The following is a 118,580-nucleotide window of genomic DNA, read 5'->3' as shown; positions in this document are numbered from 1 at the left end:
CCTCTACAGCAAAATCGAGGCAAATACTAAAAGGATACCTGCAAAAAATTGCTGTTATTTTTTACCTTGCAGTGAACTTAATTACTCTGAATTGTTCCATTTTCATGTGGAATCATGATGTTCTCTTCCTTGGAAAGACAAACCCATTTCTCAGGTGCGCAGAGAAACGCTGGTTTGATGATTTTCGAGCTGTTTTGTGTTTTGCAAAAAGCATTTTGCACGCTGGTCACAGTGAAGTGACCAAAGGCGACAAGCGAGACTCTGGTGCCACAGGGACCAGCCAGATGCTCTCTCAGTAGTAATTCCCAGACTCCTTGCAGGCCCCCAGCTCTTGTCAGACTGGCTGCACACACAGAACTGCAAATGACACTTCATCTGCCTCTCGGCTACCCGACTTTTCCCCATGGACTAAAGCTATATAGATGAGGTTGCTCCGTTTATCTCTCCCCTGAGACACTTAGCACCAGGCAGGTTCAAACTCCTGCTGCCTGGCCCAGATTGCCCTGACCAGGAGACCAAATGGCTGTTGTTCCTAATCCCAAAACTTCTTTGCTTGGGAATGTTATAGGGGAGCTGCAAAGTTCAGGGCTTTGACCCGCAAGAGGACAGTTCCAGTTGCTCCTTAGAACTTGCTCAAATGGGAGTTTGAAGAAGTCCAGGGATGAAGCACTTGTCAATGCAAAGCGGGTGTCAGCGCCAGCTTCTTGTCCACTCCTTCCCTCCTGACTCTTGGCTAGCTCTGGATACACCACTGGCTCAGTCTTTTTCTTTCTATACCCCAAACTTTCCTTCTTGTGATCACCTCTGGCTCTGCACCAGGGAGGGATGTAGCATCCTCAGTGCCACTTTGCTCCCTGAGTAGCTGGCTTTAAAGCCTTCCTTGCTCTCTTTACCCCACTCTTGGTTCATGGCCAAAGCCCTAATGATGTTGTGTCTGACGAACCTCCCACCCCCATCTGTTGCACAATACAGCCGGCAGCTGGTGCTGGGCTGCTGGCTTCCAGCATGGTCATTACCACCCTGCCATGCGCGCTGGGTCATTAACCATGGTGCCTTTGTTCAGGAGATCCCACTCAGCATGTCTCTGCCTGACTGCATCGTCTGTAAATGCAAACCCAGCATTTGAACAGGCCGGGAGCAGAATATGGGGCAGCAGCCTGGCTTAATGAAGGGAAGAGGAGACAACCAGACCAACAGTTTTTATCCAAGCTTTTTTTTTCCTGGTGATCTGGACTCTGTTCTTGTTACTGCAGAGCTGCTCTTAAAAGCAGAATTTGGCTTCACAAGCCCACTCATCCAGGGATAGAAAAACTGGAATTTGAGCTTCTGTTAGAAATGTCTCTGCTGATGGCAGATGGATGTGTGAGCCTGATCACCCAGAATCCCTGCTTCCACCAGGTAAAGTCAAGGGTGAAGCTCCCTTAACCCCACAGACTGGCACAGCTGGCTAAATAAGACTCAATCTTCCCAACAGAGATTTTTGATCCACCTAATAGCATTGAGTTGGAAGTAATTCCTTCATTTGTCTGACACAGAGCACTTCCAATGTATAAATATACTCAAAATTAGCTAGGGCCCAAGCCAGATTAAATGAATTAAGTCTTGCCAGAGATGTTGCTAACATTTGGACCTGGCCTTCTGCTAAAACAGTGCAATCTGGCACCAACACAGATTAAATATAAGGCTCATTCTTAAAAATACCCAAATTGTATCCTTTCATATGCAGAGAAGAACAGAAAGCAGAGCTCAGCTATAAATTACTGGGGTAAAAAAAACATAGTTTTTTCCTCAGCTATCATGCATTTGAGGTCAGTTGGAAAAACGTTTTTCTGCCTGCATGCTTGATCTGGGCAGGCTTTGAGAACTTTGCTATTTGAGTTCCTGGGCACCCGCCAGCGCAGTCTGAGCATTCACTGCAGTTTGGCAGCTGCAGGTGAGGGGAGATTTTGGCCGTGTGGTCCCTGCTTGTGGACAGCTCATGTGAAACCTATTTCACAGGCAGAGTCCATGCGCTTGGAGCAGCGGGTGCAGCATCCGCGCTGGAGGCCAGATCCGTGCCAGATGTGCTGGGCTCGCTGCCCATGCTCCACCCAGCTGCATGCAAACAGCTTGCTTTCTAGGAAATCCCAGATGTATGTAGCCCTCGTCTGTGTGGTATTTAGATGTGCAGGAGGTCCAGGTACTCACAGGTTCTGAAAGCACAACATACACTCGTTGCTGTACAGGACGTTGTCTGTGCCGCAGACAGGGTCGAAGATCTTTGTGCAACTATTTCTTAGGTAATAATCGCCACAAGCTGCCTGGAGACACAAAAAGGTAATGCTGGAAATATTAAACATGCTTTCAGTTTACCAAAGGTCCTTTGCATTCACATATTTTGTATACCTTGATAACCCATCACAACTTGCCCAGAGCTCTGTTATGAGCTCTTTAAACTACTGTGACTGCCTGTCACCAGCCCCTGGCCAGCTGAACTCTACCGGGCACTGCTGCACACCCTTAGGAGTAACAATATTGGGTAAGTAATGCTCCATGGGCAGTGCCTGATCATGTTTTTCACAGTTTTCATATTTATGCCCAACAATACCTGCCCTTGCACTTGCAAGCCAGAGAGAAAGGGGAGCTCTGATCTTCATTGCAGGTAATAGCAATATTCAGTTCTTCATTAACAGTTTTTTCCACCGAGTGTGAGGAAGTGCAGTGGGAAACCAGTGCTATCTCTGGGATTTTGCTGTGGCACAGCAGGTGGAAAGAAGTTCCCAGGCACTGGCATCTCTGGGCTCCCAACCCAGCAGCTCATTATACTACAGTGAGCTCCCCAGTGTATGGGTTAGTGCTGTCTCACTAGACCTGGGCATACCCTTGTACTACACAAAAGTAGGAGCCTTCACCTCTGTTTCTTTGTCAGCAGCTCCATCCATCTCGGCGTTTCCTGAGGAAAGAGTGGAGAGAGAAGACTACTTAACACCCATCACTCAGGCTGGTTTCAAGGTGGACCTAGTAAAGATGCTTTAGGCTGAAGACTGTATGTCTTCACTCAAACACCTTTGTCCCAGCAAACCATTTCTTCCCTTGGATCTCCCCTACTTTGCAGCATGGTCCCTCCCTCCTGCATCTGCCTCTTTCCCCTGGCAGAAACACCGTGATGGTGCAAGGCCAGATGCACTGCTAGTAACTTTCCCTTCCAGCTGCCAGGGAGCAAAGGTGGATTTTGTTATCTCTTATCACATGTCCATGGGTCCTGCTGATGCTGGACCAGTGCTGGAGTAAATACAGGGTGATTTTCGGATGTCAATGGGTTTGTACCACAAGGAAGCAGAGCAAAAGATAAATTGTAGGTCTCTACTAGAAGGATAAATAGTTGGACCCTGAGGTCTCACACCTCAGAGAGCAAGCTGGGACTTTGGCTTGCTTATAGATCCAGAATTCAGCTACATGGGGGATTTAGACTACATCTATATTAACAACCAGTGTGGCCCAATAGCAGTGGGTCTGTAGAGTGTAACGTTTTGATGCTGAGGACCTGATAGCCACACTTTTAATGTTTCAGGGATTTTACTTTGGACTAGCACAGAAGCTGTAGCTCACTACATGCTCAGTTCAACTGAAATGAGTCCAGATTTTGTGCTGAGACAGCTCTGCAATGGCACAGTAAATAGAATGATGGAGGACTTGTTTCAGAAGCACCCTCCTCCTCCAAATGAATCCACTAACGCAGAAACGCCTGGTGAGCAAGACCTGAAGAGCAGCAGCAGCTCATGTTCTTATCCCTCTGCACCATATGGGATTTTGAAAACACAGTTGGCTTAAACGATGACTTTGGTAGTGAGAGCTGCATTTTGCCTTGCACAGATGCGTTTCCTGTCTTCTTGGATTTTCTTTTTTAAAACCAGAATAGCACCTATTCACTCCAAAAGAACCGCACTGTCCTAGAAATCACCAGCTCCAGGCCAAGTCCTAGCCCTGAAGGAAGAGTGTCAGCCCAGCAGGTCTGCTCATCTTTGAGAGCAGGTACCAGGCACCCTTTTAAATTCTTTGCTTTAGGTTTGCTCATGGACCACTGGTTTAATCCACATTAGCCATTGCAGCATTCTCCGGTATTCCCTGCCCAGGGCCACAGCAAGGTCCCAGCACCAGCTGGCCTATTCCCAGGCTTATATTCCCATGAAGCAGACCTGGGAGCTTTAGCAAGGAGAGGAAATGGCTCTTGAGCAAATTGTTGCACTCACCTTGGTAGCAGCAGAGTGCCAGGGAGAAGAGCAGGAAAGCACCAGTTGCCTTCATGTTCAAGGTGATACTTTGCTGGGGACAACAAAGAGGAAACGGGACACTTCTCAGGCATTCAGAGATCCCGTGGCCTGTGCTGGCACCTTTATACCTTTCCCCACCTCTGGCACCACGCTGCACGGCCAGCTGCACCCTGCAGTCTTATGGTGACAACATTGAAAGCACGGGGACAACACCAGGTGGCAAATGGCTCATTGGTGTGCACAAAGATAAAAGCCTCTTGGAAGCCAATGGAGGTAACAATCCTGATTGCTGGCAAAGGGTGGAGCTGCATCTCAGGTGTGGGAGACAGCCTTGGGTCTGCACTGCAAGCTGTGAAAAAGTGACTTTGTGCAAGAAGCAGGTTGGAGAAATGGGCAGGATGGCAAGGGAAATCCATTTGTTAGCATGAGGAGCGTGGCTTTGATTAACCACCCTGGCACTGCCACTTGCAGGGCTCTGGGTGAAGATGGCTTTGGTCCACACATGCCTTTCCTGGTGTGATCCGCAGAGCTGAACTAGAGTGTTACAGTTCCCTTTTTCTCCCTAGACAGATAGGAGCAGCAGCAAGAACTGCTGTGGCAGAGCAAAGAGCTTGGAGGTGCCTTGAGCTCGCTTGTGGCTGCACATTCAGTGCTCTTATTTTGACTGCACATCTGATTGCAGGCAGGCAGCCGAAACCAGCTCCTTGGGTCAGATGCTGCTCCTTTCCGCTCTCCCTGCCTGCAGTTTGGAGTAAACCCTGGGGATTTCCTACGTTTACTCCACCAATGGTGCATTGTGGAGTGTGCATCAGTCCCTCGGGTTTAAAGGATTAATTAATGTTTCTAAAGCACTTTGATATCTCGGCCATAAATCACTGGAGAAGTGCAAAGCAAATTATTACTAATGGGGGCTTATGACTCAAAGACAGATTTTTAATTAGCTGAACAGGAAAAAGTCAATGCCAAGAGCAATTCAAGGAGTTGTTTATGAGACAGAAATCTCAGCTCAGTCGGCAGCTCCTCCAGTGTCCAAGGGAGACCCTTGTCCAAATGTGGCTCTGGAGGATGCTTTGTCCTGCCATAAACAACCTTTGTGAGTTTGCTTCGGAAGTGATGGAGAGTTTCCCTGTTGTCATCTGGAATTCCTTCTGCTCTCCTTGGGGGGATCTGCAACATGAAGCTGAAAGAACTGCTGTTAATGCTATCTATTATTTTATTAACAGGGAGAGTAAAGCTGTGAATAGTTGGGCTGGGTGTGAGTGGATGTCTGTGAGCAAACAGCAGTACTTTAGTGTGCCTGGGATGAAGATTCATGCGGTGTAATCACCCTCTGAGGAGCAAGGGTGGGAGGTATGATAATTTTTTATAGCTGAAAGAGGTTCATTTTGATCCAACACTGTCCCCTGTTACTCCTCCAACACACCTGCCAGTGTAAGTAAAGCCAAGTAGGTGCCAACAGGTGCTTTTGTCTCACTTCCCAAAGCTGGAAGGGGACTTAGCAAGAGTGTTGATGGTTATACGCCAGGAAAACTGGGGAAAAGATTTTCCTTCTCAATCTGTAACACATGCAAATAGAGCAGTGCTGAAAAGAGTTTCTCTGATTACCCCTGTTTGGGATGTGCCCACTCCTGGTAAAACACTTTTGCACATTTTTCAGTTTAGAGATCCTTGCTGTAGCCAGGAAATGTGATACTTTTGATTGTCCAGAAACAGAAACATCTTTTCTCAGGTTCCTTGGAAACATCCAGGCACATTTCCAAACTTGAATTTGATGGGTAAATCCTCAGTGTTTACAACAGCTGCTCTGCAGATGGGAACTGTGTTGTCTCCTGGGACATTTCAAGTGTGTGCAACACCATGGTTTTCTCCTGTCCTTCCTTCCTTCACAAGTCAGAAGCATCAAAGCAGTGACAGGCTGTTGACCAGCCCTTGCCTTCTGGACACTTCTGTCTTTATCCTCTTATTGCTTGGGCTCCTGAAAGATTTGCACTACCTTAATCTTTGTAACCCCTTCAGAGCTGTAGAAGATGAAGTACTTTACTATTGAAGATTGAAGAAACTCCAGATTATGCATGCAATGGACTGAACTTTATTCTGCAACAAATTGAGCCAAACCAACTGATTCAAGGTCAATTGCCTCTGCCAAAACAAGAATCCCCATATAGGCTGCTAAGGCTGCTGCAGTCCAACAGCAGCCACACTAGGTTTTTAATGCAGTTTTCTCTGTTAGCAATTGCTCTTCCTTCCCAAGTGCCTCTACTGACATCTGTGTGTTTATGAGATGCCTTCAAAAATGTGGGATTTCAGGACTCCTCTCTCCTGATTGACATCTATATTATATCCTTCACGAAAATCAAACAGAGATGCCTTGGGGCTTGTTTGACTGGGGAGGAATGAAAAAGAGCTGCGAACTGCTATTGCGCTGGGTGCTCCTGGTAGAAGGAGCAGGGAGATGTCTTCAGCAGTGTGGGCTTTCTCAGGATGTGTCACCTTGTCAGAGCAGCGTGTTCCTCTGAACACATCAGCTGGAGGAGTAGAGAAAAATGAGTCAGGCGGCTCTGCCAGCCGTGCGATGGGACTCGCTGAGCGCAGCACTTGCCATGGAGAAATGGAGAAGATGGGAAGGCCCCAAAGCAGGTGCTGGTTATGGGATGGCTTGCCCTTGGTTGCCTTGTTGGATGATGGCCACCACACATCGTGGGGGACAGAAGACCTTTGCTATTGCTGATGGCAGGCAGGTCTGCGTCTAGGTGGATCAGCAGGAAGAGGTGATTCTCCTTCAGCAGGATGAGTGTCTGCATCATCTTTCGGCCAAATCTGAGTGCTGTCAAATTACATTTTATTTTCAATAGGAAAGTATTGCAAAGGAATAAAAAATTGCATTGCAGGGGAATGAAAAGGTTTGATTTTCATGAAGGATATAGCATTTGGGAATCTACTTATTTCCCTGCTATGGCCCATCCATGACAGGCTGCAGGAGCACTTGTTGTACCAAGGCTGGAATTTGCTTTTTCTGAAGACTTTATGTATGGAGAAAAGCCACCAGTGCCCAGGGGAAATTGCAACAGAATCACCAGTCAAAAGCATTCAAAGATCACAAACCAGCCCCAGATGATCATGAATCACAGTTTAGAAACCACAAATGGTTCTTAAGCCTCTTCAAAATTATGGCATTTACCAACAGGCTTGTTTGGGCTGGTTCGCATTCTCCAGCCTTCTTCTGAACTCGAGAGAGAGAAAATGGGCTAAAGCAAAAGCAGAGCTCTTCTCACAGTCCCAGCTCCTGGGAACTGGGGTGGTAACAGGGAGATGTTGTGACACTTGGCACAAGCTGATGGTGCTGGGGCTGGGAGTGCAAGTGAGAGGTGACCACTCAAGCCCTGTCCCAACAGTGTCCTAAGCCCTGCCACCAAGGAGTGACTGTGCAGCCAAAACCCACACCATGTAGCTGTGCTTGTGGCATCCTTTGGTGGAGGTTGTGAGGACCTTTCTTGGATACATGAAGAGAAGGCACTTTTGGGACCTGTAGGAGGATCCTGTGCTCAGGATGGTTAACAAGTCAGGTAGAGTTTGCTGCTGCCCTGTGATGAGTGGGATGAGTGAAGTTTGCAGAGAGGCTGATGCAAATGTGAAGCCCAGGGTGTCACAAAAGACAGCTCCTAAGAGCTCAAAGCTTTCTTGGGTCCAAAGAGCCGCTTGTGTTGGATTTAAAGGCTAAAAATTCCTAAAGCTCTGTTACTTGCTGGGTATCTGAGATGGTTTTGAAAGCAGTCAGTGCAACGAGTGCAGAAGAGCAAGCCCTGTGCAGTAGTGTGCCCATGTTGGGGAGGAGGTTGTCTGGACATGCAGGAGTCCATTGGGAGATCTCTGCAAGTTGCCTGGAGGAAAGGGGATGGTGCAGCTGGATCCATTCAGGCACCATCCATTCAAGCCTTTTTGCATCAGCAAGGTGATAGCTAGCCAGTGTGCAGTGGTCAGCTGCTCTTGTGTCCAGGAGATACTGCTCAAACACTGATTTTCCTGCAGAAAACCAAACCAAACCAAAACCAACCATAATTTGGTCTGTACTGATTTTTGCTATTGATTCTTTCCCATTAATGCTGGGAAACCTATTTTGTTGCTCTGGATGCACAGAAGATATTGAACACTCTGACAGTTTGGGAAAAGGGATCTTGTGAGTAGCTGCTGTGAAAATATCACTTATTTTCTCCAGCTGTAGGGGAGTCTTTGGAGCCCAGAACAGTATATAAATTTGTTTTCTCTTCTGTCCTGGAAACATTGCCCCTGGGGCCTCTGGTTTCTGGGGAGGCGGCTGAAGATAGCTACAGGGGAATATTAACAAATTATCAAATTATCATTTCTGCTTTTACTAAAGCTTCTGTTTGTTAACCTTCAGCAAGGGCAGTATGTCCAAGACAGAGACCTTCGGATCTGCAGTCATTGGCAGCTTTGACTGAGAATGGGTATTGCTGACTCTGTCAGCAGTGTCTGAAGACAAAGGCATCACATAAATCATAGCCTGTTGGGTTGTTCAGAAGAGACCATGCCTGAATGGCCATCAAATGCTTCCTGAAGAGGATGAACATGCTGAGGACAGGTGATGTATTTGTAAGTATTACTGGCTGAAATTGCCTGGGGTGTGATTGCACAGCTCCCTGGTGTGGGGGCAGGTTCCCAGCCCAGATCCTGACCCGTTTGCCTGTGCTCTTCCACCGCTGCACTGACACCAAACCCCACGGTCTCAGTCTGTAGAAACCTTTCCCTTATCCGCTATCGCTTACTGGGTGGTGGCATGTGGCTGGTGGGGATACCTCTGGGCTGTGGTGTATTCCGGTCACAGCAGTGGCCTCGGGGTTCTGTCCCTTATAGATGGGAGAGCTGCTGCCACCATCCACCCAGCAGTGATCCCGTGCCAGGAACAGTGCAGCGGGTGCTGGCTCCTGCCCAGACTTGCTCCCCTAATCACTTGTACCCCTCTCGTTGGCTCCCATGTGGCATTTTCATGGGATGCGGAGGCAGTGGGACCACATGGGTTTGGTTGCCCAGGAGCTGAAACTTGGAGCTCTGCTCTTCTTGGCTTCCCTGGCAGCATTGGAGAAAAAGTATCATTTTACCCACTCCTACAGAAAATGCCAAAACCAAAGAATTCCTTCATAAAACTTCTTCTTTATTAAATCCTTTCTGCCTCCCACCTCCATATCCAACTGACTGCCCCTGCAGCTGCCAGGGATCCAGGGCAGAGTGATTAAGCACTGTGGCCAATAATTGTGCAAACAGAGTTTTCAATCTCCTCCAGCAAGGCCCCCTCCCTGTTCTCTGAACTAGAAGCAGCACTCCCTGCCCACTCCCTCTACCACACAGCAATATACATATGGGAAGCATATAGAATCATAGAATGGAATCATAGAGCATATGGTATATACCTTCCTTTCAGGGTCACAGACACCTGGAAAATGACCTGGTCTAATCTGACCTGATTAGTTCAGACCACCTCTGTCCCTGCTCCTGAGGACCACACGTCCCTTGTCCAGGGCTGAACATAGCTCTGATGTGTGTGTAGGGTAACTTAACAAGGAGCTCTGGTGTTAAACACTCTTAATAAGGATCCTGGATCTCTATTGCTCTGTCGTGTTTGGGTAAAAGAGCCTGTTTGCCTGCAGTTATTGTTGCCTTTAGGTCCCCTCTCCAAGACTCTGAAAAACACTACTGTACTTCTGATTTCAATGAAATATGTGGCTAGAAGAGGGTGTATCTCTTAGGTCCATCTCACTGTACCATTTCAATTAGGGGAGATGAGGCTTTTCCAGCAGAGAGCTCTCAGCCTGCTTAGCTCCATAGGAAAAACTGGCTGTTAAAAAAAATAGAAAGGTGTGGAAAGGAAGGGAAAAGTAATGCAACCTATGAAATAAGTCTTTCCTTTCTGACAACACTTCTTCCTGTTAGCTATGGGGAGATTTTAAAATGAGAAGTGCACTTCTTCACAGACTGATAGAAATGAGATTTTGGGAGGAAAAGGAGAAAAGTAGTGGATGTGGGCTAGAGCTGGTGATAATGTTTCTGTTGCTGGACTCTGATCCTGAACATACCAAAAAGAGGAGAGAAAAGCTCAGCAGTGGAAACGCTGAGCCTGTTTCCAGAGATGGCTTTTCCTTGAAGCCACGCTGCCACAGGGAACCACGAGACCCACGTTAGTTCAAAAGTTCATTCCTACATTTGAATTTTATTCTCGGTGACCTCTTACCCTGCCAGCATCTAGTGCTACCGCTGGGTGCTTTAGCCACAACAAATGTGTCCTTATTGTTGTGTTAATCGTTTGTATCTGCTCTGGGGTGTGGAAAAGCAATACTCCCTGACCCCGCCCGTGCGTCAGCATGGCACACACCTGCCTGAGTAAAATCTACCCAAAGCTGATAAATGATGGTTAAACACTGCTGATAAACTTTGGCTAACTGCTATTGACCATTGGGTTGGGCTGAGATTAGATAAGGCCCAATTAACTCTTGCTTCTTTTCCTAATGACTGCTTAAGCTCAAAGACAGAGGCCGAAAGTTTAAGGCAGCTAAAATAGGGACACTGTGATGCTTTGGACCTTAGCTGATGGCTGATGTTTATTTGTCCCTACAAAACTGGGCTTTATTTCAAGTGCCAAGAGCTGCCCCCAGGACACAGATATGGGGTACCGGGGGCGGGGTGTGTGTGTATGTGAAGTGGGATGTAAGAGCATTGGCACCTGCAGCCGTGCCATGAAAGGTGATGCTGCAGGCATTGCTGGCAGCTCTGTGTGCTTTTAGCTGTGGTCAATGGCCTTGATTAAAGAAGGATTTTGTCTTTGATTTTAGGGAGCCTTTGAACATAGCGGCTAAACATTTCCTTTCGATCAAGGGTTTCCTTTTGATTTCTGCATGTAGTCAGCTCCCGACGTCCCTCAGTGAGCTTTGCAATTGAAGCGCTTCCCTAATGAATATGACATTATTTTTGATGCCTTGCATGTTTTCAGCCTGGTTGTGAAAGTAAGGTGCTTTGCAGAGAAAGCACTGTCTGCAGCCCATCAGGGATATGAGGAGCAGTCCTTTTGCTCTGGTAACGGAGATGCAATAATCCACTGCTGAACCTCCTTTCCCCAAGCAGCTTTTAACTTGGTTTTTTTCCTTCTACATGAGGAAGTGGCTGCCAAAGCCTGTGGCTGCTGCCTGCAGTATGCTTTTCCTTCTTATCCTTATTCATCCCTGCCAAGATCCTCTTTTCTTCACTCCTTCCCATTTTCTGAGCTTCTGGAAGCGCCTGGCTCATAGTTTCTAGCCTCACTAAACAAGAAACATGGTTTTCCTGTTAAAAAACAGCTGAGGTTCCTATGTTATGCTGTGGTTTCTGTAGGATATACTCAGATGTTGCATCCTGAAGTTTTCCCTCTGTGTTTTTCGGAAGAAGAAATCCAGCCTGCTTCCAAGCTCAAGGCAGCCCTGCAGCGCCTGGACTTGGGACAGCCCTCCTCCAGCACTGGAGTGCTTGCCAGGAGCAGACAGTGACAGGCTGGAGGCAGGCGATGATGCTGATTATGTTGTCCTGCATCTACTGGTTTAGCTGAGACATCCCTGAGCTTTGTGCTTACTCTTCTGCTCAGGCTGAACTACAGAGCTGCCTGGTGGTCCGAGGTCAGGCTCTCCCTAAGCATCCTCCCATGTTACCTGGGGGGTGTTCAGACACTGCTGGCAAAGGGCTGGGCAGCCGTGGTTGCAGATACCCTGCAGACCACAGGAGGGAGGGTGCACCAGGTACCAGTGTCCCTGAGCCCAAATATCTGTGCTGCCAACCTCTTGCCCGCTTGGGACCTCAGATCCAGAGACGTCTCCCTGGAAATCTCCATCTTAGTGTAGACACGGATCACACACAGCCTCCACAAGACCCTTTAACTCCAGGAGCTACAGTTCCACCTACTGGGACTGTCACTTTTGCTTCATTTTTTGCATTTTGTGCCCTGCCAACATTCATGTCCTTTCACAGGATCTGGCATTGTGGTGGTTAGGAGCAGCCTTTCTCACTGATTCCAGGCTCTGCTGTTTCCAGGATCCTATAAATTCAGCTTTCAGCCATATAGAACCCTGGGATTTTTATGGACGAGGAACAAAGATGCATAAATGATAATTAAAGCCTCTAAAGAAACACTCAGTGTTGGCCAGAAGCGTAAGTCATAAATAATTATCATGATGCCCAGCTTTGCTTTTATGATGCTGTATTATTATAAACTAGAATTAACATTATGAAACTTAGAAAGTCAGCAATGGAATGGAGAGGTAAAAAACTTGAAGGAAGTCTCTGAGTCCATTCTGAGGATAGGGTGCTAGACTGGTCAACGCTGCGCTTTCAGGGATACTGCTTTTATGCTCTGCAGTTATATTAATATTTAAAACAGGGATTAAAACATCGATGGCACCTAAGAGCTTTATGGATGGGTATATTGGGATGTAGGTCTTGCTCTGACTGAACTCCCGGGATTGCCCATGTGCATGGATCCAAGCTCTGCTTTTGCTTTAGTCCATTTTCTCTCTCTCGGGTTCAGAAGAAGGCTGGAGAATGCGAACCAGCCCAAACGAGCCTGTTGGTAAATGCCATAATTTTGAAGAGGCTTAAGAACCGTTTGCGGTTTCTAAGCTGTGATTCATGATCATCTGGGTCTGGTTTGTGATCTTTGAACGCTTTTGACTGGTGATTCTGTTGCAATTTCCCCTGGGCACGGGTGGAGCATGTTGCTTCTTGCCTCTCTCCGGACTTCAAAACTTTCAAGGCCTTGACAAAAGTAAATCCTAGCCCTCTTCTGAGGACTCAGGCAGCTTTTTGCTGTGCAGATCCCACCCTGACTGGAAAGAAATTGCAGGCACAAAGCTCAGTGTGTCTCTCTGGCTACCGTCCCATCCCATTTTCCATTTTGCTTGGTGGCTGCTGCACACAGCATGCTCCTCTTCGAGCAATGCATTGAGACCCACCAAGGTGGCACCCCGCAGTTCCCAGCTGCTGCTGCTCTGTTTGTTGGCCGGGGATGTGCTCTGCCCCTGCATAGGCAGGAGCCCCCAGCGAAACCATCCAGTTTTGTCCAGGTGGCACAACAGGGAGAGGACACTGATCGTGCAGCACTGGACCTGGAAGCCTCCAACTCCCACCAAACCATGTGTAGCCCCTTGCCTGGCTCTGGAGGAAATATGCAGGCAGAGATCACTGGTTCCTGCTTGGGGATGATGTATGGGTTGGTGAATTTATGGGACCGATGGCTAAAAGGAGACCCTGGCAGAGCGGGGATAGGTTGTCGCTGGAAGACATCTGCTTAGGCACATTTCACTGCTTACAGGAGAAATTTAAACAAAAGATTTGATGCTCCCCCTCCCCTGCCTGAAGAACATCTGCTAGATGCCATTAATGTTAAAAGCCTTCAATTAGGAAGAACACTAAGGGACAACACAGGAAGCCAGAAAGCTGCTCTGTAGCTAAAATAACTACAGGGAGATGCTGTGATAACAGGCTGAGACCGGAGGACAAATTGCCGGAGCGACACTCCCTGCCTGCCTGCAAGGATGGACCCCGTGGTGGGAAAGGGTCTGGAAGAGGGGTGGGAACATCCCGGAGCGTTGGGACTGGTCCTCTTTGCAGAACCTCTTTGCACAATGGGGTTAGTCTGTCATGAGCAAATCCAAGACGAAGCAAACTAAAGGGAACTTCTGCTTCGCATCCAAGTGCTCTGCTCTTTCCCACACATGCTCTGAGACAGGGTTGGGTTTTTTTTAATACAGGCATAGCAAAAGAGCTGCTTTAAGATGGTTTATTCAGCCCCTATAACTGGTGTTCAGAGGAAGCTGAGCTCTCCTGTGTGCAAAGAGCAGGGCTGAGACAGGAACAGGCTGGAAGGGAATTGGCTCCATCTGGGCCAAATTCTGATTGGGGAGGAGGAGGAGGAGGAGGCTTGCAGAAAGACAACCAATTTTTCTCCTTGGAAATTAAAAGCTTCTGGCATCACCTGCTGCTTATCTTGCTGCAGTGACATGCAGTTTTTTTCCAGGCCTAAAGAGCACTACCCTGACTCCAATATGGGCTTAATTGCTACTAATCCTGTGCCACTTAGCACTTAGGCTGAAGCAGAGAGATTGAAAACAAAAAGAGTGGGAAACAAATTCAGCTGACCCAAGGCAGGTCATTCCTTCTGATGTTATAAATACATGCCCCCCTGCATCTGGAAGGAGGTTGGCTGGTTTGGGCAGGCAGCAGTGGGATTGTGCTGGGAAGTGCCTTGGGTACCATACTGGGAAGAAGCACATCCTGCTCTAATTGGGCTTTGAGTGATCTACAAGCTAAATGTGAGTTCTTAAATTAACTTGAATTCTGTGTAATGATGAGAGTTGGGGTAGCAGGGAACTAAGTATGCTCTCAGGGATTGCCCTGCTTTTGTAGGGCTTTACTTGAAAGCTGGTGTGTGATCTTTGATAGTATTTTTGGTTTCAAAAACATATGTTTGGGGGTGTGGGCAGCAAAGTGTTTTTTGAATACGTGGTTTCCCTCCAGGGTGGACTTTTCTCAGATGGGTCAGAAGAACAATCTCTTCCATCCGAGCTATGTGTGCATCTGCTTTTGCTCATGGGCAGGCAGGTTTTTGGTGTGTGCCAGGCTTATGAAGCTGGTGCCTGCACTGATTTCTGTGCTCACCAATAACTCCCACAGCAAGAGAGCCAGAGTGTGCCCTTTAGTAAAAGGTCACTTTATTCCTTTTTGTGTTAGTAGTATTTCTGTTAGAAAAGGATTTTGAGAAAGGGCTTTGTGGGCAGTGGGCTCCATTCCCTCCTTGCAAGCTGACTATGAGAAAATATAGAATTTGCAGGTTTTATTCCTTTTTGGGCACATCCAGAGTGTGGCTGCAGTATCTGACTGAGCATTAGGTGGTTGGGTAACAGCAGAATGTTCTGGATGCTGTCTTCCTGATTTCTGGTGTGAGACCTGCATGTTAATTAAATCCTTGAGCATCCTTCCCATGGAGTCAGGACAGTGCAGTGTTGCTGTGTTATGTGCAAACTGACCACGGGTGTATAATGTTGTGGTTAGTTTTTTTTTGGAGAGAGTTCTTTTGGTTTTAGCTTTTGCCCTGTGCATGTTCCTGTGAGCTGATGATCAGCACCAGGCTGCGGAAGAGGAAGAGCTGGCTGTGTTTGGGGGAGTGCTGCCAAATAAGTGCATGGAAGCTCTCATAGCAAAGATCATGTAAGCCTAAATCAGAGAGCTGAGGTGAGTCAGAGGCTTAATTTAATTAGTTCTAAAATTAGAATAGAGTATCAGTAAGGGGAAGGCAGGGCAGGAGGAGGGAAGATTTGGGGGTATACTTTGTAAGTAAGAATTGAGGAGTACAGGTTGATGCTGTTTATACAGACCGATAGCAGTGTCCCGTGGCCTTTAATGTATCTAATAAGCATGTTTTATAGACAAATTAGTGTGCTCAGTATTGCTATTCATTGTGTAACATAGGGTAGTCAATTAGTTTCTGGTTTTGCTTCCACATGAGAACAATGCTTTGCTATATTTTGTCTTTTCTCTCTTTAATTTCTACAGAAAAGAATATTGCCTTTTAACATGTGCATATTATCTAGTACATGGCACAATGGCACTAGGCTTGTAGTGACTGCTGCAGGGTAAATAATCAGTAATAATGGTAGTAATAATGGTAGAATATGCCAACACTCTTATTTCTGGAGATTTTCCCCTTAACTTGAACTTCATTTTGTAAACCGGTTGAAGTATCTGTCCTGGTGAATCATTTGGCCTCTGTTTCACTTCTCAAAGAAGACAAAGGTTAATGAACTGTTGGTCAAGGATTAAAGTTGTGACCTAAGGATCTTGGTGGCTACTTAATGGAATAGCAAATTTGGGCTTGAAAATGGCTTAGGAAGTGGATTTCCTGGGGAAGGGGATTCTACCTTCCAGCCACTTTTAACTAAAAGAAGGGCAAGTTAAAGGCTTATAAGTTTGAGAACATGATAAAGAATCCACCAATCCATTAAGAAACTTCTTGTAGTGAATGTCAAGGGCCTTCCCAGTCTCTGAGGGCCCAAGAGTCCTGCTGACTCATGTATTTGAGGCCACACTGAATAGGGCTTTGAGAAACCTGGTCTTGTGGAAGGTACCCATGGCAGGAGGGTTGGAAACAGATGATCTTTAAGATCCTTTCCAACCCAAAGCATTCTATGATTTTATGTTTTGATTCTGGTTTGGGCCATGGTGCCAGAAGGAGTTTGTACGGCTTTTGTGAGGAGATTGCATCACTATGGGGTCAACTTAAGCCCCACAGCCATTATCATTGAACAACAGCCTTGTCATGTGGTATCAAATCCCATGCTGCACTGATGGTCATGGCCAGACAGGGGGTCATCCAGCAGCTCCGCGTCTGCCCCACACAACCACATGGAAAGGGCGAATGGCCCAACAAGCATCTAAGAATATTATATAGAATTACTGCTGCTTTGGGGGTCTGACTAGCACATGAGAGGTAGTTGAGCTGGGAAGGTGCATGGGGGCCCCATCATGAGGAATGGGAAGGGGACCAGGTGTCAGTAGGTGGCACTGTCTGCTGTGAGCCAGCCCCATGCTTTCCCTGCACCTTGGGGTGCTCCTGGGGGAGCCACATCTCTGCCCTCCCCTCGCTGGGGCCCATTTGCAACCATATTGTAGGTGCAGTTGTGACACCCCCTGCATATGTGGTAAATCTGCTTTTTAAAGGTGCTACTTTGACTTAAGGTCTATGCTTAGAAAGAAATTTTAAGGCACATTTTGTACTGTTTTAAACGGGTGCTCAGAGCGAATCTTGATGCTAAGAAAAGCCTTCCCTTGGGATGGTACTGTATCTGTAACAGAAGTAAGGCTTCTACCCCCGCTGCCTCTAATAACTGCAGTTAGAGAATTGCATTTCGTCTGCCTGAAATTCTCCTGCTGCTTCAGAGGGAGATGCTGGACTGATTTCAGCTCTTTCCAGTGTTGATCTGACATTGCAGAGCTTTATTTAAAGGCTGTCCCTCTCCATCCAAAGGGTTTTGGGATCCCTGCACCTTCACAGGGTTTAGTGAGCAATTTGGGACCTCAGGATGAGTGGTAATGAATAATTGTCAGCAGTTAGCTCTGAGCCACAGCCATTGGAAATGATGAGAAAAATGAAGCGGCACTTCCTTGTAAACCCTGCAATTGTGGGTTCTCCCTGTCACCGGAGCGGCGGCGGCGGAGGAGGAGTAGCAGGAGTCCCACTCTGAGTAGTGGTGTTGCAAAAGCAGAGCGACTTTCACTCGCATGCTCCGGGGAACCCTGGGGACAGAAATTGCTGCTGAAGTGAAAGGGAGCTGGGAGCAACCTCCCAGCCCTGTCTGGTCTGTCCCAGGGCATTGTGGAAGAGCCGGAGCGCTCCTGCTGCTCAGACAGCCCCTTCTCCTGTGCAAGTAGTGAAATATGTGAGGTTATGATAAATGCAACCATTGCTGATGGTGGGGTTTGGTGTTGGTGTGCAAACCTTCCTTGTGCATGTGCGCACCCTGCTTTCCCTCCCCACAGCCCCCTGTCTCTCAGGGCTGTTGGGGACCAACGTGTTTCCTTCTCTTCTACTAAGTGTATGCGGATGCCCTTGCATGGAAGCTCTGTCTGCCTGTGTGGTGATGGAGGAGTGCAGCTCAGGTCTTCAACAAAGTACAAGTCATTTCGGGTGACAAAATACTTTTTTTGGCTGGTTACACCTTGGAGGTACATGATGGACCTGGTGAACATGGGTGCTATGCTGCTTGCTGGCAGTGTTTGAATGAGCCTTGACTGACGTAAAGGATAGCTGAGGGGGAGCATCTCTCCTGGTGACATGTCCCGCACACTGAGTGAGGTGCCAGCACCCTGGTGTGACGCATGCTGACTTCCTGCAGTCTCCCAGTCAAAGGCCATCTCCCTTCCCAACTCCCTGCTCTCACTAATGCCTCAGAGGGTTGTGGTGTTCTCTAAACCAAGCTCTGCTTGAGCTGGAGGAAATGTGTGATTTCACGTGCAGAATGAGCTGGAATATTCTGCCCCAGTTTATAGCAAAAGCTAAGCACTGTCAGTAGCTTATTTTGTGTTTCAGTTGTCTGTCTAGCTCCAGTCACATCGAAGTTTATTGCCATGCTCTGGTATCATCCCCACTGGCCTCTGCTTTTTATTGCAAAATGTAGGACTTTTTACAGGCCTGTTAGAAACATTTATTGTGTGTGTGTCTGTGGCTCTTCAGCTGGTCCTGGTTGCTGTGTGTCGGTGGCCTGCTCTGTCTTGGTTATGTTGGATCATTTGTCTTCCAGGTCATTGACTGATGAACAGAAAGTACTCAAGTAGCCAAGTCATATGTGGCACAGAGAAAAAGGTGCTGGGTGACAGCTCTGCTTAGGTGGCTGTGACTGTTTCTGCAGCATTTCCGCTGTCTGGGGTGTACTGCTTATGTTCTTCTGATGGCCCCAGCCTGGGGCTGGGAGTCAAGTGCAGTCAGCTGGGAGTCAGCTAGGGATGGCCTTGGGAGAGGCACTTAACTCTCTCCTTCTCACTGATGGGGAAATGGATAAAAATAAAGATGCTCACCTCCCTCAGAGGGTGGTGAGAGGATTAATTGGTTAATGTTTGTGAAGTGCTTTGAAGTTGAAATAGGGCAGATGAGTGCTAAACCTGGATTGCAAAAGCTAGATGTGTCATGTGGAGGTAAAGGCTGTGCTGAGTAGGCATTGTGAGTCTTAAGCCCTCTGTCCTTCAGATGTCTGGCACCTCACGACTTGACCTGTGTTCAGAGGCAGTCAAATACAGGGATTATTCCATACGTGGATTAGAGAGAATGGCAATTGCAACACCGAGACTTTTCCCTCCCTATTAAGTTGTGGGCCAGCCTGCACCCCTGCTTGGGGGACAGTCTGTCATGCTGCAGCCCAAGTGGCAAAGTGCCGGCCAGTTTTTGTTATAGCAGTGGCAGCATTGCATCCTCCTCATCCTTTGGACAGAGCTGTGTGGGCAAGAAGGGCCGGCACGTTTTGTGATGAGTGGAGTCTGGTTCCGGGTTCGGTGTGGGGGAAACCAGAGCTAGAGCAGGGTTGAGCAATGCGGGCTCCCTCCTGGGGAGGAGCGTGAGAACTTGCGCACCCAAAGCAAGAATGTGTTTGGAGACCTGGGTATAAGCCACGGCGGGTGGGGGTGGTGGGACCGGAGCTGTGTTTAGCCTGGGTGTGTGTCCACCCACTGGTGTGGTTGCTCAACAGGCTGAAGCAGGAGGAGGCACTGTTTGCTTGGCTGCTCATGGTGCTGGCTGAGATTGGTGAGGAGCCCCAGCCACAATGGGACATCCTGTTTCCATGGGAAAGGGAGATGCCATGGGTGGCCAATGCTTTGGGTTTGGGGCAGAGCACTCCTGGGGTCTGTGTGCTGGCCCTTAGGGCAAGCCCTCTGCATGCCATGCATTGTCCATGTACTGCATGCACAGTGGAAGAGGTGGGGCAAACCCCATTTTCTCACTTTCTGAAGTAGTGGACAGGGCAAGACTGTGTCCTGTGGGATGGGGAGCAGTGGCAGAAGCCAGCAGCAGAGCTGGCTATCACGCCCTGTCAGTGCTGTCCTGAAAGAGACCACACTTGAAACTTTCCTTCTGGAAGGGCAAAGCATGTGGAGGTGGGTCAGTATTTACCTGCTACCTCTTGTGGACTCTGTTATCTACCTCCAATGGCACCAAGTTGCTGGTGGTCTGCTGGATGTAGGACCATGCCAGTCTGCCCTTCTCATCCCGTTTCTCCACTGTTCATCGTCTCTAGCAAGCAGACCACCTCCACAGTCCTGTTTTTGTCCCTCTTGTGATGCAGGGAAGACTGGAGATGGTGCTGGCCTCTGGGTAAGGAAGGTTGGGGTAGCAAATGTGCAGGCCAACTGGGGCAGTGATCTGTGTGAGCCTGGCTTCAAACCAGCAGCAGGAGCTGCTCAGAGCTATGCCTGGCTGCTGGATGGATTGGTCACTTGTGTGCATCCACAGTAGTTTCAGCAACAGCAGAAGTGTTTGTTTCATAATCTACTGTTCTTAGACATGGGACCCCCCTTCTCTGTACCTCATGGGATTGGCCTTCCAAGGTCTGGGCCCAGAAGGTGGTACTGGGATGGGTGAACTTGTGGACATCTAATGGGCATTTGGGACAAAGCAAGGGAAGCCCTGTGGTAGCCCGGAGCCGAGCAGCAAGCCCTGCAGTGAGTGACAGTATCTGGGCAGCCAGACCCTCCTGGATCAGGCTGGGCTTTGGCAAGCAGATCAAGGGATCCGAGTGGGAGAAGATGAGTAGCTTCCTAGGGAGGAGCAGCCTGTTGGGGAAGGCTGGGGCGGCAAGGTGGAGTCTGGAGGAAGGTGCAGGTATCTTTCACTTTCATTGGCTTCTCCTGCAAATGTGTGACTGTGAGCCAAGATGCAGCAGAGCAGGCAGCACCCTGGTCCTTGCAGGGAGCCTGCTGTGGTCTCCATCCACACTTGCAAAGCAGATGGGACCTCTCTGCCTGCACCCGCTGCTCCGGGCAGGTTGTCTGTGCTGCTTGGTGGTTACTCGTGGCTGCTCTGCACCACTGCTTTCTCCTGGGAAGGATCAGATGCTGCTGCAGCCTGTGATCCAAATGCCTCCAAGTGGGAAAGAGCCTGGGGACCTGTTTTACAAGGGTCAAACAGATGTAAATAGCTTTTCTACAAAGATTTCTGCTCCACTTCCCCCATTCCAAAAGCTATAGCAGCCCCGGAGGAGGTTTCTTTTTGCTTTGGTTATTGTACCCTGCTGAGGACTCAGCCCACACAGCCAGTTTTGGGCTTTCCAAGGTTTGTTCAAGAAAGCAGCCAAATGTTTGCGTTATGAGGGTATCCATAAAACATATGGGTTTTCCAAGGAACAGCCAAAAGCAGGGGGGAACTATGAGGAACTCTTCATCTGGGTTTGACTCATGCTTGTTGCTTAGATGGGTTTATTATTCATCATGTACCCATTACTGCCTCGGGCTTGCTTAGCTTCATGCTCAAAAAAGTTTATTTTCTTCTTAAACCACATCACTGCAGTGCTGCTGAGCACTTGTTTGTTGCCGTAAGTGCCTTCACTCCAAAGCTCTGGGACGAGGCAGGAGATAACTAACTTCTTCCTCCTTTTCTGTAGAAAAGGGTTTTGTTCCAGGACAGCCCTACCCCACCCAGCCAGAGGAACCCTTCCACCCAGCAGGAAAACAGTAGTGCCAAGTTAAATGGCATGCAAATATGGTGGTCTCATTTGTGGGTCTTTGTAACTACTGCTGAAAGCAAAGGGTAAGAGGGGGAGGCTAAAGCTTCACCCGCAAGTCCCCTTGTCCTGAGTGCCAGTTGGATGGAGGATGACTAAAGAAGCAAAGCTAATCTTGTCTGAAACTGTGGATTCCCATGGAATGATATCTCTGCTTTCCAGTGTTGATGTCTTCTGTGAATAAGTGTGCTCGCCTCTGTGGGCACTGCATATTCCCTCTGTAACCCAGAGAGACACATTCTCTGGAGGTCTGTATCACCAGTGACAGCAGTGCTGTCCAAGGATGTGCTGCTTTGAAACTGGCAGTGCCATTAGGGTAGTGCCACCATGCTTACTTAGAGAAAAGCACCAGAACCACATCTTGAGCTTTATTTTTGGTGTCAGCAGGTCCTGTAGAAGTAAAATCCAGAGGTCATGTGCTAGGCCTGGGAGAGGTAGAGCTGCAGATTTGATGCTTTTAGGGAAGGTGGGCAAGGGCAGAAAGGAGTTAAGGCCTCCTGAGAAGCAGTGATCTCTATTGTGCACCTGAACTATTAGAATTATACTTTTTGGGGTGGGAATTTCTATCACTGAAAGCTGCTTGTTACCGAAACCATATCCAGTGAAGAGGATTGAAACTATCTTTGCTCTAGCAGGGTGAAGTAGCTGTGGAATGTAAGCTCTACCTCACCTCTCAAACCTCAGTGCAGTAATCGTGGACCTGAGCAGATGAGTGTGGTGAGATGACGGGGGATAGCGGGCTGAACCCCAGGCTCAGCTCCAGGGAAGGCAAAGAGTGTCCTGCCATAACCACCAACTTGTTTGGTGGTCAGTGACAAGTATCTCCATTCTCCACAGCCCAGCTGATAAACAACAGACATTACTGCCAGGTCAGCCTCTTTAGGCTGTTGGAAAAATGATTCAGTTGGTTTAAAGCCCCTGGGAGATGATGGGCAGTCATATAAATAGCAGGTCTTTGTATGCCTTAATGGAAGGGCAGCACCTGGGGCTCTGGGTGCAAATAGCTGTAAAGCTGGTCAGATAGCACCTCCCCATTGATGTTATCATGGGAGGGATAGCTTAAGTGCAAAGGTAAGTCCTAAAACAGAAGTCAGGGGAGTAAGGCAGTGGCAAAAGCAGGCTTTGGTGGGTGTGAGATCCTGGGTTGGGACAGAGCAGTCTGCTGACAAAGAACAGGTGGTTTATTTTCTCACCACTTAAAATCCTTGTATCCTTGCTTGCTGAGTGTGCCCTGTTGTCTACAACACAAATGACCCAGTTTGGATGTACTAGTTAAATCTTTGAGCTGTGCTGATGAAACACAACATTTAAAAAAAAAAAAAAAAAATTCTCAGATTGCAAAGCATCTTTTCACTTAGGTTCATGTAATTCGTGAAGTGCTGAGGCTAGAAGTGAAAAATGAAGCTCATGATAGAGGAGTCAAGTTCATGGATGTTCTGAAATCATTCAAGCACTTGAGAATTGTTCTTTATTCAAGGCAGGGACACAGACTTTCCCATGTCTCTTTGCTTTCCTCTTTGGTTTTTGGTGCTCTAGAGCTGTCTTTAGTCTTGCTTATTGACCCTGTCTGCTGCAGTGGTGCCATGGTGTGCCACTGGCATGATGAACTTCCAGTCTAATTTGAAACAAGATGTAACATGGGAACATAACCCCAAGTGGGAGGCAGAGGGTGTAATGAGATCCTGGGTTTGATAGCCTGCATGTTGCACAACATGGTGTATTTGAGCACCTTGTTTGCAAATCTTGAGTCCCTTTTTGTAAGTTTTGGGGAACAATATCAGCCTGAAGGTTGCCTGTATTTTTGGAGATAAACTCAGTAGAGGTGGTTTTTTAGACCTGGTACATGAAGGGTTCAGTGATTATGCTTATGGGAGAAGTTACCAAAAGAACTTAAAAGATTGCTAGTGCTGTTGAAGCAGTAATGCAGCATGATGCAAAACTGGACAAGAGCAGACAAAGCAGGGGGCTGCAGCTCTGGGGAAATGTAAAGGTGAGGAGGGCAATGCACTGTTTTGTTGTTTTTGTTTTTTTTTTTTTTATGGGAACATGGGGAGTTATTAAAGGAAGGATGAGGGATCAGGAAGGATGGAGCTCATCAGCTGCCTTTAAAATGTAGGACGTGGGAAAACTGGGGAAATGTGTTGGCATGCATCCCAGGCTGCACTGATTTATTTTTAAGTGAGGAATCTATCATTATGAAATGTAAAGACTTACAGCAGCTATTCTCTGTGCAGGGATGTGAAAGTCCTTGGGCATCCTGGGAATGAAGTGAAAGTGGATCTTCCCTCTCTCGCTCCTCCTTATTCCTCCACAGCAAAAGTTGATCAGCTCCTCCCTGCCAAAAGTGAAGTGCCAAGTATTTCCCCTTGACTTACTCCTTTTCCCATTAGCTTCCCTCTGCCCTTGCAGCTTGTTCTGGTTCAAAATGTTGGCAATTATGCTGGTACTGGGGATTTGGTGTTGTGACTCATGTAGTTTGACTTCATCAGTTCAAAGCAGTCAGCCAGCCAAAAGGACCTTGTTAGCTTGGCTAAAGCTTATCTGGAACCACGGGTGCCTTTGGAGACTGCATTGTTGTTTTACAAGGGTTTCTTTGGGCTCTACACTTCAGTTCATGAAATGTCTAAAGGTAGAAGTGAAATTGAAGGAGGAGGAAGAAAAAGGATCCTTTGCAGGGAGGAAACTGCCTAAACCTCCCTGTGGAGACCTGGCTTGGGGAGACCTGATGGGCTTTGGGGTCAGAACTGTGTATCTCTTTCCAACCTCAGCGTAAGACTCTGGCTGATGCTCAGAAAAAAGCAAAGTGTGTGGTTGGTTGGCTGAAGAGAGAAGGTGCTCTGCAGGGAGAAGAGACCCTGTTGCTGGCTGTGCTTTGGCTCCTGAGTGCCAGTCCATCGTGGCTTGTGTGAATGTCAGGGTTCAGCTCTCAGGCAGCAGGCAAAGGGATTATTTCTACCACACATAAAAAGATTGCAGGGTTTGGCATCTGCTTTGAGGTTCTTGCTGCCAGGCTTAGTAAAGAGGCTTAGGAGTGCTCAAACCAGAGAAATAAATCTGCTGCACTTCTTATCAAAAATAATGGATAGTAGGCTTCAAAGGAAGAGGAAAAATCTTTGTTTTGTGGCATACTTATGTGTCTGGCCTGACTGATTCTCAACCTTGTCACTTTGCACTAGCGTAACAGTTAGTGGGAAAATAAATAGAAACCGATATGTCTAGGAATAGATCTGGCAAGTGGGTGGGACACCTCCAGCGCTGGGGAGGCTCTTCAAAGAGAGGAAACATCATCCCTACCTGTGCTGCTGCTGCAGGCTGCCGAAGGGCAGGGCTGTGGCTCACTGGGGTTGCATGCGGCTGCCCGAGGGTGATTTTTTTTATGGAGCAATCGTGGTAATTAGCAAACACAAGTTTTTCCACGTACCAAACATTGTCCAGGGCGGTAATTCAGCCCCATGCTTGTTATTGTAGTGAGTGTTGGGCAGGAGTGTCCTGGGAATTTGTTGCATCCCAAGGGGGGGAGCCCATCAAAGTGTCCTCGACTTGCTGATGTTGGCTTGCCACCCTGAAACAAAGGGCTGATGAAACAGCATTAGCCAAGCTGGTCACTAATGAGGGCAAAGGAACATCTGGAGCCAGGATTTGTTTATAGCTCTTTGTTTTGTCATTGTTAGGGAGACAGAAGAGGAAGTGTCACTCTGAATGTAAATCATGACATCCAAACAAAGGACTGACATCTGGGTGTCATCTTGGATTTCATGTCCTAGGAATTTTCTGAGGTTTAAAACCCCAAATTTTAGCCCAAAATGTTGGCAGTCCACCCTGTTTTCAAAAGGTTTAGTGTCAATTCAGGACAGGGACAAAGAAGCAGTCCAGATCTCTAGACCAGAACGGACATGTGCTGAGACCTAAGAATGTCCATATCAACTCTAAGAGCCTGCACCAGCTTGGGATAACTCCTGTACCTGGGCCCTTGGTCTGACTGTGGTTGGCTCTGGATGCTGAGGGAATAAACAGGGCAAGCTCAAAGTAATTCGTCCTGTGATAAGGCCTCATGTGGCTCAGGGACTTGTCAGCCAGAGGGTGCATCTCCATAATCATGTTTAATAGCCACTGATGGACCAGTCCATGAATTTGTTTAATTGACTTTTGACTCCCTTGATGTGTTTGGCATCTACGACATCCCGGGGCAATGAGTTCCACGATGCAATTAGATTGTATAGGGAGGGGAAAAAAACTTCCTTTTGTTTGTTTAAGTCTACTATATGATAATTTATTTAGTACCCCTTAATTCTGGCGCTATGAGTAATACTGAACAACATCTACTGTTCATTTTCTTTGGGCCACTCCTGATTTTGTGGACTCTGTCATAACCATACCCCCTTCTCTGTAGCCTGTTTTCCACCATGGGAGTTGCTGCAAGTTTAGACAAAATCCTTTCCTATTTCTGCCCCTGTCTGGCCAGGAGAGGGGCTCTCTGTGCCCTGTCTAGCTCCCTACGTCCCTGTTGTGATAATGACAAAGGCCGTGGCAGAACAACTGTGCAGAATGATGCAGCTGAGCAGACCCAGCAGTTGTACAGCAGCATGATAGAAATAATTTGTTTTAGCCTGTCTCTGTTTCTTAACAGCTCTTACCAGGTGCTAAACCTTTCTGATTGCTGCTTAACAGTGAGGTGACATTTAATTGTGACCTTACTCACAATGTTTCCTTAATATGCCCCCTGCCAGTGATTGCTAATGTAGAGCTGTATATGCAGGTATAATACAGCTGGCCTTTTCCTCTCTCTACATTTTTCAGTACTGAAATGTCTGCCACTTTTTTGTCCAGCCACTGTGTCATGAGTGACTTGTGCTTTTCCCTCTGTTGACCTGCAGGTTTGAACTCTCCTGAATCATTCCATTTGTCCCTTTGCTAATTGCCTTTTCGGAGTCATTTATAAAAAGCTGAGCTACAGAGATTCCTGTTGGGTCTCGCCTCCACCTCTTATGACTGTTATCAATTTTAACCATTTTTAACTCAAAGCAGCTGATCCTTTATGGTACCTTACATTCTTCAGAAGCCTTTAGAGGAAGGATCTTGAAATGGGTTCATTAGAAACAGAAGGTCATTGTGTCAAGCTGTTGCTTGACCACACCTAGGGGGACTCTAAGGGACTGTGGGATGCTAACAGGGTGGTCTCACACCTGGACTGCCCCCTGCTCTGAGCTGGGGAAGAGAGTCTCTTTTGCCTCCCCAAAACCTGCGATGAGTCTTCCCCAGTCTTTTACTTCTCTGTGTACTTCATTAATCTGTTTATATGAGCTTTCCCCCCTCACCCCCAAAAGTGCACTATAGAGCTTGAGCTGGGTGATGGCATGTTTGAGCCCTTTCAGTGCTGCTGGGAGAATTTAATCCCTGACTGTGGCTCTGTGTTACTGGGATTTATCAGTTTATTGTGAGTAAGAGTTAATTTAGACTTTCTACTATGGAGTTATCTTCCTTTGAGGTTCCCTTAGCCCTGTGATCACGGATTCTTCAATGTGTTTTGTTATTAGTGCGTGTGACTTGGAAAATTCTGCTCAGAAGCTTTTGTGTATTTTGGCACGGTTGCAGATCTTACGTGTTAGACTTGGTTTTTGTGTTGTGTGTTTTTTTGGGTTTTTTTTTTTTTTTTTTTTTTTTTGGACAGTGCTTCTACTTAGCATCATTTTACTGTTAATTGTCCTACTTTAAGGTTTTAGTAGAACTTTTTTCCCCCCTTAAGAGATGCACACTTACTCTAATGACTTCTTCCCACCTCCTGGGTGTGTTTTTCCTCACTGGCTTTTCCATTTTCACTTTCTTTGGACAAGTGTCTGTGGTTTTAGGTGGCTTCCTCTTCAAGTTAAACTTAGAGTAGCAGGTTTGCAAGGCTACCTTCAAGATTGTCAGTTTTAAGGTGCAAAGAACCACAGGTAATATACTTGAAATCAAACCCACTAGTTCCTAGGTGCTGCTCAGGATGTGCTGAAGAAGAGGCTCTCTGCTTCAGAGGTCATAAATTGCTGCTGGAGGGAGCAGCAGCTTCCTGTCTTAAATGTAGACATCTTCTCTCAGTTATCCCATCTGCAAAAGGAGATGGGCATCTTCTGTTGTTTGTGCTTGTCTTCTCTTGTATCCATCACACCTTCACTCCTGCCCCTTAAGGTTTTGCAGTTGTTGCCCTGTTCTGGATGGGTGGATGATGGAGTAACTCTAATGATATAATGTCTGGGCAGGGGACTGAAATCCTGGGGACTCTGTTGCACTTGTTGATACAGTTAGCTTGGTTGTGCTCTTTGGACTCTCCTTAATGTATACCTTAATGGCTGGCTCCTTGATGCTCAGCTCCTCCACCTGCACAGCCTACTCTCATTCCTGTATAATTTGTACCCACTCATTGCCATGTCCTACTGCTTATCTTCCCTCCACCAGATCTCTCATGTGCTGGTTATGTTAATAGCCCCATCTAAAACCAGGGCACTGCTGTTCATTCACCTTGCTTTTTAGACCCTTGGTGCTTGGATAGAAGTGCACACATGGTGTCTTGTTCTGTTCTCTTTCTGCAGGCCTGAGAGGGATGTCTGCTGGGGCTGCAGGCTGCTGTTTTCTCCCTGACTGACTTTTGGCTTCTCTCCTATCCTTTTATTCAAGGATACAAAATTTTCATGACTTCTCCACTGGAGACCACATTTTCACAAACCACATGTCTTGTCAAACTGCTGGTTTTCCCACAAAATTTAGTTTAAAAGACCTTCTTTATGTGCCAGTAGCCTTGATCCACTTTCATTTGGATTTTGTACTTGGATCTTTACTGTATAGGTTCTACCCATTCAAGCCTGGCTTCAAGGTGCTGTACTCTGAACCTTGCAATGACTCTGGATTTCATTATAGAGCACTGGGAGAAGCATTTCTGAGCATGTTAGTGAGTTGGTCCTGGCCTTTAGCCTGGTAGCTAGTAGCTAAATCTTGCCTTGAAGATTGTTCTCTCCATCCTGCATTGGTGGTGACCATGTGGACCACACCATGAGTTCTTCCCCAGTTCAGAGTAGGGGGCAGTCCAGATGTGAGACCACCCTGTTGGCATCCAGCAGGCAATTGATCTGGTCCTCAGTTGTCTGTTTCCATTGCACTGACCTTTTTCATCCTATTGACAGAATTAACTGTTTTCAGAGGGATATTCTTAGAATGAAAGAATATCCCTCCCTCCTCCTTAGACAGCTTTTTGGAGCTGCTGGTCTGCATGAGTGCTCCATGGTGTTCTTGAATGTGTCACTGCTATCTCTCCGGTTCCAGCAGACATCTGGTTTGACTGTTCCTGTAGCAAGACTTGGCACTTTAAGTGCCAAGTACCCTTCTCAATGTGCAGACCTGAGTGATCTGCTCATGACCAGCCCTGTCCAGCTGAGTATGTGCAACAAGTCTAATGAAGCTCAAATCCTCAACCTGATTTTTCTGCTCAGGGCTTGTGATCCCATCAAGCTAGACTAAATGGGATAATCCTCTGAAAGGGGTGTCAGGCATCCACTAAACAGGGAAAGACCGAGTAAATTATTCCCTGGAACAGTGCTATAATCAGATATAAATACTTAGACTTTTTATAGGATCTTTTCACCTTTCTAAGGCTGATGCTTTCTGACAGGTCCTACAAATACCAACAAGAAGCTACAGGGGCATCTTCCATTCCTGAACAGAACTTAAATGTTTGTTCTGTTGCTCCATGGCAAGGTGAATTCATGTCCTGTCACTTAGTGATTCAAAATCCCTTCCATTACATTCTCACCACAAATTCAGGATCCTTTGTGTAAAATGTTCTGTGAATTCTGGGCAATTGCACTAAATCACATAATTTAAGCATCCCACGCAAGTGTGAAACATAACCACATGCAATGCAAGTGTTAATTTTGAATGTGTCTGGGATGCTGCTGTGACTTGCAGTCATTGTTGCAGTGATTTGCATAATTTAAAAGTGAGATATTTTGATTTTATGGGGAGTATAGAAAAGCTCAAGAATGAAGCAAAGCCTCTCAGTGGGCCTGAAAGTTTTTTAACTTCCCCTCAACTTTTCTTCCCTCCCTTCCACTCCCCAAATTGATAGTGAACACAGAGTGAGTACTAGCACCACTATAACCATGGTGCAGTGTAAGTGTTCAGTTAGAAAATATTACAACAAAATTCATCCAGGTTTCTTAGTAAATGAGAGACTTATTTGTTTGTTATTAATTCTCCATCCTGAAGATGGAGAATAACGCTAATTACCTTAGATGTCAGTCTAATCTCTAGGAGAGTATCTTCAAAAGCATGTGGGAAAACGCCTAGGGCATATGGATACGGTATTTTTCAATTTTATTTGATGCCATACCTTGGAAACAAATACTAAATTACACTTAACTGCTTGCTTTCGTAAACTTGATGATGGATGTAGCTCGTAGGGTGGGATTTAAACCAGCTAGCTGCAGTCAGAGAATTGTTTTGAGTTAATTCTTGTCTCACTTAAAGCAGTGATTTATTTTTTTTTTAACCTTTTCTTTCAGTTTATGGATTCCTCTGGATGTCTCATAGGGAAGATGCAAAATAAAAAATCCCTGTAAGTGTATTATTATATAGCTGATGGCAGCTGCTCTTTGTTACCTCTCACAAACTATGTAGCAGCAGTCCAGAGATTCCCAGAGACTTGTGGATTTGGGGCAGAAAACCATGGGATAAAATTGTCTTGACAAAACATTCAGGCTAGACTGAAAACTTGCCTGTGATGTGGAATGCTCTGGACTGCTTTTCCCCTGCACAGACCCAGGCACCGTTAAATGGTCACCTCTTCTTTGCAGCCTGATGTTGCTGGCTGTGGCTTCTAGCCTTTGGATCCTGTTATTCCCCTGCTAGACTGAGGAGCCCATTAGCTGCGATAGGCCAATCAAACATCTCCTAATTGATCTAGTGATGTGGTTACTAGTGAAGAAAGGCAGATGAATGTGATGACCTGGGAGGTTCTTTCCACTTCTCTGCTCCATGGAGGTAGCACAGTGTTAATGCCAGAGTGAATCATGGGTGTATCTCTGTCCTATATCTTTGGAAGCAGGCTCCATGGCTCCAACAGCTGTGATTAACAAGGTAGAGTGTGTTCCCTAATGTCAGCACACGAGGCAAACAGCCCATGGGACCAAACATGTACAGCAATGAATTCAAGAGGATAAAAACATAACATTTGGACACTGATAGAGTTGCATGCTGCATCTGGTCCTGAGCCAGTGATGGGTGGGCAGACAGTAACTTGCACAAGGATGAACCTCTGCAGTGAAAGCAGCTGGACGGTAGGACAGGCAGCAGCACAGATCTAGTTTACATGTAACAGATTCAGAAGGGAGAAAAAGGAAAAGGACTGCAAATGCAGGAGACCTACCTTGCTACAAGCATAGACTTCTTGAAATGAAGGGGGAATTCCTGAGACAGCAGCTCCATCCCTGCTCCCCAGCCTCAGGGCTCTGTCTGTCACTGGGCTTCCTGTTTCAGTGCTGCAAAGGGGAAGGTCTCCTTTTTGGTTCATGCTGTATGTAAAGAGTAGCCACATTTGTACACATGTACTCACATGCAACAGCTGGTGTGTGGCATCCTCAGCTCCATGACCAGCTCCCACAAAAGGTGCAAATAGAAGCTTTATGCAAACTTACTAAAACCTATTCAGAAGGCTCTGTTCCTGTAGTCCAAATGTTGGATTATGGCCTTATTTTCCATTGGGAAACAGAATGTATACAATCCCAATGGGGAAGGGATTGTATTTGCTGGAAGGGATCACAGGCTGGGAGATCCCAGCAGTCCACCAGGGAAGACAATCTTACTGTTGGTCTTGCACCATTGCAGACAAACAGTTGGAGTATGTTCAGCCAAGACGCTGGATATTTTAGGACAAGCTGAACACCCACAGAAGCTGACGTCCTTTGAGGCATACTGCCTGTTTGAAGTTTTATTGCTTTTACCCCTCTGCCAGGCACTGACTGATGATAAAAAAGGCCAGATCATGATCTAGATGTTCCTTGAAAAAACTGAAGTAGCACTGGTTCGGGGCTTTCCCTGGCTATGTTTCAGCTCTGGGATGCTGTTGGTGTCTGCCACATGCCACTCCCAATAGCCAATTTGCTAATCAATCACTGTTGCTGAATGTATTGCTTCCCACTGCTGTCATTAGACATTTGTTAGCTCACCTGATCCACCATTAGGCTGGCGGCCCGGCTGCAATGGGATGCTTATTAAGTCAGATACGGGTGCAAAGACCAGTGTGTTGTGTGAAACAGTGTTATTAAATGCAAGTGAAAAGCCACAGGTAGTTAAATGTAGCCAGGTAAACCTCAGGATATCGTGAGCACATTCCTGGGATAACAGAGCTCTGTTTGTGGATGAGTGCCCATGGAAAAGGCATGGTTTATAACAGTCCTTGGGGAAACAGGTTGGGTTAAATGCGTGCTGAACTCCAATGAAGTGCATGTGCTTCAGTAGCAAACAAAAGGACTGAGGATAGCTTGCAGTGGCTGAGGGAATGCTTCAGACCAAACAGGATGCTTCAGCACCAAACGGTGCTTCGGCACCAAACAAGATAAATGAGTCAAAAAGACTCACAAACACTTTGGGAAAGGTTCTTTCCCCCTCTTTGATGGAGGGTGAGAGACTGGAGAAGTGCAGGACAAAAAGGGGAGCCAGCAGTGTAGGTGCAGTCCCTGGTGATGTAGATAAGAAATATGGCTCATTCCTCTTTTTTTCTCCTCCAGAAGAAAAGCTGAAAAAAAGGCTAAGATTGCCATGGCAATCAGCCATGTCTGCCGGAGATGCTGGAAGGTGCCTTTAGGTCAGCAGATCACCACTTGGTAAGTGTTTAGCACTCCTCTTGTGAGGCATGATCCATACCTGTAGGGAAGTCCAGAAGCAGGCCAGACCGAAGGGATAGGCAGGACTTGGAGCATGTTTTCTTGGAGATGGTGTGCCCCAGCTCAGCGGCCATGCTGATAGGGTGTTTCTTCAGCTTTTGTGCAGTTTGGAGCACATCTGGAGCAACCTCTTCTCTGCTCAGCATGAGTAGAGTTGCTGATGTCTGGCCAGAAGGTATCGTGTAGACAAGTCCTGGCGTCAGATACTAAAGAGGGCTTTGTTGTGGGACACTAATGTCAGAAGTCTCATGTTTGCATGTAAGGGAAGACATGCTAGCTGGAGTTTGCCATGGTATCCTAGTATTCTTGCCAAAAAGGGCCTGGCAAACACTCCCACCAGAGCATAGCGATTGTTAGTTCAGTAGCAAGCATATTAGCTGAAAATCAGGTACAAACTTGCAAGGAATCTGATGATTGCAGACTTGCACTCTGGAGTATTTGACCACAGTGTAGAGGAGCAGTCTTTAGGGTTACACATTGAATGCCTGCATGAAACTTAGGTTTTGGTGTGTGAGTGGAGACAGCTGAGCATTAAGGACTGAATGGAGATGTTTTCTTTAAGTGTGTTAGACCCAAAGCAATTCCCTGAAATCCTAATGCATTTCTGGTGATTCCTCTCTCTGCTGAAGCATCAAGGGCTGTGCAATTATCTTTGATAAGGTTGAACTGTTCCTTTAGCAACCAGAGGGATGCTATTGAATGTAATGATGCTACTTGACAGTATGCCTCCCTTTCCCATAGGAAGGTGTTTAAGCCTTTTTACATCTCAGATAAAGGGACAAGTCTTTTCCCCAGGTAGTGCCACATCATCAGCACATAGGGGCAAGGGTGTATGGTGGCTGTAAAGTAATAGTTATGGGTGCCTTGAGGGCATTCCATGGCTTTCAATTTAACAAGAGGGGGTTTTGACTAAATGCAAATATTTGTGTCAGTTTTATAGTTTCCACCCAATCTGGGGGATACGGAAGAAGAAAAAGAAGATTATGGAAAATCCATAGTTATCATGCAAACATTCTCTACTTTCAGTTGTAGTTGAATGGTTTTTAGTGAAAAATTGATAATTCTCTTTTGAAATTATCCCCATTGGCATACAATTCTAGTCACAATCGATGGCAGCAGATGCCTCTAGTAATGTCACTGTGGTCTTCCACATCCATGCACAGAAATGCTTTATTCTCAGTTCCCTCCTACATGGCAGAGAAATTTGTGATACTGTCTTCCCATAGGTTCCTTCAGAGGAACAGCTTGTGCCTTGAAGGATCACATGCATCCTGAAGGCACCTGCCATGACAGGGATAGGGTAGAGATCAGAGTTTCACAGTGCAATTAGCGGAGCGGGGCGTGGTGATACTATAATCTAAGAGCAACCAACACCCACATGGGGTGTGTTTTTGGCCTCTTGCTGCTACTGCAGCGATGGGTTCTGGCACTTAGGCCACCACACCCTGCGGCCAATTCCAACACTGGGGCCTTTGCTACTGATAAAACATAAATAATAATTTTGCAGAGAGAAAAACACTATGTTCTTGTCCCTTGTTGTTCAGGTGGGGATGGCTTGATGAAGGTTGTTGGGTGACATGGAAGGGCTCAGTTCTCACTTGAGGGCAGGCTTGGTACTCCTCATTGGAGTGGCACTTTACAGGGTCCAGCTGGCAGCACAGGATGGAGCAGTGTTGCTCAAGCTGGTCATTCTCTGCTGTGTAATCCTTAGTGCACTGTGCTCATAGGCTCTCCAGGCACTCCTCTTGCTGTCCACTGGAAAACAATCTCAGGACAGATTTTAATTCCCCTGTCGAAATTCTGCTGTTTCAGTAGCCCAGTGGTAGTCATTGTCTTTTATTTCCATGTGTGAGTTGAAGCCAGAGTCAGAAAAGAGCTGTACTTTGTTCCCAAACAATGGGGCTGTGTGTTTCGCATGATGACTCTGGCTTTTCAGCTGGTGTGCCACGCTTTGCTTCTAGCTGTGACCCATGGCTGGTGCTCAGCAGAGGCTGGATAATACCCGCAATGAATCTGTGTGGTTATGCAATGCTGCACATGAAGTAAAATTCCTTTGTAACCCCTGCAGGCAATCAATTTATGCCCTGAATGATGAGATTTTGATTACCCTTATCTAAGCTACAGATACTGTTAACTGCAGTGAAATCAGCTAGCTGTGGTAAGGCCCATCAAAGTACAGGTCTTGGTGGCATTCTGAGGCTGCAAGTCCTTTGCAGCTGTATGGGATGTCATGGTGCTTTGCCATGGGAAATCCTTTCACTGTGCAGATGTTACTTGTTGTGGCCTTTTGTAGATCAAAACCCAACTCCCGCCATCTCCAGCCTAATACTTTTCAATGAGCAAATACTGCCCTAGAAAGTGTTGACAGTAGAAATGGCAGGCTGCTTCCCCGGAGTCAGCAGGGAGAGCCTGTTGCTTCGATGCTGGATCTCCCTCTGAATGCAGAGGCTCGTTCCAGCATCCCCAGTCCCATATGGCATTGGTTATAGCTTGGGGAACAACTTTGCTCTCCCAGCGAGCACAGTTTCCCGGGGCAGCTGCATTCCTCTGTGAACAAAAGTTGTTGAGCTGCGGGGAGGCTCCTGGCTGGAAGGTGGGACCTTTCCATGGCCACACTGAGACTGGGTGGAATAAGGCCGGATGGTGTGTTAGACACTCAGATGTATCTCTCTGTCTTATATCTCACTTACAGAAAAAAATAAGTGTGTATATATATAAAAAATCTAATTCAGCAGTAAGCGAGAGCTTCTTGTGCCCTTTGGCCTGATGAGAGGGAAGAATTGATAAGCTGATCAGTTTTCAAGGCCAGGAGAGATAAATAGGACCAGTTGGTCTGGTGTGCTGTGCAAATCAGGCCATAGATGATACTAGTGATTCCTGTATCAGGCCTGTCTGAGAGATAGCATTCTTGTTTTGACTTGTGGGAGGATCTCTCACACAACAGGGATGAGTTCCATTATAAGACTAGGGATGAATAGACTGAAACAGGTGTGACCCAGAGGATAATGCAGCCTTCTGCATCTTAATGTACCCATCTGTGAAATGCAAATAATAATAGGGGAACCTTGTAAGGATTCATTAGTCCTTTGAAGATGGCATGTGTTACACACTATTATTGTGATCTTCCAAAGTTGGCCTCATCCCTGCCTTTCGGACATACACATCTTGCTGTTGCTCACTTCCTGATTTATTTCCCCCTCCTCCCTGACACAGTCAAGATAAGTCAGCAGGGCAAACCCCTGTCCAGAACAGTCAGACACATGTCATGGCGGCTCATGGTCTAGGAAGGGTTGCAAAGATGAGACCCATGCTCTAGTTCAAGTACAGAGTGCTAGAAATCGCTGCCATTGCATTGCAGATGTGACAAGGAGACCAGGACTTTCTGTGCTGGATGATATACTAATGGCGTGTAAGGCAGTTTGTAATCCAAGGTGCTTTTTGCAACTTTTAGATCAGAGCTAAATGTAGATTTGGGCAGCAGGAAACCTGGCGACAGGGAAGGCATGACCCATGAGACACTGAGTCCAGAGGAGCATGCAGTAGATGCTGGATTTAGGGAAAATTGTTAGATGGTCTGGGTGCAGAGATTTGCAAAGCAATTGATCCAAATTGTTTGTCCATATCCTTTCCTTTTGATGCAGTAAGTCCAACTGACACAGATTCTTATTATTCGTTTTTCAGTAAAGATTGTTGCCATGCTCTTGACATGTTTCTGAAACACTTTTTGCTGAGGCTCCATGCTCTAGGATGCATGGTACTTGCTGTGCACCTGGTTCCCAGGGGTGGATGCAATCAGGGAATTCCTGTCAGTCCTTTCCTGGCCTCTAGCAGTTTCCCCACCTTGGTGAGCCGCCAGAGAGGGAATCGTGCTCCGGGATGCTGCGAGTTTGCACTTGCTGCAATGCAAGAGAAGAGCCAGCTCCCATGCTGGTGAGCTGGGTTGCATTCCCAACGCAATGGTGGGATATCAGCAGACTCTTGGGAAGGGCTTATTACTGACTCAGGCTGGTGAAACTCTTCTTTCACCTCAGGAAGCTCATCCTGGCTGAAGAGAGAGGACCATGGTGTAGACCCTTTAGTAGCACTGTAGTGGCAGTGGGATTTCAGGATGACCAAGGCTTGTTTCCCTGGAGATCTGGGCAGCACTCACCAGAGCTGCAGCAATAGAAGGTACGAACAAGGGAGCTCTGAGACATTTGCAGTCTAGAGACTCAAACTCATATCCATCAACTGGTTCAGCAAATGGTCTTTGGTCACAGAAGTGCTTGTCCACTGTCATAAACCTTGTTCTTACATGGAATGGTTGCCATGTTCTTACATGGATAAGGTGCCTCCCAAGCTGTGCTGAGGAGATTGCTGAGACTTGTAGCTCTTCTTGCAGCAGTGTAACCCATGATGGGTGCATAACTGGGTGCCTGTGGGAGGCAGGAAGACATCTGGTTGCCAACAGAGATGAATCTTTTTCCAAGGCACTGGCAAGATGTGCATAACAGACCTCTGGGCAATGCTTATGCAGATGCAGCCCAAAAAGCTACGTTAGCTTGCACTGTTAATGTGTGTGCTGATTTTGGCTGGGATAGAGTTAATTTTCTTCTTAGTATCCTGTATGGGGCTGTGTTTTGGGTTTGTGCTGGAACCAGTGCTGATAATTTGGGGATGGGGATGTTTTAGCTGTTGCTGAGCAGTGCTTGCATGGTCAAGGCCTTTTCTGCTTCTCACTTCACAAGTAAGGAGGCTGGGGATGCACAAGGTGTTAGGGGGCGACACAAATGGGACAGCTGACCCCAACTGACCCAAGGGATATTCCACACTGTATGAGATTGTGCTCTGCATGTAGAGCTGGGGAAAGAAGGGGGAGGATGTTCCAAGTGATGGCATTTGTCTTTCCAAATCACTGTTAGGTGTGATGGATCCCTTCTTTCCTGGAGGTGGCTGAACACCTGCCTGTGATGAGAAGTGGTGAATGAATTCCTTGTTTTGTTTTGCTTTGCTTGTGTGTGCGGCTTTTGCCTTACTTATTAAACTGTCATCTCAACCCACGAGTTTTCTCACTCTTACTTCTTACTCTTTCAATCCTCTCCCCCATCCCACCAGGGAGGAGTGAGTGAGCATCTGGGTGGTGCATATTTGCTGGCTGGGGTTAAACAACAACTCTGGTAGCACAGTAATATGCCCTTGATATTTCTTATTTGACAGCTGCAGATGAGCCCAAAGTGAGCTGCAAGGGGCTGCTGGCTCCAAACCTGAAGTGTAATAATGTTTAGAAACTGATTAAAAATAGGTGACTTTAGTCCCTGCATTTTGAAATGTCTCACTTTGGAAGCATAACTCATGAAACGCTGCTGAAGTTAAAAGCTCTGGACTCTGGCTGTGAAGCCAAATACCACTAGTCTGGGTTTCCTTTGTTAAATAGGCTGAACAACTATTCCTCTTTTAGCCTCGAGGATCTCTGGGTTGTGAGAGGGGTGTAGTGGTCAGTTGGAAAAGAGAGAAGTTTCAATATTTCTGAGAAATTAAGTGTTAAGCAGCGGTGCTGATGGGGTTCCTCTGAGGGTGGAAGAGATGGCAGGGAGGTGACAAGTGTGTCAATCAGGACAGGAAAGGACAACTATGGTGGGAATATAGGCATGTCTGTAGTTTTATTAGAAATACGTGGGATCTAGTTTACCTACTAATGTTACTTTCCACTGGGTATGAAGGAGTTCAATTCCCTGGAAAAGGAGAGCAAGGCATGTGACCTAGTCTTGAAGGCCGTCTGTGCTGATGTGAACAGGGCACCTGGAGAGATGGCAGAGCACAAACCACCTGAGAGCACGTGCTGTGAGGGTTGTGGTGGTGTGAGCTTGGCTGGTGTGCAGGAGGAAGAGCGAGCAGTGCTGGCAGCACAGAGACAAGCATGTGTTGCTTTCCCAGTCTGATCTAAGGACCCAGCAGTGATGTCTGGTAAAGTTCCACTTGCCTGCTGAATCATGTTAGTGATACTGAAGTCACAGCAGTGATTGCAGAGATTTGAGTTTTCCAGTGGGAGAAAAGGCAAACAGTGCTGTGAAAGGGGGCTGTCCCTGCCTGCCCCCCCCCACAGTAGTGCCAAAGTGGGTAAAACGCGGGCTGCAGGTCCTTATCAGGGTTTCTTTTGTCCTGCTGTGGTGGCTCTGACCACAAAATGGAGACCTGACCCAAAATGCTGCCTTGCTCTAGGGTAAGAATGGGGCTGCACAAGCTCATGCTCTTGAGCATTAAGGGCAGCATGGAGACTGGCATTCGAACAATGAAAAGCTATCAAAAACCCAACAACAAAAAATCCCAATCAACAGACGAAACCCTCACTCTCCTTACACCCCCACCTCCCAAAACCAAACAACCCCCCAAAACAACCCTCAAAAAAAGGCCCCAACCAGTTATACGGCCAGGAAGCTTTCCCTTGGCAAAACCATCCCTAGGTGATGCTAAACCCATTAGAAAGGAAGTGATCCCATCTGAAAAACAGTGCCATGCCACTTAAGGGAAGAAAATAAATTTTCAGAGTGGACAAGGCATCTCATTTATTTTTATATATCTATAGATACATTCCTGTGCAGGCACAGCCTGTGAAGGAGTGAAATGTGGGAACATCATAGGAAAAGGGAGTGTGAGCATGTTCATCACTAACTGGGGTGTGAATCACTTGACTGCTCATTGGACTCCCTTTCCCATTCTCCTCAGGACCCTGAAGAGGGAAGAAGTGAATATCCCCTGTGGCTGTGTCCTGCCCAGCTTGGTGGCTGTAGGACTTTGTCCCTAGGACTCCTCACAACTTCTCGGGTTTACACCTGACAAGATTTTGCCTAAATTTTACATTATTCTCTCATTTTTATAATTGCTCCTGTATGATTATTTTTATCCTGTTTCCTGTTTTCCTAGCAGAATGTGTTGGAAAATGGACCCAGTGAGAGCTGTCCTACCAGGCAGAGCATCATTTATATGCTGTTTTCCAAAATTTTAACTGACATGAACAAAAGAGTCACTGGAATATCTCTTCTTGCCTTTAGCTGTTTTTCCCAGTGGCATACTGCTCTTCAGCTGCTTGGCATCATTTTAAAATTAAGATTAGCAAGGTTCTGTACTAAACCCATTGCTAAAGCGTCAGGTTCTCTCCTACAGATCTCCTATGGAAATTCATGGGCTGTCTAGATTCCAGTGCAGGATTGAGATGTTTCTGTGTAAATCCATCAATATAGTGTAAATCCATCAATATAGGCAATCAAGTGAGTCAGACAGGTTTATATTTAATACACTCTTGCTGCTATCCCTCGTTATTCTGCTCAGGTTTATGTAACTTGAGCACACGGGAGCAAATCCTTCAAACCACATGGCTTTTCAGGGGTCTCCCCATCACCTGACATCACATTTCATACTGTTGGTGGTCTTTTAGGAGGTTGTAGCTGTGCAGTAGTAATTGGGAGGGAAATCACAGAATCAGAATGGTTTGGGTTGGAAGGGACCTTTTAAGATCATCCAGTTCCAACTCCCTGCCATGGACACCTTCCTTGAACACTGCCAGGGATGGGGCAGCCACAGCCTCTCTGGGCAACCTGTGCCAGTGTCCCACGACCCTTAAAGAACTTCTTTCTATGATCTAATCTAAATCTCCCCTCTGCCAGTTTAAAGCCATTCCCCCTTGTCACTATATGTCTTTGTAAAAAGTCCCTCTCCAGCTTTCAAATCCTTCTCTTTTAAAATTCTTCATTGTCTTTCTATTTTGTTTTGTTTTTTTGAGATTTGGTACTGAACATGGTTCTGATTTTGGTATCAAGGTGTGTTTGGGCCCTTCTGCGCATCTCCCATATGTTTGTGTACGTATAGCTGGGGGACAGCGTTCTCCAGTGGTCAGATGATGGGAGGGAGATGTGGTGGTTGCAGGGCCCATCTAGGGTCAGGACCTGGGCGTCTCCTCTCTCTCTTCTTCCTTGACTTTGTCTACACTGCCAGGCTGGAAGCTGCTCTCACCTGGCCAGTCTGACCAGGTCTAGTACCCACTGTACTTCCTTCAGGAACAGAGTGGTCAGCCAGCTGTCCTAAATCAGGGAATTGTTTCACTTATCTATAGGAATAGAGGTTTTGAAAGAAAAGACAATTTTAAAAACAAAACCCATTAAAAAATGCATTTTCTCTTCCCTACACTCTACCGCATGGCTGACTCATGGGAAGATGCCTCAGTAGCAAAGAATATTGTTTGGTTTTGTCCTTCAAGCAGTTTCCAAGCCCCATCCACTTTCAAACCACCATACACATTTCTGTTTTTTGCCTTTTCCATTCCAGATCTTTTCCAATTTCTCCCCAGAATTTACCAAGACATGCTATATCAGGTTAGTTTTCTTCTCTTCCTCTTGGCCTCCCCTCTAATTCCACACCCAAATACGCATACAGAAATTATCTCATGATTCAGGGCAACACACAGCTCTTCAGATCTGCCATGAACCATTTGTATGACCATAGGTAGTTTACTTCTCTATTCCAAACTCTCCACTGGGAACCTGCACATGATTTCATTTTGAGTCTAAAAGAAATGTTATGGATGACCACACACCAGATTAGGACCCTACTTGGCTTTGGTTCCAACTGTAAACGCCAACAACTATTCTGATCTGAGAAACATGTGGCAGCAATTTATTACAGGGATTTACACTGAGCTGTGTTGACCTGTCTGAATGAACACATATGTCATGCAGAAGTATGTTTTCTTCCTCAGGTGGGGCTGACCTGCCTGTGCACAACTACAGCCTGCTTGCCTGTGTTTGAGCCCCTCATTCCTTTGGTCTGCTTGACTCGTTTATCCACCTGTTTCAAACCTTGCAAATGACTTTTCTCTCCAAGTTCTCTTTTTAACTGGACAACAAGGTGCACAGCTGCTTCCCACATAAATGACATTCCAGAACTTTGATGTCATCCTTATTTCCCTCAAGTCTTCTGAGAAACCCTGCACAGGATAACAACCTTCATTTTTATGTCTTCTTTGGGAGACAGCTGAGCAGGGCTACTGTGCTGGACCCTTTAGCACCAATAACAACACATCTCTGAGTACTGATCTGCTTGAGCAGTATCTATATGATCTGCCAAGTCCCACCTGGGCTGAGAAAAGCTTTTTCACTAGTAACACTTCAGTTTCTTCTGAAGACAAGGGAGAGACAAGAAATGGATGAGAATTTGGTAGTATGGTTTTATCGTTAGCACAGCTGCTATGTGAACTATAGCATTAAACTCAGAACTTCAACTGGGCCTCAAACTCGATGCTTTTCAACCTTGCCTGAAAGCTTACTATTTGGGTTCATACTGAGGTGTTTTATTAAAAGCAGACTGACTTCCAGAGGCCTTGAGTGATCTGGCCTTCCTGTTGTCTCTGCTAAAGCCAAGTTATCAAAACCCTTTCAGCTATTTTGTTGAGAGAAAAAAGGGTATTAGTGGCATGTCAACTGTCTATTTCTGTCTTATGAACCACTCTAAAGATGGCAAGAGTTCCTTTGGCTGTGTGGGGGAACTAAAACAATCTATTCATAGTTTTCTTACCTTGACAAAACGCAGGGAGTGACTCAAATATGTCCCATCCTTATGGAAATTAATTGTGTTAATGGGATCATTAGAATTTAGAACTACTGTCATCAAACTGGTTTTTGCAGCTAATGATGGTACCTGGGAAGATTATGTCATAATGAAGGCGGAGAATCTGGTCATCTATATATATGTGATCTGACCTGAGCCCTTTCTTTGGGTTTCATTGAGCAATGCACTAATAGAGTCAACGTAGGCAAACAGCTGCCACCCTCACCATGAAAATAGAAGGTGCCTCGGTGGTCCTTGCTCTGGCATTTTTCTGCTTCTTCTCAGGTTAGTAACTTCTGATGTTCTCTGTGCTGAAATGTGGGGCTGGCAGAGGACACAGCCTGGGACCTCCCATAAAGACAGTGAGACAGAGGATTAGAGAGCCCTTGTTCTTAAAAAAAGTATAGCGGCATAACTGGAAGACCATAATTTTTTACTGTACTACTTGTATTGATTTGATATAACACGTTCTTGGTAACAGCTCTTTCTCTTGCATGTGAAAATGTTTTCTCTTGTGTGTGAAAAGTTCTATTGATAGGTGAGAGTGTCTATTATTGGTTGACGTAACAGCTTAATAACAAACAATTGTGTAAGTGGAGGAATACAAATTTCCACCCAGATTGAATTTTATGTTAAAAGATTAACTTTGAAAAAAGTGTAATGCAATTTTTGGTAAATTCAGAAAACCAGGAATTTCTTGTCACACTTACTAAGGAATCCATTTTTGTATGGCTCCAATAGGGACTTTAGCAGGAGTTTAGGCTTGATGCAATGGTCTTTACTGCCTATTTCTGTTGAAAAAGAGCTAATGGAGGATTTCTTGATGGTTCCCTGTGATGCCACTGATGATGCAAGAGGAAAGGATGAAATGTATTATTCCGGCTCTAAGTGGCTTAGTAAAAAGAAACATGTATCAGCTACCTACCTGCTGACTCATTATTAATTTGACAATTTATGTGAGGTACTGCAAATGGAATGGGCCTTGAAAAGGAATTTGAAGTTTTAGACAAACAACAATGATATAGCCTGGCTTTGGTATTCCGATTTTAAGGGATGATGATGAAAGCCAAAAATATTTGGGTAAGGTTGATACAACTAGTGAGGCAGTGGGATATAATAATAAACAGTGAATCATTCTTGGAATTTGGATTTTAAGCCTGAGAAAAGTAACACAGTAAAGAAGGTCACAAAGACACAATAAATGGATGTGCTTTTGCATTTGAATGACAAAAAGTGCAATGTTCCAGAAAGTCTCTAATGCCCAGTCCTTTCTATTAGTGTGCAATAATGCATTGGATTAGCTCTTATCTTGAGGTTATTTGGGTGGATTAGGAAACCGCATCAAGTATTTTAATTAAATGCTTTTGATTTAAAATTTCCCTTCAAAGATTTTTGTATGGTTTCATTGTTGGTTTTTCTGTTGCAGATGTTGCCAGCCAAGCTTCGATTAAGGCGAGTCCAACCTTTTCTATTCTTATTCTCCTTTTGTTTTGTGAGCTATACTGCTTAATGCATGCTCTGAGCAAAGCCATTTAGACGGACTAATCTTAGATATCATAATGCTTTTTCAGTGGTGGAAAAAGCAGTGAATTTTTCCATGTTGAGAGACAACACTTTTGTAATACAGCAATGGCTTTAGCTGACAGTGTATATTTGGTGCACTATGCAGAGCACAAATCCGAACAGCTCTGGGCTGGAAACCTCATGAGATGAAGTTAGAAATGTCATATATTATATTTCTAATGATATTTCAGGATTTTGCTTCTGATCAGAAGCTGGGGTTTCTGCTGGATAATTTCCGAGTTTGATAATTAAAAGAATCAAGGCAAGTCCTTTGAGTCTCAGGAAATTATTTGATCCAATGACTGAGAAGTCAGCTCTGTTCATGTTTTAATCAAACAAGCTTGTCTCTTCGCAGTCAAGACCCTTTGCAAAACATAGTAGCCCAAAATAACTAAATGGTTCATTGATTCTCCCTCTCCCGCATTTCAGTTACCCAGCAGAAGAGGCAATTGGTTGCTGCAGCGTTACACAATATTACTGCTCTGTTTCCTAAGAGGATTGTCCTTTTCTGTGCTTCAGTCTTTCACCTGAATTGCTCTTCAGTCACTCTGGTCGATTCATTGCTCTTGCATCCCACTGGAACTTCTAGGGCTATATTTTCCACTCTTGACTAGCGTTATAACATGGATTCCTCCCCTGCAGCGGGTAGCAATTTGCAGCTGCATGCAAATTAAGTATGTATTCCTTTTCCCATGAATAATGGCCCTTACAATGGGTTTTGAACTTTCTCCTTTTTTGCCTTGGGAGCCACGAGCAGGGCTCTGGGTGCTGCCTGTACCACTTGTTGTGTGTGTTGAGGGATGGGGGTGAGGAGTGTGGTAGCCCCAGGGCTGGTGTTAACAAACTACGTGGAGAGCACGTAGTCCACCCAAAAAAGCTTAAATGTAAACAAACTGTTCTCAGGATCTTGATGGCCTCTGAGGGAGCCTCCACTGACTGCCCTCCTCTGTGCTTTTCAGGATGAGTGCACGCAAATCTGGTCACTTCTGCGCAGTGGGAAGTTTTCCTGTCCCACCACCAAGGAGCACATCAGCAGCCCGGATGGCAAAGCAGACCTCAACAAGTGCCTGATGTGCCAAAGGCTGATGTGAGTATTGACTGCCCGGTGGCTCACATGCTGGCTCCAGTGGCCACACTGACCATCTGCAGCATGTCCTCTCCTCCCATAGTGATAAGCACACTATCAGGACTCTCATCATAGTTCTGGGCCAGACAGACCTGTTAGTAGCTCTTCAGAAAATTTGTGAACTCAGTAGCACTCTCTAGCTCTTCACATAGAGTGTAAGGAGCAAATCCAGGATGAAAACGCTTGTTTCTTGTTTCCATAGATGGTGTTTAGTAGGGTGGAAACATGTGGATGTTAGGCAGAGAGAAAGGATGTCAAAATGCCCCCAGTGCAGAGATGCTAAACACTCTGGGCAGGTCTCACTGAGCTAGAGCCTCAGTGCTGGTCCATCCCACTGCCTTGCGCAAACGAGGAGGTGGGGTTGGCAGGACTGGACTTTAATCACTAGCTATTTTGGTTTTAAGTCTGAAGACTGCATGCTGCTCTGTCACTCATGCCTCCCTTTTTTGCAGGGAAAAAGACTCAAAAAACAAAGGGAGTGGTGGAGAGGTGAACAGGAATGTGGACTCCTTGGGAGAGGTGAGGTGAAACATTGCTACTAAAGTCAGTTTTATTGGCAATCTGGGAGCAGGACAATGTGGTGACATTGTGTCTTCCTCTGACCCACTTGCTGAGTGTGTTTCCTTGTCTGCAGTGGGAAATGATGGCTTGGCAGATGGGTAAGGACCCAGCTGTGTTTCTGTAATGGGAGCAGGGCAAATATACTCTAACTTGGGAAGAGGGTCCAAAGGAGCATGAAGCTTTGTGCCATTCAGGAGCATAAAAGAAACCAAAACTCCTTGTGGCTCCTCCCAGGCAATCTAGTCGCTGTCGGGCAATTACCAACATGGCACGTATGGTCTGTGCCTGACCCAGAGCACAGGCTAAGGAGTATACCTGCCTGTTTATAAGGCACACCATTGGCATCTGACAAATAATTAAGAGCAATGATGGTGTATGTGAGCTCTGACTAGGGCAGGGTGTGGGAGCAGGCTGACTCTAATTGTCCCTTGTTTATCTTGTTGATGCACCTGGCTGGTTTCTTTTACCCATAGCTGTTTTTCTAGATAGCACGTCTTTATGTGGAGGGAGTTGTCTTTTTGAGCCTTGGGTTTTTATTCTAGATAGGAGTGAACTGGTTTCCATCAGATAGTGTTGGTTGCAGTGATTTATTTTTTTTCTTTACATGTGGTTAAGCAGGGTATCTTTCTAGTTCTTGTGTGCCTGGACAATTTAAAGGCTCTGTAAAAGCACAGCTGTCCTAAGGGAGATCTTTTTTAAACACCTGACATGCCAAAGTGTGATTCTGAAGGCAGAAGGACAGTTTCAGTGTTAGGAAGAGACCTACGCTGAATTTCTTTGTTCAACCATAGATTTTCTGTCTGGCTTTCGGCAAGTAATTTTCTGGGCTTGACTTCCCCATCTGCAGAGCTGGGATAAGTTATCAAACCATCTCCTCTACACACTGTGAGGGTATAAAAATAATGTATTACAGCTATACACTTGGCAGATAAACTTAGAAGTGCTGCATAAAAGAACTTAAAGACTTCACATGTAGCATGTTTGTTATGCTACAAACCTGCTTGTGCACCCTGAAAGCTATAGGAAAGCTGTTCAGAGAAAAACAAAGACCAGGTTGAAATGCTTAAGCAGGTTTTGCTATAAAAGCCTCATGTGAAATAGAGTGCTTTGCTTCACTTAAGGCATAACATCATGTTAAGTGGAAGGTAAAAATACCCACCTCTTATGCCAGCATACCTTGGAACGTCAGGTGTGCAAAGATATATTTTATTTTTAATGCCTGCAGCTTCATCTTTTTACTGTGTGTGGATTTTAAAATTCTTGGTACTGTGTTCTCTCATGAGAGATGGGAAAACCAAATTCCTCATTCAAAATACAGTGGGAAACTATAGCTTTTATACGTAGAGCAGAACCTGGGTCCTTTAGGCAGGCTCCTGCATGTCTTATCTGTTAGGAATAAAAATAAGGCTACCCTGGCTGCAAAAGACAAATCTGCTCATCTAAACATACTAATTTATTTGGTTTATGTTGCATGCTGTAATTTAAGAGAACACATCAGGCAAACTATGGTTTTCCACTGAGTTACGCCTCAAGGAAACAAAATAGGGTTTGAAATATAATTCGTTGGGTGGATAATCCTTCGTGGATTTCTGGGAGATGCATCTCTGTCAGCGTATCTGTGACAACTCACACTCTTGGCATTTCCACAGGATGACTGCCAAGAGTTTCGGGACCTGTTCAAAAAAGGAAAACTTTCCTGCACAAGAGAAAATGACCCTGTCCGGGATTCCTCTGGGAAGCAACACAGCAATAAGTGCATCATGTGTGCAGAGAAGTTGTGAGTAGAGGCAAAACCCATCCTTTTCTCCTGAGAAAACAGTTGCTGGAGAGAGCCTGCTGCCAGTGCCGGTGGATGGCATTGCTTGCCCCTCCTGCAGCCGATGGTGGGGAAAGCCTTTTGCTCCATGGAGCACAGTGGTATTCACTTTCTCATCTTGCTTCTCTTCCAGCAAAAGGGAGAATGGACAGGAGTTATCTAAAAACAGACAAAAGGAAGATAAGGTGAGATTAAAGTATTAGGCAGGTCAATATAAAACTTTATTGGATTTTCACCCTAGATAGAGAAAAAGCAACATTATTCTACTCAGTTGCTCTTTCTCCACTGATTTAATTTTGAGATCCACTTTCCTTTCCCTCATTTCTTGTTCATGTTCTCAAATCCCCCAAGTGAACAACTTGTGCCTGAACTTTACAGTTTATCCTGCTGACCTCTGGATCTAGAGACAGGCAAATCCCATCAGAATAAGAAACCAGGTGTGCTGTGCTGTCCTAGAACCTGGCTCAAGGGTGGAGAAGTCAGTGCTGCTGAGGGTGCTAACTAAGTCAAAAAGAAAAATCTGGGTGAAAAGCTCTAAATCTGAACTCTGCGAAGCTGACAAGACCATTGTATTCTGGGAGGAGAGCTTGGCCCTGAGCTATCTCCATGGGCCTGTGGCTTTTCTTGTTGGAAACTTCGGAGCTGCCATTTGCCACCTTCTTTCTACACCCCTGCAGCCACCATGTCCCTGTGCATGGATGCTTTTCTGGAAAAAGCTCTGTAAGTGGAGAAAAAGCTGTTTTCCAACACTTACCTTTCAACTTCTGCTATGGTAGGGACTGGTCTGCTTAAGCCTCAGTCTTGGGGATAATCCTGTTTCAGTGCTTTTCCTAATGACTTTGGCATGAAAAAAAAGGAAGTGTAAGTGAAATTTGCTGATGACAAAGCTGGGAGGCAGCATCAGCAAAGAGGATCAGCAGATCACTCACGACTAATTGGATAGCGCTGAGGCCTGAAGTAATAGAAACAGGATAAAATGTAATAACTGCAGGATCACACAGTCAGTGATTAACAAGAATTCCTGCTTGTCACTTGGAAGTGACAAAGGATAAGAAAGCCCTGCATTTATTAGTGGGTCAGGCACACGACACGCCATGAAAAAGGCAAAGGCAAGTCTTGGATGTACTCAGCGAGGTTTTTGCAGCAGAGGTCAGGAAGCTAAGAGAGCTCCAGATATGCTAGTTCAAAGGGAGGCTAAGGGAGGCTATAAGGGGAAGGCAGAGATGTCTCAGAAGCAGAGGACTGGGGTGCCGAGCTGGGCTTGTCCCAGGGAACGAGGTACAGAGGGACTGGGAGAGTTTTCCTGGGCTTGTTGGAGAGGGAAAACATTGCCTGAATTCCACAGGTATGTGAGCAGAGGCTGGTGATGGGAAGCAGCAGTGAGGCTCTCAGGGGATGTGAGTTGGGTGCAACGCTTATATGAGGTGGGAGCAATGTAAGGTGGCTGCTGGCACAGCCGGTGCAGGGTCATCCTGTGCTGGATCATGTGTCTCCTCCTCATGGCTAGTTTGGCTCTAGGGAAATGTGAGGCTTTGTACTCTGTGTGTTTTGCTGGTGTTAGTCCAGTAGCAAAGCTGAGAAGCTAGAGGCTGACATGCCCTGGCTGGGATGCAGGACACAATCCTGAGGAAATCCTTCCCTGGCAGAGAGAATGAGGTGTTGGAAACTTCTGAGCAAAGCAAAAGATGATGCCAGTGACCCACTAAGGACCTTACTGCAATTTAACCAAAACTCTCCTATGCACAAAACAGGCAGAAAAGTACAAGTGTTGAAACCTACTTGTAAAAAAACAAAGGGTAAGCAGGATGCAGTTACTTATCCTTTGTACTTGCTGTTTGGGATCTGAAACAGTTGAAATGAGGGAGATTGAATGTTTACATTTGCCCCATGTTACATAACAGGGGCAAATTAACATGGTTTCTGTACAGTGATTTTGAACAGGGAACAAATTAATCATCCACTCTGAAAACAGACTTCTACTGCTCTTGGACTATTAAGTATATTTACGTCGTGCTTTTATGTTGTAACTGCTGCTTCTTGATTGACATGGCCCAAAGCCTGGTTGGTTTTGGGGATACTACTTGCTTTGTAAGTTATTATCTGAGCTACAACCTGGGAATAGGCTGTAGCTGTGTATTAAGGATGTTGGGAGAAGTAGGAGGGACTTTAATACCGTATCAGTCACATCACTGGCATGCTTTGGATAGCCCAACAAGGAGAATAATAATTAGTTGGACCACACTAGAAAACTCCCAACACGTGCTGTGCAGGCAGAAGGACCCGTAATTTTTCTGACTCACTCTTCTGTTATATACTAAGTGGCTGCTACTGCACACCCTCTTCTCTTGCCCACACCCAGGCTCTTCTGTGATGCATTTGTGATGCTTCAATACTTTTCTGGCAGGAAATGCCAGGTTTCTAAGAATCAGATCAATAAGACAAGGAGGACAGGGTACCCTAACCACTGCCCTCCTTCCACAGGACGACTGCAGTGAGTTCCGCTCACAGTTCGAAGCTGGTGGACGACTGTCCTGCACGAGGGAGAATGACCCTGTTCGGGATTCCTCTGGCAAGCAGCACATCAACAAATGTCTCATGTGTGCTGAGAAGTTGTGAGTACAGCTTCCTCTGAGCCACAACAGCAGAGAGGGAAACCTCCAGCAGCAAAACCGCAGCTTCTGCCTCTGAAGCTGCATCAGGGCGATGCCTGGGAGAGAGTCCTGAATCCCAGTGACCCTTCAAGAGATGTTCCGGCAGTAGGGCTCCAGCCATTTCCCCTCTTCCCACTTCCCTTTCAGTGCAAAGGGCCCAGGGGCAGGTGAGAAGCAGCGTGGAGTAGAGAAGGAGAAGCAAGGTTGATAGAGAGCAAACCCTGTCCCAGGGGGCTGCTGGGCGTGGGCAGCTCCTGAGGAGTTTCCCATGCGTGTACTTTGCCTTCCAGATGCTCTCTCTCTACTCCCATAGAGCATATGCAGAAGCAGCCCTGATATGAAAGCAACCACCTGGATCCAGGATGTAGCGTACAGTGGGAATGGTGAGGAGAAGGGAGAAGGTTTAGGGGTGGGAATTAGGAACAGGACCACCAGGAACAGGGACTGCGACGGGGAGGTGGTGCCTAATGTCATGACACTGGCTTACAAGGCAGCCTTGGGTTCTGGTGGCAGTCACACTACTATAGCACTTCTTTTTCCTCCTCTCTCCTTCTTCCAGTAAAAAAGAAGCCCAAAGAGGAGGTCAGTCTGGTGGAACTGGCCAGCGCAACAAACAACAAGCTTCAGTGAATTCAAGACAGGTGAGATGGAGCTCAGAGCCTGCTCTGAGCTCAGAGAACAGGGCTGGTGAGAGTCTGTGGGATCCTGATGGCCAGGGACTGTCTGTGGTCAGCCTGGGGTGCTTGGGATGCTGGAACCAGCTAACGATGGGGGAGAAGCAGGTTGTGTTGGAAAGCCTCACTCATTTGCGGGATGAACCTATGTGTGAGCAAACAAAATGGGCACGTTTGGACCTGACAGAACAGCCCCTCTCACTTTCCCAGTGGTGTGATGCTATATGAGAGATAAAGGGCAGGTTCAGGCACCCACAATCCTGTAAGCCTCAGATGATAACATTTGGTGGGTATTAAAGCCAAGGGGTGGGTATGGAGCAAACATCAAACCTGCTTCTCTAAGAACAGCCCCATAAATCTCTGGGTCTGGGAGAAGAAGGGGGGAAGGTACAGGAGCTGCTTTAGCTTTGCTGCTTTTCTAGTTGTGTAAAAGTTGTTTCTGTGTTTGGTTGTTGACTGTGATCCTGCCCCTTTTGCAGAAGGGCTGTCATGGTTCAGGGTCACAGCAGGATATGAATGAGAGACGTCCCTTCTCATCGAGCAGAGGGTAAGTTCAGCATTGCCTGGGATGGATGGCAGCCTGTCCCCCCAGCCACCCCACAAGCCCTGGCACCAGTTTCTGTCCCCTTCCACCTACATGCTTTTTCCCTAGAGGTGGTTAGGACGTTAACTGGAGCCAGAATGGTTCAGTAGCACACAAGGAGCACTGCCTGGGATAGAGAATTTAACACTGTGGTTTTGATGCTCAGTACAGCACTTCTCCCCACTGGCTAAGCTGGTGATGGGGAAGAGGCACGTAGAGTGGAGCATGTTCTCATGCAACCTTTGCTCCTTTTTGGCCTTGACTTTCCTGTGTATGAAGCACCAGTGACTGCTGTGCTCAAAATCCCTCTCGGGACATCTTTGCTCAGCAAACTCTGCTTCCTGGCAGAGCATACGTGTCTGCCTGGCCCTGGCTCACCCTCACTATTGGCTTGGAGTCAGTGCCTGGTGCACCACGTGCTTTCTGGGCACTGGTCAGGCAATTCTGTTTGTTCTGTAGCTGCTGGATTTGAGCAGGACCCAGCTGCTGGTTTTTTCAGAGCTGTTGCTGGGAAGCTCTGGGATTTCTTACTTTTGGCTGGTGCAAGTCTTTCTTCTCCCCATCCATCAAGGGATGCCAGAGCCCTGGGGAGGAGTGGTGCTTGGGCTGAGCACAGGGCAAGGTTTGTCGGGCTGTCAGCTGCCTCCCTGTTAGCATGCGACTGGGGGGTTTCTCGCCCCTCCTGTGTCAGTGGGTGTGTGGATGCCATAGTGCAAGCAGCTCCCTGTGGGGGTCTGTGGAGAGGGTGGGTTTGCACTGTGCTCCCCTTGTTCAGGAGGGGTGGTGTGATGAGCTGTCTATCTGCTCTTTCTCCCTGCCAGCCCACAAGGAAATGCAGCTCAGAGCGGTAGGAACTGCAAGACGGCGCCTGGCCGCAAGACACAGAGCAGGGACACCGATGCCTACCGGCTGGTAATCCTACCTCCTGCATCTCAGGTGGCACCTGCATGGGCAGAAATGGGGACTGCTCCCATGGGGAGCTCTGCTGGTGCTAAGCCCCTGCCAGCTCCTTTCCCAGCAGCTCCTCCTGTTCTTGCTATGACCCTAAAGCTTCCCACTTGGCCTCATGTCCTTGGAAGGGTTTGGATGAGTGGAAGCATCTATAAGCCAATGGCAAGCTTCTGTATCACTCAGCACTGAAGCAGAGGGAAAGGGAGTGGGGCTGGATATGCCCATATGGGCCCCTCCTAAGCCAATTTTGCTTCTGGGCTAGACTCCTTATGGAAGTACCTCAGCTATGGGGGTCTTGAGCTCAGGCTGGATGCCTGCCCCACATGCAGTGAAAGTGGGGTGAGGAGTGCCACCCTCCACGTGTTGAAAAGGTGCTGAGTTAAAGGCCATGGCCAGAACAGGGTGATGGAGCTGACCAGGGGATGAGGACAAGATTGGCAGAGGGAAGGAGTGCTAAAAGGGGAAACACTGAGTGATAGATGATGCCTGTGTATGGAATAATGTGGGAGGAAGATGGAGGTGTCTGCTGTCCCTTGTCTCCATGAAAAGAAAATGCAATAGTTTCAACAAAGCTAAAAGTGGAAAATATGAAACTAATAAGAAAAAATGAGTTACCATCAAAAGGGAGACTAAACTGTGGATCTCGCTGCTATAGGGTGTTGTCAAGAGCTAGGATGATATTTTAACCCCTCTAGCATTTGCATGAAGTAATTTAAATAACATTTAAATGGAAGGGAGAGGAAATGTTTTTCTGTGGACCTCACTACAAACTGCCTTAACTCTCTCTGAAATTCTTCTGCTGACTGCCTGTAGAAAAGGGATATTTGAGTTAAAAACATTGGCAGGTGGTTCAGGTACAGCAATTTTGGTGCATTCCAGAGGAGGCAGAGGTGTGACAATGCCACTCTGCTTAAGGGCTTAGTGGTATTTCCTGGTAGCGCCGGAGGGGGAGTGGATGCTGATGAGCCTGATTGACAAGAGGTGATTCAGAGAGCAAATCTCCTCCTCTCCTCTTTCCAGGGCCACCTGTGGGCTTTGTCACGGGAATTCCTCAGTGCCAAAGGGGTGGTGGCACTGGCTGCTGGGACCGATAGTGTGTGGGGCTGCGGTGGGGTGGCTGCAGTAATGCAGACACATGGGTCATGCTGCGGGCAGCAATGTCTGACACGTAGGAAGGCATTTAGCAGAGAACTGCAAAGGTCAGCATTGTCTGCTTTCACGTCATCCATAATTACCCAGATGAGGGAGGAAGAGGCACATTAATGGAATTAGCAAGTGATGTTTAACCAGCAGGTGCTATCACAGCATCCCAAAGTCACCATCCTCCCCATGCCACCTGGTGTGAAATCTTCCTTCCCTCTGGGGCTTCCTGCTCTGTAGTGCTGTTGATAAGTCGTCATTTTGTGCTAAATGTGGCATCTCCAGGTGGGACAGGAGGAGGAATGTCCTCTCCATCCCAGATGCATCTCTCCTATTGCACAATTTACAGTCGTTGCAATATGTTTTGTAGCACTGGAGATGGGAACCCATTAGTCGCTCCTCCTTGGTCTGTTTTTCAACATCCGGAGCAGGGGTGGGTGACCAGGCTAAGGAAGGGGCTGTGTGTGTGTGCCAGGGAACAGGCTGCAGTATCTCTGACCTCTGCTGTTTGAAATTTGCTATGACTCTGCCAACACCCACCCTGACATGCTTCTAGTGCAGAGATCTAAGTGCGTAGAGGCTTTTTGGGGTCCCTAAGGGACTCCTTGTGCTTGGAGTTTGTCTTGGTTGTGCCACGTGTGGTTTGTAAGGAAAGCTGTGTCTAAATGTTCCTGTTGTTGTGCTCGAGAGGAAACAAGAGGGCACCCTTAATTAGTCATAGCTGCTCGTATCTGCTTATGTCTCCTCACACAGTGGGTGTCAGAAGTTGTGCTGCGTGTCTCACCACCCTCGGGCAGTGCGAGGCTGCTGCAGAGGGTTTTCCTTAATTTTGGCCAATGGGTTTTGTCTTTGTTCTTGGGGATGAAACAGCATCAAAGCCTTGGTAAGGAGGACTAGGGACAGGCAGCGGTTTTCATCTTCTGTGAATCCCTGGTGAGAGAAATAAACCTGCCCTGTACCAATGTGCCAAAGTGAAACAGATGAGTGGGGTCTGTGCTGGGCAGGGCAGGCTCTGTCCCCGAAAGCTTGGCTGGCTTGTCCAACAAGAGACACTATCTTCTACAAGCCTGGCATTATTGGAGGAGTGGGGGACCTGCTGGAGGGCAGAGGGGCCCCATGGAAAGGCTTGGTTTGTAAGTGCTTTTAAGTCACTAAAGGAGGGTCGTGCAAGTGAACCAGCACCAAATGTGATTTCTTTCTCTCTTCAGCTGGACTGTGATCGAATTCTGCACGGGGTAAAGGGTGGAAGGATTTTCTGCAGCAAATCCTCACAACCGGTCTGTGGCACTGATGGGAAAACATACAAAAATGAATGTGACTTGTGTTCAGCTGCCATGTGAGTAGGCGGAGAGATTTCAGTAATACAGGGCCATCCACCATTCCCGAGTGTCTTTTGCAGCACAGTGTTTGTTTTGATATATCATGACTCATTATCAAGTGTGTCCTTGGTGCCTTGCTGTTAAGCAAACATAGATCAAAATGCTTGAGATTAATCTGATGACAGCTAATTAAGATACACAAGTTTCCAGAGTCCCTTATTCCCTTTCTGCCCGATCATAAGATTGCTTGGGGACTAATAAATGCCATCACATTGAAAGTAGCATCAAAGTATTAAGGAGCCCACAGAGGACTGTCATGCCGATGGCAGAGTGTTGTGGCATTGCAAATGAATAATAAGCAATGTCTTGTCCTCACTTTGCAGGAGAGCTTCAAACTACATCACGGTAAACTATCGAGGTGAATGCAAAAAGCCTGCTCCTGAAGTGGTAAGCGGCATGCCACAGCTGGGCTGGGGAAACATCAATCTCTTCCTTTCCCCTTGTGAAACTCCACTGCTGGCACCGTCTCAGCTTGTGGGGACCTGATCAAGGCAGCCACAATGGAGAGTGAAAAATGAGAAGTAGTTGTCAGTCCTTGACCCTGCAGGCTGGGTAACCAATGGGTTAATTGAATGAACAAGTTAGCTGAACTGACAGGTTAAAGCCATGCTTTGCAACTGCTCTTCAGCCATGTGGTGCAGCATGCTCCGGTACTGTCAGGGTCAGCTCAGGGCATCCTGCAAGCTGGAAGGGCTCAGTTGTACCACAGGCTGGGGCATTGGAACCCCCCATCTCCTCTTTTCTTTATTTTTTTCTTTCTTTTCCTGGGGTGGGATGTTGCTGAGAGGTGGAGAAAACCACCAAAATGCATCTGGGTTGTGTATAGCACCCCACTTCTCACTCCAAGTGCATAGTGGGGAGCCAGTCTGGTCCCTGCACCTGCAATGGGATCATTAGATCCCCACAAGTGGGGTGCTCATGGTCCAGATGTTTAAATACAGGTTCAGACTTGGATTTAATATATAACCTGGGCACAGTCTCCATGTTTTACCTGGGCTGTGTGGTAAGAGTGTGACATGTCTGAGAAAACATCTGGCTTTCGTCCTGGGACTTTGGTGAGGACAGAAAGACCAGAACTGCGTGAACCATAAAGGGCTGTTTTCCCAAATAATATCCAGGGAGATGGTTGGGAAATGAAAATTACTCACTAGGTGGCACACTTTTGGGAAAGGTCTTGAGCCTTGACATCTTGCGTGATCCCACATAGCGGATGAGTTAAACATTTCTCAGTTGTGCTTTGTCTTTCCACCAGCGGAAGCTCATCAGTCTCCAGCACTTTGATCTGCAGCCAGGGTTTCCCAGCTTGTGTCTCTGGAGCATGTGGGATGCCCTGTAGCACCCTGGGAGGAATGTCCTCTGTATTGGCATGAACTCCTGAGAAACTGAATATTAATCCTGAGGGAAATATTGAGAATTGCTCCCTGAAGAGAATCAAAATATTGAGCCAGCCAAAGAGAAGTTCTGTAAAGTTTTGAATGGGGGCTTTAGTTTCTGAATACAATTTTGGTATGAAGGTGTTTGTAGGCAACAAACAGCTTTCCTGTGGGGTAGCCATCATGCCATAGGGTCATGCCATGCCAGCATGCTCACTGTCAGGGTGCCAGCAGGTGCCCAAAACATTAGAAAGTAACCATCCCAGCTCCTCTTCCCCTCTTCTGTAGAGCAGCAGTGTTCTCTGTTGTTGAGAAAGTTAAAGAAATTACAGTGCAGAGAGAAATAATTTTGCTTGTGATAATACTGGGGGCCTTCATGTTTCAACCTTTAGTATGATGGTGCCACTGTTGGCTTGTGTATTCTGGGGCACAGGGAGACCAGGCGCTGGTCACAAAGTCACCTGCCAAGCCTATAGGTGACTGTGCTCATGCTGCCCAAGACAGATGAGATTGGGTATACCACGAAGCTGAAAAACAGAGAGGATTCCCACAAAACTGTGCCTGGTCTGGGATTCCATGCTGTTCTGTGTTTTACCAAGCTGTTATGGCTCTCAAGCCTTTGCAATTAGAGGAAAAGCCTTTGCCATTTACTGAAAGTCGGACAGCCTAGTAGCTGTGTTAAGTATTCCAAGGAGACTTGAATGCAATTAAAAGGGAAAATGATAAGCTTTTTCCTTGAGGCAAGAAAAGCCAAACAAACCCCCATGCACAATGGTTTATTTTACTTATGAATATTATGTCACCTGAAGAATCAGACTGGAAATTTATAGAAGCTTATGAATGACATACAGAGCAATGTTATTTTCAGCACTGAAATTTATGGTCACTTTCAATATGACGAATTCTTCTTTCTGCCGAAGATTCAGGCACTTTATATGCTACTAAAACCAGGAAACAAGCTCCAGCAGTGCTTTTGGCATCAGAAATGATTTTAGACAGTTGCAATGTGCAGAATGAAAATGCAAAGGCCCCTCTTTAAGCTTTGGCGGAAGATAAGAAATTGTTAATTCCAAAATGTAATATTTCCTTGAGCTATGTTTTGAAACTATTCGTGGAGAGCACTGGGTTGCCTGACAAAATATGTGTCCAAGCCATTTCGTCCCTTTGCAGCTCAGTGTCTGCATCCACTCCTGCGGGCAAAGCTGCTACTGGATTTCCACACTTTCCCTGCCTGGTGACCACATTGCCTTCAGGGAGGGGTGCTTGTAGGAAGGGGTGGGAGCAATGTGGCTTGGGAGAGATCTGACACTGAAGGTGTATTTGTGCAGTGCTGTGGTGGAAAACCTTGCATGCAGGGATATCCTGTCCCTGGGGCCTCAGGCTGGCCAGAATTCAGGCACACCACCTTCTTTGGGAGGTCTGTGCCATGACCAAATTCCTCAGATCTTGTTCTGCTTTACTGAAGATAAATGTGGGTTTGAGTCCTGGGTTTAGATATCTTTCTTGGTAAGCTAGCTGGCCAAGAGGTCCTGCAGTGCTATGTTGCATGGGTGAACTAATTGTGGGTCTTTCTAGCACATTTCACTTTCAATGCTGCATGTCTCACAGTTCCTGTATTTGTTCAAAGGTTTTTCTAAGAGCCATCCATGCGATAGTCGCCAGTTAGTCAATAGGTCAGGGAACAAAGGGAATATCCAATTTCTCCTTTTTAAAACAATGTATTTCTTAACAAACAGACAACTCCCATGTTTTCAGTGGGCAAGTCCTGGTTTTCTTACAATGCCTGTTGTTTCGTAATGCTGCTTTTTCAGATGGTGGAACGGGGGTGGGGAAGGGGGGGAGCAGGTGTAAAGCAGGACCTTTCCCAGTTATATAGTAGGTGTGGAAAGCACCTAGTTTCAGGCTGAAATGAGTCTTGTTTTCCTACACTGGCCGTGGCCCAGCCTACTTACCCTGGTGCCAGGCTCTGATGCAGTTCCATGTGGCTGCTGAGCTGGCCAGAGGGGCTGTCATGCTGATACTAATGCTTGGCAAATGTCACACAGCAGTGGTCATGCTTGGGGATGGACTTATTTTTTGCTCTTTCTTTCCAGAAGTAATGGAGATCAGACTGCCAGCAAACACCAGGGATCAGCTGTGACCAAAGGTACAGAGATTGGCAGTGATTTACCCCCTTTTGTCCAGCTTGTCCTCTGTGGGTTGTGTTTCACAAGGGTTGGAGTGTCCTGCCTTGCCTGGGCAGTCTGCAGGGCTGGTGCAAAGGGCTCTTGCAGTGTGCTTTTCTCTCTTATCACAGCCAGGGGATGGTGGGGCTGAGTCCATGGGAATATGCAAATATTCTAGTGCTGTGGTGGTGGGCCCTGCCCATTCCTTTTACCCTGCTCTGTTTTTTGAGTCCCTGCTGACTGGGGAGGGCACTGGCAGAGCAGCATGCTGCTGTCCCCCATCATGTGGAGGCAAGGGTAGCCCAGAGCCCCTACAGAGTGTGGGATCATCAGCTTTCAGGTTTCCCTATGGTTCCTTCAGGTCCCTCCACCTTCTGGGACTATAGTAATAAACTGTCTCCCGTTGTCTCCCTAGGGCAAGTAAAGGAAGAGTTGATGTTGAGCATCAGGAGAGCTGCCGAGTCCCCAGGACTGCCAGAGCTGCCTTCATCCCCTTCTGCGGCCAATGGGGCCTGTCCTTGCTCAGGTGGAGGGCGAAGGGCTGTGGGGACGCAGCGGTGTCTTCTCGGGTCTGGCCCACGTGCACCGTCGCGGTCTCTGCTGCCTCGCTGTGTCTTAATGTGCTTCTACAATAAAGATAACTCAGCAGCTTCATGTCACTTTTCTTCACTGAGCCTCATGGGAGGGACGCACCAGTCCCCTCTCCAGATTTACACTGCATGTCCCTTAGGCAATAAGCAAGTGCAGAGGCCCCTGGGGTGCACCAGCTGCTGTAAATACCCAGTGAAGATGTTGGACCCAAGGAGGAAGAGCATGGTCTGGGGTTTTGTGAGGGGGGACCAGGGGTCAGGTTCTCCCCGAATCGATGTGGGGTCTTGGGTCAATCACTTCACTGCCCTTTCAGCACTTTTTTCTTGTCTGTAAAAGAGTTATTAAAAGATACTTACCTACCTCAGAGGGTTGTTTTGAGATTTAATTTGGAAACTCAAGAGGAAAATTGGTTTTAAGGCACTCCAGGCGTTGGGCTGGCAGTTTAGCTGTTGCAGTAAATGTCCTCTTCCAGCATCCTCATCTGAGGCACTGGGAAATCCAGACCACTTTGTTCTGAGCAGCTGTGGGAAGTACATACACCTTGATGGGTCGTGTTGGATGGTGTGCTGAGTCCTCTCCCACCAGAGCTGGGGGCACAGCTGGGAAGGTCTCTGGAATCTGGAGGTGTGAATTTGGCCAGCAGTATTTCTTGCTCTGAGGGGGCAGAAGTACTGATGTTGTCCTTGAGGCAGTGTTGGCCAAGCAGAAACCTCAGCCATCTAGGAGGCCCGTAGACCTTCACCATGTACTTCTTGGTCACCCTTCTGCCTTGGCCTGAACTTCCTTCCCCGGACAAGACTCTGTGGGCACAAGGGCTCAGCCAGTGCCCATCTCAGAAGCCATCTCCTGCAGGGAGAGAAGTCCTTCCTTCTGGGTCCTGGTGCTGGAGGAGATGGAGGAATGGGAAGTTCCATGGTGTTGAATGGCTTAAGCTATTTAATATGAAGTATCATTGTTTTGAGATGTAACTGATTAATAGACAGTTCTAATTCATTTATAGACTGAAACTGTTTTAAGATGAAGCCAGGTCTTTGAGCTAAGGGCTCCCCTGACTTGTTGGGAACAACGTATCTGAGAACGGAGCGGGATTTGCAGAGCAGGAGACTGTGATGGTGGGTTAACAGAAATCTGCTGGCAGTTCACACGCACTTCCTGTACTTTCCTTTATAGCTGATACTTAGAGCAAATACGTTCTTTATTTGTGTAAACTTTATGGCAGAACATTTCTAGAAGACCTTGAATGAACACAGACAGTATTTGAGTCCATTTTAGCTGTGACCTGATCTGTAAACACTTTCTGTTGCAGATAAGGCTAGAGTGACTTTTTTTTTTTTTTCACCCTTCAGATTTTGGCATGATTTTACCTAATACCAATTAATTTTGCTCCCACCAAAGGCATAGATTTTTTGGGTTTTTTTTTTTTTTTTTCCAATTAAGTTATCAAATCCTTTTTTTCTACTGCAGCTAATGAGAATTGATTTTCAACTCTCAAAATGCTTACATACCTATTACATTTTATTTCTGCTGATAATAAAATTGGATTTTATTATCAGCAGACCAACATAAGTAGGTGTTAATATTTTATTTGCAGATTTTTAATGTGAGCAAACACTATGATTTAGAAATAAATTATGAATGCCTGTTGCTACGTGGAAAATCTCATTAAGAACAGTCATGCAAGGTCAAAGTCACCAGTTTGGTCCTGGTTAGCTGTTTTGGTGGACGTAAAGTTTGTCTGCCTTTGAGCTATGATGAAACAAGTAAATTCTTGAATGTTATTTATGCAGCCTGAGAATGATGAATATCAGACAGAAAAATGTTCTGTGATGATGTCTGCTCACTGATTCCAGCTAAAATCTTGTGCAGGGACAGCTACAGGATTTTATAAAAGCAGCGCACAATCTGTGGCTTTAAATAAATTCTTGCAAATGAAAATCAGAGCACTTGAAAGCTATTATGTTTTGTAGTGATTTCAAGCATTTAAGTTTTGAAATGATCACCCATAAACCCTGCATTAACCGTGCTCTAAAAGCAACGAGCTGATGAAGACGGTGCCTCGCTAGCCTCTTGTATCAGTATTTGATCACCTTCTGAGTTTTTCCTGCTGCCAGCAGAAATTACCTTCCACAAAAATCACAGCTGGTGGTAAGGGATCGTTAATCAGATTCCAAACCTGTCTGCTGAGGTGGTGCAGGACCATGATTATCTAAAACTGCCTGTGCTGTTGTTCACAGCTCTACTAGAGGTATCAATGCTAACTTCTTCCTGCTCTCAGCAGCCTGCCCGGGCAGTCCCTTCTTGCTTCCAACCTCCTTTTGCAGATGGCTCTAAGGGCTCACCAATGATGTCTGTCCTGAGCAGCGCAGTGTGCGGTGGAGCAATGCGTGAGTGATGCCACACATTATTTTTATGAGGCTCCTGGGGAGGAGGAGGCAAAGGCTCAAGGTGTATAAGGGATTTATTCCCCTTTCTTTTCCTTTTGCTCTTGGTTACCCTTTGTGATGCCCTCTAATACAGTAATGAGGCCGAAACAGTCCTCTACAAAACTGGAAAGGTACCAGCACTCTGGGGATTCTTTAGTTTGCTCTAAATTACACTTTATTAAGGGTGTCTCTTGCCAGTAACCACAGACCCCATGCAGTTCACAGCAGTTTCTGAGGTTTTGCAGAACTGCCATTATGAATCAAGAGCTTTTGTCTCCAGGCCTCTCTGCATGCTTGGGTTTTGAGCTAAACTATTCTCTGCAGGGACCTTGAGTCTCCTGCCTTTGTTATTTGTTTATTTTTCTCTCTCCCACAAAATGTGTTGACTATTTATGCAATTCTTCAGGACATTCAAATGCTGCTTTGGGTGTATAGTGAAGGTTGTTGACTCTAGCAGGTGCCTCAGCAGACCTTGAACTCACCATGGTGTTTCTCAGTCCTCTGCAGTCCGTCCATTTGGAGCCTGGTGGTTCTGCCCACCAACTCCCTGCTGGTCGCACAGCCAGGGTGGAGGGAGAGCCCATGTGTGGCAGCACGGTGTGCTCCAGCCAGGGGACCTCTTGCAATCTGCTACAGTTCACAGTGCCAGACATCCTGCAGTTTAGAAGCATTTGCTACTTTAAGAACTGAGTTGTGACATGGAGAGCCTGATGGCATTTGCTCAGTGAAGCCCCTCTGGGTCTGCAGCAGAGCTCTTTTCTGGCTCTCCCTGCATCCCTGCGATGTTCAATCCCACCAAGTAATTGCTGCGTAGGAGTACCTGGGGGGTTCAGCATTATTTGCCTTGATTATCACAACTTCTGTTCTACGGCCCATCTGCTTTTGTCCTGGGGACTAGTGAATGGGTGTCTGTCTCTCTCTTTACAGCTCTTGTTTGGCATCTGTTAGCACATCTGCCTTATCTTAGAAGGCTCTCCCTGCTACAGGGAGCTTGTGTCCAGTCCCTTTCCTTGGCATTTTCCCGCCGCAGGAGCCCTCCTGCCACCCAGCCCTCCCACCGGGACTGCAACACAAGAACTTTCCCCTGCATGAAGGTATGAGCAACTCCACTCAAATTGTTCACTGAAAACAGACAGAAATGCAACTACCTGCAAATTACAAATCCTGATCCTTGATGTTGAAGGTCCCAAAAGAAATAGTTTAGTGTAAGGGCTAGTAACAAACGCATGCTTTGGTTGAGGATGGGAAGCATGGACAATTTCTGCATGTATTCCTAAGAAACCAGGCGAGTTGGCTTTACTGCCTTCTGGCCTCAAAGGGATTGCTTCCTTTCTTGGCCAGTGTCAGTGAAATTCTGCAGAAATAGTGACAGATGATTCACTAGAGGCTACCAGAGGTAACCTGGAGAGACAGCAGAAGAAAGGAGAAGAGTGCTCATGTCCAGGACTGCTTGGCCACGTGGGCTTTGCAGAGCCTCCTTCTCTTGGCATGCCTGGTGAGGGGTAAACAAACCGGTAGATGTTAACACAGCGTGAGTGCAGGAGGGGTTGCACAAACACAAAGGTGTAAACACATGGGGACAACCAAAGGTGTCCCTCTCCTGCAGCTTCCTGTCCAGCCTGGGTGGGACATGTTGCACCTTCTGCTCTGATCCTGAAAGGCTCTGTCCTGATGGATAAATAGCTGGTGGGAAAAGTTTTGCTGAATTACTCTTTGTGAAGCAGGTGACTTGCTTGTAGGGTCACAGCATTGATCTTCCTTGTGCACAGGGCAGGAGCCCAAAGCTGAGCCTTGGCTGATGTGGAGGACAGCAGACATGTTCTATAGCTGTGGTGATGTATTCTAGATCCCAGTTCCTGCTCTAGATCCTTGACAGGTGTTTGCTGTTCTGCCCCTTTAATCTGTCTCTTATTGCAAACTATTCCCCAAATTTAATAACTTAGTAGGAAGAGAATGATTTTGATCTTGACAGAACATGCTGAGTCAATCTATTTTAACTGCAGATTTGGTTTGCAAATAGCATCTCCTTTCTGATAAGGTTCAGGTGTCATCTCTGTGGACATTGGCAGGAATTTGCTTGACCATGACAGCTTTTACAGAGTCTGGCAATTAAGTTGTCACAATACATCTTCCTCAGCCAGGAAGCATTAATGGATGACAGTCTTGGCTGGAACAAGTCCCAAGAGATGGATATTGTAATCAGGATGAACAGAGGTCTTTGTAGGTGAGACCTGCATTGGCCCAAAGGTCTGGAGTCCTTGACACTTGGTGAAAGTGAAATAAGGGACAGGGCAGGAGGCATTAGGGCTGAACATCAGCAGGAAAAAGTTGAAAACAAGATAGATGAAGAGAGATCTCTCTAATGTCACTAGAGATTAACATAGCTGGAAATGCTGGTATATGAGGAGACTTCAGTTTTGCAGATACACACTGCAAACTACTAATATTAGCATAGCTCCTGGATATGAAAGCAAATCTAATTTTCCACTAGGTAATCCCCACAATCATGTTTTTGTGGATTTACTTTTCAAGTAAAAGATGTTGGAAAAGTCCTTCTAGAAAATAAAACTGCGATGATTCAACATGAGCTCACTCTGTTTAAATTATGTCAAAAATAGATCTGTAAGTAAGGATTTTGATTACCAAGTACAGAATTTGGAAGGTTAAAAGTTAGTGAGAAATTTGGAGAATTTAGGATTTGGATTGAGAAGACTGGGATTGAGACCAAACCCGAAGCATTGTCAAAAATCTCCTTAAATAAAGGACAAAAAAAAAAAAGTATTCAGGACCAATCCAAGTTCTGCTACTTTAATAGTGGGCAAACCTTCAGAAGTTTGAAGAAAACTGAAGATGTAAAGCATAAAGGGATAATGTACACAAAGAATTTTCAGGAAGGAAACCATGCATGGGCTAAGACCAATCTTTGCAAAGCTGGCTGACTTCCTAGATAAAGGAAATACAGTACATCTAGTCTATGCAAACATCAAAAGCATTTGGCCTGCTGCCCTGTGGGATGGCGTCACTTAGGCTTGGCAAGGTGGGTCAGGAACTGGCCATGGGGGAGGTGGCAGCAGATGAGCAGAGGGTACCATGACAGTTAGCAGGAAACAGCCAAAAAAGACGGATTTTAGGAACAAACTTATTATTTTTGCTCTGTGCTGTAGTACAGAAAAAGTTGGCACATGGAGCAGAGCACTGCTGAGATTTTTAAAATAGGAGAAGAGCAGGATTTCTCCCACAGAGCACAGGGTGACCTTCTGGGCTGAAATTGCCTAAGCTCAAACTGGGATGAAATATAGCAGCGAAGAATACAAAATCATGCTCTGAGGTTAAGTAATGAGGGTTTTGGCTATCGGCTGGCAGCTCACTTGAAAACTATAGAGGAGGAGAAAGATCTAATTGCATTTACCCAGTCACAGGTTCGATGTGAGCCTGCTATGTGCTGCAGCTGTGCAAGGGGCAGCCCAGGGATGGGGCAGACCTATCTGGGAGGAGAGGCATCCTGGCATGTTCCACACTCCCCTCAAGTCACACAAAAGGCCCCTTCCTGGTATACATGCTTGTGTCAATCATTAGCTAGAAATCTAGGGCTGGGTAAATAGATTTTTTGGCTTTGACTGATGATGACAGGCTTGGAGCATTGCCTAATAAGGTGGGACCACTTGGTATCGTGGCATGCTATATATTCCTCTTCCCACCTGCAGTCTTCCTCTCCCACACAGAGAGCTAGCAGGCTGCAGTGGAGCGGTACCTCTGTCTGCCATGAAGATATCAGGGCTTTTTGTGAAGGCAGCTCTGGCCCTTTGTTGCTGCTTAGGTGAGTATTTCCTGGGATATTGCAGAGATTGATGTAGCTGCATCAGAGATGAATTTTCATTTCTGTAAAAGCATTTGGGGTTTGTAATGTGGAGGAGAACCTTTGTTCCATGAAGAAATATTCTTCCTGAGAGAGTGTAGCAGAAAGTTAGACTTCAAGAATGAGGTTTCAGCAAACTTCATACGGATGACTTTTCATCTTCTTGGTTTGTAGGAGCAAATTGCTGAAGGAGCAGTCGTAGTGCAGGGCAGGAGCTTGCATGTGGGAGTACTGAGTATAAGGGCAAAGTAAAGCTGTTAAAAATGGTATCACTATGCATGTAAGCAATACAAATGCAAACTGTAACCTCTAGGATTGCTCTCTAAGTTTACTGTGCCCACTCCTGGTAACTGAGAAGGATGTGTTTGGAGATGGATAGTGCCAGTGGTCAAAGGTCATCTTAAACACAAATGTCCAAACTTTTGAAAGTCAAATATAAAAAGTCTCTTAGAAGTTAAAAATCCAAGAGTACTGAACTGAAAGCACCTTATATCTCCCATGTAACATTTAGGGATGGATTAATATATGTGCTTTCACCTGTTTTATCCCCCCTCGAAAGTGCAACGGAACTTTATTTGGTAACTCAATACATGCTGTGATTGTTTACTGGCATGATATAAAACTCCGTATTTTCCTAAACCAAATAAATTAGTCAAAAACAGTCACTGAATTTAACAGTTTCATTAAAAGATTTACATATATCTTCTCTGCATATCAATAACTTGATTTTTTTTTTTCTTTTTTTCCCCATTATTTTCTTTCAGAGATTGCCTTTGGAGTTGAGGTGAGATACAGATTTATTTATTCTGTTCTATTCCAGGTTTCTGGCAAAATAGAAACAGTATGTAATTACCTGATGAGCAAGTGGACTAAATCTAATGAAAATTTGATTGTTCAAATAATAGTTGCCAGTTCATGATCGAATGCTCTTGGTAATTTCATGAGAAATATCCTCCCCCCCCCCGCTTTTTTCCCCTGTATTTTCAGTTCATTAAATAAAATGAAGAAAGTGGGAAGTAATTATACAATCCTATCATATTAACTCTTAGACATAATTTAATTACTCCAAGCCAAAGGCGGTAGGTTACCTTCTCATGAGGAATATTGCCTTAAGATGATATGCTTGAAAGCATCAAACACTCCAATTCTGATAATCTTTTCTATACAATGAGACCTGCAGAACTGTGTTCCTTGCATAGGTTTCCTATACCTACATCATAGAGTGGAAAACAGCAGGGTTTGTGTGATGGGTTTATCTGCAGATTCTTCCCACACAGTTACGAGGCTCCTATAACTCACCAGGGAGTGCAGCAAGATTTGAAGTGATCAGAGTCTGAGCTGAGGGGGTCTGGCATACAGCTGGGCTCCCAATCACCACCTGCCTTCGTTAGGCACTGTCTCACCCACAGCAATCCTTCCTCCGTGCCTGGTCCTGGCAGGAAAGCTTAATCAGAAACTTCTCTAGATTCACTCCTCTTGACTGCCTGAGCACATTCAAAATAACATCTCTTACTTACCCTGTGGCAGAAGCTGCAGGCGCTGTGGCTGTGGTGTGGGAAGCTGAGGGAGCCAGCACTGGGGCTGATTCTGTGCTGCTTCCCCAGGTTGATTGCAGCCAGTTCCCTAATGGTGTTGGTGAGGATGGGACAGTCTGGGTAGCTTGCCCAAGGAACACGAAGCCAGTCTGTGGCACTGATGGTACCACGTACAGCAACGAGTGTGGGATCTGCTTCCACAACCAGTGAGTATTGCTGGAAACCTAGCAGAAGCCTCAGGGCAAAGGGCTCAAGGTAAGGGTGGCAGCTTCACACTCCACAGATGGACTGGGCAGAGAGTGTGAGTTAGAAGCTGGGTGCTGACACTACCAGCCTCAAGGCGATACTCTGCAATCCCTGACACAGGTCTGCTTTCTTCTAGTAAACACAATGACAGTGTGGAGAAGGCATTTGATGGAGAATGTGAGCCGAAATCTATTATGGTAAGATAAAGTCCATGGAAGTCTTCAGCGGGTTGTAGAAGGGGACAGTTCAAACATGGCACAAGAGGAAAACAGAATATGCACAGCTAGTCTGTACAGCCCAAAAGGAACTGACATCTGACGATAACCAAAGCTGAGGGTTTTTTTTATGTGATATCTGGTACCATGTCTCTGTGCTTTTCTAATTCAGACTTCCAGCCTCTGTAATTGGGAATAAAAGGAAAATGTTGTGTTGTTGGAAGGTTGGATCTCACCACCTGGATAGCTCCAGCAGTATCTTATGAAGGGCGTCACAAAACCCAAATCACAGTCCTTGCTATGCCTTTTTTTTTTCAGCAGGAGAGCATTCCTACAGAACTGACTTTAGCTTCTGCTTTTGGTAGTGGAATTAGTTTGATGCTGTATTGGTTCCCAAAGGCTGAGGGAGAGTAAGCAGACTTTGTAGGAGTGTTGTATCTTCATATCAAAAATGTGGACTTATTTCTTCTCTATTCCCGCTATTTTTGCAGATCGATTGCAGTAAGTACCAAAGCAGTGTAGTAGATGGTCAAGTCCTGGTAGCATGCCCAAGGATACTGAGACCAGTCTGTGGCTCAGATAGCCTCACTTACGACAATGAATGTGGGATCTGCGCCTATAATGCGTAAGTTTTGTGCATAGAATGTCCTTCTGGATAACTAGTGATAGCTAAGGCTCTCAGAAACACTTCTGTAAAACACTGGTCTGTCTTAAGGCAAGTGTCTCTGTAGGTTTCTTTGGAGCTGGCTGCTTGTAATTCTCCAGCCAACCTGAGTTTTCTTCCACATTTTCTGTGCTCATGAGGGGAATCACAAAAGAAGCAGAGAACAACCGGCAGAGCCAGGAACAGGTCAAAGTGTTACTTGTAACACCTAATTACTCCTAGCACTTGATTACTGTGTGATATGGAAGTACTGTGCATTTGCTGCTACCATCTGGGCAGTGCATTCAGACAAGCCAAAAAGTTGTAGTGTCCCACAAGGCGGGTGGGACCTTCCTTTCTTGTTCCAGTGCTTAGAGTGTTACAGGGAAAGTTATTCTCAAGGCTTCCTAACCAAAGCATTCCTTTCTTTCAGAGAACATCAGACCAACCTTACCAAAATACATGATGGAGAATGCAAGCCTGAGATTGTAAGTGCAATAGAAGTCACCTCTTAGGGCTGTTAATAGAATCCTGATAACCCCACAGATTTCTCTAAGAAAAGAGAGGACCATAGGACAAGGCTTATGCAGGTCCCAACCCACGCTTTGCTTTTCTGCACAGCGAGGGTGGATTTTGCATCCTCCCTGCTCTAAAGAGAGAGTCACCCCATATATACCACCCCCAAAATGATGAGGGAGAAAGGAGATGGGTATGAAATGAGAAGCTGCAGTGCTGCAGAGCACACTTCCCTATGTACTAAACTGGCTTCTGTGCCCAATGGAAGGGGAGGCCCAAGATTTCACTTGCAATATGCTGTGCAGGTTGTCAGTTTTTTCTCTGGAGATTATAAGAGTTGCAACAGGGAATCAGAACTCCCATGCTGTGTGCTTTCACAGACATAATGAGACTCACAAGAGCACTAGGCATACATATTTATAGAGTATAGTTTATTGTATATTCATATGAGATCAACAGTCTGGTGCCTCAGGAAGAGAAGCTTCTGTATCAGCACCAAAATTCTGGGATGTAGAAAGTCCATTCTCCAACTTACAGATAACCATTTTTTCCTCTATCCTTTCAAATCCTATGCTTAACCACAGGGAATCCAAGGTAATAAGTAATTATAGAGCTAGAGAAGTGGGGAGAAAACCAACACAAACCAAAACAGTATTAGTCAGATTTCCAGCTGGTGAAAAACATTTCCCTCTAAATTCAAGACAGCTTTTTTTTTTTTTTTTTTTTTTTTTTTTTTTAATGAGAATAGGTCCAAAATTCTGTACATGTCTTTCTGCCTGAAGGATCCTTTCTCCAAGATAGTCCTTCTTCTTGGCTGCTATAGAACTAGGATAATATTCAGAAAGCTCCTTTCCGATTGAAGATTTAGCTTCAGTATAGCAGGGTTGTGTCCTGTTGCAGAAACAATGGTGGCTGGGATACAGAATGAAAAGGTTAGCATCAACTTTTCTTACATAGCAAGGGCTCCACTAGAACCAATTCTCCTTATTTTGACAGATTGACTGCAGTAAGTACCCAACAGTAACCAATGAAGATGGCAGTGTATTAGTAGCCTGTCCGAGGATCCTGAGTCCAGTTTGTGGCACAGATGGCATTACATATGATAATGAATGTGGAATCTGTGCCCACAATGGGTAAGTGCAATACGCAGAGCACTCCTTCTAAGTAGCCAGCAATGCTTTGCAGTCCTGAGACCATTCTTCTGCATTTCTGCTTATCCCTATTTCTTCAGGTCTCTTAGAAACTGGATTAATTTTGGATTTACCTTGAGTTTCCTTATGATACCTTCTTTGCTCTCATAAGAGAGCAGACGGCAGATCCTTGGACAAGCTTGTTAATGAGTAAAGTAATGAAGTGATTCTGATACATTCCTAAAGAGTTAGAAGCTGTGGTTTGCTTCATTTTGCATGTGACTGCGAACAAGAGGTTAAGTATTTAGCTCCTCAACTTTATTATTTCCCTCTTACAGAGAACGCAGCACCCGTGTTAGCAAGAAGCATAATGGAAAATGCAGACAGGAGACTTCTGAGGTAAGTATTCAATATAGGGCATACTTCTCCTTTTGGCTCTATCAACTGAAAGGTTCCCTGAGGCTACATCTACTCTGAAAGTGAGTTGGCCCAAAGCCTGGCTTTCTCCCCATGTCTTATATTAAGTCTTGTCAACCCTTTGTGTTGAGGATGCCTACAAATCCCATCTGTCCTGGGGCAGGCATCCTTTGGGCCCTCCTTGCCTGCATAGCCCTGGCACATGGGCTGCATGTGAGCTAGGCACAGAGTTTTCATTACGAGTTCATACCTACAGCCTTTGGGGTGGGGGTATATACTGGTACATGGAGCACACATGAAGTTTTGATCTGAGTATATCAGCTGAGAAGTCCCAGAGCTGGTGTGTAGAACATGCCAGCACATACATGTGGAAGTTGGTCTATTTGAGCTTAGATCTTCCTTTGAAGATGCTCTTCAAATGCATTGTCAGCAAAGTCCAAATTCCTTCACTATTTTGGTGTTTTGTTTTTATCTATAGTGCAGAATGAAAAGAATGAATGTTTTTCTCTTTGCTTTTCTGGCATATCTTGCATTCAGGATTGACTGAGATACCCACCCTAGTGATTTTACATCTCCCAAACTATGCAGTGCTGCGCAGTTCCCTCTGTGCGTGAGAGGATTCATGCAGAACTGACTCAGCCTGCTTTTGAGGGAACTGAGTGGTAGCACTAGTGTTGTCTCAGCATCCCAGCATGAAAGACCAGGCAGGAGGTTATGTTGTAGTTTTTCTCAGAGAACAAAAACTTCCCCAGGTTTGACACTCCTGCTTTTTGTAGATCGATTGCAGTCAGTACCCATCAAGAATATTCGAGGGTGGTAAAGCTCGGATACGCTGTCCAAGGATCCTGCTCCCAGTCTGTGGCACAGACGGATTCACTTATGACAATGAATGTGGCATCTGTGCCCACAACCTGTGAGTACTGTACACAGGACTCTATTTTGGAGTCACTAGCCATGATTAGTGCTCAGGTGGCTTTTCTTTTGATATCAACATAGCTATATGTGTCTTTCTGTTTCTTTTTCAACCTCCTGAAAACTCCGTCACCCTGATTTTGTTCCCTGATGCTGTTTGTGCTCCCTGGGGAAGCTGTGGGCTAGCCAGCTCTCAATCTGGGCACACTATGAAAGCTGTGATTTTTGGGCAGAGGAAAGAGTGGATGGGGCTGCTGCATAGCACAGAGTGAGAAGACCAGATAGGTCTGCTACTGCTTAGGATTACGCTTGCTAAGGAGTGGGAGAAGATGGTTAATTAGGCAATCAGATGCTTCCTTTATCATATATATTAACTATGAGTTTGGTTTGCTTCCTGTGGCACAAGGCTTAGCTGGTGAGCATGCTAACACCAACCTCTCCCTTTCTGTAGCACAAGGCTTAGCTGGCGAGCATGCTAACACCAACCTCTCCCTTTCAGAGAACATGGGACTAACATTAAGAAAAGCAGCGAGGGAAGGTGCGCGGAGGAAAGTACTCCTGTAAGTGTAACTAGCTGTAAAATACGCACCATCTCCTACTCCCTCTCTAGCGTCCAGAAAGACCCTGGCTGTGCTCAGTGCACCCGCAGTGCTCTTGGATGCACGTAGCGGGGGTGCACAGGGCTCATGATGGCGCTGCGGTTCGCCCTGGCCGCTCACAGTGGCTGCTGCCGATGTGCTGTACATGAGGGCAAGAGAGAACGGGAACAGGCCAGGACTTCAGAAACAAAATGTCCCAGTGCTGCAGATCCCTGAACAGAAATCATCAGAGGCAGCCCTTTTTAGCACAGTGGGAAAAGAAGACAGAAGGCTGCATTAGATGTCAGTGTATTCATTTGGTGCTAGGATTCCCATTGCACTAGACAGGCAGGTTAAAATATTCCTCGTGCCCTGGTCAGCTAGGAAAAGATCTGCTCTCAGGTGTGGATGCAAAAATAGCTTTATTATCCTGCACAGTAACAATATGTGCTGATAATAACACACTTATTCTGCTTATGCAGAGCAGCTCTAAAGCACCAAAAATAATTTCATGCATCCTGAGGGACTGCAATATATTTTCTATACTAAAGACACACTGTTAAGATGCTGTCTTTAATTTGCTCTTGGACCACATGGGAAATATGGGTAATAAGAGACACTGCACCAGGGAAACTAGGCAAAATGACAGTGAAGTGTCAGTGATGCTTAGCTAGTGTAGAATGACTTTCAATAAGTTTGTTTATTTATCCTCAGATATTTAAAGTGTTAGACTTTATATACTGTAAATTAAATATTTCACCAGGTGCTGGTGAGACAGCTCTTGCTGCTGCTTTGAAAAAGCTGAAAGAAAATCTCAGATTTAGCTAACTATGACTTAATGTAAAACATTTTAAATCAGGTTCTTTGGGTTAAATGCTTGTTTTAAAACTTGCATGTGTACTACTGGAGGAAAATAATCTTTTTGTCCAGCTGTTCCTTTCCTCCCTCTGTTAGCAGACAATACTGAACCCAGCTACAATTACTTAATTCATTTATAATGGAAGACTAAACTTAAAACCACTCTGATTTTCTGGCAGAAGCCTTTAAAATCTGGATGATCAGAGTGGACAGACTGCAGATGAGGAACTCTTCCATCTCCCAGCATTGTTACTTTCTCTTCCCAGGTTGACTGCAGCACATACCTGAGCAATGCTGAAAGTGGGGGAACCATTGCAGCCTGCCCCTACATCCTGCATGAGATCTGTGGGACAGATGGTGTCACCTACAGCAATGACTGTTTGCTGTGTGCCCATAATGTGTAAGTCCTGGAGGTCACCCCCGAGAGCTCAACAGAGTGACTTGTTGAGCATTTTTAACTCTGCTTTCTTTTCCAGCGAATTTTCAGCCGATGTTGCAAAGAAGCATGATGGAAAGTGCTTAGAAGAAGTTCCCCAAGTAAGTAAAATGTAAAGAAAACCAAGAATAACAGAACAGTTTGGGTTGGAAAGGACCTTAAAGGTCCAGTTCCAACCCCCTGCAATCGGCAGGGACACCTTCCGCTAGACCAGGTTGCTCCAAGTCCTGTCCAACCTGGCCTTGAACACTGCCAGGGATGGGGCAGCCACAGCTTCTCTGGGCACCCTGTGCCAGCGCCTCACCACCCTCACAGGGAAAAATTTCTTCCTAATATCTAATATAAATCTTTACTCTTTCAGTTTAAAGCCATTCCCCTTGTCCTGCCACTACATACCCTTGTCAAAAGTCCCTCTCCATATTTCTTGAGGCCCCTTTTAGGCACTTAGATACCCTACGTATCCCTTTAGGTACTTTAGGTGTAGCCCTTTAGGTACTAAGAGCTTGAGCGGATGCTGATTGCATAACTTCAATAAATGCTGGCTAGTTTTGGTGGTGTAGCATCCACTCGGTGTCACAGCTTGTGCTGTCTTTCCTTCTGCTGGTGAATATCACTCTCCCAGCAGTAGGAACACTGCGTACTTCCTACACACAGTCAGGAACAGAAAGAGGAGAGGACAGATGAGGAATGAGTTATGAGACAGGTAGCATAAATGATTTAAGGCTTTACAAGAAGAAATCTTTTTCCCACAGCAGTCTATCATAGCTGCCACCGGAACTTAGCAGTCTGTTTTGGCAATACAGGAGGGGGACGCAGAGGACCCAGGGTACCCGATGCCTTCTGGAAACTTGCATTTTACAAAAGGATGTTCTGCAAAGATTAGAAAATTGCCTGTGTTTTGAATGCTGATACCTAATGTACTAGGGCATTCAAATCCCTTTCTGTTTTTGTTTTTTTTTTTTATTGTAAATGCAATGTAATCTAATGTACACCAACAATGAATCTTGTAAAAATACCAGATTAACTATATTTGGCCAGCTCTAAACTATTTGCACTCTCTGGGGAATAGAAGAACAAAGCCATCTCATTAGCATGTGTTTGAAAGAGTCAACACCCTGACTCAGATATTTCATTTCTATACAAACAAACTATAAAATGTCATTCCTTTGTTTCCTGAGTATGCTCTGTGCTCAGACCGGGTGAGATACATAAATCAGGGAGGAAGAGCTCACACTGGAGAAACTGGGAGGGCTAAACACGAGGCCAGTTCTTCAACTGGTGTAAATCAGCTTCAACTGTTGTCAGTCCTGCTGGCAGATTTCCACACTCGGAGCCATCCTGTTGCAACAAAAGGCCTGTCAGCACATCTCCCCTCCATTCTTGTGGGCCATGAAAAACACCTTGGTCACAGTCGGCCCTCTTGCAGGATGTACGTAAATCATGCAGTTTTGATTTGCAGATTATTTTTGAGCTGCATTTTGCAATATCCTATTATTTAGGTTCCGCAAAGTATAGGGACATCAAGATAAATACAAAGCTGAATGAGTAATGTCTACCTTCAAGCCTTGATTCAGCATAAGACTATGAAAGGAAATTGCTAGTTTTCCATGAAGAATGAGTTAATATATAACCATAATTTGTCCTATGGCAGACCATAAAGGGCAGAGGCATAAGCATCAGGGCTTGCACAGAGCTGAGCCTGTGTCTTTGTTCCCCAGCTCGACTGCAGCCAGTACCGAACTTCCACGCTGGATGATGGCAGACAGCTGATGGCCTGCACCATGATCTACGATCCTGTCTGCGGCACTGATGGTGTCACGTACGCCAGCGAGTGTACGCTGTGTGCCAACAACCTGTAAGTAGTCATCCTTCTCCCTGCGGGATTCACAGTGGTGGTGGTTGGGCCAGTGAATATCAAGTAATGTGCAAGAGCTCCTCCTGAAGCCCGGTGCTGGATTGGTCCTGCCTGTCTACCTCCGTTTTCCTGCTTCTCCCGTTTGGTGTTTGACATGAGTGTTCAACCCCAGAGGCCCACAAAGGGGGATGCATCAGCTGGGAAGAATGTTATTCCAAAAGATACATGCCTGGTCCATAAGAGCATGTTCTTGTTGGTGCTGTGTAGGCAATGCTAAGCTAGTTTATTTGAAAATCTCCTGGGTGCACTGTCTAGGAGTGAGGTTTGTTCTTGCACTGTGGTTGTAATGAGGAAGGTTGTGGCTAACAATGGTTTCTCTTTCCTCCAGGGAGCGCCAGACCAGTGTTGGCAAAAGAAAGAACGGACGATGTGAAGAGGATATTACAAAAGTGAGTGGGAAAGGATGGAAACCAAGAGTGAAGTCCAGTGCCTGTTAAACTCATGGGGGACTGTTGTCTGCTCTAGGTTACAAATTGGGGTAGCGGTGGTGTGCATACTGGTCATAACATAGCCAATATCTATCCCATTGCTCTGTAACTGTGTAGGAAAAGCTGTGGCAGTGAGCGGGAATAGTAAAAGATCCCATCTGCCACCAGGAGGAAACTGAGTTTGCTGTTATGATGTTACAGTTTCATTTCTCAGTGGGGTGTCATTCCTTACACGGGACGGGGGGGCATGGTATTGCTCTTAGGTAGAGAGACTTATGTCTATTTTCTGTGTGCAGGAGCATTGCAAGGACATCCAACAAGCCTCTCCTATGTGCACCATGGAATATATGGCCCACTGCGGCTCTGATGGCAAAACATATGGCAACAGATGTTTATTCTGCAATGCCTACCTGTACGTACAAGAGTAAAACTCTTCCTTTCATGATCAATTCCTATGCCTGGTATGAATGCAGGGCTGTTTTCATGATGGATTTTTGACTAACTGCTTATGGACGTATATTAGATATTTCTGGTGCACCATGACTTGCGCAAGGACATGGGTGTTTTTGCATTTTAAGGAAAAATACGAAGGGCTCGTTTCTGTGATCCGTACATGGTCTCCTGCTTGTTAACTTCACAGATATTTTACTCATTTTCATCAGAATGTAATCTTCCGCACAAGCTTATCAGGGCATGTGGAAAGTACTTCACCAAACCAACCGGATTGTATCAAACGTGTGAAACCATTCATCTTTCCTTTAATGATAATAATGAAAACGCTTTTGAGACTCTTCTTTATCTACAGTCAATACTAAGCTAACACTTGGGCCAGTGAGTGAGGAACAGGGTTTCATCACTGAATATGCTCTGTGTCTAATCCTTCTCTTTCCTTTTCTCACCAGGGAAAGCAATAGGACTCTGAACCTCATGAGTATGACTGAATGCTAAGTCTGTGCTGAAGTCCAGCCCAGGAAGACAAGCTCCCTTTGCATGTGACTTCCTATGGGCTGATCTTCCCCAACAACTTTCCTTCAGTTTGTCTCATTTCCTTAGCTCCTGAAACACTTTTTCAATAAACTCACTTTGCAACATTTCTCTGCGTTAATTGCATGTCTCATTCCTTTTGGCCCTTCCCCTCCCTGACATGGCACTTCTAGTGGTGCATATGTATTTTTCTATTGATATTCTGCTCTATCAAACACTGTGGGTAAATATTTTCCTGCCATGTGACAGTGCAACGCCTGGTCTGATGAGGGTCTGATCTCCCCTTGGAGCTCCCAGGCACTTCCTTACTCCTCAGAATCTCCTTGTCAGTATTAGTTTCATCCAACCATTAATATCTCTGTACGACCTGATAATGGACTTCATAGTCAGTGCAAGGAGACATTCACCTCAAGGGCATGGTCCACTTTCTCCATAGGACAATGTCTAGGATGTGGGTGGTCATTTGCTCTCAAGAAGAGCCCTCTCTTGCTGTGGGCTAGAAAGGAACCTGACTGGTCCTGGCTTCCACTGCCTGTGCAGCTTGTCTCAGGGAATAGAGAGCAGCTGCCGCCAGGAACGGTGATCCCAGCCTCTCTCTGCTGAATTTGTCCTCAGTGTCAAGGGTTGTTATAGGATATAATCTACAGGAGGGGCATGTCAAGATCCCTCCAAGGTCACAGACAGCAGAAGTGTCCACTCACAAAATATCTTGATCAATTAAAGCAACAGAATAGCTCCAGGACTGGTGGGCAGAAATCACCCCTAGGGTAGGGGACAGCCCTGGTACATCACTGCAGCTGCCTGACTTCTTAAGCCATTCAGGAAGGAAAAGGGTGCAGAAGTTCAGTCATGACCAGTTTTAACTGAACGTATAACAAGTCATAGGAAAGTGGTTCTGCCTGATAGTCATGTTTTGTCTACTTCTTTAAGGCCAAGGAGCTCAGGACCTGGTGATACAATTGCTGCCATTTTGGTGTCTGTGTTGATGGCAGGGAGTTAGAGGGACCTAAGGGCTGCCCTTCATCTGTTGGCAACATAGGTACAGCCACTACCAGTAGCTTTACACCAGGTCACCAAAGCTATTGCAAACCCAGTATTTCAGGATTAAAGAATTTCTTCTGGACTACAGCTAAAATGTCTGTGATTCAATGTACCATTGTAGTTTACCAGAGAATAACACAATTATTTGGATTGGTTTGGAAAGTCACTCTTTGAATCGTCAGGCTAGAAGAATAGGCTGAAGGCAAATGTTCCTGACTTGGAGATTCTGTGGGTATTGTACCAGGGAATGAGGCCATAGTGTCTCCATGCCATTAGTGTCTGTGGCTGGCATGTACTTTTTGAGACGATTTGTGGCTAACAATGGCTTATTGTACTTCTCTTGGGTCTGTGTCCTAATGCAAACACTCCTTTGGTTTATATAACCTTTTTGCCATTTTCTGTTGTTTTTGCAGAACATGCTGCTTTAGTCTTGTTTAAGTGTTACTTGATTACCCTTAGGGATAAGACCTGGGTAATTTTTTTCTTGTGGACTTTGGCAGACTTTCATTTGGACTTAGCGCTGACCGCTGGCTTTTTCAAGTCTTTGCAGTAAAGCTGTCAAGATCCAACCAAATGGCATTAACTGGGCACAGCCGTGCAAAAGCCTCCTCTGTGGAGCTCATTGTCTGATGACACCAAAGACAAACACAAACTCAAGGAGGCATAATGTTGAGACTAAGAGCAACCCAGGAAAGAAGCCAAAGCGGTCATTAGACAGAGGTTTCCATGCAGTATTTGCCAGTAGGTTTCGTGTAAAAATACGTAATGGAATAAATCACTAAAACTGGGCCACAAAACAGGAAAAGCCTGACATTGGAGTTTAAACATCCCCCAGGCTCAGGGGGTGTTTTATGAAGCAATATAACTCTATAAAAGTAGGGCAGTCTTCTTCTCAGGGACAGAGCTGTTTTCTGCCTTGGAGTTGTTTTTCAGCTGTTGCAGGGTTACTTACTGAGTGTGTGCTAATTAGATGATTTCTTTCTGCTTTCTGTTGGAAATGGCCTCAAGTTGAATCAGGGGAGGTTTAGACTGTATAGTAGGAAAAATTTCTTCACTGAAAGGGGTGTCAACCATTGGAACAGGCTGCCCATGGAAGTGGTTGAGTCCCCACCCCTAGAGGTGTTTAAAAGACGCGTAGATGTGGCACTCAGGAACATGATTTAGTGGTGGACTTGGCAGTGCTGGGTTAACAGTTGAACTCAATGATCTTAAAGGTCTTTTCCAATGTAAACGGATTCTATGACAAGGAAGCAACGGTCAGGCAAAGACAAGCACATTCAAGAGGAAGCGTTGAATTTTTGTGGTTTAGGAGAGAGGTAGAACAATGCCAGGTTCAAAGTGCCACTAAGAGACTTGAGAGGTGCTTTTGAGGCATGGTTGAGTGAGCTGGATGCCTGTTTTGCTCGTAGATAGAGGAATGGCTGGATAGATGGACAAATAAAGATTACTGTGCTGGGGAGCACCAAGAGATCAGCTCATGAGTTCAGTGCTTGCCAGACTGCAAACATATTCAGTAACTGTCTCCACTATAAGGGCGATAGATGCTTTGGTGCTGCTCAGCCCACTGCTCCATTGCTTCTCCAAGCTTCTCCGTTGCTTCCACTGTTCCGATGCATAATGCTGCAAAGCCCCAAGGCTGATTCTCTTCGTCACCACAGGCAAAATCCTGAGCAGCTTCAAAATGGTCAAATTATTCTCAAAACCCATTCACCTCTCATGACAGGAAAGCCTATATTTTAACTTGGAAAGAGGCACTAAAAGGATCAGACACAAGCGTGGATTTAGTCCTGCTTCAGTGGACTCTTACTTTTGCACTCTTGCCATGAACAGAATTAGCTGTAGGTGCAGTCTTTTACGCTCAATCAAGGCTGCAGGGAAGGATCCACATACTGCCTTGCAGCCACCACTGCAGCTCTGGATAGCAGGGACCAAGTTCCTGAGCCACGTCAAGGGCTGATGAACTTTGATGTATTTTACATTGATGATGGTCCAGCCTCAGGATTTGTGACCTGTGAATGCACTGGTACATATCACAAAGGCAATATTTTAAAAATATAAATGTTCTCTCTCCTTCCTTGTTTGTCTTAGTTACCTTTATAGCCTTATCAATGTCTTTTTGAATCTACAGTCATTTTTCTTACAACACAAAGAGGAGGAAGAATGAGGTGAATCATTTAAATCTTGATTGATATGTGGGATTTAGAAAACAATACTTAGTCTTTTCATATCGAGCCAAAAGATTTTTTTTCCATCATTTATCAGAATTCACCTATCTATGACTTGGAAAAAACCCAACAAACAACAACTTTTCCTTGATAGTGTCTGTACCTAAATTTCAGTCAAACACTTTAGCAAAAATTCTGTGCCTTTCAAAACTATGTCTGCTGATTTGCCTTGTTTTAGCTTTTTTTTCATATGCTGCTTTTTCTAGAGGGGCATGTGGATGGGCCTAGATACTCTGTCAATCTCTTGAGTAGTGCTTGAGAGTGACAAGGCTTGTTCCACTGATTTTTTTATGTTCTTTTTTTCAGAAGAATGTATAAATGTGGTGTTTTTTACCACTTTTGTAACTCCATGTTCCTCAAAAGAAATCCAGAAATAATTACAAAAACTCATTGTATCAGTTGCACAGGTCTACTTAACTGTCTGATAGCAAAGAAAATACTCTGGGAACTGAAAAGATTTCCTCAGACCTCTGTATTTAAAGGAGTATAATCCTGGTATCCGCTTGTTTCATCCATCAATACATTCACACTCAGAAATGTTCATTCTCTTGTTGTAATTTAATGTTTGATACAATTTTATTTGATTCTTTGCCATGCTCTGGTTTCCGGTTACGTGCTCGCTGCTGATCAACGAGTACATATGAGAAAAGCAGACAGCAGCAGTGGAAGGGAGCCTGTCTCCAGCTGGCAGACATCCACTCTGCTTGGGAGGGTTTTCCAGATTCTCACCAGCTGACGTGCAGCCCTGTAAGTTTAAACATACTGTGAATTTGCAAACAAAGAGCATTCGCATAGTGTGTTGCTTCCTGCCTATTTTTCTTTCATAGGAATAAAACCTTCATTTCATTCAAGCCCCTGGAATAATGAGGAATGTTTGGAAATGTATTGCTTTGAGCTCTTTTACTCTGCTCCCTTTAAAGCATAGGTCCCGGGGCATCACTGAGGATAGCCGGTCTGGGCCTCCTGGGCAGGCACTGAAGCAGATCTGTGGCACAGATGGTTTCACTTACACCACTGAATGTGGGATCTGTGCCTATAATGTGTCAGTCTGATGGGAAGAACGTGCTTTCTGACTGACAGTCCCCTAGCCCCTGGCCTCTCCCTATCCTTTTCCAATTTATCCTCTTTTTCTCCCTCTTCACTCACTGTTTGTGCTTGGTGGGAAATCAGAAAGATTTAGTAGAGAAAAGAAAACAATCAAAGAAAATAGCCAGAGTGGAAATCCAAATGATGCAGTATATTCGGATGGCACAGATTTGTTGACTGGTAGGATTATAATAGCCAGAGACAGTATAACCACTTCATTGGTGGTGGTTAACTCGGATGAACTCTCCTTCACTTGCATTATTTGGGAGTTTTATTTGCTTTCCCAGCACCCATCCCCCTATGGGAAAATGGTCATACTCAGTCTCTAATGTCAGACTTTTCCTTCTTCAGGGAATGTGGCACACCCAGGGTCTCGGGAACAGCAGTCATCCCAGTGACTAAGAAGGAAGGCAAACCAAGAAGCAGCCTGATCTCCCATTGCTCTCTGTGGCATCATCCCAAATAATGTCAGCCGGATGCTGAGCAGGCAGCGTATGATTGGATGTAAGTGATGCATATACCTTCCGTTGACATTTTCTTTGGCAGGGATTTAACGCTAGCTTTCTAATAATGATATTCTCCACAGGCAGCATTCAAATATATGAAGAGAAGGATGGCAAAAAGATGCAAAATATGAGTCAAGTAGAAGAAATATTTCTTTGCTATTCAAGCATGCACAAGCAACCTTCACTGACAGCATCAGGAAAGTGCAGCATAACCTGTTTCAAGACCAGAAAAGGAGACACACAAAACCTTTGCAGGTATCAGTGCGTTCTGCTCTCCTGAGATAAGAGTTTTTGTCAGGTTGCAAATGGGGCATGGTGCACAAGCCAGGGGATGTAGGAGCCATGTGATCAAGTATTAAGTAAATAACTGCATTACTTCGCTAGTGTAATAGTTTAGAGATGGTAGAAGTCCTGCTATTTACCTCAATTTCTGTGAAATACTAAAATCCTGTAATTTGGCAGCATGCTGCTTTCTGTCAGCATCAACAGTGCTTCACCCATGTCCAGCTGCAAAGAATCAGCCAGTGGTCTCTTTAAAGCTCAACTCTGCAGAATAAATGAAATTGTTGCCCTTTCTTTTGATGTTAATAATGAAGGAAAAAATATTCAGTGGTTAGGATGCTAATAGTCCTTCAGCTGTAGAAACTCTTTCTATCCAATTCCTCCTATTCCAGCCAAGTGTTCAAGTTACAGCACCGTTATGCATTGTTTCTCCCTCTTTCTTTCCCATGAGGGAGAGCGGTGGATTTTCATTCTTAGCCTATTGCACCTCTATCCCTCAGAAATAAAATCCCTTTTTGCTGCTTTATTTGCAAGATCTTTCTTAAAAAGCAAACCACCATTCCTCCCAAATCTCAGAGGTGTTTCTGGTTTTCTTCCTATAAACGAAAGCAATCACCTTCATTTGTCTTTTCCAAACATTGTTTCTCATATGAAATTTTGCTAGTTTGTTGGTTGATGAGATCTGGGGACATGTTTCTGTTTGATGCTCTACTTGCTGCTTTTCTTCATTGCCTTGTCCCTTGGTTTCACATGAAAAGAAAACTTTGCCTGGGGATGTGAGACATTTATGTTTCTTGGGGCAGTTAATAGGCAGAGTGATGCCTCCAGGTTACTGTAGCAGTAATGGACTAGCACCTCCAGGAACAGCTTTGCAGTCCTGGTTGCTTCCTCCCATATGGGGTTTGTGCAGGGGCATACACTCCTATTCTAAAGTGTTAAAAAACACTTTAGAATAATTTCTCTCTCATACGTGTCATTAGCTGTGTATAGACTTCTTCTCCTCTACCTCCCTCAAGCTGGACAGAGCCTCAGCTCACTGTGTCCTGAGCTTGCATGAAGAAGGTTCCAGACCCTGGCCCAAAGCACTGTGGAGCTACAGGCTTGTGGGGATCTTATTCAGAGACCTGGGGCTGGTACAAAAGCCCTGAGTCCAAGGCTTTGGACATTTACTCAAGGAAATTGTTCCTCTGTTACTTATTATTCCAGATAGAGCTTAGAAAAACTGCTATTCCAGTTCTCCTGATCTCTGATCAAGAGCATAAAAGGAAACTATGACTCGTTTACAGCCAGACCTCCTCAAAATGAACAGACTTGGTGTTTTACTTACCACGAGGAGGGAGATGTAAACATCGAAGGTTAATTACCCTCTTGTCAAGAACACTTCGTGGTCTATAGACATGTCTGTCAATCTTACAAAACAGAACTGAGGGGAACGAGCACTGAAGGCATGTTCCTATGATAAATTAATGAGACTTGTCAGCTCACTGTGAAGAGATGATTCCTGTGCTTGATAGAAGACTATAACCTGTCTCCCCAGCCAGCCTTGCCGCAGCCTTCGGACTGTAGTTGCATACGGGATGCTTATCCCTCTACAAACAAGCTCTTGAGTGCAGCTGTCCAGGGATCAAGTGGTCTTCCTTGAAGCCTTCATATTCCTCTTTGCTGCTCAGTAGCATGCAGCAACTGCTCATCCTAACCATATTGAATCACTTTTAACAGCCCTGATAGTTAGTCAGTTAAAATATCTTCTGCCTATAAGCTTCTCATGGCAATGACACTGGTGGCTTGTGTAGCTGACTGGAATCCAAGGGACACAGCCACGATCCCCCTGCTGTGTGCTATTCTGATGACGTGTGTGCTGCTAGACGTCTGGTAGCTTGAAAATGTCTCATCTGCTGTCCTTTAGAGACGTGTTCAACTATTCCCCTGGTTTATATAACCTCAAAGCAATTTGCTTTCATGGCAGAAATGCTTATTCATTCTGTTTTAACTGTGCCTTGAGCTATAAATAATGTCTCCTTGCAGATAAGAATTTATTGACCTTTTATCGTTTTTTTCCTATCTTTGGAAGATTTTTCTCCTGACCCCAGCTACTGAAGGAGGCCTTCCTGGACTTAGCAATGAAGTTGCCAGATTAACTTTCTCCTGCCAGGCAGCCGTGAACAGTGTCAATCCCAGGTTGACCATAACTTCCCACAGCCACCTCCTCATTGTTTCTGCTTGGGCTGTGGCAAAGATGAAAAGAGCACTCAGTGAAGCACAGCTGAGATCACTGAAGTGTGAGGAAAACTGAATAACCCAATGATTTCCTCTTCCCCTGACCAGCTGCAGTATAACGTCTCCTGCACTACCTTCAAACCACCTTCCCTGCAGTATGTTCACTTGAAAGAGCAATAGCCTGGGCCATTGTCCAGCCAAACGTTTTGCTGTTTATAGCCTCCTTATTCTGCTGCTCGTTCTAGCATTTTCCTGCTTTCACGTGAGTAATTCTTGCCCTGCGCAATTGAGCCCTGACCTGACATACTCATCATCCAGAAACTGCCCAGAGCTGAAGCACAGCATGAGCTGGTGTGGCAAGAATTGAAGGTATGTGCTCAGAGCTGATGCTACAGCACAGTAGTGAAGTGGCTGCTATTTTGGCAGCTGATTTTCTGCGGTGCGGGTAACTCTGCTGTAGGTTCAAATGCTGATGCTCTTCTGCGGAAGCATTGTGATGGCAGGGGCCTGGGCTGTTGCAGAAATGGAGAGACTCTGAAATCATCACGTGCTAATAACATTCTCACATCTGAATATTTTAGTGTGTTTGGTTTTTAATGATGATTACAATCTACTCTTTTTGTTCTACATGTTACTGGTCATACCTGTAAAAATGTGCTGTGAGCTCTTACCTGTGACCCTTTAGCAAAGGTGATAGGAAAACTCTGAGGCTGCTCTCCTGGGTCATGGAAAAGTATTATGGTCCTTCATTAATAAAAACTACCCATAGGAGAGAGCATTATATAAGTACCATATACACAAAATAATTCAGGTTGGAAGAGCTCTCTAGAGGTCTCCAGCCTAAAGCAAGGCCAAAGCCCAAGCCAGCTCAGGGTGCTCAAGACTTCCCTTGTTCATCTGAGTTTTCAGTATCACCAAGGAAGGACACCCACGGCCTCCTCTGATTCTTGTGCTTGATCACCCTCATGGCAAAGAATAACTCATCATATCTGTCAGAATCTAATCCTTTTGCTGTGCAGCTCTGAGAAGACTCTGGCTCTGTCTTCTCTAGAACCTCACCAGGGAGCTGCGGATAGCAGCGATCCCCCATAGCCATCTCTTCTCCATCTTCTTCAGCTTACCCAAATGCCCTATGCTACAGCCCCTGACCAGCCTGGTGGCCCCTGCTGGGCTCGTTCCCATGTGTCAATATCTGTCCTTGCAGTGGGGCCAAGTGCATTTAATTCATTGCATAAGTAATGTGAAACCATGTTAGCCTTCACTTGCAGGGTACAAAGTTCTGCACATGGTCTTATTAGTTCAGGAAAATATTCACTGGCATTACCTGAATCAAGCTCTATTTAATAAGCTCATAAACACCTGGATACATTTCCATGTTGATATGTTTTAATCATATCAGTGACTCTGCTTTATTGCTTAGTTCAAACAATGCCTTTGGGCACTAGGTGAGAGGCAGATCTTCCATTTGTTCTGTATCGGTTTCTCTGGGCGCGTGGCTCAGTACAAGCACTTATTGACCATACTGCAGCCAAGAGAAAGACAAAGATGGAAACTGCAATCTGTATTGTATTTAGCAGGCATTTTGGAGTGATTAGAGGCAATTTCATGAAACAGCTACAACTAATTATTATTATTTCCCACTTTTACAATAGCTATTTGTTAATTAAATAACGTGACAAAACCCAGGAATGTTTGGAAAAGTGTATTGAGTAATTTGTCATTCATTTATCAGGGTATTACTTTCACTGAGAAGTTGCATATCACCTAAGAAAATTTCCCACATTGGTTTTAATTCTTCCAGAGAATATAAAATCGATACTGGCAAAAACTTCAAAGGAAAATGTAAACCAAGAAAGTCTTTGAGTAAGTGAGAGAGGATGTTGTATAACGGCCAAATCCTGCCCTGCTGTCTGCCCGTAGACCCTCTGGTGCTCAGGACCATAACACATGGTACCCTGAGAAGTGGTACTGCCTTTGCTTGCTAGCAGACCTCTGCCCTTGTGCTGGCTTCTGCACAGATGAGGATTTTCCTTTAGCAAAATGGTCATCAGCCATATGCTACATCTGAATTTGAGGATTAGAAGACCGTAATGAAGTGGATTACAGCACGAGATCAGTGGCAGGACTGCAGACCAAATCCTCTTTCTAACTGTTCTTCCAGCAGTAGCTAAGAACTGAGCAAACTGTCCCATAGCATGACCTGAGCCAGCTGTGGGATTTTTCCATGCTCTTATCAGAGGCAGGATGATCTGGAGCTGTGGATGTTGGCTGGCTGAGTCTGAAACCTGGTTATTTCTGGGGGTTGTTTTTATGGCTTGCCTGGAGGGGCACCTGAGTGGCTTAGGGGAGACTGGTGACTTAACTGTCACAGACTTCAGTCTCCCTAGAATAGACATTCATTCTGTAGGTGAGAGAGTGAAGGAAGGGATATGCTGAACATCAGACAGGTGTTGTGGTGATTGAAGGGAATCTAGGTTGTTCGGGACATGTGCCAGACCCAGTGCTGAACCTGGCATTTGCAGTGGTGTATACAGGCCACACACACCAGCCTTTGTCACACCAGCCTTTGTCAGAAAGGTGCTCTCCGCCCATCAGGAGAGGGGTCCGTCCTGCCTAGATGGCTGCACTATCCGGGGCAGGGAGCAGCAGCATGTGGGCACTGGGCAGGAGGCAACCTGTCCAAAGCTGCCAGGCCAAGGCTGGAAGGACTGGTGGGGATGATTTGCAGTGGTCTTGCTGCCTGGATGGAGAAGGTAGTAGCACAGTTCGTATTCGACCCAGAAAGATGTACCTTCCTCCAACTGTGCAGAGACTGTATGTCTCTTCATCAGAGAACTGATGAAGGCAACAGGCATGGTATATGACAGCAGCCTCAGTGTGCTCCTCTGCGTGCTCAGGGAAAAGTACTGGGCTTCCAGAGACGCCATCCACAAGGCACATTAGAACAATATATCTTATAGATGTGCTAAATCTGTCTAAAGTATTCATTCATGCTCTCTGTAATTTATAGAAATAAACCCAGCAGCATAATTGTTTTAGTGCTTCTCCCTGTGAAGAAACCCATCTCTTCGAGGTAAAAATGTAACCTATACATCCATACGGCCATGTTACTGCCCTCATAGCACACCATTGCACAGGGTAGATGATTCCGCGCACTATACAATGTATACTTTTAAGGATCAAAGCATACCCTGTAGACCACTGCAATGTACCAGACACCAACAGAATTTCTTGGGCTAATTTTCAAGGATTTCAGCTGAATTTCATTCAATTAATGGGTGGTGCCTTGTTTGCTCAAGGGAACACCTGTAAAACTTCTTTTGCTCTGCAGCTGCCATGGTGCTGAAGTCTATCCTAAGCACAGTGCTTAGCTCCCATGGCAGAAAACCCTGGGTATTCTTGCCATTTCAGACCTGTGAAAGGAATCATGGTGAGAAGCTTAGGTTAAAGGCAGAACCCACTTCTGCAAAATTACTCCTACTAAAACAGCAGAGGCCCAGACCTCCTCCTAGGAAGGAGAGATTTGGAGATGGCATGAAGGCTGGAGGTGCGAGACAAACAGGAAAATTGGGACAGGCTCTATGTTTTAAGTATCATTTTCTAAAATGTCTGTAGCGGGAAAGGACCTACTGTACTTACAAACACAGCTGGTGCTATGTAAATAGGTGCCCAAACCTTCAGTGTCTTTTGTTCTTAAGATGGCTTGGCGGAACACTTTGAATTGGTTGGTGTGTTTAACTGTGACTAGGTCTGTAAATAAGTGCTCCCTCATTATAAGGTTCAGGTGACATTTTTAGTGTCATTTGACAGAATATAACCTGCTTTCAAGTCTTCTGATCAAGTGAAACTGTCAAGAAACCCTTTCTCTTATCAAACCATTGCTAAATACCATTAGCTGCACAAGTTAGACACAGTCCTGCCAGCCTCACCTGACAAAGCTTAACCAGTTCTGCTGATGGCAAAGCCACACCTGACCCATGTTCATACCTAGAGGGGAATATCTGGGAATGGAGAAAAAAAACCCACCCGAAGCAAAGAAAGAAAGCAAAGCGTCTTAGCACTACATGCTCTGCATGAGCTGCTCCCTGATGGGCAATGTTGCTCTGCAGAGACAAACGAAGGACCTGCCGTTTACTCCCCTCAGTATTTTGTGCTCCTTACATTTCTACTGGAATCCTAAAGAGGTTTCTTTTGTCTAAAAGGCTGTTTGTTTGGTTTTGACCATTGAGAACATGTGATACTTGTCTCAAGCTATTAACCAGATGTCCAGCCAAAATCAATTGCCTAGCAGATGCTGACCATTACCTGAAAGTCAAGACCTCAATAAATATTACCAGGCTCATTGTGCTAGTGACAGATTCTGCTGGTTGTTTTATGTTACAGTTGAACAGTTTAGACATTGCATTTGTATATATTTGCAGTCAGCCTCGGAGAGGCCATCTCGTGATCAGAGCAGCAGCAGGCAGCCTGCAGACTCAAGACGTACTTCCAACATGACCACAGCGGGTGTTTTTGTGCTCCTCTCCTTTGTGCTTTGCTGCTTCCCAGGTGAGTAACTCTTATGGCACCACAGAGGCTCCACATCTGAGTCCTGGCTGTCTTTAAAAAGATAAGATAGTGGCTTCAAAGGGAGAAAATCTTCTACAAAGAGCTAGGATGCCCTGGTGCTTTGGCATCACATAAGATGTGGGAGCAGATTTCAGGACAGTCTTAAATGGATCACTGTTGTAGCTGTCTGTCTGTCATAAATATAAATAACTGCAGATGGAGTTCTGTGCTAGTAACTAGTGCTTTTATGCTTTTTACGCTGTTGTTTTAACACTGTTACACTGCTTACACTTGTTCTACAATTACAGCAAGTGGATAAATGCTTGCAACAAGGCTGTAACAAGGTGGTCAGACCTTCAGTAACTGGTCACAAAAATACTGCAATGGCACAAGCAAGTTCTTTTCAGGAGTCTGGCAACTTTCCTGCAATACTTTTTCCATTAATGGAGAAACAAGAGATGAAAACAAGCCAGGGTCTGATGTTATCATTGCATATTTCCATCTGATGAAATTATAAAGTCAAAGGCAATTTTTTTTTTTCACACTCAGCTTCTTTAAAATGCATAAGCTTGACAACAGATGCTGTATGTATTTGCTTGTCCTGTAGGTGACTATTTGCATTTACATTTATCTGTATTGACTCAGGTTTCTTTTCATATATCTAACAGTAGCTTTTTAGGGTCAAAATGGGTGTGTAAAATGATAAAGAAGGAAAGTTATTCTACTTTCGATTAATATGTCTACTAATCTTGAAATACAAAAGAACAAAGCTATTCAAAAACATGTTTCATCACAGCCAGCAATAAGCAGTGCTGTTATCAACACAGAAAAGAAAAAAATCATACATAGTTTATTTAGTTCAGGAAACCAATCACTGGAAATCAATTTGGTCCTGCATATAGGAATTTTACATCCAGATTTCCAGCTTTAACTGAGGTCTTATCATATTGGTTTTGTTTCACACTTTCTGCCTCTCTCTTCTTTTCCAGATGCTGCCTTTGGGGTTGAGGTGAGTGGAAGATTTCTTTCTGTCATTTTTTCAGGTATGTGGCTTGGTATAGACATAACTGAAGGAATGGGAAAATCCTCAGCACTGCAGATGCTTATCTGTTTTTCAGTTAACGTGAAATTAGTGTCATTGTAATCAGATTCCACAGTATAAAACATTAAGTTGTACTGTCCTTGGCTCTACATTTGTGCTGTATGCTAATAGTGGAGTAGTAGTAATGATATAAAATTTTTTATTAATTAATTTTTCACCAACTTTAAATTGGTCTAAGCTTTAAGCTGGGTCATATATGACTGACTGTAAAAGGATAGCAATAAGCTGTGGTGTCAGAAACTACCTGAAGGCAGCCTACTGGAAGAATAAAATACTACTGAGGTACTCCATATTCCATGCACCATGTCATCAGCCTTGCTCCTCTGAATAAAAAACATAATCAGTGTTTTGATAATGAAAGAGTAATAACAGAAGTGCACTGGAGGTGCCACAAGAATATAAGAATGAGAGAGTGACAGATAGCCTTTATGAAAGGATGCCAAGTGAGCATGAGAGACCAGCACTGATTTACCTCATCTAAGGAGCTGTATGGCTGTAGCCCTCTTCTCCTCCTCCTTTCCTGCTGTGTGTGGAGGTCTCTGCAGGAAGGATTCTTCTGTTACCAGACTGACCCACCAGCACAAGTTTGTGCAGTGGTAGTGAAAAACCCACTGCAGGTTGTATCAGGTCACTGTTTCGTGCAAAATGAGAGTGGTATGAGAGTGGTGAACGTAAAATGTCTTCTCCACCCTGTTGCTGTACGTTCCTTTGGCAGGTGGACTGCAGTACGTACCCCAACACTACAAATGAGGAAGGCAAAGAGGTGTTGGTCTGCGCCAAGATCCTCAGCCCCATCTGTGGTACTGATGGAGTCACCTACAGTAATGAGTGCCTGCTGTGTGCCCACAACATGTATGTACTGCATAGGCAGCAATGCTTAGGACTCCTGGCAGCACCATTTTTCAACAGTGATCTGTCATATGTCACTAATGTCAATTCCTTCAAAATCAGCTTGGGTATCACTACATGGCACTTCATTGCCTAGACATTGCTTTAGTCACCGTGTCTCTCTCTTGCTGGTGTAATTCATTCTCATTTTTCTTCTCCAGCTCAAGGATCAGCCAGATGACAGCCCCTAGGCCACATCTCATCACAGCAAAGCAGAGCAAAAGGATGGAGACATGCTCTGCTCTGATCTGCCCCAAATGGTCCTAAAGCTCTTGGGGTCTTTATGTCCCTGACAGCCACTCAGTGCTAGCTGGTCAGGGAGGATGGCACTACCTTCTCAAAAAATACCTATATATATAAGCCTGACCGATAAAGAGTCAGCTTTCCCTTGTATCGGTTGCATATTTCCAGAACCTAGGATGTAGCAAGGCTTCTTTTTGAACTTCCTAATATTTGTCTTTCACTTTCCAGAGAAAATGGAACCAATGTCGGCAAAGACCATGACGGAAAATGCAAGGAAACTGTCCCTGTAAGTGAAACCAAGGGCAAAATAAGAGGCATGTCCCGCTTCTCAGTGGCCAGAGCTGCTTGTCTTCACCAAGAAAGAATTCAGACACCAAATAAGAGGATATATGAGATGTCAGAGTCTTGCATTGGCCATCTTCAAGTGAATTGTCATCATAGTGACGCAGAGAAAAATGTTTTTCCTGCTGTGGTGGTATCCTAGGTGGCCAGACAGACACAATCACCAGATCTACTTGCTTCCTGTAAGTAAGCCTTCACCAGTGCTTTGTTGTGTGTTCCCCCAGCAGGTGGACTGCAGTAGGTATCCCAACACAACAGACGAGGAAGGTAAAGTGGTGTTGCTCTGCAACAAAGATGTCAGCCCCGTCTGCGGGACTGATGGGGTCACCTACGACGACGAGTGCCTGCTGTGTGCCCATAACCTGTGAGTACTGCATATGCAGAGCTATCCTGTGAGGGACAATGAGTGCTTAGCACTCCTGGCAACTGCTTTTCTGAATATCGGGTCTTCCACCAAGGCCTTTTCTCTAAGGTGCTTGGACTTTGACCCTCCTCTTTTCCTGGTAACTAGACCCTGTCTTCCTTTGTGAATAGAAAGAAAACTGCCTTTGATCTAGAGAGAGAGAAGTAGGGGGGTGGGGATCTAACACAGGACAGAATGCTTCTCTTTACTAAGTTAAAAGGGTCTATGTGGCAGATGCTGCCTTGCAACTGACCTAAGGTGCATCTACATTGTCACAAAACCTACCTCCTCATTCACTCTAACACCCTGGACGCTCCCTTGTCCTTCACATCACGCTATAAAGCAGCACTCTGGCAGGCTGTGACACCACCTGTACTGGTATCTAGAGCCATGTGGACACAAACTAATTTGCATGTCTCCTGTATCCTGTCTGTTATACCTGAGGCTGATCAGCATGCCTGGGACATGGCGTTCAGCAGATCAGGTTGCTCACAGAACTCGCTAACGTGAGTCTCTTCCCTTCCCAGAGAGGCTGGAACCAGTGTTGACAAGAAATATGACGGTGAATGTAAGAAGGAAGACACTACAGTAAGTGGAGTCCGATGAGGGACCATGTTTCAGTCCTGCTGATGTCAGGTTAAGCACTGCCAGTGTCTGCAGCAGCCCCCAGACCAGCAGCATCCCACAGGAATTTAGGTGCTGCTGTTCTTCAGCACAGGGAAGATTTGGCTTTCTCCACACATAATACACATTATCCACGCTAATGTCAGAAAAGGAAGAGGGTGACTGCACAGAAAGGGATGAGTAAAAGAAGAGTAGCAGAAATAATTCATCAGGGCAGAACTGAGAAGAACAGAGAATGGCTTTTGGGGTCAGACCAATGGTCCATCATGCCCATGATGGCTTGATGCAGAGTCCACTTTTAGCAGGGGTTGTAAGGATTGTGTAGGAGAGAGTAAGAGTAGAGTGGGTATGTATGATGTATGGGACTTCTACTCTTCCAACCTCCACCTATTTTTTGGGTGACAGACCTCAGCTAGCTGCAATTTCTGTGTAGTCAATAAGCATTGATAGATTTCTTCTCCATGAAATTCCTCAGCCTCTTCCAGGATCCATACACATTTTTTGCACTACAATACTTCTCAGCAAGTGTAGCATACATTGCACAAGAAACAAAGTCCCACTCTCACAGTATCTAGCTAAATGTTGATCTTCCTGTTTTAAGACTACAGGAGGGATACTGGACCCTTACACAGGCATCAGTGCTTACAGTTCTCCAGACAGCAGGGTTTTTCCATTTAATTTCCTGGCCGGGTTGGGAACACAGTACAATGTGATTACGAGCACGGCACATTCACGGAGTGAATTGCCGCTGCTTGGAAATGCTATGGCCAGAGTATCGTACACATCTCTTCAAACAGGAAATTATGATCTATTTTTATATTATAAAATTCTTCTGGCATAGGAGAAACTGATACCTCCGTTTATATCAGATTGTGCAAGGAAGTTAATTACTTTCAGTTAGATTGTTATTATTAGCACTGCAGCTGTAGCGAAGGGTTCAAGCCCTTCTGCTGGTGACTCCTTCATATCCTTCATATTAGACCTTTTCTTTTCCAGGTTGACTGCAGTGACTACCCTAAACCTGTTTGCACACTTGAGTACTTGCCTCTCTGTGGCTCTGACAGCAAAACATACAGCAACAAGTGTAGCTTCTGCAATGCTGTCGTGTATGTACAAACATGGATCACATCCCTGTTATCAGTTGCCTTCTATAAACACAAGTTTGCACAGTTGCCACTTTCTTGTTTCCTGACCAGTGTTGGGTAGGAATTTGGGGCAGGAGAGAATACCAGCCATCATGCCAACCATTCATTTTTGTTTCCATTAGAGCATACAAAAAGCTGTGTCTGGTTTGTTAGTGTGAATTGTTTGAAGACCATTAATCTTAATGGAATTTTTCTTGCATGTTGCAAAGAAATGGAATTTGAAGTTTCATCACGGTTTCCAAAAAAATATTTTAAGTCTGCAGAATGGGTTAAATCATCTTACTTATCTCTTTGTTAAAGAGACTATGAATCTGCAAGTTCTTTGTCTTTGGGGCAGGATTCTATCTGCCTTCTCTAGGAGCCAAGGAAAAGGACAAATTATAGCAGGCAGGACTCTGTCTAATCCATTTTTTCCTCTCCTCACTTTCAGGGACAGCAATGGGACTCTCACTTTAAGCCATTTTGGAAAATGCTGAGTATCAGTGCTGAGAGAATTCACCACAGGATCCCCACTGGCAAATCCCAACTAAAAATCTCACCTCAGTTCATCTTGCTCTCTGGGGAACTCAGCTCACTCCTGATTTTCTTTCTCAATAAACTAAATCAGCAACATTTCTTTGCCTTGTTTCATGTGTTGCATGAAACATTTTCTTCTGGTTTGTTGAATGATGATGTCAGGCTGAATAGGTTATGTGCTGATAGCTCTGGGACGTAACAAAACCCACGTTTTGCTCCCTTCCCTCTCATAAAAGGCACAAAATTAAATACACACAGCACAAACCTCAGAGCTGTGTGACTTTTCACATAAATGATAGTCAGCCTACATTAGTGTTCAGACCCTTTCAGACATTTGACATTGTAAAGGGCTGAAATGCTGCTCTGAAGTGATGACACCAGCTGATCTTCCTAAGGCATTTCTGGTGCACTTTCCCTGTGCAAAACCTGCTCAGGCTGTGGTGGTGTCTGCACCAAGAGCTGATTCCTGGCCTCCTGAACCCAGCCTTCACCTGAAGTGTAGCACTCTGCAAGGGCAGTCTGTTAGCAAAGCCTGTGTTTTTCAGACACTGCCTATGTCTCTGGGTCCTACAAATTACTTATTTCTAGGTTTTTCTCATCTTCAAATCATCCTTTAACAACCTCCAAAAGTTTTAAGACAAATGCCATCCTAGGGATGGTTCCTACTCCTGCCTACTTGTCTCCTCTCGTAGTCTTTAATAACATAATACTCTTTGCCAGCCCAAGGAGTATCTCAGCAGTGTTTTGCAATCCAAGGACAAAATACCCTTCTGTTTTTTGAGAGTGTGACCTGTCATTGGCATATTGTCCATGAAATTTATTTTGCTTTTGTTCTCTGTTCGGGTATTGAATTGGTGGGTTTTTGATCCACACAAGAGAAACATAAATAAATTGGGCATATCCCTTCTAAAAAGTAATATCTCTCATATGCACTACTTCTGGGAGCTGAAGGGAGGAGGGCGCTTGTTTTTCTTGATGGAATGAGGTCATCCAAAAAAGCGATGTTTTGGTGGTAAAACAAAGGATTTATATTGAGATGGGCAGATGGATGAAGCAGCCATTTCCAGATTGGGTTCAACTTTTCTAGGATCGAGGCTAGGGTCTCACATCATTCTGTCATCATTGGTCTATCAGTTCATTAGAGCAAATCTAACTCACACTGCTCATGGCTTTTAAGGGAAATAACAATTGTAAATTCTTTGCATATGCCTATAAAATTTGCTCCATCTCTTGTTCAAGTCCCTTTGGTGTCTGGCAGACCCTCTTGCTTGCCTTCCCTGCTCACTGCTTTCCTTGTTTCATTATAGCTTCATGATGCTTTACTGGGATGAAGCGTGAAAATACAAGTAGAGACTTTCCACTCTGGAAATGGTTCATTCAATGTTTTGCTTATGAAAGAGCACCGCACATGAATAGGCGCTGATAGGTGCACACAGAGGAAATCTGACAGCAGCTGCTGCTTAGGTTTGTACAGTTGCTCTTCTGCCCACAGGAATTTTCTATGGTCCTTCAGAAGGAACTTGTCATATATTTCACTTAAAATAACACCACAGAGGGTGTATCAAACATACCTAAACTTCTTGTGACTCCTGTTGATGAAGAAGTATTCTTCCTGGCTTGCAGCACGGCTTACCTCTGTTGAGACTACCGCCCTGACAAAAGACCAGGAATGTTACTTCAGAATAAGGGTGGATGAGCCAAATCTGAATGAGCACAGACTCATGTACGTACATGAGTACATCTAGCGTGGTTACCACCTGAGGGCAGAATTAAGGTGATGTTTACTGGGCAAAACACAGGCTTCGCTGCACGCAGATGCTTCAGCCACCATGAAGACAGCAGGCGTGTTGCTGCTGTTTGCTCTAGCCCTTTGCTGCATCCCAGGTGAGTAGCTTTACTGCCTCCTGCTCTGGCTTTGAGTAAGCGCTGGCTGTCTTTAAAACCACAAAAACATCCTCAGACTGGAAAGAGCTTCATTCTACAAGGACTTATTTACTCCTAGAAAGATAGTGTTGAAAAGACTTGACATCAAAGACTATCACTTATGGGGTAATATTTTAGCAACAGAACTGAGTGGGTAAGAACAACTGTGGGAACAGCTCTACTCTCAGCGCTAGTTTATGCATAATGAAAGAAGTGACATGTACGTGGTATAACCCAGAGACTCAGACATCCAGCATTTAACCTCTGAAATGTTGCAGAAACACAAATTATTTTACTGAATGAGAGAGAATGTTTCTTGTAGTCATCCTGAACTGAGATGCAATCTGAGAGCCTGAGCAGTTGTAGAAGCTTCATAGAAGTTACATCTCACTAAATACTCCTTGTATTTAAGAACTGTTGTGGCAATGCATACAAGATGCTACCTCTAAGTACTTGCCATCTTTATGACCCTGTTTGCCTCAATAACTTGCTTAGCTTTGAGTGCGTGTCCTGCTCCATCCTTTGAACCATGAAAAATGCTGTTCTCTTCTTCCATTTTGCACACCCTTTTCCATTTTGGCTGCAACCCTCATTAAAAACCATTATTCTACAGAATCAATGTTGCAAACATATCATATACCACTAAATTTTGCCTGAAATTCCTTTTGTCTAAGAAGTAATTTGCTAACTGTGAGTTGAAAGTTGCATATTCAGGGCATGCATTCACAGATTTTAACTCTAACAGAACCCATGAATTGCATTTGTATCATATTTTCTTCTTTTTTCCTTTTTTTCCAGATATTGGTGCACTGCAGGTAAGGGATGGATCTTTCTATTTTCCATCATTTCTTTCCTTAAAGCAGCTTCTCTATAAATCCTTACTAATCACATTGTGATGAGCATTTGAAAATCTTGAGCCATCCAGCTGTCTGAGCAATATTTGCCACAGATATTATTTGGTGAAATTGCTATTTTCATCTGATGATAGTTTCAACAAGTAGTGCAGTATTCAATTCGTGTCCAAGTTATTGTCTAAGATACTGCAACAGCATTTACAACAGTTATGCAGACTCTACATTGCTAGAGGCAATGCATCACTGTACTCCTGCCCTGTCCTTGGGCTTTTTCTCAGTATCTTCTTCTGGCCAGTACTGAGGGGAGCTCAGGGTGTGTGCGGGGTCTCCTAATGTCACCTTTAATACATATCTGCTGTTGAGAGCTTTTTTGTGAACATAGATTGCATCTATCTGCAGGGCTACTGCAGAAACTACGTGGTACCCAGCAATGTCTGCACTATGGAATACGTCCCACACTGTGGGTCTGACGGTGTTACATATGGCAATAAATGCTTATTCTGCAATGCATTCCTGTAAGTATGAAAATAAGTCTCTTCACTGACTAAATGGCAAACTAACTTAGCTTAAACTAACTAATCAGTCTTGGAGGCTGGTTGGACAACTGAAGTTCTCTTACTTTGCGTTTATCTGTTTATCTCAAGGGTCAGTTTTTATTGGGAGAATTTGCCAGAATTCCTCTTTCACATATAAAGAAGTACCATTTAGGATAGTTCTTCGTTTCCCTCTTAAGTAATTTGCTGAAGAGCTTTTTTTCAGCAAACAAAGTCTTTTTTCTACAGACTATTTGTTCTTCCTTTAAATTAAGTCTTTATCTTGTCTTTGAAGGTTAGTAATAAAAGGAAATAGCTGGAATAGCATTCAGAAGTTTTCTATTTTGTTTAAGCCCCTGTACGATATATCTTTCGCCAGAAGGAGAAGCAAACAGCAAAAGCCGAGATGCTCTGTCTCTGAGGTACTGATTTCTTTCTCCACAGGAGAAGCCGTCGGACTCTTCGCTTGAGATCTCTTCGAAAGTGTTAATTTCCTGACAGGCTTCAGCTCATACAGAGGAATCCTCCCTGGCACCGTTCCCCATGGCAGATGCTCCCCTAAAGGCTTGTCCTGAACCTTGAAAGCTCCTGTTGAATCCTGAAAACCTCTGCTTAATAAAAAAGCCATCAGCATTTATGTTTTGCTTTAATAATATGTCTCATTCTGTTTTTACCTAAGATGTTGCATGATTACATCACTGCAACAATCCTGGGGTGCGGATATTAACGGGCAAATTACAGGGAGAGGGATCTATAAAGAAATCAACAAAACCACAAAGGCAGTGGGTAGATCTTGAGGGCATCTGCCGTCATCCAGCTTTCCAAAAGAAAACCAGGGCTGGAGATGCATCCTGGTGCAATAGTCCAAGTGATTTATTCCACTAAGGGCACCTCAGACAGACAGTCTCTGGGTGAGAACAACTGTCTGCTTCCCTAACCGCTGCTGTCAAATACCTGCTGTCTCTCCCCTGCATTACTGTATGGGAGACTTGGGCAGCACAAAGAGGCACCAAGCAAGCCTGAACATACACGTAGTTAGAGACAGCCCCAACGTTGTTGCAGTTGGGAGTATTTTGTGGCTGCTTTGCAACAGCCACGGAGGCACAGAACGTCTTGATGTCACCAGGAGCTGCTCAACCCTGTTTCAGTTTCGAGTGTCAGTCTCAATTTCTTATGCCCAGGAGTGGTGAAGAAAGGCAGTTTCCCAGCTGCATGTCTTCCTCTTGCAAACAGGATTGGAAAACCACCTTTAGGTGAGAGAAGCTCTTTTGCAATCCGATCAGCTTCCCAAAGCAACGGGACAAGATGTTTTCTCTGGGCAGGCAGATACCTGGCTGCCCACGTTCGTGTTTGCAGTGTTCATCACTGCGGGGGATTGCAGAAAACTAGTGGGCAGTCAGTCCTAACAGACCCGATGTTCAGAGGACTGCTAGCAATTGCTGTTGCAGCCCATTTTGCACCTCACCCACCACTTAGCTGCTGCTTGTAGGTAATTACGTCGACTGTCCTTGTTTGTAGAGGATCCTTTGAGATTCTTCGGCCTCCAGAAGCCTCAGCTGATGAAAGGAAGGGCTTAGAGTCATAGCGTTAATTTATTATTCATTAACAGCAAAGTGCTGGCAGTGAGGGATGCTGTGCAGCAGCAGTCTCCCAGTCAAATAGTTAATAATCTTAAGTGACAATGTGTCACTTTCCAGAGACCGGAGAGAGCAGCTCTCGGAAGGGAGACAATTTGTTTGCAAAAGACATGACTCTCTGCAACCATTTAGTGCCAAGTCCCTTCCCAGGGCTGGAATGTCCCTCCTGTGAGAGGGAGGTCTATGTATGGGAAGGCATTTCATTGTTCGATGCCATTTCTTAAGACCAAGACAAATTGAGGCTCTGGGAGGTAGTGCCAGTGGTGTGTGGCTCAGGGGCTTCATGCTGCTTCTTGCCCCCCTCATCTGAGTGAAGGAGTCGAGTGCAAGAGAACACCAGCTCCAGCACTTATTTTCTTTCCGGGAGAGCAGCAGAGAGGATGAGAATGGCCCCTGGGACCATGATGTCTTGGAGACAAGCAGATCTCCTGGTTGCATTCAAGATCCCAGTGGTCCTGAGAGGGCATCTTCCAGGAGCCATGTCCACTAAATGGGAAAATCCACCAGTCAATTGAGGGGAAATCGTGAGCAGAAATGAACGGGGACAAATCCTTCACCTGGATGCAGAGTTACGCAGTACTGCCCAGGAGTAGTCAAGGGCACAGCAGGCAGAGCAGTATCCCAGCAGCACCCCCTGCCCCAGGGGGGCAGCTCTTCAGCGTGGAGAGGAAGACAGCCCTCTTTTATGGCCACCTCATTGGAAATATTTTTTTTGTTGCTGCTCAATAAAATCCTGCCACAACAACACAAAATCCTCTCACCATTACTAATCTAACTCTCCCTCCAGGAAATTCAAGGCAAGAAACATTGTCTGCCTGCCGAGGTATTTTATGGTACAATTCTTTAAGCAGTACCTCGGCACTTTATGTCATTATCTGATGCTAGTGAATTTAGGAAATGCCATTCAATTACCCCACAACCTGATTAACACATTGCATGTAGTTATTTTGTTCTGCTCTATTTTATATCAACGCTTCTGTTTTAGTGTATTGTTCTACTTGTTGCTGGCCAAAATATACCTCAGGCCAGTCTAGACCTTTCAGTTAATGCAGTTTCTCTCTGAGGCTTCATTCAAGATAATCGGTTTGTTACTATGTTCTTTCTTGATGCGGAGAAAAATAAAATGATGTTTTAAAAGAAAATTACTTGGAGACGTCGTTTCTGGGGGATGTCTATGTCGAGCTATTCCAGTGAGGCAGAGCTGAGATTTGCTGAGGGTTTGGGATGCACAGGGCCAGATCCTCAGCCTTTTGCTGTTAGTATGCGGCTCCCAGTTAGTCAAATTATTCCAGGCATCCTTGCCTGTGATATCATCTGTGCTTAAAAGACTGGCGATATGCAGGCAGCAATCAGATAGCTGAACTACAACGAGAAATATTAGATGAGTGCGGCTTCAAGAAGGGGCTTTGCTTGCTGTAAATTGAATTCATGTTCTCATAGAAGATCCAGTTCTGCCCCCCTGTGCAGAGGTCTGGGAACAGCAACCTGTTTTGGAGCTCTTGCAGTGTGCCGCATCGCTAGTCAATGGCAAAGAAATGCATTTTGCATTTGTCCCTACAGTAGCATAGACTGGAGCACAAAACCACTTTATTCTTGATTACAGTGTGGTGTGTGACAGCAGGGTACAGGAACAAGGACAATGGTAATTCTGGAATAACAACATGTGGTCTTGCATGCACACATCCACCTTTTTTATTTAAAAAAAAAAAAAAAAGTATAATTTCTCTTTGTAGCCACATGAAGCCTGTGATAAGTTTTTAACTAAACCAGGGATAAACGAAGAATTTTTTGGGTCCTGGTAGATTATGGACTTACTTGAGATAGGGAGTCTCAAAACCAGAGGAAAAGATTCCCAGGAAAATATTACTGCTATGGGAAGAAATAACGTTGGATTAGAAACTGGGTAGATTTTCCAGACTTATAGAAAAATTATCTTAATACGAGAGGATCCATTATATGACTACCAATGTTTATCGCATTCGTGTGGCCACAACCTTCTTGAATATTTGCCCTCTAAGAACTTGAAATAGCAGGAAGAGTTTTATTTAAACTTCTCTGTGGAGCTCATATCTGTAGAAATGTTAAAATAATCCTATGCCCAAAGCCACTTTACTGAGCCCACCATCAAGATACTCTTGAATACCACAGAGGGGTTTTGCCAGGTGGGATCAGTTTGCCCTTCCCAATTACAACATGTGTCTAACATTTCCCAAAGCTCACTCTTCCAAATGAATGGAGGAGACAAGTCGTTTTTGACTGCTCCTAATGTCTATTTTCAACCTACCTGCTTCCCCACAATTACTGCTGTCCCATTCCCTCTGTTTCTTATTAATGAAGCTCCTTGTGCAATCCCACATCACATCTAGCCCAGCAGCTCTCACTGCCAACAAGGGTAGGTGTTGGCCACACATGAGAATACTGCTGCTCCCTTAGCAGTTACCTTGACATTCACAACAACTCCTAAGCAACCAGAGTGATTTCAGCCTGGCAGGAGAGGCAAACTGGAGAAGCAGCACAATTTCTGGTAACTGGGGATCTCAGTTGTGGAGATGGATATGGAGAGGCTTGGGTTGCAGGGCTCAGGAGGTGACAGACTACCTTCCTGTAGCCTCACTAACCACAGTGGAGCTGGCAAACGCCATCTCCACCAGAGGCTGGTACAAGTTCTGAGGAAGCCTTGTTTTCAGGCTTTGTCATTCTTGCCCCTGGAGAATAATCAGTGTTAATCCTTCTGTGATTATTGCTTCCCTTCCAAATATGCTCATAATCAGTTCAAGGAATCTGAAAGTCAAGTTACTCAGGATGTTAAGAATACAACAGGAACCGCTTTCAAAGGAACCCTTCAGCTTGTGGCATTTGTGAATGAGATCCAAATAGCATTATTCATTTATTTTTCAGGAAAATGATTTCATTGATATAAACAGGCCAAATCCCGCAAGCTCTAGTCAGTGACTACAGTTCCCTTACACTTTCAGTTACATTTTTATGATTTATCTGCCCACCAAGTCTTGAACATCTCCCAGGATAATAAGAAAACCAATTCTATTTTCTATTTAAAACTCAGGCTGCTTTTAAGCCACATGTATGAATCAGGCTTCTTTTAAAGCACAAACATGTTCTGTCCCACAGTTCCTTCCATGACTACCTTAAATCAAAAATATATTATTTTAGGCAATATTCCTTATTTGTTTTTCCATACCCTTGTGATAGAGTTGAACCACTTAACAGTGCCTAGCACATTATTCTTCATCTATTTTTGCTAATAATGACTTTCAGCTGACACTCTAAATGTAATGCCATGTAATAGAAGGGGAAGGAGAAAGCCTAAAGACTTGCCTCCTGTTAGCAGCTGCTGCAAATTTTTCTTGAATGTCTTTGGTATTAAGAAGCCCAATTTACTTGCACAGAATACCACTTGCTATTAAGGGGAAACATTACCCAAGTCCAGATTTAAGGCTACTTATTCTTGTGATTTCTTAATAAGACTCGTGCCCACAGCTAACAGACGAATAACTCTTGCTTGTACATAGAAATGTCTTATAAACTTCTGAAGTTTTAGGTAATGTTGTCTTCTTGGTGAGAAATCCAGTATACCAGGAAACTATAGGAGAGAGTATGGAGAGATTCACTGAGCCCTCAGTATCTTTAAAGTATGTTGATGTCAGTCAAAACTAAGATTTATGTCTCTAAAAGCTTGGAGTGTCCCTTGCTGCTGCTTCCCCAGCTCTCCTGTAGCATGCAAATATCCTGGAACCCGAATACCATCTATGGTGGGCATAAATACAAACAACGCAATAAATGGAGGTATTTTCTTCCATATGTATTTTCACAACATCTACTACTGAGACAGTGCTCTTGTTTGGAAAGTACAAATCACTCATTGTACAGCAGGGCGCCTTTGTTAACAAGCTTGGTGTAGCTTTTGTTTAATTCTTCTGGGCATCTCCAACAAACAAGTATTCTTTAAAGCTCAACTCAATAATCAATATATTTTTCTTAGTTTACAGAGCAAATAATTACTTTCTGGGCTGACTTCACGAGGCCAGAGAAATGTATATAAATAGTGCAGAGAAAGAAGGCTGAGAATCATTTACTGAACTCAACACCAACAGATTTGCAAGTAACAGACAATACAACCATCTCTGCTATGAAGACAACAAGAAGTGTTGCCCTTCTTGGGCTTGTGCTTCTCAGCTGCCTTTCTGGTAAGTTGTTTTTGCTATGCTTGTATCTCTAGTTCTCCTGAACCTTTGCCTTTATATATACATCCTAAAGGAGGGTTCCCCCTTTTGGAGATGTGATGATGTAGTAATATGCAGGCTCTCTTCTAATGAACTTTATCCTTGTGCCAATAAATACTATAGATAGATAGGATGCATTCATCTGATTTAAGCTTATATGCTTTAGTGGGGATAATAGTGCTGCAAAAATAGCAAAGTTTATGTCCTATTTCTTCTTTAGTGAGTCAAAATTTCTGGTTTCACAAATAATTGATTTTTTTAATCTTAGTTTATAACTTCTTGTTCATTTGGAATCAATAAAACTTGGGCAAACAATCACTTCTCAGGAATGAGAAAGTGTATTTAGTTACTCTGTTGGGAAACTGACGAGTCCAAGGGAATTTTAGTCAAGGACATTGTACAATTTTTATATTTTATAATCTCTGTTTTTATTGTAGATATTGTTATTGCTCAACGACTGGTGAGTAGTAGATTTTCTTTGTCATTTAGTCTTGATGTCTAAGTCTAGATGAATAATTCATACTTCTACTGTATCCCAGGGAAGGCTGAAAGAGAACAAAAAAGGAGAGTGAGACAGAAAGGAAGAAGAAAAGTGCCCTTAAGAATTACACCACCTCTTTTCCCCAAAATAAGAAATGACTTTTGTCAGAGAAAGATAACTTACCATGTTAATGACAAAAAAGACAGCGATTAATAATGTAGAGTGAGAGTCAGCACAGCACAGAGTGCCAGCAGAAAATCTATACAGCTATTGAATAACTGCCTAAACATCTTCCCTGTCTTGATTCCCCGGGGAATGATCATTTTTGGCTGCAATTCTTGCAGAAAGTACTTTAAGTCTTAACAGCAAAAAGGTGCTTTTGCATGCTGTAAGAAACACGCTATATTTTATTCCCTCTCTTTTTTACCATGGAAGAAGGATAGAGAAAAAAAAAAGACTGACAGTAGTCTCCCAAAGCAGAGAAAACATGATTCACATACGCACACCCTTCTCTCCATTTGGAGACATCACAAGTCCTCTTTGACAGGCCTCCTGCGACACGTACCCGTTCTCTGGAGAAGGAGAGTTTAACTGTCCCACCGATTACGAACCCACCTGCGGGACTGACAATGTGACCTACCCCAATGAGTGCTCCCTCTGCAAAGAAATCTTGTGAGTAGAAGGTCTCCTGACTACCTACAATGCCAGTTCAAGCAGCAGACAAAAGCCTTTGGGGTTGTGACTAATCAGGGGGTGGACTAGATTTTTCATAAGTTTCAGTCTGCCTTAATGCCCGTGATCTTCCGTGTCAGAGCTACTGAATCTGATTAATTACTGGGGCTTTATGAGTGGAGAGACTTAGTGAGAGAGATGACTGCATGTTATGAACAGAATAATTCTTCCTTTCCTTCTCTCTCTCTTTCTCCCTCTAGCCGTAACCAAGCCATTGACAAGAAGCATGATGGAAGATGTGTTAAGGTACGGTCTGAGATCAGCTCCTTCTCCTGGTGCGCTGAGCAGTGGTGGGTGAAATGATGGCAGAGCGCTAGACAGAAACCTTGCCCAGGATTAATTCTGTATTAAAACTACATGATTTCAAACTGTCAGAAATGGAATAAAAAATAAGAATTTTAGATTTACAAGAATTCCTCTTACATTTTGTATGAACAGTTAAAGTCAGTGAGTTTTAAAACATTGTCTTTTCTGTAAAACCAGGCTTCAGAATGGAAGCTTTTGTTTTCAATAATACTTCAGCATTATCAAACCGGTTTTCTTCAGACTTAGACTTAGAGGCTCGTTGAAGCCAAGATATTCCCAGAGGAAGTTTGGATTTTGATTAAATTGTAATTTTGTAACAGAAAAAAACAACTCTATCAAAACATTTATCATAAACTTTGTTTATCAATATATGGAGCTACTGTGAAGTGCAGAAGTATCTCTATTTTTAGTTTAGAGAGAGAAAGTAAAGAAACACTCTGGCTGTGCAATTTAACATAATACGACTTCCATTTCAGTACACTCCGAGTAATTGCAGAAACACCGGGGTGAGCGTAAATTCCATTTTCAAGTGGCATTGACATTTCGCAGCAAAAGTTGCTGCTGCAGAAGGCATTTTAGGCAAAGATCCTTTGTGGTGGCGTTCACAGTGAAAATACACAAGATGATAGGGATGCAGCCCACTTCAGGACAGGAAAAAAGCAGATACTCCAGGATTCTGCTGTACCCATGTGCAGGATTTGACTGTTTATGCTCCTTCAACTCCACCATGCCAGGGCTTCTCTCCCCTTGCAGCTCTGGGATGAGGGGAAGATGTCTCTTGCGCTTTGCTCCATTACTAGTACAGAAGGCAGCAGAGATTAAAATGTTGTTCTGTGACTGTTTCAGTTTGACTGCAGTGGCTACCTGAGACCACTCAGCCGTCGTATGGACACCTGCACCACGGAGTACACACCCATCTGCGGCACCAACGGGGTTACCTACAGAAACAAGTGCTACTTCTGCAATGCTGTGGTGTAAGTGGAGGGCCTGGGTCATGGGAGGGGATTCTGGATCAGTAGGTGCTCATGTTGGTATTTAGAGTGTAATGAGGTAGTTTGACTCGTGAAGCGGCTGCACTGTGCTTGTTCATTCTCAACTTGCTTTCTTCCCAAAGGAGTGGACTGGACATGGACCTGAGCAATCTTGGAGAATGCGCCCAGGTAAAGCTCAGAAATCTGCACACTGCTGTTACAATACATTTCACAACATAAATTCACTGAATCATAACTAAATAATAGGAACGCCCACACTGTCCTTGTGCATTTGGTCTGGAAAAAGGATTTGAGAAAAAGAGTTAAAGTATGCCAGTGTCAAAGGGCTTTGAACCAAATCCATGGCTCAGATATGCAGCTGCCCCTCTGACCTAGGAACACAGCAGTCAGCAGGTGCTGAGACCTACATTTACCGGGAAACAGGATGAACAAGAGGTGCTGCCTCATTCTTTCTGCAGGAGAGCAGGAGGGCTGCATACTACCAGCACTATTAGTAGTGGTGATTTCTCAGGTGGGAATGCTTTCTGCAGCGTGGCTTGCGACTATCCACTTTCTGTACACTTGCTTCTGCTAGCCTGCTGAAGCAGAGCAACCAGTGGGAGGGCCAGCTTGGGAATATCAGCATGGTTATTTCACTATTTCATAGAATGGTGCTATTCATACTAGTATTTATTAGATTCTTTGGCCCCTGCCTTCTCCCTGCTTCAGGATGCTCCACTCAAGCACGTTCTCTGCCTCTGAGCTAGCAGAATTGCTAAAGCAACAGAGCCCTGCACCTGAAAAGTGCTTTCATGCTTTGCCATACCATAAACATTACATAAACATAAAGCACTCGCAGGAAAAGACAGGGAACAAAAGCTTTAAAACCTGTTGTTTCTCTATCATTAGGAGGAGATTGACTGCAGTGAACAGAATGGCAACAATCTTGCCTGCGCTGCCGACTATAGCCCACTTTGTGGCTCTGATGGCAGAACTTACGGAAACCAGTGTCATTTTTGCAATGCAGTTTCGTAAGTATGGAGCTCACCATATAGCCATGAAACTAGAGGAGCTGGAGCACACACACAGCAGCAGCAGCTGGTGTGGAAAGCCCGGAGCACCCATTAGCCCCTTGGTAAATCCATCCCTGCTCCACGTTCTTCTGACACTCACTCCTCTGTCACCCCCCAGGCACTGCAGATCTAAAGCCCGAGTGAGTCTTCTACTTCCCTTGCAATTAAATCCAGATCTCCGTTTGCAGGCTCATAGCGTTGCTGACTCCCTCCCTGACAGAGTGATTTAAACTGTGACTGTAAGAGGTGTCTGAAATTATGGGGTTTGTCCCAAATCTCTTTAATGTGAGAAAGCATGTAACCTGGGGAATCAGGAAACATTAAGTGAAGTACTTTATAAGTCAGAGAGCATTGGCTTATTTGGGTGAAGTTAGACTATAAAACTGAGATCCACGTCTGTAATTTTTGTCTCCCTCTTTCTCTTCAGATTGAGCCAGGAAGGTCTGTTCCTCAGACACCGTGGTGAATGCTGAGCGCTGGAGCTGTTCCGTTACAAATTCTGAGAACACATACGATCCTCCCTGCTCCTTTGACTGTTGTGCATTGGTCTCTGCTTTGATTGATCAATAAATTAAATGCAACTACTCTCTTTGCCATGGACTGGTTTTTGGTTTGGTGGTTGGTTGGTTGTTTTTTCAGGGCAGGGGTAATGGTCTTCAGGCTTTTAGGTACTTATCTGTCAGTCAGGAGAAGTTGTGAAATAAACCACAATAAAGAGCAAAGCATAACACCCATCACACACCAGCTGAAGCCCTCATGAGAGTATGTCGCTCCATACCAAATCATCAGGAGAGAAACCAAGCTGCTATAAAATACTGCCACTTTCCCAATTTCCATGTCTTATAGAGTGTAAATGGATTTGTCTTTGTATCAGCACTGTCTTGTAGGAACTGGTCCTTTTAAGGTCCCTGGCACAGGGGGATGGCCAAGGGGAAAGGTGGCAGTAGTCAGCCCTATCTGTCAGACCTTGGCAAGGGACAGATCTGGCAGTGTGTTATAGAGAGGAGGCTTATGGCAAAGGGAGGAGGGAGGAGGCTATCTCATAGGGAAGAAAATTAGGAACTGCTGCTTCCTTGAAGGGTGTGTCCATCGAGACTGTGTTGGTCAGCACAAAATTGCAGCAAGCTGGGCAAGGCTGTAATGAGCCTAATGAGAACCCGAGGAGAAATTAGATTGGGCTCAGGCTTTCAGCTTCTTGGGGAAGAGATTTGAAAAGTTGTGCTGGGGGTGTCTGAGGCAGGGGTAGGATAAAAGTCCCTTCAGGAAAAGAGTCTTGGATTTTCTAACCTGTGGAAAGAAGGGCCAGAAGATGTGCTGGTAGTCCCAAAGTGCTTTGTATCTTGGGAAAAGAGGTATGGAGATAACATCTCTGTGGGAGCTTAAAGGATGCACTGGAGGAGCAATGATATATACGAATGTTCATGATGATGTGCCATCTTTTTGGGTGACTCAAGCTGTTAACAGGCAAACATCACAGGCAATAAGTCTCAAGAGCCACAGCTCACACACTCCCTTTCTCCACCTCCCATTCTCTTGATATGTAGCAAGAATATCTACTGCCAAGGCTGATATTTAGGGCAAAATCTGTGATTTCTAAGCCTTTTCTTTAGCTCTTGTTTCCTGAAGTAGATAATTTCCTGACTGGGAATTTTGTAGGCCCTTCCCCTAGTACTAGCACAGAGCAGTGTTCTGTCCTAGGAAGAGGGATGGAACTTCTCATTTTCAGTTTTTTTCTGTTAGCACAGGCTATATAAACCACATCATGTTTTTGTGCCTGCTCTTAAGAAAAGTTAAGCTGGAGAGCCATGAGAGTTCTCACTGCTTACCTGGTGTGTGTGTGAAAAATAGTTAAGAAACAGTCTAAGTATCTAATGGATGTGAACAGAGAGATGTCAGGACATCTCTCATCAATTTCTTGTTGGCCATGTGGTTTATAAAGTGGCCACAGACTAGTGGAGTTCTGGCTGTGGCAAGATACTGTCTTCAGTAGCAAGATACTATGGCGAACCTCCTCTGCAGTGATAGTTTCTGCCTGAGGAAGCCAGATACTGGCTTAGGAGCTCAGAAGACTTCGGGAAAGCCCAAAGAAGAGCTGCTCATCTACTGGACAGGGAGGGCCAATGGCAAGTAAGGGTAAATGGCTGTATCCCAGATGCTTCGAGAGCCTCTAAGCAAGAACTCTTTGGAAAATGGAAAGGTTGTATCACATAATACTTGCCCAGCACAGTAAGTACTTGGCTTGACACTAGCAAGACTCTGCCCAGCTACACCCCTTGGTCTGCAAAACAAGGTACATATGCCCTTCTTCCATCCCTGATTTTCACAGGAGTCAGAGGAACAGAAAGATGCCCTCACCCACGCCAACAAGTAGCCTGTTTCCAATGCTATAAAGAAGTGGAAACGGGTAATAACAATAATTACCTGGTTGGTAATTTAGTTTCTTCCTTTCCTCAGCCTGGAAGGGATTGGTCCCTGTGGTACGTATGCTGAGGCTTTAGCCACTCGGTTACGCTGCAGCAACTGAAACGTTTGGGTAGATAAAGGACTGAGGCATTAAGGCTGTGGTCGTGAGCAGTGACGTATGAAACGACAAAAGGCAAACAAGTAATGCTGCGAGCAGCAGAACTGAGCGTGGTTTTGAACGGCGCTGCGGCTGACTGCCTTGATAACTAAATTGTATGAGAGGCTGTGTCGTGAGCTCACCCTTAATAGACATCTGAGAATTCACCTGTCAGTCACGGTTTCTCTGCTGTGTGGGTTTTAAGATGTCTAGCAAGCTGCAAAGTGTAATGCTTCCCCAGGTGTAGACATTCATAACATTGCTCTCATGCAGAAACTCTCTCCCTTGCTGGCAGAGAACATTACTAGCATCTTTCCTCTGTTGCTAGAAAAATGTCTTAAAATGTATTTTTTAATTCTTTTCACTCCTATGTCAAATTTGGTTGGAGCTAGTTGCAGATTCAAAATTCACTGGGGGAACTAATAACCAGATATATCTATATGCATTGCTCTCCTGAGCCTTGTCTCCTTAGTAAATATACTAACATTAGTTAGTAAATATACTAACATTTTAAGCTTATTGTTATCTGCACAGATATTTTGCAAACAGTGCAGCTGAACACAAATCCTTGCACAGACTCAGCTGGAAATAGATCTCCGGTCTCCCAATTCCCCATCAAATTCCCTGTCTTGCCACTTGCTGTGGGAGCGGAGCCCTAACATATATTTGTGAATGCGAAAAGCTGGAAAACACTGACAGCTAGAGTTTAAATAGTTCGGGGGGAGAGTCAGCAGTCCTATCTAGGACTGTGCACACAGATATGAGAGCATGTCACACTGGAGTGTTTCTCCACCCCAACCCAACAAATTTAGAACCATCCTCAAAAATAGCCAGGGAACAACGTATAATTGGTTTCACAGACAACACATTCTCATGGTGTGATTTATTTCGTAACGTCTAGTGAGTGTCATCACGCCGCACTCAAAGCCTCAGAGCTGGCATTCAGTGAGGGCCCAGAGAATGAAAATTACCAGCTTCCCTGATGAATCACTGCTTTGAAAATTCACCCTTGTGAGAATCCTGTGACTATTTAGAAAAAAAAAAAAAAAAAAAGGATATTACAAGCCCATCTATCACTCATATAATTATCCCTTTCTAGGTTTGATGTGGACAGGGCAACATTCCTAAAGCACCATAAACAAGGCCAGGACCAATAATGGCTTTAGAAATGAAGTGGAGAAGTTCTCACAATTAAGGTGGAGAATGAGGACGGCTACGGATGGGCACATAAATACACAGAAAGGCAGGTCTGTGTGCGCATTGTGGCCTTGAGTGCTGAGACGACACCTCCCGCACACTTCGCTTGGCTTGGACTAAAGAGCTACCTGCAGCATGAAGGCAACAGGTGCCTTAGTGCTTCTCAGCCTGCTGGTGCTCTCTTTCTTCTCGGGTAAGTGATGTTTTCCCTAGCCTAGAAAAGAAAAACAAACCCCAAACCTTTCCTGACAACAGCGAACTCGAGAGAACCTTGATGGCCGGATGACAGGCTTGAAGTTAAAGCTGAGCAAGTAGAAAATATCTGCGGGACTTGCTCACTCGTATGATATATTTCCGCTCCTCGTGTGCCTCCGCAGTGAATAACGCAGTGGAGGTGTCACTGGGAGACAGATCGAGCAAATTTTAAGCTGCTCTTTCAACAAATGTACTGAAGCAGACTGTAATGATGAGGTTTTTTTGGTGCAAATGTTCACTGGAGAGTTTTGCTGAACCAGTTAGAGAAGAAACTCACTCACCTCAGGGTCATCAGCTCTTGTTTTGATCCTAAGCATCTTGGTACTGGTGTTTTCCTTGGAGATGTGGAAATGTAATTAGATGAAAGTTTCAGCTGTCGTTTATGTGGCAGAGAAAAGCTTGAAAATTAAATTCAAATGTCCTCAAGGAGTCAGAGCAAAGAGGGCAAATTAAAAGGAGGCAGCATTTATTTATCTGGAGATTTACACGTCTCTCTGATGATCTGGGAAAGCTGAGAATGATTATTGAACATATAGGTCACAACAGTGTTACCAATTGCTTATGTCCAGCTGACCCAGCTCTGCAAGGTTTGCGGTGACAGTTATTGAAGAGCGTGCAGAACAAGAATTATTCCTACTTGTTTTTCTGTGAATAATTTGAATAAAGAATTCACTTGAGAAAATGGCAAGCTGTGCATGGAGAAAAGAGGTGAATTACTTTGTACACATTATTCATTATGAAATATTCATCTGTCTCTAATTGAGTTTTAATTGGGTCTGGGTTCTGTCAGGGTGCTGAAGCTTCCTTCCAAGGCCAGGCAGAGTTGCAGCAAACCCTGTGATCTCCTATAAAATAAACAGATGTCAAGAGACATCATCACAAAGTCTTCTGTAGCCGCATGTAATATTTATAAAAACTATCTAATGAGCTATTTTGTAAATAATATGCAGATAGCCATGACAGTGACTTTACAACTAAGCCAGCCCAGCCTAACCTGGGGACATGATAAAAACACCAGCGCCAGGGATAAAACATCAAAGAGCAATACAGCCAGCAGAAGTCAGGTGGGTTGATGGATGGTGATGTTCTAGCTGACTGGGTTGGCTGGGATTTCCAGTGTGTGTGGACTCAAGTGTAGGACAAGGTTCTCCCACCTCCTGCCCGGAGCAGCATCACATTGGGCAGTGCTCCCCACAGCTGAACCTCTATTCCTGTGTGAGATGCTGGGTATTTGTCCCCAGTGTTGTGACCCAGATTCTGCAAATCTGCATTCAATCCACTCTTGAGTGTCAGTCTTCCCCTTAGAGACATCACAGGGTTGCCCAGTCCCACAACTAGGACTCAACCTATGCGTCTGACTGCAGTCTGTGCAGTGCAGAAATATACAGAGAATGGACTGTTAGCTTCAAGCCCAGAGCCTTACATTGGGTATTTTTGCACTCTTAGGGACCAGCAGTCCTTGTTCTGCTCTGTATCACCCCATGACATCTCTTTGTATCTCGCCCAGGATGAACTTGTTCTGGGAGAGTCTCTGGGCTGTGCTGTGCTGAGGATGGCTGTAAAGCTGAGCATGGGGAGGGTCTCCTTCTTCTGCACAGTACCCTCTCATTAGCAGTACCAGCCATTTTCATTGTTCAGAGGTGTGGGAGCTTAAAAGCCTTAAAAGTCAATATAGCTTTAAAATTTCTGTTGAGTGTGGCTCCAGATCCGATATGGCAGCTCTCTTTCCCGGGAGTGGCTGCCTTCCAGGAGATTGGGTTATGTGTCTGAGGTGCAGTTAGCAGCTGAATGACTGATTACATGGTATTTTAGTAACATTTTTCAAAAAAGCAAAATACTGAAAAGCAATTCAGATAATGCATTTCCTGCCCCCTCCTCCGCTGCACAGAATGACAGAGTAGGAAAAACCTGGTGTGTGTTTCACTGTTTGCATAAAAGGTTTGTGACTTTAGTTCAGCCTCCATCAGAAAATAATGCTGAAATGGAAAATCTGTTTGTTTTTTCTTTTTCTTTTTTTTCTTATTCCAGATGTTGCAGGTCAAGACATTGAAGAGGTTAGTGCAGCTCTTTCTGCTTACTGAATCTGCATTGTCTAGAGGAATGGGTTTGTAACCCAGATCTTGGTCCATGGTAAACAGTTTTTAATGTCTGCTGGGAGCAGGTGGGTCCTTCCAAGAAGTTCTAACAGTTTGGAGAGTTTGATGTGGACAAGGATGTTATGTGTGGCCACATTAGCAAGTAGACGATGGAAAGAGATGGTTGGTTTAGCAAATGCTTCCCATGACTAGGTCTAGGGTGCTTGCACAGGGTTGTGTTCATACATGGCACCACTTTTGTCTGCTTTGCTCCACTGTCGAATCTTCTCATGAAACAAATGGACTATTGAGAGTGTTCTACCCCTCCAAACAAGGTCCACAGACAAAGTACCTGTACATTTTGTGTACACCATTTTTGATTCCACGTAGACTATGGTTTTCTCCTCCTTCTGCTGGGAAGGCAGAAAGCTCAGCAAGCACCACTCTGAGTGCACGGTTTCGCAAGGTGCATGAAGCCATGCAGCAGTGAGCTAGCTTGGCGCCAAATGCCCCAAAGAGCATCCGTGCTGACTCTTCTCCTACATGCCTAGGCTAATCCACTCCTGTCTTCAGGAGATCAAGACTTCTCCCAGGTGACTATAGTTTCCCTCCTCAAACATGGGGCAAAAGTTCGCCTGAAACACTGCTTCTGCTCATTTCTGACAGGGCTTTTTCCTTCAGTAAATAGGCAGTGTCATCACTGACACTTTAGTCCTTTTGACAGAAAAGGCATTGTATAAGTGACCTTTATCCAATTTGGAAAGTGAAAGAAAGACTATGTGAGTCCTGAAAGGGTGTTTTTTTATTCCTTTTGCAGATTTGTAGAGAGTTTGTAAACAGAAGCGTGTACTGCACAAGGGAGTCCAACCCTCATTGTGGCACGGATGGTATCACTTATGGAAACAAGTGTGCCTTCTGCAAGGCAGTGCTGTAAGTGAAAGTAGAGGGGATTGAAATAACAGAGAATTGGCTCCTTCCACGTATGTAGTGATATTCTTCATGGAGATGATGCCCTGCATCCAGGCTGCTCCTCTTGCAGGGACCAGCCCCTGAATCATGCCAAGTGGAATATTTCCTCCTTGGGACGAAGCTGTGTGAATGCAAGTTAATTTAAATTCATTTCTAGGCTTTGCACGCTGCTGGTTGCCATGCTGAGAGGCAGCACGGGGCCTGGGAGGCAATTGCATCCTGCCTGTACCTTCTGCACACACTAATTTGATGCACATTTCCCACTATATGCCACAGGCTGCAACTCTCACTGCCCACACTTCTGGATACTGAGAAGTGTTGGGAGGAATGCGGGAGCTAAGCTGTGCCAAATTATTCCGGAGAAGTCTGAATGGACTTTGTAGAACAAGACACACAATCTCAGAGGAGGAACCTGAGTTTCTCCTTTTCCTGAGCTCTGTCACCTTTCAAAGAAGATGCAATCAGAGCCAACATACTTGGACTGAATGTGCTTGAAATGTATTGAGTTTTCCTTAGGAGTCCTTAACTTTTGGTGCACGCTCAAGGCTGCCTTATCCTAGGGGAAATCTGAGAGGAGTAAGGAGAGGAGAAAATGGCTTGATGTTGCCTGTGAGGCACCAGGGTACACTAGCATGAGTGAGGCAAATGGTCTGGTTCGGAGGGATGAGCTCCTTGTCCCACACTGCTGCGTCTATCATTCACTGCTTTGTCTAAGACTGTTTTACTCCTTTTACAGGAGAAGTGGAGGGAAAATAAGATTGAAGCACCTGGGGAAATGCTGAGTCCTCACTGTCACCCAGCAACAAGAGTTGACCCCCCATCAGCAACAGCCACAGATGCCTGTTCACAGGCAGGGGAGCAGCTTGCCCTCATCTCCGCCATCTCTGCTCAATAAAATAAAACTCAGCACGATTCTTTGGCTGGATTCCTTTTTCTGCAATTCCCAGAAAAGCGCTTTGATAGAGCCATGCTGGAGCCTAATGCGTGGCTTTGCTATACCACGTTATTACATCACCCTCCTCCCAGGAAGCAAGGCGCTCCCTGTGCCGGAGAGGCGATTCCCACGGCTCCCGTGGGCTGTGTCTTCCCGTCCCCAGCAGTTCTTCTGTCCCATCCTCCCTGGCGAATTGGCACATGCTTGCTGGGCAGCCAAGCAGTGCAATCACCTCATGGGTTCCTGCCCAGCTCTCCCCATCCCAGCGGGTGGGTGATAGCGGGCGCCTTTCTTCTTTACCCAGCCTCCGTAGACATGTTCTTTCCTCTCTCAGAGGTTATTGTGGGAGGGTGACAGGAGAGCTGGTAAACAGCGTGACTGCATATGCCTCATCTCCTTTGGAAACCAGAGACAAGCAAGCTGAGACTAGGGAATATTGCTCCATTTAAGCCTGCAACAAGAAGACGGCAGGTGGAGGCTGGTTTTAGGCAGAAGCTGCAAGGCTCTTCTTTCCAAATCGGTCTCTTTCTTCTTCCTTCTAAGAGAATGCTTTGTCTTGGAAACTGAACTCACCAGCATTAATTTCCCGCTGCCATTGGCTTCTCATGCTAATAAAGCTGTATTTAGAAGAGCACTAGATTGCATAAGGTGTTAATAATCAAAAAACCCCAAACATATTCCCTGGAGAAGAGCTGTGGGCTTCCTCTCCCCACCTCTAGGATAAAATCCCCCTGCATCATACACAGAGCTTGATTTTGCAGGCACAAGTATTTGTATTCATTTACAGTTTTTAATGCACATAGACTTTATTCCTTTCTTTACTTTTTACAGTGTTGCCCTCTCTCTTCTTGATGCTGCCTGGAAATTCCTCCTTTGTGCAAAGATGAGAAAATGAATTCTATAGTCTCTCCCCATTCACTGTGCAAAATTCACACAGGGAAATAGTTGTGGCATCCCCTTGTTAAAACATTGGCAGCAGATCAATGGGACACCAGCTCCTTCATGTTAAACACTTAACTTTCAAAGGGAGCTTTAGATTTTATCATCAGCCTCAGGGGTCAACATGTTTTGCAAGCACCTAAATGCTGAGCATCTAAACCTCTGGACCTTGTTTGGACAGAGCTGGAGTGTTTGCCTATCATGCCACAATCCAGGCTTTGAACTCAATTGGTGTGCAATGCCTAAAAAGAGAGGTCTTAGCAATGCTCTGAGCACACCTAATGCCGGCTTCTCTTCTGATAATTCACATTTGTGATGCCAGTTCTGGCAAATCCTTTGTCATTTGGTAACTTTACAGTCAGCATGCAGGCGGCAGACGTTGAACCACGCAGGCAAAATTCCATGTTGGCTGGTATGGAGCTTCTTTTGGACCAGCTGTCTTTGATCCTGATGTTTTTCCCAACCCAACCTACTGGATTCTTGCAAGATCTTCCACCTCTTCTTGGAAGCAGACTTACCCTCTCTGTGTCCCAGTTGGTACAGCCAGGGGAAGTACACTTGTTTGGTTTCACATTCAGATGTTACAGTGGTAAACTCAACAGCAAGACATCCAGAACATGGGCAAGATTTAGAGGAGCAAGCAGCATCTCCTGCACAAGGACAAGTGGTCAGGAAAGACATGTTGGGAAAGTGGGAGGGCCTTCCTCTTCCTGCTTGGAGCAGGATGACCTCCGCATGTCCTCTCCTTCCTGAGTTATCCTTAGGTGATCCTACTATGTTGCATGGCTCTGGATCAGCACCATATTCAGTGTACAGGAGCAAACCCACCCCATTTTTTAGATGTAAAGTGACATTTTAATGAGTGAGGGGGTACGGAACATCTTTACGCCTGAGATGACCCTCAGTGACTCTCAGCGTATTCCTGTATCTAATCCTTTTTAATCTGGAGGAGATAACAAGGACATTTCAGAAGAGGACACAAACTCCAGGAGTTCACTACTTGACAACCATTTGTTGTCAAGTATTTTGGTTTTCAGAGCAAATAGCAAATAAAAACACCTCTGTACCTCTACAGACCCAACTACTATCTCCTGCACCTGTGCCATGGAAGTGGGGAATGGGAGTAATCTCCTTTGAGGAAATTCATTCCCCTAGTCGTGAAAACTTCCCATACTTCCTCCCCAGGAGAGGCCAAGAGATCTCCTTCCTCCTCCTTTTAAATTGTGTTGAGTTTTATTGAGGGTTTTTGACAGCTTTGAAAGGTGAGTGAAAGATTGTTAGATAACATGATAACATGAGGATCTTCACAGCTTGTTCTCTGCCTGGGGAAGAAGGGGCAGAGCCTGGGGTGGGAGCTGCCCCAGCATCTCAGCCACTGCCCCTTGCAGCAGAAAGAGGGCCCTGCGCTCCCTGCGGCTCACTCAGTCCTTCTTGGCAATTACAATAATGGAAGAATTCAATTTGTGCATGGTTGCTCCTACTGAAAGAAGCCATTGCTCACAGCTGAGCACCCTCCTGTGACTGGGCTATGCACATGGCAGAGGGGAAGGATATATTTCCATCTCACAGCTTCGCTCTGCTGGTGATGCAGCTGATAGATTGCTGTGTCCAGGCTCTTGGCCCATTTAACTTGCGTGCTCCACCACTTCCTCCTCCTCCCCCAGCACAGGCACGTGTCACTGTCACAACTCAGTTGAGTCCTTTGTCCTACTTTTTCCCCTTGACATTCACAGTGTTTGACAAGGCTTTTCTAGCTGCCATGGGATGATCCCAGGGTGGTGGTGCTGACTGCAGGGTTCCCACAGCCCTGCTGAGGAGGAAGCTCTGGACTTGGTTATCATTTCGCTTCACCCCCTTTTCCCAAAGAGAAGGGAGGATGGATCAGGTTGGAAGGCACTTTGGTCCAACCTCCTGCTCACGCAGGGTCAGTTCTGAGGTCCTATCAGGTTGCTCAGGGCTTTATCCAGTCTAGCATTGAAAACCTCCCAGGGTGGGGCTACCTGTCGCAGGGTTTCACTGTCATCATGGTAAAGAAATTTTTCCTTGTATCTGGTTTCAACCTCTGTTCTTTCAACTGTCTCATCTCCACTGTGAGGAATCTGTCTCTGACTGCTCTCCAACCTGCTTGTTAACTGGCAGGATGCTCTTAAGTCCCCCTGAAACCTTCTCACCAGGCTGAACAAGCCCACCTCCCTCTGCTGCTTTTTGCAGAGCTCCAGCCCCCAACTCTCTTGTGGCTACTCACTGAACTTAGTCTAGTTTTTCACTGCTTTTCTCGTACTGGGGTGGGGCCCAAAACTGAGTACGGGGGGAAGACTGAGCTATGGGGACATGTAAAAGGACTGCTCAGAGAGTAGGCGGGAGAGCTACAGGAGTATTGCAGGGGACTGGAAAGATGTAGATTGTGGCAATTTCAGGGAGCAGCAGGAGGGTATCAGCATGTCTTAGGTCCTTCAAGAATGAGAGAGCAGCCAAGCCTGCTCTGGGGTGAAATGGCTCCCAGGTGCTGAGAATCAGCCAACAATTCCCCCCACCCCATCACTGCTGAAGGGCTTAAATAGGAGCCCAGGGGAAGCACTTGGTTGTTTGGCTGGTTTGACTGACACCAGAGCAAACAGAAGGTGAGGGGTTTGCTTTGTGCTGTGAGAGTTTTGGTGGGGTTTTTTGCTTTGTTTGGTTGGTTTTTGTGTGTTTGGATTGTTTTGGGTTTGGTTTTGGAGGTTCCCTCTTCCAGTGCCCCCTGCTGAAGTTAGTAGTGTGTTTTAGGAACTCCTCATAGGAGTAGCTGCAGTAATTGTGGCTGATGATGGTGTCCTATACGCCTGCTCTAAAAATGCTGTGGAAGGCTTACAAAAACATGTGGAAGAGAAGGGTTGCCACAATACATAAAGCAGAAATGGGGAGAAGCATAAGATATACCCCTATAGAAAGATAGGTGCCACACAAGGAGTTGTTTGTTTTAAAGCTCCATGATGGGCTTGCTATCCATGGGGCATGAGGGATGAGAGCTTTGATAAGGTCAGGTCATTGGGTCTCTGGAGGGAGCAGGGCTTTGGAAGAGCCTCAGCCGGAACTTAAAAGATAAGGTTAAACCTGGCCTTTTGCTGGGCCTGGAGGGATGCTCTGACCAGCCTGAGGCTGGTCCCAAGCAGTGGCTGCAGTGCTTGTGGCAGGGTCGGACCTAGTACCCAGCTTGTGGAGCAACGGTTGTGGGGAGCGGTGGTGCTGTGTAATACAGCGTTCACCTTTCTGAGCTAAAATTGCTCAATGAATTGGGAGTGAACAGGAGTGTTGGTATGGTGGCAAGAGCTGGCTATGACACTTCTGGCCTTCCTCCCAAAGAATGTCGTGCTTTTGGGAGGGTGGTTTTGTGGAGTCACCTGTGATAAACCCATCAGCTGCCCAAGCCCTGCCCTGTGACCAGGTCCTCCTGTCATGCCCTGCTCCTAAAGGTACCCTTAACCCTTATCCACAGTTACAGCAGCCGGCGGACGCTCCAGCGTTGTCCGATGATGATGATGATGATGATGCAGGCGCTGGGCGGGGCCGCGCGAGGTTACGTCACCCCTGGGGCGGGGGCACCGCCCGGGGCTGCCGCCCGTTCCCGGGCGCCGGGCTCCCTCTTGCGGCCGCTCCGGCAGCGGAGGGTGCTCGGGTCTCGGAGAAAGGCCCGAAAGTCCTCTTGTGCCAATCCTCGGGAGCAGGTCAGCTCTGCTAAATGAGCAAACCGCCTTCCTGTGGTCCCCACCCTCTGCGGGGGCATCACCCGGCCACAGAGCATCTTCTGCCTGTCGGAATTTAGGTTGAGGTGCCCACAGCAGGGCTGTGCACTAATAGTGACAAAGTTGTTCACCCTCACAGACTCAAAAGTGCCTTACATTGCAGCACGCATCCTCTTTTCAGGTTGGGTGTCTGCATTAGCCTATCTTTGCTGAGCACAACAGCTGTTCTTACAACGAATTACGCTGACAGATCCATGCAGGGAGGACTGGCACTCTGAGATTCCTGGTAAACTTCTTCTGCCTGTTCCCTGTGCCTTG

General features: G+C 45.4%; 7 protein-coding genes across 8 annotated transcripts in view; 6 read left to right on the top strand and 1 right to left on the bottom strand.

The window, feature by feature from the left end:
- LOC115615564 (pancreatic secretory trypsin inhibitor-like) overlaps positions 1–4,284 on the bottom strand; it is a 4,855-nt gene extending 571 nt beyond the window's left edge. Inside the window, exons 1-3 of the mRNA XM_030503863.1 lie at positions 4,230–4,284; positions 2,892–2,932; positions 2,188–2,300 (exon numbers count right to left, since the gene is read on the bottom strand). Coding sequence (XP_030359723.1) covers positions 2,188–2,300; positions 2,892–2,932; positions 4,230–4,284 — 209 coding nt within the window. The remainder of the gene's footprint in view (positions 1–2,187; positions 2,301–2,891; positions 2,933–4,229) is intronic.
- A 38,799-nt stretch (positions 4,285–43,083) lies between these two features.
- Positions 43,084–58,663, top strand: LOC115616054 (serine protease inhibitor Kazal-type 5-like). Its single transcript, XM_030504867.1, has 13 exons — positions 43,084–43,107; positions 44,550–44,677; positions 45,169–45,235; positions 46,927–47,054; positions 47,227–47,278; positions 49,575–49,705; positions 50,304–50,385; positions 50,898–50,965; positions 51,823–51,913; positions 54,301–54,428; positions 54,795–54,858; positions 57,938–57,990; positions 58,425–58,663. The coding sequence occupies exons 1-12, from the start codon at positions 43,084–43,086 to the stop codon at positions 57,941–57,943; spliced, it is 969 nt and encodes a 322-aa protein (XP_030360727.1). The 3' UTR covers positions 57,944–57,990; positions 58,425–58,663.
- A 6,057-nt stretch (positions 58,664–64,720) lies between these two features.
- LOC115615774 (ovoinhibitor-like) lies at positions 64,721–75,805 on the top strand. 2 transcript variants are annotated; one of them, XM_030504336.1, is made up of 16 exons: positions 64,721–64,840; positions 65,644–65,663; positions 66,484–66,620; positions 66,797–66,857; positions 67,367–67,500; positions 67,952–68,012; positions 69,031–69,167; positions 69,503–69,563; positions 70,358–70,494; positions 70,993–71,053; positions 72,196–72,329; positions 72,406–72,466; positions 74,084–74,220; positions 74,609–74,669; positions 75,005–75,120; positions 75,611–75,805. In XM_030504336.1, the coding sequence occupies exons 1-16, from the start codon at positions 64,786–64,788 to the stop codon at positions 75,654–75,656; spliced, it is 1,419 nt and encodes a 472-aa protein (XP_030360196.1). In that variant the 5' UTR covers positions 64,721–64,785; the 3' UTR covers positions 75,657–75,805. The 2 variants fall into 2 exon arrangements, with proteins under 2 accessions (XP_030360196.1, XP_030360195.1); XM_030504335.1 differs by lacking the exons at positions 67,367–67,500; positions 67,952–68,012; positions 69,031–69,167; positions 69,503–69,563 and having other exon boundaries at positions 64,722–64,840.
- Positions 75,806–79,666: 3,861 nt separating this feature from the next.
- Positions 79,667–92,956, top strand: LOC115615775 (ovomucoid-like). Its single transcript, XM_030504337.1, has 11 exons — positions 79,667–79,705; positions 80,396–80,548; positions 80,631–80,805; positions 87,471–87,597; positions 88,587–88,606; positions 89,415–89,551; positions 90,059–90,116; positions 90,397–90,536; positions 91,103–91,163; positions 92,196–92,305; positions 92,775–92,956. The coding sequence occupies exons 4-11, from the start codon at positions 87,543–87,545 to the stop codon at positions 92,818–92,820; spliced, it is 627 nt and encodes a 208-aa protein (XP_030360197.1). The 5' UTR covers positions 79,667–79,705; positions 80,396–80,548; positions 80,631–80,805; positions 87,471–87,542; the 3' UTR covers positions 92,821–92,956.
- A 1,733-nt stretch (positions 92,957–94,689) lies between these two features.
- Positions 94,690–96,703, top strand: LOC115615777 (serine protease inhibitor Kazal-type 6-like). The gene is made up of 3 exons (XM_030504338.1): positions 94,690–94,744; positions 96,020–96,152; positions 96,615–96,703. The coding sequence occupies exons 1-3, from the start codon at positions 94,690–94,692 to the stop codon at positions 96,658–96,660; spliced, it is 234 nt and encodes a 77-aa protein (XP_030360198.1). The 3' UTR covers positions 96,661–96,703.
- A 5,853-nt stretch (positions 96,704–102,556) lies between these two features.
- On the top strand, positions 102,557–106,195 carry LOC115616052 (double-headed protease inhibitor, submandibular gland-like). The gene is made up of 7 exons (XM_030504866.1): positions 102,557–102,616; positions 103,077–103,201; positions 103,462–103,507; positions 104,414–104,541; positions 104,682–104,754; positions 105,454–105,569; positions 106,039–106,195. Exons 1-7 carry the CDS (start codon positions 102,557–102,559, stop codon positions 106,082–106,084), a joined length of 594 nt encoding a protein of 197 aa, XP_030360726.1. The 3' UTR covers positions 106,085–106,195.
- Positions 106,196–109,503: 3,308 nt separating this feature from the next.
- LOC115615959 (serine protease inhibitor Kazal-type 6-like) lies at positions 109,504–113,449 on the top strand. The gene is made up of 4 exons (XM_030504706.1): positions 109,504–109,561; positions 111,652–111,677; positions 112,516–112,628; positions 113,404–113,449. The coding sequence occupies exons 1-4, from the start codon at positions 109,504–109,506 to the stop codon at positions 113,447–113,449; spliced, it is 243 nt and encodes an 80-aa protein (XP_030360566.1).
- The last annotated feature ends 5,131 nt before the right edge of the window (positions 113,450–118,580 follow it).

The sequence above is a fragment of the Strigops habroptila genome, chromosome 12 (genome assembly GCF_004027225.2).
Source record: "Strigops habroptila isolate Jane chromosome 12, bStrHab1.2.pri, whole genome shotgun sequence".
Classification (NCBI taxonomy): Eukaryota; Metazoa; Chordata; class Aves; order Psittaciformes; family Psittacidae; genus Strigops; species Strigops habroptila.
The sequence above is the reverse complement of the archived record's forward strand: the minus strand, read 5'-3'. Positions and strand labels throughout refer to the sequence as shown.

Bases quoted from the DNA above. Each gene is read 5' to 3' on its own strand.
- LOC115616054 (XM_030504867.1), top strand. From the start codon at position 43,084: ATGATGAAAGCCAAAAATATTTGG. The intron at 47,055-47,226 runs GTGAGTAGAGGC...CTTCTCTTCCAG, and splicing joins ATCATGTGTGCAGAGAAGTT to CAAAAGGGAGAATGGACAGG. The intron at 47,279-49,574 runs GTGAGATTAAAG...CTCCTTCCACAG, and splicing joins ACAGACAAAAGGAAGATAAG to GACGACTGCAGTGAGTTCCG.
- LOC115615774 (XM_030504336.1), top strand. From the start codon at position 64,786: ATGAAGATATCAGGGCTTTTTGTGAAGGCAGCTCTGGCCCTTTGTTGC. The intron at 64,841-65,643 runs GTGAGTATTTCC...ATTTTCTTTCAG, and splicing joins GGCCCTTTGTTGCTGCTTAG to AGATTGCCTTTGGAGTTGAG. The intron at 66,621-66,796 runs GTGAGTATTGCT...GCTTTCTTCTAG, and splicing joins GGGATCTGCTTCCACAACCA to TAAACACAATGACAGTGTGG.
- LOC115615775 (XM_030504337.1), top strand. From the start codon at position 87,543: ATGACCACAGCGGGTGTTTTTGTGCTCCTCTCCTTTGTGCTTTGCTGC. The intron at 90,117-90,396 runs GTAAGTGAAACC...GTGTTCCCCCAG, and splicing joins AATGCAAGGAAACTGTCCCT to CAGGTGGACTGCAGTAGGTA. The intron at 91,164-92,195 runs GTAAGTGGAGTC...TTTCTTTTCCAG, and splicing joins GTAAGAAGGAAGACACTACA to GTTGACTGCAGTGACTACCC.
- LOC115615777 (XM_030504338.1), top strand. From the start codon at position 94,690: ATGAAGACAGCAGGCGTGTTGCTGCTGTTTGCTCTAGCCCTTTGCTGC. The intron at 94,745-96,019 runs GTGAGTAGCTTT...TTGTGAACATAG, and splicing joins AGCCCTTTGCTGCATCCCAG to ATTGCATCTATCTGCAGGGC. The intron at 96,153-96,614 runs GTAAGTATGAAA...CTTTCTCCACAG, and splicing joins TTATTCTGCAATGCATTCCT to GAGAAGCCGTCGGACTCTTC.
- LOC115616052 (XM_030504866.1), top strand. From the start codon at position 102,557: ATGAATAATTCATACTTCTACTGTATCCCAGGGAAGGCTGAAAGAGAA. The intron at 104,542-104,681 runs GTAAGTGGAGGG...TTCTTCCCAAAG, and splicing joins TACTTCTGCAATGCTGTGGT to GAGTGGACTGGACATGGACC. The intron at 105,570-106,038 runs GTAAGTATGGAG...CTTTCTCTTCAG, and splicing joins CATTTTTGCAATGCAGTTTC to ATTGAGCCAGGAAGGTCTGT.
- LOC115615959 (XM_030504706.1), top strand. From the start codon at position 109,504: ATGAAGGCAACAGGTGCCTTAGTGCTTCTCAGCCTGCTGGTGCTCTCT. The intron at 111,678-112,515 runs GTTAGTGCAGCT...TTCCTTTTGCAG, and splicing joins CAGGTCAAGACATTGAAGAG to ATTTGTAGAGAGTTTGTAAA. The intron at 112,629-113,403 runs GTAAGTGAAAGT...CTCCTTTTACAG, and splicing joins GCCTTCTGCAAGGCAGTGCT to GAGAAGTGGAGGGAAAATAA.